General features: G+C 49.3%; 5 protein-coding genes across 6 annotated transcripts; all 5 read left to right on the forward strand.

Annotated features, from left to right (window-relative positions):
- The first annotated feature begins 8,061 nt into the window (after window positions 1-8,061).
- On the forward strand, window positions 8,062-15,382 carry LOC118091520 (WAP four-disulfide core domain protein 18-like). The gene is made up of 4 exons (XM_035128604.2): window positions 8,062-8,167; window positions 10,848-10,982; window positions 12,953-13,087; window positions 14,993-15,382. Exons 1-4 carry the CDS (start codon window positions 8,074-8,076, stop codon window positions 15,007-15,009), a joined length of 381 nt encoding a protein of 126 aa, XP_034984495.2. The 5' UTR covers window positions 8,062-8,073; the 3' UTR covers window positions 15,010-15,382.
- Window positions 15,383-29,846: 14,464 nt separating this feature from the next.
- On the forward strand, window positions 29,847-47,401 carry LOC118089512 (waprin-Phi1). 2 transcript variants are annotated; one of them, XM_060277426.1, is made up of 4 exons: window positions 29,847-30,180; window positions 38,466-38,618; window positions 46,641-46,793; window positions 47,216-47,401. In XM_060277426.1, the coding sequence occupies exons 1-3, from the start codon at window positions 30,045-30,047 to the stop codon at window positions 46,790-46,792; spliced, it is 441 nt and encodes a 146-aa protein (XP_060133409.1). In that variant the 5' UTR covers window positions 29,847-30,044; the 3' UTR covers window position 46,793; window positions 47,216-47,401. The 2 variants fall into 2 exon arrangements, with proteins under 2 accessions (XP_060133409.1, XP_034980163.1); XM_035124272.2 differs by lacking the exon at window positions 29,847-30,180 and adding an exon at window positions 35,419-38,110.
- A 6,465-nt stretch (window positions 47,402-53,866) lies between these two features.
- On the forward strand, window positions 53,867-58,510 carry LOC118088858 (waprin-Phi1-like). The gene is made up of 4 exons (XM_035123001.2): window positions 53,867-54,086; window positions 54,691-54,840; window positions 55,654-55,806; window positions 57,856-58,510. The coding sequence occupies exons 1-4, from the start codon at window positions 53,969-53,971 to the stop codon at window positions 57,888-57,890; spliced, it is 456 nt and encodes a 151-aa protein (XP_034978892.1). The 5' UTR covers window positions 53,867-53,968; the 3' UTR covers window positions 57,891-58,510.
- Window positions 58,511-64,163: 5,653 nt separating this feature from the next.
- LOC118088376 (keratin-associated protein 10-7-like) lies at window positions 64,164-86,163 on the forward strand. Its single transcript, XM_035121978.2, has 13 exons — window positions 64,164-64,230; window positions 65,111-65,299; window positions 70,421-70,561; window positions 71,794-71,937; window positions 74,643-74,786; window positions 75,679-75,780; window positions 76,762-76,908; window positions 80,331-80,483; window positions 81,754-81,903; window positions 82,493-82,555; window positions 83,055-83,120; window positions 84,362-84,499; window positions 86,022-86,163. Exons 1-13 carry the CDS (start codon window positions 64,164-64,166, stop codon window positions 86,063-86,065), a joined length of 1,548 nt encoding a protein of 515 aa, XP_034977869.2. The 3' UTR covers window positions 86,066-86,163.
- Window positions 86,164-89,937: 3,774 nt separating this feature from the next.
- LOC132592473 (uncharacterized) lies at window positions 89,938-92,453 on the forward strand. Its single transcript, XM_060277428.1, has 2 exons — window positions 89,938-91,999; window positions 92,087-92,453. The coding sequence occupies exon 1, from the start codon at window positions 90,419-90,421 to the stop codon at window positions 91,622-91,624; it is 1,206 nt and encodes a 401-aa protein (XP_060133411.1). The 5' UTR covers window positions 89,938-90,418; the 3' UTR covers window positions 91,625-91,999; window positions 92,087-92,453.
- The last annotated feature ends 15,010 nt before the right edge of the window (window positions 92,454-107,463 follow it).

Raw genomic sequence — 107,463 nt, forward strand, 5'->3', positions numbered from 1 at the left:
TTGCATTTTTAGTATGTTTTTATTGTGTTTTTATCATTGATGTTCTGCACCTCAGCCCAGGACTAATTGCAGCCATCAGCAGCCATTAACAGCCATCTCCAGGTTTACCACTCCCATCAGCCCACCACCCATTCCCACCCACCCCCACCACCAAGGGCGTACCCACCATGCGGCAAGTTAGGGCAGCTGCCCTACTCTAGAAGCAGGGCTGGTGGGCAGAGGCGGAGCACAGCCCGGCGGAGCGCGAGTTCGCCATTCCCGCCGCACCGCGCCGCACCCTCCCTCCAGCTCCCCGGCGCGCCCTCAGGCAAGGCCAAGCGCGGCGGGGAACCAGAGAGTGCGGCGCGGCGGGCGGGAACGCTCCGCTGGGCTGGGCTCCGCCTCCGCCTACCAGCCCTGCTGCTAGGGAGGAGCACAGCCCGGCGGAGCGCGAGTTCGCCGTTCCCGCCCACTTTGTGGCCCCTCCCCTTCCGTGCCTTGGCCCCTCCCCTTGCCCCCCCCTAGTTTTGATCCTGGGTACGCCCATGCCCACCACCCTCTGTATATACCGTATATAGGGTCTGACACTTCTGTTTCTAGTGTATCTGAAGAAGTGTGCATGCACACGAAAGCTCATACCAAAATATAAACTTAGTTGGTCTTTAAGGTGCTACTGAAGGAATTTTTTTATTTTGCTTCGACTCAGACCAACACGGCTACCTACCTGTTCTGCAATGTGTTTTTAATGTACACCGCCCTGGGATCTCTGATGAAGGGTGCTATATTATTGTTGTTGTTGTTGTTGTTGTTGTTTAGTCGTTTAGTCGTGTCCGACTCTTCGTGACCCCATGGACCATAGCACGCCAGGCACTCCTGTCTTCCACTGCCTCCCACAGTTTGGTCAAACTCATGTTCGTAGCTTCGAGAACACTGTCCAACCATCTCGTCCTCTGTCGTCCCCTTCTCCTTGTGCATCAAGGTCTTTTCCAAGGATTCTTCTCTTCTCATGAGGTGGCCAAAGTATTGGAGCCTCAGCTTCACGATCTGTCCTTCCAGGGAGCACTCACGGCTGATTTCCTTCAGAATGGATAGGTTTGATCTTCCTGCAGTCCATGGGACTCTCAAGAGTCTCCTCCAGCACCATAATTCAAAAGCATCAATTCTTCGGCGATCAGCCTTCTTTATGGTCCAGCTCTCACTGGACCATATTATATTATTATAATATATTATTATTATTATTATTATTATTATTATTATTATTATTATTCATTTATCTCATGGGGTGACCACAGCCATCAACTCTGACTGGTGTAATTGCAGTTGCTCCTCTGTGAAACCACCATGTTTTCTGGTAGGGACAGGCTTCCTCCCATCACTTTGCAAGCCCTATATGATTGAGTGTTATGTCAACGGTGAAGACAGACCTGGCATCAAGATGCAACTATGAGGAGCAGCACAGCTGCTGGCTTAGCTGTCATGGAGCCCAAGTGGAACTAGGCTCTTGGCCACCCCATCAGGTGATGTTTTGGGCTTCGCGTTTGGGCTTCTGCTTGGCCACTGTGAGAACAGGATGCTGGACTAGATGGGCAAAGTCTTAGGTCTGATTCAGCTACAGGGCCGTTCATGTGTTCTCACATTTTGTGCTGGGGCAAACTAGATAAGTTTCCTTTTTGACCCTAAATTAAAATATGCAGTGCAGCCCTGAAAGGGTGCCTCCTGCCAAGTCTTGCTGGCCAACTGAAGAAACAGCTGAGACCACAGCCTTTGAAACAAACAACTTAGACAAAATAATTAAATCTCAGAATGATCTTTTAGCAGTGCCTACACGAAATCAGCCCTAAGTGCTCCCTGGAAGGACAGATCGTGAAGCTGAGGCTCCAATATTTGGCCACCTCATGAGAAGAGAAGACTCCCTGGAAAAGACCCTGATGTTGGGAAAGATGGAGGGCACTAGGAGAAGGGGACGACAGAGGACGAGATGGTTGGACAGTGTTCTCGAAGCTACGAACATGAGTTTGACCAAACTGCAGGAGGCAGTGCAAGACAGGAGTGCCTGGTGTGCTATGGTCCATGGGGTCACGAAGAGTCGGACACGACTAAACGACTAAACAACAACAACACGTTGTAACTCCCCACCTATTGATTCGAAGCAGGTGCCTTCACGGTACGCTTTTTGGCGACTGCTAAAAACATTCTTGTTTAGACACTCCTGTCCTCATGTTTAGAAAGCTGGTGTGAGTTTTAATCCGTTTCCAGCCTATTATTATTTTAACTTTTTGAAAGTCCTTATATAATAGGAACCTCTACAGTGGGAAGGTAAATTGTGTTTCCATGTGCTGCTCTGGTTTGCCAGAAGTGGCTTTGTCATGCTGGCCACATGACCTGGAAGCTATACGCCGGCTGCCTCGGCCAATAATGCGAGATGAGCGCGCAACCCCAGAGTCGGTCACGACTGGACCTAATGGTCAGGGGTCCCTTTACCTTTACCTATATTTCCAGGGGACCCAGGTGGCACTATGGGTTAAATCACTGAGCCTAGGGCTTGCTGATCAGAAGGTCGGCGGTTCGAATCCCTGTGACGGGGTGAGCTCCCGTTGCTTGGTCCCAGCTCCTGCCAACCTAGCAGTTCGAACGCACGTCAAAATGCAAGTACTGTAGATAAATAGGAACCGCTACAGCGGGAAGGTAAACGGTGTTTCCATGTGCTGCTCTGGTTCGCCAGAAGCAGCTTTGTCATGCTGGCCACATGACCTGGAAGCTATACACCGGCTCCCTCGGCCAATAATGCGAGGTGAGCACGCAACCCCAGAATCGGTCACGACTGGACCTAATGGTCAGGGGTCCCTTTACCTATATTTCTTATGGATAATTGTATCATTCTCTCTCTTTTGTAAACTGCTTTGAGCTTCTTCTTTTTACAATCAAGCAGTGTATAAATTCTACGCGTTAAATACAACTTTGGTAGCTGTGCCACTGGGAAGCATAGCTGAAAATGCTTCTCCATCCCAAAGCATTTGGGATGACTCAGATGGGGACTGTTTTCACAAGAGCATGAAGAGGAGGAAGATAATGATGCTACCAGGAAGGATATTGTGCTGAGTGCAGCAGCCAAGCATTGTTTGTGCAGGACAATGTCCTCTCCCAGTCTGCCTAGGTGCTGTTTCCCGTAAGTAGCAGGAAAGACAGGTTTGGGCTGGCAGTTTTAATGTGTTTTTAATCTCTTGTTGGAAGCAGCCCAGGGTTGGGTGGGGTATAAGTAATAAATGATTATTAATTATGATTATGATTATTCCATACAACACAGTTCCCAATCCAGTGAGCCTGCCTTTCTCTCATCCACCAGACTCCCATGTCATGAAACACATTCCAGAAGCAGGAGAAGTTAGGTGAGGCTTGAAGTCAAAGGTCTCTGGGGTATTTCAGGACTCCACTTGTATTAGCCCCACCCTAAGATCATCTTACTTACCAATTAAAAGAGAAAGCAAGAACAGGAAGAACAAGAACCGGCAATCTCATACCCTCCAACATTTCTCCAATGAAAATAGAGACATCCTAAGGAAAAGTGGGACATTTGGGGATCTGATCAGAAATGGGACAGCTTCTCTAAATCAGGGACATCCCTGGAGCATAGACTCAGTATATTATAAAATGATATGTTGTAATGGGTACATATTTTGGGCACCTTTGAATAAATAGCAATATTTATTTTTTTAAGGCATCAATTAACATTGTGGAAGGATTCATTTTTAACTGCCTGCATAGGCCTGGTGGAAGAGCAAAGTTTTCAGCAGGCATTTGATCAGCACTTCTTCAGTCTTTCTGTAGCCTTCCTGGGATATGTGGAGGCGGAGAGGAAAGAGACTGCTCTCACTCTCAGGCTGCCCATACCAAATCCCCAGCAGTTTGAAGCAGCTGTTCAACAGCTGGAGAAGGAGAAATGGGGAATTTCTCAATGGGAAACCCCCTCCTTGTATTGCAGGGGGTTGTACTAGATGACCCTTGGGGGTCACGTCCAACTCTACAAATCTATTATTCTATGTAAATGCATGCAGAAGATCTGCCTGCCTCATTAATTCTGATCACAGCTCCTCCATAGCACTCCAAGGGAAATGCCAGAATGGAAGGGTTTTGCTGTAAAAGTAGTATGCTCTATAATTCTACAGTATTTGAAATAATATATATGCTGCATCAACATATGGTCAGACCTCACCTAGAATACTATGTCCAGTTCTGGGCACCACAGTTTAAGAAGCATGTTGGAAGGTGTGCAGAGGAGGGTGAACAAGATGATCAAGGCCCTGGAGACCAAGCCTTGTGAGGAATGGTTGAAGGAACTGGTTACGTTCAGCCTGGAAAAGAGGAGACAGAGGAGATATGATAGCCATCCTCAAATATTTCAAGGGCTGTCACATGGAAAAGGGAACAAGCTTGTTTTCTCCTTCTCGGGGGGGGGGGGTTAGGACTGGCATGGTTTCCCCATCCAGTAAGTATTTCTTTCATTCATTCTCGGAAAGACCATGTTATGCAAGCTCATCCCCAAAGTGGAAGTTCGTTGATGCTCAAAGCCCTGGGTCTCTGGGGTATCTATAGTTTGTTGGAATTAGCCCCATACCAAGCTCAGCTTGTCAATTAAAACAGAAAGCAAGAGAAACTCATAAAAGGTTTTGTTCCACCTGCAGTTCTGGTTCCATCAATGTGACCAATGGAACATGCTCCGTCAGGACTTGGGCTGCTTTCTCCTTGTCCTGCCGGCAGGTGAAGACTTTCCAACTGGCTTTTGGGAAGTGCTGTTTTAATGAAAAGGCTGGTCTTGTGCTGTTTTTATTTTCATTATTTGTTTGGCTTTAATAAATGATTGATATATATCACAATGTTTAATTGTTGTTGTTTTTAATTTGTTTTTTATTCTATGCTTTTAGTGGTTATTATTATTATCTTTAAGCTGCCTTGAGTCCCGTCAGGGAGAAAGGCAGGGTAAGGTAGTGGTAGTAGTAGTAGTAGTAGTAGTAGGGGTTGGAGGAGACTCTTGAGAGTACCATGAACTGCAAGAAGATCAAACCTATCCATTCTGAAGGAAATCAGCCCTGAGTGCTCACTGGAAGGACAGATCCTGAAGCTGAAACTCCAATACTTTGGCCACCTCATGAGAAGAGAAGAATCCTTGGAAAAGACCCTGATGTTGGGAAAGATGGAGGGCACTAGGAGAAGGGGACGACAGAGGACGAGATGGTTGGACAGTGTTCTCGAAGCTACGAACATGAGCTTGACCAAACTGCGGGAGGCAGTGGAAGACAGGAGTGCCTGGCGTGCTCTGGTCCATGGGGTCACAAAGAGTCAGACACGACTATCGACTAAAGAACAACAGTAGTAGTAGCCAGAACGTCCTCTGGATATGGCTGAGGCATATGCCAGCTTGCCGGCTTGCCTTTTCCAGGAACAGGTTACAGCAGCTGGCACAGCAGCAGACGCTCTGCACTAAGACTTCTGGCCGCAGCTCCCAGCTGAGCCCCCACATCCAGCATCACTTCCGAGGCTCAGATAGGACTCGGATGACGACATGCAACTCCATCCAAGACCGGTCGTAAATTTAGCCTCAGATTGGCTAATTCTCTGGCAAAGCGTCTGCCTTGTTGGCTAGATCCATTTCCAGTTTGGTAGCCTCTGTGATCTGGTCCTTGGCTGCTTTCAAGCCACAGTCATTCATTCATTCATTTAGATATTTGTATATCACAGGAGTGTGTGTGTGTGTGTGTGAAAGAGGTTTACAGCAATAAAAACACAAACCCATGCAATAAAAAAGTTAAAAACAGACATTGATTAACATTGTGGAACAATTAATTCTTAACTGCTTTCATAGGCCTGGTGGAATAGCAAAATTTTCAGCAGGCATTTAAAACCTGGCACAGAAGGTGCCTGTTGAATCTCTAGTGGCAGAGAGTTCCACAGGCCTTGACCGATGACCCTAAAGGCTTGGCCTGCTTGTTGCTGTCAAATGAGCCTCACCAATTTGGGGAATGATCAGAGATGCTTCTGCATGTGATCTCAGTTATCTCAGCACACCTTCTGTCTCCCTGTGGCCTTCTTGGGATACGTGGAGGAAGAGAGGAAAGAGACCGCTCTCACTCTCAGGCTGCCGATACCATGTTCCAGATCTCCCCACAGTTTCATGCAGCTGTTCAACAGCATGAAGAGGGAGCAATGGGGATCCTGTCGATGGGAACCTTGTGCTTCCTGCATTGCAGGGGGTTGGACTAGATCAGTGTTTCCCAAACTTGGGAAACACTGGACTAGATAACCCTTGGAGGTCACTTTCAGCCCTACAAAGCTATGATTCTATGGGAATGCATACAGGAGATATGGCTTCTTCAGGACCTCTGATCACAGCTTCTCCCCATTCCAAGCGAAATGCCAGAAATGAAGAGGTTTGGTTTAAAAGTAATCTGTTGAAATAATAGGAGGGGGGGTGTCAGTCTGGATGATGCACAGAGTCCCCTGAAGTTCTTGTGATCCTGTATCTGTGGGGGAAGAATGTTTGAAAGCAAACTTTCCAAACCTGTCTAGGGAATGATTAGTTAAGCACCACCATCAGCATAACCAAATTCCGGTAAGTTGCTCTGCGCCATAGAACAAACTGGTCATTCTTTCCTCCACACCTTCACCTTCACCTACCTGCTCGGTAGGGAAACAATGGCCAAAGTTTCAGGGTGTGAGCTGAGCTGCTGGAGACATAGAGACCTGCTTGCTCCATGCTGGATCCAAAGCTGAGACTAACGGGGAAGGAAGATCTTTTGGGGTGTTGATGCTGTGAGCCCCCTCCCCTCCTATGCTCGGGTTCTATATACCGTATGTGTAAATGAATCTATCAAAGACTCCACAGTCTCAATTAGTACCATTTTTTTTGATCAATTGGATCAAATTGGAAAATTGGATCAAATTGGAAAAGTAGTAAGATACCGAGCAAGGAGGAATGGCAGAACAAAATGTTAATATACTATAATGCAGCAGTAAAAAATGCTGGAATTAAAGGAATTAATGAACAAATAAGAGATAAAGATTGGGGGAAATTTAGAAAATATCTAGCAACAATGGTGGAAAATCCCTCACTTGCAGAAGGCCTATAAAGACTCAGACACAAAAAGGTATGTAAATGAATAAAATTAAAACCAGGTATACAGATGACACATAAAAGAAGAAATGTGCAGTACAAATTATGGCTGGAAGTACAATCTCACTTGTGGTGGGTGGTGGGATGGGTGATGGGGCATTAAAAATGCAATAAGACTAATCATGAGTTCTGTTTATTCTGATCTTTTTTTGTATGTATTTTCTTTATATGTATGATTCTCTAATATGAATTTGTTTTACCTTTAGATTTATTTATATGGTATCTTTCATATTATGATTTATATATTTAGTTTATATATTTATGTATTTATGATTTATGCATCTATATTTATGATTTATGTATCCATACCTTTTTCATGTATTTGTTTTTTCTTTTTTTCTCTTTCTTTTTCTGTTTTTCTTTTTTTTCTTAAAAAAAAAAGACTCCACAGTCTCCGCTGACCTTCATTCCAAGGAAACAAAACCCTTATAAGCACCTCAAATCCCTGGAGTCTCTCACTGCCCAGAGACTGGGGATCGATTGTAATAATATTTTCATGCTCTCAGCTCCACTTTTGCTAGGGGTAACATTTTTGCCATTTCATTTTTTTACCCAGGGGACAAAGAGCTGCCCATTGAGAAGCACCAGCAATATTCCCCTCCACCTGGCATGCAAGCTGCCTTCTGCCAAGCCAGGTCAGGGCTGTGGACCTTCCTCATGTCCCAGGGTTGACTCCTGCCAGAAGCCAGCAGAACCAGGAGGCTCCAGTTTGGACTGGAAAAAAGTTGCCAACAATGGCCCCAAACAGGTATGAACCAATCTCCGGAGGCAATGTCTTCATTTCCTGCCAAAACCCATTTTTTTTGTGTGTGAAAAGGTCACCCAAACTGTCATCTCATTGTTGCATCACCTGCTAATTTCCCCTTCTTCAAGGCGGGCTTATATATCCCCAAGGGGCTGGCTGCTTGGCACTCTCTTCCAGCAGCACCATGAAGTCTGCCCTCGTGGTCCTTGTGGGGCTCGTCACCCTTTGTGCTGAGCTCACACGGGCAGGTTCTCTGACACCTGACTGCCCGTCAGAAGGTAAGCGGCACTGCCAGGAAGGGGCCCTCACACTGCTGGTTAATCAAAGGCAGAGGCTCCCTTGGAAGGTGGTGTGGACCCTCCTTCACTAGAGGTTTATACGTAGTAATGGATGACCACCTGTCAGGGATTCTTTAGCTGGGATTCCTGTGTTTCGGGAGGCTGGACTAGATGACCCTTGGCCTTGGGGGTTCCAATTCTGGAACTCTATGATCTTGGTGTGCTGCTAAAAGGCAGCTGCATCCCCCAGTTGCCCAGCACCGCCCTTTGTGTGTTTGCTCAGAAATTGCACTGAGTTTAATGGGATGCTCCCAACTAGGGTTGCCTTGGGTTTCATCCCTTGCACAGAAACGACCCCTAGAAGAGGTGGGGGCACTGGAAGTCGGGGCACCCGGGGGGGGGGGACATACATAGCTGAGGCTCCAAATGTCCCCCTTTAACCATACTGCCGGTTGCACCCAAGACCTCAATATTAGTCAGTCCCTGAAATGCTTTGCAAAACTTTCTGGGGATGTCTGCCTGCGCTAATGGAATAATGACCTCCTCCAGCAGCCTGGAGATCAAGGACAGGCATTTTTTGTTTCAATGAGATCCTCAGGTTTTCTACAGGAATATCCTGTGCCTTTAAGGAGAACCTCAGAGGAGTTCTTGCTTTGGGGGCATAGCTGCCAAGTTTTCCCTTTTCTCGCGAGGAAGCCTATTCAGCATAATGGAAAATCCCTGAAAAAAAGGGATAACTTGGCAGCTATGTTTGGGGGGTGTTGGTCTCCTGCCAGCCTTTGTGCACCCAGGAAGCCAGCCTGCCTGTCTTGCTCTCCAGATGTTGCTGTGAGCATCTAAAAGGGGCAGTTTGCTGTATGGGGAGTGTGGGAATTATTATTTTATTTTATTTTATTTCTATACCACCCTATACCCAAAGGTCTCGGGGCAGTTCACACAAAATATCAAATACATAAAATCAAAACAAAAACAACAAACCAATAACACACACACACACACACCCCAAAAAAAGAGCCAGCGTTTTAAAAAGGGTATAGGATGTAGATCAAGTCAGGCAAAAGGCCTGGTTAAAGAGTAACGTTTTTGCCTGTCACCTAAAGCTGTATAATGGAGGCACCAGGCAAACATCCCCGGGGAGAGCATTTCACAGACGGGGAGCCACTGCAGAGAGGGTCTGTTCTCGTGTTGCCACCCTCCTGACCTCTCGAGGAGGAGGCACACGAAGCGAAGCAGAAGGGCCTCAGAAGATGATCTCAGGGTCCAGGTGGGTTGATATGGAGAGAGCCGGTCCTTGAGGTATTGTGGTCCTGAGCCGTTAACAAAACAAATCCATTAGCCGAATGAATTTCAATAGGGGCAAATGTCAGGTTCTGCACTTAGGCAGGAAGAACCAGATGCACAAATATAGAATGAGGGACACCTGGCTTACTAGCAGTACATGTGAAAAGGATCTAGGGGTCTTGGTGGACCACAGACTTAACACGAATCAACAGTGTGATGCAGCAGCAAAGAAAGCGAATGATATTCTAGGCTGCACCAACAGAAGTCTAGTGTCCCGATCAAGGGAAGTAACAGCATTATTCTATTCTGCCATGCTCAGATGTGGGAATAGGTCAGTTAGTAGAGCATGAGACTCTTTTTTAAAAAAAATTATTAAATTTTCTAAATTACCTTTCAAAATATTCATTTAAACAACCTCGAATCATTGACTTCCCTTCATCTCCTTCCACAGTTCATTTTGCATACCATAAATCACTGCATATTGACATGAACTAAACCATTCAGTAACCCATTGTTACATCCATCAAAACTTATTTACACTGTTGAATTTATCTAAATGCTACCAGCATTTTAAAATAAACACGATTTTCACCTATGTATTCAGCAAACCTTTTCCAGTCTTCTTTCAACATGCCTTCTTCTTGTTCTCTTATTCTATAAGTCTGCAAACTGTGTGTATTCCCTCAGTTTAAGTTGCCATTCTTCTTTGGTTGGGACCTCGCTCGTTTTCCATTTTTGCACGAAACACAGGCCGCAGTAGTGACATACATAAATAAGTAGAGCATGAGACTCTTAACCTCAGGGTCTTGGGTTCAAGCCCCACCTTGGGCAAAAGATTCCTGGACTAGATGACCACCTGCAATTCTATGATTCTATACCATGCAGTACCATGTCCAGTCCTAGGTGCCACAGTTTAAGAAGGCCATTAAGAAGCTGGAAGGTGTGTAGATCAAGGGTCTGGGAACCAAGCCTTGTGAGGAACAGTTGAGGGAGTTGGGTATATTTTGCCTGGAGAAGAGAAGACTAAGAGGTGACATGACAGCCGTCTTCAAAAGATGGAGCAACCTTGTTTTCTGCTGCTCTGGAGAGTAGGACCCAAGTAGGATTACATTTACAAGAAAGAAGATTATGACTCAATATCAGGAAGAACTTTCTGGTGCTAAGAGCTGTTTGACAGTGGAACAGGCTCCCTTGTGAGGTGGTGGACTCTCCTTCCTTGGAGGCCTGGAGGTTGGATGATCATCTGCCAGGGATTCTTGAGCTGAGGCTTGGATTGGATGACCCTTGGCCATCCCTTCCAACTCTACAAATCTATAAGGGAGCCTGGAGCCCAGAGTGAGCTGCCTTAAAAGACCCCCCCGCCCCACTGCCGGCAAGTCATTTGGTTGTTCTGTTCCAGGGAAGCCAGGATACTGCCCCCCGCCGGACCCCTATGGACCATGTGTGGAGGAATGTTCTGGAGATGATTCATGCCTTGAGGACAAGAAGTGCTGCAGCAACAACTGTGGCCACACTTGCCAATCTCCGCTAAACGGTAAGAAGTCCTTTCCCCTCAGAAGCAGACTGGGGTCTTGGGGTGCAACAGTCTTGCCTTCAGTAGGATGTCCCCTATATCAGAGGGATGTGGGGTATATGGGAAAGAGCTGGAACCCCTAGCCTAGGCATCCCCAAACTGCGGCCCTCCAGATGTTTTGGCCTACAACTCCCATGATCCCTAGCTAACAGGACCAGTGGTCAGGGATGATGGGAACTGTAGTCCAAAACACAGGACTTCCATGTGCTTCTGGCACAAAGGCTTTCAAGCGCTCCTGAGAAATACTCAAAGGGACAAGTGTAGCCCTCATCTCCAAGAAAACCTGCCACTAATGATCTTTTTTAATCACCATGTGATTTACCAGTAATATTTCTATTCCACTTCTATTCCAGCAACAAGGCTGAGCTCAAACAAGCTCACAGTAGTTGACAATGGCAATTAACAAATGCTACAATCATTACAATCCTATCGAAAGGTCAATTGTATCTAAAGAAGGCACAAAACCAATGCATACGTCAAACAATTGTTCAAGTGAGACAGCCCTTCAAGGGCCGTCACATGGACGATTTGGCCCTTGTTTTCTGCTCCTCCTGAGGGGAGGACCCAAACCAATGGATTCAAATGACAAGAAAAGATCCTGACTAAACATTAAGAATAACTTTCTGGCAGTGAGAATTGTTTGACAGTGGAATGAGCTCCCTTGGAAAGTGATGGACTCTCCCTCGTTGGAGGTCTTTAAGCAGAGGTTGGATGGCCACCTGTCCGGGATTCTTGAGCTAGAAATCCTGCATGGCAGGGGGTTGGACTAGATGACCCTCGGGCAGTGCTTTTTTCCTAAAAAAAATGTTTAGGGGTACTCTCATTATTTTCCTACTCATACAGTATTGGAATACTGACCCTCAATGAGGCCAGACTTAAGATTCACAAAATGTTTAGGGGTATGCGTACCCCCGTGTTTCCCCAGAAAAAGCACTGCGCTCAGGTCATCTACGATTCTGAGTTATTCAAAGCCAGCTCTGTGCTGATTACAGGTAGGTAGCCATGTTGGTGGCTCCGTTCACCTGGGATGAACAGAGATATCGGATTCTTATCTCATTATGCATGATCTAGCTTTCTTTTGTGCCTTGCTCCCCCCCCCCCCCGCAGGACCAATTGCAGTCATCAGCAGTCGTTAACAGCCATCAACAGGTTCACCACTCCTATCAGCCCATCACCCATTCCCCCCCACCCCCCACCCTCTGAATATAAATAAGGGTCTGGTTGATTCTGTTTCAGTGTATCTGACGAAGTGTGCATGCACATGAAAGCTCATACCAAAATAAAAGCTCTGTGCTGAGTTATTCAAAGCCGGCTGGCTGACTCCCTCTGTGCTGGGGAAGGAGGGAGAACACTGCCTTTCGAGAGTGTCGGGGTCTGTGGGGTCAGGGTACTGACCCCAACACCAGCATCAGAATAAAGGGACAGAGGTGTGACTTCCCTGACCCTCTCAAAGCCAACGGAGAGGGGAAAGTGGAAGAAGGACACCACAGAACATCTTCTGCTTCCTAAATAACACTATGAGGAGCCTGGGGAGGATGCAGAAACCCAATGTGGATCAGGAGCATCCTTGTGGGAAGGAGAGATGAGGAAGGCATCCCGTGCCACAGAATCCAGAAGAACTTCACGTTCTCTTCCAGGATCTCATCATACCCACAGTTTGAAAATCTGCTGTTATAGCCTTTATTCCCAAGGTGGGTGACTCTCCTAAGTCCCAACCTAGGAAAGGCGCCTACACTCCAGACCCAGACCATTGGACGCCTCTACCTGGGGAGAGTCCGTTCTGCAGTACACCTGTTGTGTTGCCCCTCACCTAGCCTTGGGCCCCTGGGTGGCTTATAAGCTCAAGAGGAAAGGTCTGGTTCAGGGGGATATCGTACAAATGCGAGTTCCACGGTTTAACAGTCTCTCTTTTGTGCGTGTTTTCCCCACAGTAAAACCCGGCGAGTGCCCCAAGTTCAAAATCCCTCCTGGGCTGCCATGCAAACGGGAATGCTGCGAGGACAACCACTGCAAAGGGACCGACAAATGCTGCCCAATGGGATGTGGCAAGGTGTGCGCCCCGGCAGGTGAGGCCAGGTGGATGCAGCAGCTCAAGCATACGACTAGAATCGGGCCCTCTCCTTTTTATATATATTATTGTTATTGGTTTTCCAAATCATTACAAATCAGTCCAAATTACTTTGATTTAATACAATTTCTTTAAAAATTCAGGTTCCCCACTCCGGTTGTAAACATGTGTCCATCTCTTCCTCCTGTTAATGCATCATAGAATCGGAAGAGACCACGAGGGCCATCCAGTCCAACCCCCTGCCAAGCAGGAAACACCATCAAAGCATTCTTGACATATGCCTGTCAAGCCTCTGCTTAAAGACCTCCAAAGAAGAAGACTCCACCACACTCCTTGGTAGCAAATTCCACTGCCAAACAGCTCTTACTGTCAGGAAGTTCTTCCTAATGTTTAGGTGGAATCTTCTTTCTTGTAGTTTGAATCCATTGCTCCGTGTCCGCTTCTCTGGAACAGCAGAAAAAACCTTTCTCCCTCCTCCATATGACATCCTTTCGTATATTTGAACATGGCTATCATATCACCCCTGAACCTTCTCTTCTCCAGGCTAAACATACCCAGCTCCCTAAGCCGTTCCTCATAAGGCATCGTAAAGAAGACATCATCTCTTCTTTAATATCCATTTCATCCTTTACTAGTTGTTGTCCATTCTTACAGCAAGCCATTATTTCCTCCTCTCAGGCAGCACCTCTGCTATCTCTTATGAATGTAAAATCCATTTCACGTCTGTAGTCCTTCGTAATCTTCTTGTTGTCTCAGACCTGGTGTGCTGGGAGAGTTGATTATCATCTTCCTTTGTTCAGTCTTTGCAAGATCACATTCCAACTTCCGCTGGTCATCACTCACATACAGGCTGCTGCTATAAATAAGTCCCAGAGAACACAAACTCCGCCATTAAAATTCGGCTCCCGAGTTCTTCCTCGGCACACGGTTTCAGTCTGTAACTGAGTCTGGCCCTCTCCTGACCATTGCTATGTCCCTCTCTTCTCCCCACAAGATGCAAGTGCCCCTAATTTCAGGAGGCAGCGATGGCTACCAACTTGGATGGTTTTAAAAGAAGATTAGAAAAATTCATAGAGGAGAAGTCTGTTGGTGCCTGGCGTGTTCTGGTCCATGGGGTCACAAAGAGTCGGACAGGACTAAACGACTCAACAACAGCAGCCAGAATGACTAGGCTCTGGCTCCATCGTCAGAGGCAGCCGTGTTTCTGAATACTACTTGCAGGATAACGTGGTAGAGGAGAGCTGGCTCTTGAGCTTGGATCCTGCTTGCTGATTTCCCACAGGCAACTGCTCAGCCACTGAGAACAGGGTGCTGGCCTGATCCAGCAGGCTCTTCTGATGCTCCTGTGTTCTGCTAGAGCCCTTGGTGCAGTGGGTAAATGAGCAGGAAAAGCAACCATCTTTTTTCTTTCTTAACCGTGCCCGATGGTGAGGAAACAGCCTTGTTTCTAAATACTGTACTCCTCTTGAATTCACAAAAGAGGGGTGGGGTGGGTCCATCAGGCAGAGAAGCTCCTGGCCTGAATACAGTAGATGTAACCAGCTTCCTCCAAGGTTACCCTAGATCTTGCCCAATTGCCCACAGCTTTGCATAAACCATTGCTTCATTCTACTGTACTAAAAACTGGCCCCGCCTGAGCCCATGCCTCAGATCTTTCTCTAGGTCCTGACTGTCCCTTCATTTACATTTTTTTTACAAGTGTGCCTTTCATTTGGTCCCTTGTCCAACGCGCCAGGGGTTGAAAAGGCATTGCTCAGTGGTGGCAAGGATGGCTGGCTGGCATGCAGAAGGTCTCAGGTTCCATGCCTAGCACCCCCAGCAAACAAGACTCTGCAAATGGAGCAGCTCACCCAGGGCAGGACTCCTTCGCCTCCCTCTAACTGCTCCCTTCTGCTCTTCCCAGGTTTCGCTGAGCCCTAAAGGGCAGCAGGGCCTAGAGGAGTCCAGCTGAAGGACACAGCTTCACTGCTCGCCAAAGGTGGGGTCCCAACTCATGAGCCCAGGAAGTTCTCCCATCATCAACATCTTCAGTGTTTCTGGAACATATGCACCTTGACAACAGCTGCTGCGAGACTCACACAACTCTCTTACAGGGCAGGACTCTTGCTTCCTTTAGTAAACATGCATGGAACAAGCAACCAGAACTCTCCCCACCACTCCTATTGACACTTGTGAAGTAGAATTATAAATAATTGTACCATATAAGGTTTCAACTTACTGAGCATGCTCGGAAGGAATGTGGCCGGTAACTGGAGGTGAAATCTAATCCTGCCAATAAAATTCTAGCAGACCACGGGGAAGCTCCTTTGTCTAAACAGATATCTAGTAGTACACATGCTTCCCACATGGGGTTAAGTGCCTTATAAGTGTTATAAACAAAATCTGCCCTTATTCCCTTATGGGGTACACAAGAGTCCTTGTAGAGTCCTTTGTAGGTTCTCCATCGGTAGGAGAAAATAACAGAGGCCAACCAGAGAATATTGGGAAGCAAAGCAACTAGTAAGCCTGATCTTTATTGAACTGTTGCAACAGTTCTCTCATGCAGGAGAAAAAAGGAGGACCTAGGCGTGCCTGCCCTTATATAGACATTTAAATTGCCCACCCTGGAGTCCAAGACCACCCCCAGAAACATCATACCTACATCACAGAAAAGAGCGGTCTACAACAGAAATCTGAGTACTTTGTTTCTCCCCTGTCTGCCAGGCTACCTGATAATGCCTTCTCTGATTGATTGCCCTTCCTGGTAGTCTGGCCATTCCTTTGAGATGGTAATCACTTTAATTTCTGAGACAATGGGAAGGTTCCCTCACCCCCCCTCCTTCCATGCAGAGAAACATTTTGTCAGTTTGGGAGTCAAAAATGGTTTCAGGGCTGTCCTCCTGGGCTGCTTCACACATGAGGTCCAAACAATTGTGTATGTGTCTGCTTGGTACATTAATGAACAGTTATTATATATATACTAGTGTAATTCAGCCCGTTGAGTAAACGGGCGCTAGAACATCCCGGGGTTCGGAGAAGCACTTGCGCAGCGCTTCTCCGAACCCCGGGACCTGTCCTTGTTGTCGGCTGCAGGGGGACAGGAACGAAGGAGGAGAAAGCAGCCCTTTCTCCTCCTTCCTTCCTCTCCCCCAGCCGCTGACAGGAAGGAGACATCCCGGGGTTTGGAGAAGCGCTTGCGCAGCGCTTCTCCGAACTCCGGGACCTGTCCTTGCTGGACGCACACACACGCTCTCGCTCTCCCCCCCCCCGCCGCCGCCAACGCTCAGTCTGGCTGGGAGCAGCGGTTGGCGGCCACAGGGAAACGGTAGGTGGGGGGTGGGGAGAGCGTGTGTGCGTGTGCGTGCAGTCTCTGCATCCAATCCCTGTGTCTGTGGGGCACATGCGCAGTAGCGCGGTCACCGGGACACAGGGAATCTGGACGCAGAGACACTTGCACTTTATTATATAGGATAAGACCTTATTTTATTTTATTTTTCATAAGTAAATGGGGTAAGAGGAACTGAGTACTTTGATTGGATAGGAAATTTATGGTAAACTTAATGGAATGTGTAGAATTTGTGCCAAATGTATAAAACTGTTTGGGATGCTGTATCTGGCGGCCAGTTGATTTGGGACGAAAGCCCTGCTGGTCCTTTCTGTACAGAAATAAAATACACCAGGACTCCTTCTCCACTCACTGACTCTGGGTATATCCATGAGACAGGGCAAGCTTTGATTGCAACAACTGCATCAATACCACCCACAACAAATAGAAATATTTCCCCGGCCTGGCCTCCCTTGGAAACAAGGAGGAATGTTCTGGTTGGAGCCCAAAGGAAGCTTTGACCCCCATTCAGATGGATCTTCTGCTTCCCAACCTACCTTCACATTTACAAATGGAAAATGCCATTTTATTACCCCACCCATAGCTGCCAAGTTTTTTGTTTTGTTTTTAAGGGAAATTCCCTTATGCTGAATAGGCTTTCTTGCGAGAAAAGGGAAAACTTGGCAGCTATGCCCCACCTGCAAATGTGCCGACCCCAGTGGCAGGTTGCATTGCAGGGGGTTGGACTAGATGATCCTTGGTGTCCCTCCAGACCCAACGCTACAATTCTATGATCCTATGACTATGCATTTATCATTTCAAGCATACAGTAAGTAGGCAGGTCACCTGGGAGGAAAGGCCAGGAATGAGCTCAGAGAGGCTTGTGGCATCTGATGAAATACAGTAACATACATTACACCTTGCAGAGAGATGATTAACAAATCTGAATGTCTTTCAGGTGCAACATGGAATTGGGTTGTATTTAGCTATGCATCTTGCATTGCAGCCCAGGGGGGTGGCTGCTGCGGCGGGAGGCCCTGCGGCCACTGACTGCCCCCCTTGAGATATGGCGGGCTCAGAGGCCGTTCCTGCTTTCACTGGCGCTCCGCTGTGGGGGGCAGCGATGTCAGAAGACCCACCAGCCGTTTCCCGCTAACCGCTGAGGGTGGCATGGCGCCGCCACCTCACATGGCCATTTCTCCCCCCCCCCCAGCCCACCTTTGAGGCGCCACTTCCTGCGGCCTTCCCCTGCCAACTCCGCGGCCACTGGGGGGCTGGCGATGGGTGGGGGGGGGAATCTGCCCATGCCTGGGCACTGGAAATCTGGCAGAGCGGCACCGGAAGTCACTTGTACGTATGCCATGTGTAGAAGTGACTTCCGGTGCCGCTCTGCCCAATTTCCGGTGCCCAGGCATGGACAAAGCAGCACTGGAAGTCGCTTCTACGCATGTCCAGGCATTGAAGTGAATTCCGGTGTCGCGCCACTGCAGGAGACTTGGCAGCTATATGCCTAGCGATAAACAACAATGGACTCCTAACTCCTCGTCTCCGAGTTTTATTGGCATAAACTCAGAAGATAAGCCATTTTTGGCTTACAACACTTCCGCTTCTGTTCTCGTCATCTTCAAGGCACCCCCATCCAAACTGCAGCTCTCCAATTCCACCCTCCAGCCCTTCCACGTGGCAACAATCAGTTTCTCTCCCTCTCCCTCCACATAGAAACTACAACTCCCAGAATTCCTTGTTTTCCCACACCCCCGAACAAAAACCAGCAGCGGAGTGGATGCCCCCTCGTGGTCAGAAGGCGCAACTTTTTGCGGACCGACCTAGTGCCTTTGCTCCTCCTGCGCACCAAAGATAGGGACTGGCAGGAGTGCCAGCTTGGCCCCGCAACCTTCATGGGGAATTTTGTGGGTGCTCGGGCACCCAGGGAGTTGGTACCTACGGAATGAAATTGGGGAGCGGAGCAGTTTGCAGAAGGCGAAGTTGCCACTGACTCAGCTTGCAGCCGGGGACTGCTGCGGGCAAGCACACACACACACACAGGACTCGCCCCGGGTTAGCATCCCGACTCTCCAACTGTCACGAGCCTGCGACATTTGGGTTGGCCTCCCGAAGCGGGTTTCTCCGCGATGCGCTTGGCTGCGAAGTTGGGTGTTATGTACTGAGCTGAATCCTAGAACAATAGGATTCAGAAACAGCGGGAGCTACCCAATCCAACTCCAGGTGGAAGTGAATCCGCAACCTGATTGGCCTGCTGGAGCAGCCAATCAGGCGGCGGGCAGAAGTGAATCTGCTACCTGATTGGCCTGTAGGAGCAGCCAATCAGGCTGCAGGCAGAAGTCAATCCACAATATAATTGGCCCACAGGTGTAGCCCTGAAGTAGCCAATCACGCAAGGCCCATTGTGTAAATAATGTATATAAGCAGATGGTTTTGGGAAAAGAGCCATTCTTCTTCTCCTCTTCTCCTTGATGACTATGAGCTGAATAAAGAGCATGAAATTCACTCTCGACTCCGAGTACATTTCACTGGCGACGAAGGTGGGATCCTGCTGAGCTGACCGCCACCACGCACTGCACCGCAGCACCGCCACCTGCTGCACCGCTGCATCGCACCGTGCATCCAGGCTTCAGCTCCAGGACCCAAGGAACCCAGAATGGCAACCGACAGCAGCTTCTCGCCATTCAAACCAGCATCAGGAGACTGGGAAGGGTACGCTGCCCGTTTCAACTTCCTCCTGCAAGCGAAAGAAGTCACCAACGATGCCATGAAGAGGGCGACATTCTTCAGCGTCTGTGGAGAGGAGACGTTTGAAATCGCCCGGGCTCTCCTTGCACCTAGAGATGTCGCTACCGTCTCGTACAAAACAATAATGGAACGGCTGAAGGAGCACTTCTCACCACAGCCCTCGGTGGTAGCTTGCCGAAATGCCTTCTACGCAAAGCGGCAAGCCCCGGGGGAAACCATAACTGGGTTTGTGACCTCCCTCCGCCAAGCCGCCCGGCTATGCAACTTCTCAGAGTTGGAGAACATGCTTCGTGACCGCCTCGTCGGTGGCCTGAGGGACGAGATGTTGCAACGACGCCTCTACGCCAAAAAAGACCTCACGTTCCAGATTGCTCTGGAGGAAGCCCTGGCAACCGAAGCCGCCGAGAGGTCAACGCAAGAGGCACGACCGGCCCCGCCATCCCAACCGAGGGTCTACCACGAAGACCTCACCGACGAATCCGAATCTGACAGGGAGGAAGTACACCGAGTACAGCGGCGCACTCAAGCAGCACACACACCACAGCAGCCTCGACGAGAAGGAGGGAACTGTGCAAGCTGCGGGGAGAACCACGAGAGGAGGACCTGTCGTTTCCGCAACGCAGAGTGCAGGCAGTGCAGAAAATTGGGACACATCGCCCGGGTGTGTCGGGCTCGACTCACCCGTCGACAAGCATCAGATGACCGACCCAGGAGCCCCAGGTCACACGGCACCATGCACCAAGGCAACTCGACGGAGATCACGGACTACCAGGTATTCCAGTTGCCCCATCCCAGCACAGAGAAAATTTATATAGAGGTACAGATAGAGGGAGCCCCATGCCGCATGGAGCTGGACACGGGTTCAACTCTATCCATAATCTCGGCCCGAACATTAAGGGAACTGTGCCCTAATGGGGGTCCCAAACTAAGGCCGGCCCCATTCACCCTCCGGGACTTCCAGAAACGTAAGGTCCCTACAATGGGGGTGGGGACCTTCAGGGTGCAATATCGAGGGCGAAAGCAACAATTGGACTTGCTGGTAGTTAAGGGCCCCTACGTTAGCTTACTGGGACTGGCATGGTTTGGACCTCTGGGGCTAGCCGTTACCGGGGTGAACCGCACTAGCTTACAAGTGGACGTGGACGCCATATGCAAAGAGTTTCCAGGGGTTTTCGATGGGGCATTGGGACGATATACAGGACCCCCCATTGCCCTACAGCTAGACCCCGCTGTACGACCCATCAGGCACAAGGCCCGCCGGGTCCCGTTCGCCCTGAAACCCCGCATAGACGAGGAATTGGACCGACTCGTGGAGCAAGGAGTGCTGGAGCCGGTGCCCAACGCCCCCTGGGAAACTCCAATTGTCACACCCGTCAAGCCTAACGGTTCGGTCCGCATCTGTGCAGACTACAAATGCACCATAAACAAGGCTCTCACGGCCCATGCATACCCAGTGCCAGTGGTCAGCCATGTCCTCGCCACCCTGGCTGGGTCAAAAATCTTTGGCAAACTGGACTTGGCCCAAGCGTATCAACAGTTGCCTGTGGACGAAGCCACAGCAGAGGCTCAGACGATTGTGACGCACAGAGGGGCATTCAGAGTAAAGCGGCTGCAATTTGGCGTTAGCGTGGCACCAGGCATATTCCAGAATCTAATGGACTCTCTCCTTAAAGGGATTCCTGGCGTCACCCCCTTCTTCGATGATGTACTGATCGCCGGGCCCACACCAGAGGAATTTGAGGACCGCCTCCGCTCCGTCCTGCACCGTTTCCAGACGGCGGGCCTCAAGGTGAAGCGGGAAAAGTGTTTACTGGGAGTGCCGCAGGTGGACTTTCTGGGATTTAAGGTGGACGCAGAAGGGGTCCATCCAACCGGTGACAAGGTACGGGCCATTTGTGAGGCCCCAGCGCCCAAGAGCAAGCCCGAACTTCAGTCATTCTTGGGACTATTGAACTTTTACCATGCCTTTCTTCCGCATAAGGCAGCGGTAGCGGAGCCCCTACACAGACTCCTAGATAAAAGGGCCCCTTGGGTGTGGGGCCAGCGACAAAGGGCCGCATTCCAGGCAGTCAAGGACTTGCTCGTCTCGAACTCGGTCTTGGCACACTTCGACGAGAGGCTGCCAGTGGTGCTGGCATGCGACGCCTCTCCCTATGGCATCGGCGCTGTCCTGGGACACCAACTCCCGGGTGGAAGAGAGGTGCCGGTGGCATACTTCTCCCAGACGCTTGCTGCAGCCGAACGAAACTACTCACAGATTGACAAGGAGGGTCTGGCAATCGTGAAGGGCGTAAAAAAATTCCATGATTTCTTGTACGGGCGGCCCTTTACCATAGTGACTGACCACAAGCCGTTGCTTGGCCTGTTTGCCCCCGAGAAGCAGACCCCCCAAGTGTTGTCTCCACGTGTCCTCAGGTGGTCAATTTTCCTTGCCGGCTACCAGTATGCACTAATCCACCGCCCTGGGAAGGCGATGGGCCACGCAGACGCCCTCAGCAGGCTACCACTACCAGAAACAGGCCCCGACCCAGCGCCTGCGCAAGAGGTTATGACCCTGGAGCTGCTTCCCGACCGACCCATTCAGGCACAAGAAGTTGCGCACCATTCCACAAAAGATAGGGTCATCTCCCGGGTCCTGGACTGGGTGTGGCGAGGATGGCCCAGCAGCAGCCCCGGGCCAGAATTCGCTGGCTACACAAACCGCAAACATGAACTGTCGGCCCACAAGGGGTGCCTGTTATGGGGAAGCAGGGTTGTTGTTCCCCAGCCCCTCCGCAAAAGGGTCCTCACAGCCCTACACGAGACACACCCAGGGGTAGTGAGGATGAAGGCCCTTGCCAGGAGTTATGTGTGGTGGCCGGGGATTGACAGAGAGATAGAGGCCTGGGTCCAACACTGCCAGACCTGCCAAGAATCCCGCCCGGATCCCCCAAGGGCCCCAGTCCAGCCCTGGGAGTCCGCCCGACATCCATGGTCACGCTTGCACGTGGACTTCGCTGGACCCTTCCAGGGAAAAACATTCTTCATAGTGGTGGATTCCTACACCAAATGGCTGGAGGTCGCACTGGTACCGTCCACTTCTACGGCGGCAGCCATCCGGGTACTACGTAAGCTTTTTGCAACCCACGGGCTCCCTGACACCCTCGTCTCGGACAATGGAACCGCATTCACGTCAGAGGAGTTCCAGACCTTCACAGCGCAGAACGCCATCCGCCACATCCGCTCAGCACCATTCCACCCTGCCACCAATGGCCAAGCGGAGCGCATGGTGCGGACCACCAAGGACAGCCTCCGCCGCATGACACAAGGGGACTGGGAATACCGCCTTGCCGCATTTCTTCTAGCACAGCACAGCACCCCAAGCACAACGACGGGCCGGAGCCCAGCTGAACTACTAATGGGCCGGCGCCTTGCAACTAGACTGGACCGACTTCACCCCGACAGAGCTCAGGATGAGGTAGTGGTGGGAAAGGCAGGAACCCCCGGACATTTGTGGCCCAGGACGCAGTGTACGCAAAGAATTTTGGGGCAGGCCCAGCATGGGTACCCGCCACAGTCACCAAGGTGACCGGTCCCGTGTCGTACGAGGTACTAACGGAAGGGGGGCAATGTTGGCGCCGCCACTGCGACCAGCTACGGCGACGATTCCCAGGAGGAACCCGGGAGGAGAGCGGGACAGAGGGGTCCCAAGGGGACAGCAGGGCAGTGAGGCCTGTAGAGCGAGAGGGGTGGGCAGGGGAAGCAGAAGCAGAAGCAGTAGGCACAGAGGGGCGCCCCGAGGCTGGAAGGACACCGGAACCAGAGCCACAACCTAGTGGTTCAGTGGCGCCAGACCAGACAGCCCCGGCACAGCCAGCAGCCTCGGAACACGAGCCAGAACCAGAACCCCTGACCAAGGAACACCCCAGGCCACAACGCACACGGAGGCGGCCAGCAGACCTTGGGGACTACGAATGCAACTTCCCGGGCAGGACTGGAACTTAGAGGGGAGGGGTGTTATGTACTGAGCTGAATCCTAGAACAATAGGATTCAGAAACAGCGGGAGCTACCCAATCCAACTCCAGGTGGAAGTGAATCCGCAACCTGATTGGCCTGCTGGAGCAGCCAATCAGGCGGCGGGCAGAAGTGAATCTGCTACCTGATTGGCCTGTAGGAGCAGCCAATCAGGCTGCAGGCAGAAGTCAATCCACAATATAATTGGCCCACAGGTGTAGCCCTGAAGTAGCCAATCACGCAAGGCCCATTGTGTAAATAATGTATATAAGCAGATGGTTTTGGGAAAAGAGCCATTCTTCTTCTCCTCTTCTCCTTGATGACTATGAGCTGAATAAAGAGCATGAAATTCACTCTCGACTCCGAGTACATTTCATTGGGGAAGGGAGGATCGAGGCCCAGCGGGGTGAGCACCTGCTTTGCAGGCAGCAGCTAGCGGGATCCGTCCCCTCCAGCATCTCCAAGGACCGTGGGATGAGGGTGGGGCGTCCTCGATCCGCCTCTGCCTGCTTGCTTCCACCTCTCCTGGCAAAGGGGCGGAGGGCGGCAGGACCCGGGCGTAGGACCCGCCTTGCGGCCGCCAGCCAAAAGCCCAGAAGATTGCATTGCAGCAGGGCGTTTTCCAACTCTAAGGATTCTCAAGGGGCGCCTGGGAAGCAGAGGGAACCAAGACGCAGATCAGCCCCCGCCTGCCTGTTGCAGAGAAACTACAATTCCCCGCTTCCCCGGGCCTCAAAGGGCCGTACAATCTGCAGCCACCGATGGACCCAGGAATTGGCACCAGATCGGCCTCTAGCGGCCCCCATGAAAAATTACAGCTCACGCGAAGAAAAGCATAGGAAGAGGCTGCAGGATCAGGCCAATGGCCCATTTCATGCTCTACCAACTGAGTTATCCCAGCAGTCCAGTCCAGCATCCTCTTCTCACAGTGGCCAAATGCTCCAAGCATTTTAGGAATCTAGGTAGACTGCCTCTGGGCCTGGAGGTTCCATAAGAGCATCAGAAGAGCCCTGCCTGTCCAGCATCCTAATCTCCCAGGGGCAAGCAAGACCTGGGCACAAGAGCAACTCTTCTCTCCTGTGGTTTCCAGAAACTGGCATTCAAAAGCATTGCTGCCTCCAGCTGTGGAGGCGGAGCCATCCTGGCCAGGAGCCATGGAGAGCCCTCTCCTCCCATGAAATTCTCCAATCTTTTTTTTTAAAGACACCCAAATTGGTGGCCCTCAATGCCTCTTGGAGGAGCAAAGTTCCAGAGTTTAACTCAGCACCATACACTCCAGCTGAGCTCCTAATATTGCGTTTAAGGCATTAGCATGGAAATACATACTTGTACGCTTCCTCTCTCCAGCTGCCTTTGTGTTTTGAACTGCAATGCTGTGGCCTCTCTGAATTCCTCTCTTGTGTCCTTGCACTAACAATGCCTGGTTCTCTGCCACCCGCATTTAAATTTTCATTGGTTTTTATCATCTACATCCCGGGGTGGGGGGGGAGGGGGAGAGAGATTTCTTCTGAACCAGAGCCTCCTCGGTTCCTGTCGGCTCTCCCGCCACCAACAATTAAACCTGCTCTGCCACCCTTTTTCTTTTAAGCGCCAACAGCCTGGTTTTATCCCGATTCAGGTGCTTGCCCCAGAATGTTCCCCAGACAGTGCTTCACAAATCCAACCCCCTCTTCCTGAAACCACTGCCTCTTCCATGCATTGAGACCCCAAAGCTGTGTCTGCCTTTGTGACGCTGCACACAGAACAGGCAGCGTTTCAGAGCAAGCTACCTTGGAGGTCCTGTCTCTCAGCTGCTCCAGAGAAGCGGACACGGAGCAATGGATTCAAACTACAAGAAAGAAGATTCCACCTAAACCTTAGGAAGAACTTCCTGACAGTAAGAGCTGTTTGGCAGTGGAATTTGCTGCCAAGGAGTGTGGTGGAGTCTCCTTCTTTGGAGGTCTTTAAGCAGAGGCTTGACAGCCATCTGTCAAGAAAACATCTGATGGTGTTTCCTGCTTGGCAGGGGGTTGGACTGGATGGCCCTTGTGGTCTCTTTCCAACTCTATGATTCTATGATTCAGCATCCTACCCAGCATCCTAAATTTGGCTTCCAGGACCTCATGTTTCCCTATATCATTCCCTATAGCCTGCACCAGGACCACTGACTCTGTCTACCAGGCTACCTCAGCAATGGGAAACATCCACAGCCCTTTCACCATGCGCTCTGCATGCCCATTGCACACCCAGCTATGTTCCTCATGACTGAATCGCCCTCTGTGAGGATCCCTCCACCCCATGCAGGATACAGGAGGAAGAGGTGGCCCCACATTGCAGCTGCATTTCTGGGTTTGTTGAGGTTGTGCAATACAGGGGTAGGGGGTGGGCATAAACGTGAGAAGCCTCTGCAACCCACCCACCCCCTGACATGGCAGCAGTGTTGTATGTAAGCATCACTCATATTTTGCTGTTTTCATATTGACACCATCCACACTCCTGAAAAGGTAACTTTGCTACAGCTGAAGAGAGATGTTGCAACAATTCTAATTTTAGCACCTCGCTAGTGAAGGTCGAGTTGATTTGTTTGGTGGCAAATCCAGGTGGAACTGACATTTGGCAATGAAAGATATTCTGGGTCTTCTCCAGCCTCTTTCAGTTTAACACCCCCAGTGGTATGGTTATTTTCTACATTCACCTTCCCACTCTGGAAATTCTGGCACTGAAAAGCTTTTGGCAGTCCTGCCACCTGTTAAGTTTGTGGCTCCTGGTGAAAGAGCAGTTTTGGTCCCCACCCCACCCCCACGCCACCAAAAAGCGGGGGGGGGATCACAAAAAAGGTGGCCATAGATTTGCATCAAATTTGCATTTGCTAATTTATACATAGAGATGCAAATGTAGAAGCAATCCCATCTCTAGAGACAGGTGAGCTGTGCATCTGCTTAGTCTACTGTCCAGGTGCTGGTTTGTGCAACTGTGATGGGCAGCTTCCAGGCCCCCTAACCTACTGGATACTAACGTAGACCTACATCCTATTAACCGACACTTGCTTTCGAGCAAACATGCAATGGAACAGACTGTTAATAAGACAAGGGAACTTGGAGTACATTTTTGAAATGCTGTTAATGGTGTTTTCCAAATGGTGCAGTCATCTGGGTGGAAAGAGTGCGTTGCTCCTGGTGACCACCTCCACACCAGTGATGTGCTTGCTTTGCAAAGCAGGTCATTTTATTTCTATATTATTCTCTCTCCTGCTTAGTTTCAAGCTGTTAAAGTAAGCCACCTTTCTACTGTGCTGTGTGGATTTGTTTTCTCTGCTTATTTACAATGTGATTATTTCTAATTGCGTTTAATAATTTCCTTTTATATTGCCACGATTATCTGTTCCCATGGGGTGCTCGAAGTCATTTGGGCACAATTGTGGAAAAGATAAACTGATGGTGGTGGCGATGATGATGATGATGATGATGAAGAGGAAAGTCTCCTATCAGATGCTCAAGCCATAATGGCCAGGGAGAAGGCGAAGGATGGCAATTGGAGCCCCCCAGGGTCCCTGCTCTGCCTTCAGAGCAATAAGGGGGTGAAGGGTTTGGCCTGCTGTTATTCATATGAGTAGAAAATACAGCTTGCTTCCTTTGGATCCAAATCAGAGAGGTGGGGAGGGTGGCATCAAAATATTGTAAATTACATCACACCCCTAAGACAAGAGAGCTCCCTTAAGTCGGTTATGATACATTGGGCCAAAGACTTTGGTTATAATATATAGCTAAAAAAAGACTGGGAGAAATTATGGAAAGGATGCTTTGAAAGGAAATGTAATGAAAATGATGTATAGATGGTATATTACACCAGTGAAATTAGCTAAAATGTATAAAATAAGTAATAGATGTTTGAATTGTAAGGAAAAGGAAGGTACTTTTTATCATCTGTGGTGGGAATGTAAGAAAGTGAAAGGCTTCTGGGAAATGATTTATAATGAGGTAAAAAAGATGTTGAAATACATATTTATTAAAAAAAAACCAGAAGCATTTTTACTTGGTATTGTAGGCACTGACATTAAAAGACAAGATAAAAAACTGTTTTTATATTTGACAACGGGGAGGAAGGTACTCTTAAGTAAATGCTAATTGAGCACAACCCTTGCGCATGTTTATCCGTCTAAGGGCCTTAAGTGTGCAGGTTGCCCACATCCTTTGATCCTCACAGCAACCCTTTGAGGTAGTTTAGGCAGACAAATGGGGATTTTTCTTACACATGTGTAAGAAAGGATTGAAGCTGCATGTGGGAAGATTCAAGGCACACAAAAGGAATTGCTTCTTTTTGCAGCACGTGGTCAAACTTTGGAACTGAGGGCCACTTCTCCACACAATGCACAGATAAACTATGGAACTCCCTGCCACAGGAGGCAGTGATGACCATCTACTTGAATGACCTTAAAAGAGGACTGGACAAATGCATGGAGGAAGAGAGGGCTATCAATGGCCTCTAGCCAGGATGGCTCTGCTCTGCCTCCGAAGTTTGAGGCAGGAGTGCTTCTGAATCCAGTTGCTGGAACCCACAGGAGGAGGGAGTTCGTCCTGCACTTGGAACCTGCTTGCAGGTTTCCCAAAAGAGGCACCTGGTCATTGTGAGAGCAGGATGCTAAACTAGATGGGCCATTGGCCTGATCCAGCGGTCAGGCTCTGCTGATGTTTTTACAATTGGAAAATGGGATTCCCTGGCCCTCGTCCCTAGAACCAGAGTGGTTCAGGGTCTAGAGTTCAATTCCCTGCTCGTCCATAAAGCTCCCTTTGGACCAATCACAGCCTCTCAGCCTAACCTACCCCACAGGGTTGTTGTGGGAGTTAACTAAGCAAGGAGGGAGGAGCCTTGAGTTCCTCGTAGAGGAAAAGGTGGGATAGAAATGCAAGAAATAAATAAAACAGTCCAGTGCTGCCCGCTTCGTTTTACATCCTGTGACTATTATCCCCTTGTTACTATTTTGTTATGTTCCTGGTGATCTTGTATTTTGTGTCCAAGCGCATGATTAAATTGTTTGCTCAGGTGAAACTGGCAATAAAAACGGGCTGATTGATGGGCTTCCAAGGTGACCATGTACCTTTTATCTTTTAATCTCTCCCGCCCCTTTCCTTTGAGAGTGCTCTCTCCTCCTCCGGAATTTGTTACATTTACTTTCCCCCTTTGGGATCCTTTCACACTCTGCTAGTTCCTTAATCCCCATCTTTGCAAAGGCACGCCCTCGTGCATCGCACACACCGAGACACGCAGCCTTGTTAACACGCTTAGGCACCATGTTTCAAACACACACATGCTCTCAGCCCGGCCGCCTCCCCGGGGTCTCCCTGCCCGGGCGACCTCTCTGACCTTGGACAGGCCTGGAACACAATGTGTTATGTAACCCTTAAAAAGTAACCTGGACACACCAGCAGCAGCAGCTCACAGAGAGGGAGGGAGCTGGCTTAGCTGGGCATGCAGCCTTGCAAAGGGGGGGTCTTGCTGTTTGGAAGCAAATCTGGTGGCGCGGGGGCGCCTTCCATCTGCTCCAGTGAGAATCAGCATAGCCCAGTGGTTAAAATGCCAGCTTGAAAGCTGGCAGATCCAGGTTCGAATCCTGGAATGCCCAGGTGGCCCTTAGTTCAACACCATTTACTGCCTGCAGCTTCCGATTTATTTTTTTAAAAAAATGGCTATTGTGTGGGTTTGGCTGCCCTATAGAACTGTAGGTCATCTGTTCCCATCCCCTGCAAGGCAGGGATCACAGCTGAGGAGTCCCTGACAGGTGGAGATGTGTTGTTAGTAAGTCAGCTTTACCAATAAAGCAAGCTTTTCCCCAAAAAATTGTTTGCTTAGAAATCAATGGCTGCATTTTTCTCTCTCCCTCTTTAAATGAGTTTTAAATAAATGTAAAGCAAGAAACAATGCAGGTGGCGCTGTGGGTTAAACCACTGAGCCTAGGGCTTGCTGATCAGAAGGTCGGCGGACGGCGGTTCGAATCCCTGTGACGGGTTGAGCTCCTGTTGCTCGATCCCAGCTCCTGCTAACCTAGCAGTTCGAAAGCATGTCAAAGTGCAAGTAGATAAATAGGAACCGCTACAGCGGGAAGGTAAATGGCGTTTCTGTGTGCTGCTCTGATTCGCCAGAAGCGGCTTTGTCATGATGGCCACATGACCTGGAAGCTGTACGCCGGCTCTCTCGGCCAATAATGCGAGATGAGCGCCGCAACCCCAGAGTCGGTCACGACTGGACCTAATGGTCAGGGGTCCCTTTACCTTTGCCTTTAAAGCAAGAAAAGTGACTTAAAGAAAATACATCATTGGGCTAACAGAAGCAGCAGCAAAAAAAGACCCACATCGAGCTGGTGCAATAAAAATAGAAAGCCGGGTATGATTTTTTACATAGAATGAAATAAAACCCATTACTGCCATGGGTGGGGCAAATTTTATAGAGGAACAACATCACATATTACCGAATCAACCAAATCCGCTGATAAGCAGAGTGAGGGGGCAGACCGTCTTCGTCCTTACTGACACCTGTCATGAAATCACACCAGACCTCTGCCAAATCTACCCTTATTACATTGTCCTCTGGAACTGCATTGGTTGTTGCTCAGTTTTTCCAATAGAGCAAGTTCAATCCTGGCTGCGTTCTCGGTCCGAGGAACAAGGCAGGTGACGATGTGGCTTTGCATCGATCGCATGGCTGCACCTGCTGGGCAGTCGCTCAGGCAACCCACCAAGTCTCAGGCACGCCTGGGGCCGGATGCCAGTGCCTCAGGCAAGGAGAACCAGCCTCGAATGGAGGGTGGGGGGGGGGACCTTGACTAGTCCACCAAGGTCACCTTGAAGCGGCCCCTCCCACCCCCAATTCCACCCACACCCACACAGCAGCAGGCCAGAGGGTTTATATCTTGGCTGGGCTCCACTTGGCTCCATGACCCTTCCTGCAGGCTGCAACATGAAGCTGGTCCTCACTGTCTTCGTCCTCCTCCTGGGGCTCAACCTAGAGCTCTTTGGGCCCAATCCTCCATCTGCCTCAGCATCTCCTCTCCCTGAAACCATTTCCCAAGGTGAGTGCAGGTCTGCTGTTTCCTCTTGAAAGGCTGCAGGATCTTGGTCTGTCAGAGAGGCTGGACGAGGGGGAGAGATGGACCTGAATGCAACCAAGGCAGGGTCCTCTGACACCTTATAGAATCGTAGAGCTGGAAGGGACCCCAAGGTTCATCTAGTCTAACCCCCTGCAATGCAGGAATCTCAATTAAGCATCCAAGACAGATGGCCATCCAACCTCTGCTTTGAAACCTTCAAGGAAGGAGAGTGCACCTCCTCCCGAGGGAGACCGTTGCACTGTGGAACAGCTCTTACCTTCAGAAAGTTCTCTTCCTCATGTTTAGTCAGAATCTCCGTTCTTTTAACTTGAATCCTCCCCTCCAGAGCAGGAGAAAAGCAAGCTTTCTCCATCTTCCAAGGGACAGCCCTTCAGATATTCAAAGACGGCTGTCCTATCACCTCTCAGTCTTCATTTCTCCATCCTTTTAAACAAGCCCTTACCTGCCTGCCACATTTGGGCTGCTCCTAGTCATTGTTTTATTGCTTAAAAAAGGGTTTCAGGCACTCAGCCACCCTAGAGGTTTGTTCTATATATGTAAAAGGAAGCCTGTTGTAAATGCACACAGACAAATCGAGACGCAGCCCGGCAGGCAGCTGGACTGGATGACCCTTGGGCTCCCTTCCAGCTCTTCAATTCTGTGATTCTGTGTGAGTTTGTAACTTGTGACTCCGCTGGTGCTCAGCCAGCTGGCACCACCTGCCTCAGATCCCAGGTGAGTGTGCATTTCACCTGTGGCATGATGGGGGGGGGGGACGATCGGGCAGAGGCTGGGATGACCCTGAACATTGAAGCAAATGTAAGGGGATTTTAAGATGGGGTTTGGAGGGAAGGGATGAGAGACACAGGCGGAGAGAGGAGGACAGAGGGAGGGAGAGCGTTTCTGGATTGCCAGAAGATCCATGGAGCCCCATATCCCTTGCTTTGCACTCTCTGACCCACACAAGCTCAGGAATGCAGTGGGACCAGAGAAGGGAGGTGAGCAGAGCTAAGGGGGGGGGGGTCTTGCAAACATCAACCACTGCAAAGGCAAAAGCATGTTGACTCCTTCACTGCCAGGAGGATTTCTGTCAGTTTAACAGCAAACCCGGAGGCAATCTGCAAAACCCAGAGTTATGTCTGCACCAAAATGTGTGCTCAGAACCAGAGACTGGACCCGTTTTCCAACACGTCTGCTGCAATATTAGCTGCACGGGGAACACTAAAGGCTAGCTAGCACTTTTATTGTCTGTGGACAAGAGTACTCTTCCATTGATGCCCTGAGAGAAACAGTGGTCTAGTGGCTAGAGCACATAGCTTGGGTCTAAGGGATCTTGATCAGCTCCTTACAGCACCAGAATTTTAATTGAGATTCTTGCATTGCAGAGGGTTGAACTAGATGACCCTCGGGGGTCCCTTCCAACTCTTCAGTTCTATGATTCTATTAACTTGTTGCATGACCTTGAGCATGTCGCTTCCTCATCTGAAAATGGGGGTGATAGTGTCCCACCCTGCAGGGTTGTTGTGGAAGCTTTGTTAATTGATGTATTCTCCTCACTTGTACTCTAATCTTCTCATTCTTTAAAGCTGAACTGGAGCAATCCAGAATTGATGTTGGCTGCAATTTAGCTTTAGAGAGCAGGTTTTTGAGCAAAAATTAAAATAAGAGTTCTCGGACAAAGAGCTTTAAAGCATGGCCTGTGCCTGGAAACAGCAGAGGAAAGGCAAGTGTGGATCAGCCCTAGATGATCCCTGGGGGTCCCTTGCAAGTCTACAATTCTGTGATTCTATCATGGCTAGTACTAGTCGCCAACTCAAAGACAACTCCAGGGGCCATAAAAATTTGCAGTGAAATCCACGGGCTGCTTCTCCTCTCTTAGTTCTCATCTTGAGCTAGGTGGCTTCTCGGTTTCCTTGGGTGGCTCCAAGTTTCTCGACCTCTGAGAAAGAGCAGAGAACCCCCCCCCCTCTCCCGCTGCACCCGTGGCCCTCCCCCAGCTCATCTTCTTGCCACCGGACCCTAACTGCTCACCTGGGAACCAGCATGTTCCTCCCAAACTTGCTTCTCTGAGCCTAGAAAGCAAACAAGGGCAGGGCTTTCTGTGGCAAGGGAGCCTTTTGTCCTCCGGAGGAGGAATGCAGACGTCACGGCGAAAGTCAATCTTTGGATACATCAAGTCCACATCTAATCTCACTAATCTGGACAGAGTCCAGACCAGACAGAGACTTGAAGGGGGTTCTTCTGGGCCGGCTGGCCAGCCAGCCAGCCTGGTCCCTCTGCCCTCCTGCCCACTCCCCTCCAGACCCTGGCCCCATCCTCAAGGTGAGAAGTGCAATGAATCATAGAACTGTGGAGCTGGAAGGCACCCCAAGGGCCATCTAGTCCACCCTGTGCAATGCAAGAATCTCTTGATTTTCTCATGCTTACATGTTGCATCTTTTCCAACATGCCGAACAAAGTTCTCCCGGGCAGCTACCCATCCAGGCACTGAGCAAACCCAGCCCTGCTTGGCTTCAGACTCATCCTGGCCATGATGCTGCCCTGGGGCTTCTGGCTTGATCTCTCCTCTTCATGGAGGGGAGACTTTGCGGGCGGGACTCGCTCTACGCGCTAAGCAGAGGGGCATGTTCGGCCCCCTGCTTCACCTATTCCTGCTGCCGCACTCAGGCCCCTGGCTGGCCAATAGGGCCAGCTCGTGGGCGGGGTTTACCTGCTTCAAAAGAGCGCAGCAGCCTCCGGATCTCCCCTTGATATCTGGCTAGCTGATATCACAGGAAGCATTAGGGCTTGGTTACAGCGGTGAGTGTATTGGCGGCAGGCATTGGAATATGGAGCTGTCTGGTGTGTTCGAGGACTGGTTGTGGCCATCATCCAACCCTCCTCTTATAGGGGTTTCCCCTTAAGGGATCCGGCAGTCGTGGATCCCGTCCGACGCCCTGCTGGTGGCTAGGGCCATGGCACGACCCCCGGTGACACCAGGGGGAGCTTTCAGTTGTATTTGCATCAACAGGTTCCTCCCTCGGGGTGTTAACCTGATACGACCCCGAGCGGGGTGGAGTCACGCTTGCTAGCGAGTCCAACGCCTAAGCCAATACCTCTCACTTGCTCTAACCAATAAAGTTGTGGCCTCATTCTACCCATTAACTCAAATACCATGTGCCTTTATTTCTCGCGGGGGGGGGGGTCCTCGAACCGCAATGGCCCTTGCAGCAGACTGCTAGAGGTGGTCAAGTACACAGGGAACCTGTTGCGATAAGAAGGCCGTACTTATTTCCCAGCCATCCCGTCTCCTCCAGAGTTTGTGATAATCCAACAGCCGTGAGGTTCCCCATGCCATGACTCCATGCGTTTTGTGCAGTTGTGCAACGTTGCACGTTTTTTTAGAAAAACAACAACCAATCTTTTATGCATGCACAACACACCCACATGCACAAATGCATGGCTGTGGCAGAGAAAGCAGCCCAAGCACACCAGGATGGGGAGACAGTATTGCCCCAAAGGCTGGGGCACAAAATAAGCAACTGCTTGCAATTTGGCAGCAGTTAGAGAGGTTGCTGAAAGAGCAGCAAACAAGCCACCCCCCCTGCTTCCCCCCCCCCCTTGCCACTGTTGCTTTTGCCCTCATAGTTATCATCTGTAAGGTAAGTACCAATTAATCCTTTATGTAACAGACGACAACTCAGGTTACACACTGCTGACTGGCCCAAGGAAGCTGGCTGGGAATGTGGCGCTCTCTCTCTCTCTCTCTCTCTCTCTCTCTCTCTCTCTCTCTCTCTCTCTCTCTCTCTCTCTCTCTCTCTCCCCTCCCTGAATTTGACCACCTTCCAAGTCCCTGCCGCCATGGGTGCGAGAAGAGTTATGCCAAGGAGCTCATCTCTCGCACACAACATGCCCAAATGCTCTTTTCAAAATGCGGCTCAAAGGACACAGGTGGGATTGTTCTCAGGTGATATGGATCTGGTCTGGATTGTAGAGCAGCTTTGCACAAAAATGTTAACCAAGGGAGGGAGGGAGGGATGCTTTTGCTTAGAACTAAAGAGTGGAAGGGACACGAAGGGTCTTCTGGCTCAGACCCCTGCAATGCTTGGTTTCTGCAGGCTCTGACCACGTGGCAGCCAAGGATGAGCAGGGAGGTCCCTGGCCCTGGAAAGGGGGCCAAATATCCCCATTGTGGCAGTTAAAGGGGGGGGGACAAATGAGCCCGGGTCTCCCATTATTTTATTTATTTTATTGATCTCCATCTGTTGATCTCAGGCTGGTTCCCAGCATAAAAATCCAAGATGAAAACAAGGACTCAAACAAAATAAACTAATCACGCCCTCTTCCCACAAACCCCTATGCAACACAAGAGTGTCTAAGTTCTGGAAACATTTCCCAAACTCTCAGGCTTAGTTCTGTCCTATGAATTCTGGAGCACTCGAGGCAAACAGAATTGCCAGCGTTTCACATCAGACTTTGAAGCTCAGCCCGAATGGCAGCCTGCTTTGCAAGAACATCAGCAGATGACCGTGCTGACCTCTGGCTCATCCACACCTACCCCACACTTGCTAGGTCCAAGTCCACACTTTAAAGCCCTGTGTCTGAGCACCTTTTTCTTTTTGCCCCAGTGCTTTCCCCACAAAATCCACTCTTTAAAGCTCCATTGGAACAAATGGCAACTCAGGATTTCTGCCGACTGACACATTTGCGTTGATCCAGCAGTAAAGAGCGGGTTTTCCTGGGGGAAATGCCAGGGCCAAAATTAAAGTGCTTGGACACAATGCTTTAGTTTAAAGCACAGACCTGTGCCTAGAGATATGGCACAAAAGGAAGCCTGGATGAGTCCCTCAGTGCTGTGCCAAGCACCAGGATGGCCTGCTTCAAGGTGCTGTTAAGGGCATTTTGCCTGTTTCGCCTTCAGCTAGCCAGGGCTTATTAGGGAAGCAGGAAACAGATCTTGCCATTCTCCTGAGCATAATAACCAAATACAAAATACTCAAACTTTCAGAAGGAGCCAGGGCAATACACCAGAGTCAGCTGTGCCATGAAAACATGGTTGACTGAAGAGAAGGACAAAGAGGATGAGGACAAAGAGGTGGGGATGCCTCCCTGCCATTTGCAAACAGATCCTTTTCTAACCACATCTTCCTCCTTTGTCGGTTCTTTCTGCTTTGCTTCCTAAGCCAAAAGGTAAAGCTATGAACAATTACACAGCTGATCGGTACAAAGGGAGAGATTAGATAAGCCAGGAGGGACCAAAGCAAATGGCATCAAGAAGAAAGAAAAGTCTGGGAGAGTTGAGGAACATCAGAAGCCACCAAGCCAGGCCATCAGTCCCTCTGAGCAAGTGGTTCCCAAACTTGGGGGGGGGCAACGCCCTTGGTCCCATAAACCCAACTTCTGTGCCCCCTGCCCTACCCTATAAAAAGCATCGTTCGGAATAGTGGTTTGCAGGACCCACCAAGGAAAATAATAATGCAATAAACTCCAAAACAAGAAACAAGGATTCTGGACCAGATGTGCCATCGGCCTGATCCAGCAGGCTCTTGCAAATATTTCTGGATAATTTGGGAAATGTGGTTGTGGGCTGTTAATGTGTCCCCAAGATTAGGAATCCCTCGACAGAAAAGGAGGTGTGCTCCTCTCCAGAGCTCGGTCACTCTCCTCTCCCGCTTCCTTTGTCCTTCGATTGGAGATGTGCAAATATGGAAAGGAGATCCGGATCGGCCCCTTGGCCTGCCAGTCACCCGTCCCTGTGTAAAGAAACCAGAGCTGACGCTGTGTCCCAGGCTCCTTGGCTCCTCTGCACACACAGCTGCTGGGAGCCCACTCTGGGCGGCTTCCCTGCCTCCGAGGACCCGCCTGCCACTATCAGAGCGAGGGGTGAAAAGGATGGATTCCGCCCGTCAACATGCGGGAATCTTATGAGGTTCTAAGAAGCATTCGTGATTCCTGGGCCGCTATAAGAAGAGGATGCTGGACTAGCTGGGCCATTGGCCTGATCCAAAAGGGCCTCCTTATGTTCTTCTGAAGGAATGCTTCATCCAAGGAGTGCTCACCTGCGTTTACAACGCCCGGGCAGAAGCCAAACGCCCCTCCTTGTCAACCAGCTCCTTTTCCATCAGAGCTCATGACACCTTCATAGCCCATCCTCTTAGGCTATCCGAGCAAGGGGTGCTAACCCTGATTGGGTGGCAGTGGTCAGCGATCATCTTCCTTGCCCTGGAAGCTGGGAGAGTTAAACCCCCGTTACGTAAGCGGGCATTTGTGTCCCTCGATCAGGGCATGGTGCCTGCAACTGCAAACAAAGCATCAGCTCCAGCATTTCCCAAACCTTGCCTCATTGTTGACAGCGGGGATTTAACTGGCGTGAGAACACACGCAAGGAGGGAGGCTGCCAGGTGCCCTGTGACCCCAACAGGGAGGGTGACCCCGCAGCCAGGCAAACATGGAACTTGAGACCTGGACAGCCAGCCTGGTACCTCAGATGACAGGGTTGTCCCTTCTCTCACCTGCCCAAGTGCTGGTTGCTGCAGACCAGGGCATCACTCTGCACTGCACCCACCCCTTTGGTTGGGAGCAGGCACCAATCGGGCAGCAGCGGATTCCTCTGGCCTTTGCTGAGGCCACAAGTCGGTGGAAAGCTAGAAAAGGGCCGAGAGAGCCGGTCGCTCTTGATGATTCAAGCAAGTAAGTCAAACAACACCGAGGACTTCATCACACAGTGTGTAGTTAAACGGTGGAACTCCCTTCCACAGGAGGCAGTGATGGCCACCAACTTAGATGGCTTTAAAAGAGGACTGGAGAAATTCACGGAGGAGGAGAGGGCTGTCAATGGTAACTGGCCAGGATGGCTCTGCGCTACCCCCACAGCTGGAGGCACCAATGCTTCTGAAGACCTGAAACCACAGGAGGAAGGAATAATAGAATCATAGAATCATAGAGTTGGAAGAGACCCCAAGGGCCATCCAGTCCAACCCCCTGCCGAGCAGGAAACACCATCAAAGCATTCTTGACATATGCCTGTCAAGCCTCTGCTTAAGGAGTCCTCTTGTGCTCGAATGCTGGTTTTCCATGGAGGCAACTGTTCAGCCACTGTGAGAAGAGGATGCTGTGCCAGGTGTGCCACTGACCAGACCCAGCAGGCTCTTCTTATCATCAAACACTGTCTCATCATTTACCATTTAATTGCCCTGGCCTCTGCCACTCTGCTGCCTTCTCTGCCTCATGCGCTCCTGGACCTTTGCAGTGCCAGCAGCCAGCCTCTCTTCCTCCGAACCTTTTCCTGTGGCACCACATTCGATGTCAGAAGTGCTGAGGACCCGCAAGCTCCACTTGCCCTGGCAGGTCTCCCGAGAATGGGGAAATGAGATTTTTTTTTGGGGGGGGGTCTTTTGCTCAATGGCACAAGGCCCTTGGCCTTCAGCATGCTGGTCCAACTTCCACTTCTCCTCTGGGAAGAACAGCGGCTTTCTTGAGCAGCTTCAACACCTGCCTGCTGCAAGGAGACCAGGAGTTGGTGGAGAGATAGAAGGGTCCCTAGTTGGCTGAGCAGAGGCTCCCAGACTCTTCTCTTATGGCTCCCTGAGCCTGCTGCTTCCTGGTTCGCACCAGGGCCAGCTGTGTCACTTGATCCGATCGGATTGTGCAATGGAAGAAGGAGGGAGCTGGGCTCCACTTGTTCTCTGTCCATCACCCAGGAGCCTCTCTTCGCCCTCCCCACCTCCCTCCCCCTCCTCCAGCCACACCTGAGAGAGCTTAAAGCTTGGCCTGCAGCAGCCAGAGACCCACAGCACCTTCTCTGCTGCGAGCAACAGCACCATGAAGCCCAGGAATAGCAGCTGCCTCCTCCACCTCTTCGTCCTCGTCTCCCTGGTGGGGCTTCTCACAGCCTCGATTCTGCGGATAGAGGTGCTCCAACAGAACATTACAGGTGGGTGTGAGAGGGTGCTATCCCTAGGCGAGAAGAAGAGAAAAGCCCTTGTCTCCAGCCTGGCCCAGCTGGATGAAGAGGCCCGGCCCGCCTGACTCTCCTTCGGCAAGGAAACTCTCTTGCCTCTCTTACCTGCAGTGGGTGCCTGGGAGGGAGCCCAGGGCAGTTGCTCTCCACCCTCCCAGAAAAGGCTTTTGCTGCAATGCCCACCATGGGCATTGATGCCAGCTTGCCACCCCCTTGAGCTTCCACGTGCCAAGGGCAGGGGAATTCCCTGCGGCCACATCAAGGGCCCCCAAGAAGAGGCCGGGTGGAACCCCTCAAGGCAACACTGTCTTCTCTTTGCGTTTTCCAGTTGCTGCTGCAGTAAAAGGGGGCACATGCCCAGATACAGAGGTGCAGAGTGCCAGCAGTAACTGCACAGAAGAGTGCCAGTCTGATGCCAGCTGCGAGGGCGTCGAGAAGTGCTGCCGGACGGGCTGCGGGGCCTCTTGCCATCTCCCAAATGGTAACGCTGGCCCTCTTGTGCCCCCCCTGCCCACTGCAATCCTCCTGCCCCACCCCCCCAGGAGTGAGTCTCAGCTAGGCAGCACATGGCTGAACTGTGGAACTCACTGCCACAGGGGACCCTGATGGTTACCCACTTGGAAGGCTTTAAAAAGAGGTTTAGATAACTCAGAGGAGGGGACAGCTATCAATGGCTACTAACCAGGATGCTTCCGCTCTGTCTCCACAGTCAAAGAGGGGGGAGGGCTCTGGTGCTCAGATCCTGCTTGCAAATTTCCCACGGGCCACTGTGAGAACTGGAGGCTGGACTCCATGAGCCGATGGCCTGATCCAGCAGCAGCTCCTCTTATAATCTTAGGCCTCAGCTTCAGCACCATGGTGCCAGGTGCTATGAGTGGGGGGGGGGGCTGCCCGTTATGGAAGCCCCTGCCCCACCTTTCCAGCAGTCAGTGGCACCATCTGAAAGGATGATGCAGAATGGTCAGGTCATCAGTTGGGCAAACAAGGTGACGCCTGAGGTCTCCTGATGTGTGGAGCATCCTTGCAAAGAGCAGCATTTGGGATTTTGTTCCTTCTGTGGCATAAAGGAGAGAGTTGGCATTTAAGCAGAGGCTGGATGGCCATCTGTCATGGATGATTTAGCTGAGATCCCTGCATTGCAGGGGGTTGGACAAGAGGACCTTCAGGGGTCCCTTCCGACTCTATGGTTCTATGATTCTAAGCATCTCGGTAGGAGGATGAGGGAGCTGTGCAGGAGCCAGCCTGGAGCCTCTGTGACAACCAAGTATCCTGAAGAAGCAGGAGACAAGCATCTTCTTTGTGGAATGATAGAATTGCAGAGCTAGAAGGGACCCCCCCGGGGTCATCAATGTGGTAATTGTACTTTACACAGAGTTTTGCGGAAATTGCCTGACGTCATTTGACCCTTTTTAATAGTCCTCTTTTTCCTTCCCAGAAAAGACTACCAAGACACTCTGTTTAAAGTTTAAAAATAACCCTTTGCTTTTACTCGGTATTCTGAAACATATTTACTTGAAATTTATATATGAGACTGATGGATATTTACAGGCCCAGAGCAGCATAAAAACACCTGCTGCTCTCACAATTAAAACCCGCTCTCTCTGTCGACCACTGACCCAACAATGGTGTTAACGTCATAGGATTCTGTGCTACGGCATTAACCCTTGCGTAGCTGTTTGGATACGCCTTTCCCGCCATCTAGCCCAGCCCTCTGCAGGGCAGAAATGTCCTGCCACTCCAGTCTGCAAAAAAAATGACCATGTTTCTTAAGTGACTGGAGCCCCGTGTGCTAGTGGGGCAGGATGGGGGGGCAGAGGTGCCCGCTCACTCTTTGCCCTCTCGGTCTTCACGGGAATTCCTGGTGGCTTTTGGGAAGTAATTGATCATAACTGATCCCTCCTTTCCTAAACAGAGGGATGGCCCATTTTTCTGCCTGAGGCAAAATGTTCAGGTCCCCCATGCACCCCACCCTTGCTGAAGCCTGGCTTGCTGGGGGGGGGGGTCGTATGGCTGTGGCAGAGGCTTCTGGAGGCAGCCTCCACCACAGGAGAAGTGGCTGTGGCCTTTTTTTTTGCTTCTCTGGCAGGGGGCAGGATGGGACACCACACATGGTGGCCTTGGAGAAGTGAAAAACAGCAGCAATAGTAGCCCAAACACACTTCCAGGCTCCCCTTCCCTTGGAGAGTTCCTTCCCCAAGTCTCCAGCTGAGCTTCTCCAAAAAGCAGTGGGGATTCCTCTGTTTGGGCACTTTCAGTTATGTGTTGTTGTTGTTTTTTAAGAATAATTTTTATTAATTTTATAAACAGAAAGAAAGAAAAAATAAACAAAAAGCATACATACATAACATAACATAACATAACATAACATAACATAACATAACATAACATAACATAACATAACATAACATAACATAACATAACATAACATAACATAACATAACAAAACAAATAGACACAAAAATTCAAATCCAAATCCAAATTCCTTTGACATTATATATAGGGACCTCCTCGAGTTCCCTCAATCTGTGCTTCATTTCATTTTTATCTTTAGCAATTTCCAATGCATTTTTATAAAAATTTCTTAGAATTTCAAATCTTTCATACCTCAATATACTTCACATAATTTCCAAATCCACAGCTTCTATACAATTCTAAATCTAATCTTAATATTCAATTTTAGCATATTTTTTCAAATACATTTTAAAATCTTTCCACTCTTCTCCTGTCGCTTCTTCTCCCCGGTCGCGAATTCTTCCGGTCATCTCAGCCATTTCCATGTATCTCAGCCATTTCCATTTCCAGTTCTGCTTTTTAACCATGCTGTTCAATGCCAGGCTAACCCTGCTAACCCCGTGGGCTGGGCTGACCTTCGGAGGGGAGATGGTGCCCCACCGTCCTAGGCTGATAGAGATGCAGAGAACCTTGCGTCTTAAAAGAATCTCCTTTTTGTCTCTTCGCGGCCGACATTCTCCATTCGGAGAAGGTACTCCTGCCGTGTCGCCAAGGCATTTCTCTTTCGCAACCAACTGCAGTTCCAGGAATACTTAATATAGTGCTTAATATAGTGCTTCTTTCCCTGTTGAAATCCTTTAATGAGCGTCTCACACAGGCAAGGACTTAGTGTTGACTCAGGGCGTGTACAAACTGTACGATCAGGTGCATCCACTGCTGGGTGCAGGTGCCATTTGGGAGTCCTGTGCATGCAACACCATCCCCATGTTGTCCCTAGAATCATAGGATCGTAATTTGGAAGGGACCCCAAGGGTCTGCACTATTTAACTCATTTTGGCCCAAGGCGGCCCTTCTCAAGAGCTCATGGCCTGCATGGAGCTGTCTGAGGTCACCTTCGACTGCAGCAGACTGACTAACTTTGCAGGGCTGTGCTTTCCGCTTCCCGTGTTTGACATGTCTATGAATGAAACGCTTTAGCTATGATCCCTGGATTTGAGGGGGGGGGTCCCTTTCAACTGTATAATTCCAGGATTCCATGAAATAGGCAGGATAGGAAGCAGTGCAGCAACCTTGCCATCTCTGTAGAGTGATATCTATCTATCTATCTATCTATCTATCATCTATCTATCTATCTATCTATCTATCTATCTATCTATCTATCTTTTTTTTTAAAAAAAAATTATTAGTTTTATACAAACAAGACAAACAAAACATACATTATAATACTGTCCTTTCATTTTCCGTCCACCCACCAGTCCACTTCTGCCACCAGTGGTACCCGTGGGCGTTAAGAATCAAAGGGGTCCATTATAAGTTGGGTTTGGCCTCCCCCCTCCCTCCTCCCCCCACATCCCCTCCCTGCCACTGAAAGGACAGGAATGGAGGAGCTCTGAGGGTTGGTTTCCCCCCAGCTCTTTCATAGACATAGTTAAACAAATACAGACAACACAACAACAATAGGGAAGAAATATAAATTCCCAATTCTTATTATCTTAACATTATAATTGTGACTTCCTCGATACTCTTCCTCCTGGTTTTCCTAACTTCTCTAATTAATTGTGGCGGGTTTTCTATTCCAATTCAAAATCTTATTCTTATACTATTAACTCAATCCTCCTCCTTTTCCATGCTGCCCTCCCACAGGCCCCCCTCTGCCACAGAAGGGACCTGCAGGGCACAGCACTTCCAAGGTTCCATTTTTGTGCCTGGGTTTCCTTCCACCCCCTCCTCTCCCCTCCGAGCACCCCCTGCCACTGGGTGTCTCCAAGTAAAGAGAGGAGGGTAGGCAGCTCTCTGCCCAGACACCTATCTGAACTCACAAAAATTAATATTAAACTAAAAAAAAATTCTTTCCTCAGCCATTCTTCTAACTCCCTCCAGAAAACTCAATTTTTTTCCCCCTTAACATCGAATCACTACACTAAATCTTAACCATATACTTTATTACATTCTCCTTCCCCTCTCCCTATGTCTTTTCCCCCAATTGGCTCAGCATTTCCGTTAACAAACCAAGATTTCGAAGACCGTCGTTCAAAAACCAAAAAAAACCTTTTAACTAAAATTTTCACCCCACACCAGTTCTTTCCCAATTCCATCTCCAGGCCTTTACTCCCCCCTGCTCCTGTCCTTCCCACCCCTGAATGACACCGCTCCACATATTAACTCCTCCAGGATCTTCAATTGCATTAATCTTCATGTCCCTTTGCTTCTCATTTTCTTGCTTTTCTTGTTTTTCTTCCTTTTGAAATCCATACTTTGCTTCATCCAAAATATATTTTTTGTAGTCCAAGTCGCCTTCAAAATTCTCCTCAGGTTGTTTCTCCTCGCACACATTCTCAGAATCAAAAGTCTCAAAGTCCGAATTGTCCTCTAAATCCTGAACTTGGACTTCAGCCTCTACTGATGGTAAATTAGGATGTTGCCGTTCCTTGTAAATGTCCTCCCATGTTTGTAGATAGTTCAACACCGCCTCCTGGAAGGCTCGAGAATACTTTGTTTTCATAACTCTTTTAACCGCAGACGAACAGGAGGTAGGGAGCAAAGGGTGCTGGAAAATTCCTTCCTGTTTAGACGATCGACTCCATCTTGGTTGGTCTTTCCCTTTGTCTTTAACTCCATCACCAATCCATTCTTAATTTCAATTTAAATAATTCTACCTCATTTTCAATCGATTTTTACTGTTCACAGCAATGCAGTAAATCCACCCGGTCTTTTAACAGTTTGACAGCTTTTGACAGCTGTCAAAGCACTCTTCCCCCCAACAATGCTGTACCTCAAGGGGTGCCGGGCACGGGAGCTGAGAAGGTTCAAAAAAGTCTTTCTTTCTCTCGGGTCCACCGTCCCAGAAACTTTTTCGTCTTTCGGCTTGGGTTTATTTAAAGCGCCTCCCGGTTTGCCATTAGGAAGAGACCGACTTCCGTTTCTTTAAAGTCTCTCCTATTTTTCCAATTGATGATTTTAAAGTCCAAATAAAAATTCCACTTACTTTATGGAAATCTTTAAATTTGTTCGGAAGAATCCGCCGCTTGCCGGGTCAGGACTCGGAGCTTCGCTTCTCGGAGGTAAGATATAGCCCAAAATGGCTCCCGCGGTTCCACCCCGCCGGCTCTCGATCGCTCTACTGAGCTCTCGGGCAGCGGGGGATCCGCAAAACGGAGCAGCCGCTGGGCGCGTGAGTCACCGGGACTCTCTACCCGGTGTTTTTACGGGGAGTCCGCTCGCTCTGCGGACTTCCCCCCCCTCCGCGAGGCCAGGGACTTCGGCACGCGAAGTCCCTGCGTCCTTCTCTCCGCCGCGACGGACCGGAAGTCTTATCTATCTATCTATCTATCTATCTATCTATCTATCTATCTATCTATCTATCCTCTATCTTTGAAGGTGACCCGGAAACTACAACTAATCCAGAATGCGGCAGCTAGACTGGTGACTGGGAGCGGCCGCCGAGACCACATAACACCGGTCCTGAAAGACCTACATTGGCTCCCAGTACGTTTCCGAGCACAATTCAAAGTGTTGGTGTTGACCTTTAAAGCCCTAAACGGCCTCGGTCCGGTATACCTGAAGGAGCGTCTCCACCTCCATCGTTCTGCCCGGACACTGAGGTCCAGCTCTGAGGGCCTTCTGGCGGTTCCCTCACTACGAGAAGCCAAGTTACAGGGAACCAGGCAGAGGGCCTTCTCGGTAGTGGCACCCACCCTGTGGAATGCCCTCCCACTAGAGGTCAAAGAGAACAACAATTACCAGACCTTTAGAAGGCATCTCAAGGCAGCCCTGTTTAGGGAAGCTTTTAATGTTTAATGGATTTCTGTATTTTAATGTTTGATGGATTTCTGTATTTTAGAATTTCTGTTTTGTTGGAAGCCGCCCAGAGTGGCTGGGGGAACCCGGCCAGATGGGCGGGGTATAAATAATAAATTATTATTATTATTATTATTATCTATCTAGCTTGGTCAAAGAGATTAGATCGATAGATAGATAGATAGATAGATAGATAGATAGATAGATAGATAGATAGATAGATATCAGTCTACAGAGATGGCAAGGTAGCTTGGACCTAAGCTGTGCAGCAAACTGCGGGAGGCAGTGGAAAACAGGAATGCCTGACATGCTCTGGTCCATGGGGTCACAATGAGTCGGACACGACTAAACAACTAAACAACTGGTATCTGAAGAAGTGTGCATGCACACGAAAGCTCATACCAAAATAAAAACTTAGTTGGTCTTTAAGGTGCTACTGAAGGATTTTTTTTATTCAACTAAAGAACTATCATCTTTCTATCTATCTATCTATCTATCTATCTATCTATCTATCTATCTATCTATCTATCTATCTCTGCCCTTGAGAGCCAGTGTGGTGTAGTGGTTAAGAGCAGTAGACTCGTAATCTGGGGAACTGGGTTCGCGTCTCCGCTCCTCCCCATGCAGCTGCTGGGTGACCTTGGGCTAGTCACACTTCTTTGAAGTCTCTCAGCCCCACTCACCTCACAGAGTGTTTGTTGTGGGGGAGGAGGGGAAAGGAGATTGTTAGCCGCTTTGAGACTCCTTCGGGTAGTGATAAAGCGGGATATCAAATCCAAACTCTTCTTCATCATCATCTCTATTGTCTATCCAGTGCTTTTTTTTCCTAAAAAATGTTTAGGGGCACTCTCATTTTCCTACTCATATTGAAATACTGCCCCTCAATGAAGTCAAACTTAGATTCACAAAATGTTTAGGGGTATGCGTCCCCCCAGAAAAAAAGCACTCCCTCTAACTGTCTGTCTGTCTGTCTGTCTGTCTGTCTGTCTGTCTGTATCTAATCTATCTATCTATCTATCTATCTATCTATCTATCTATCTATCGCATCTACTGTGAGGCAATGTGAGGCAAGTACCTCAGGCAGCAGGATCCAGCCTCCGATGAATGCATCACCGCCTGCGGCTGCTGTTGATCCTACAGTGATAGCAACAGGTGCAGTGCACTCCTGGTGCACTTCTTGGAAGGAGGGCTGTCACCCTCCTCAGGAGCCCCCACCCTTGGGTGAATAGGTGGCACTGATGCTCTCCTCCCACCCGTAGGGAGGAAAGGGCAGGGGCTGCCTTCTGGTGCCTCTTGGGGTTTGGACCGACCAGCATCATTCAGTGGGCCCTTTCCCCCCTTGCGGCAGCCTTTGATTCCCAGATTGAAGGGACACCCACCAACCCCACACTCTTGTTTCCAATGTAGATCTACACTCACCCCTTTTCCCCTGGCAAGGGGCACCGTTTGATAGTTCAACTCATGTGCCAAGAGGTCTTGGGTGTGTATATGCAGAACCCTTGGGAAACCCCGCCCCCTTAAATTAAAAAATAGAAAAAAAAAGTTAATGGAAAAAGAGTATTTGAAGGGAGGCGGATAGAGAAGACTGTTGCACACGAGTTTGTAAGGATGCCCAGCTGTGTGCACAGACAACACAGAGAGTAGCTGTACAAATTATCTGTGATCCAGTTGAGAATCCTACATAGTAGGGGTTGGACTGGATGACCCTTGGGGGTCCCTTCCAACTCTATGACTCTATGAAAAGTGCAGTGTGGAAAAGGAGCTGGTGTGAGCTTCAAAGGCTTCCTGTGTCCAACCTCAGAGGTAAGTCTCGTCCAGTGCTAGAAAGTGTGCTTGGGTTGGGATGGCAGCCTTCCGTCAGCAGCCGAGGGAGGTCTCCCCTTTAAGGCAACTGCTGCTGCTTCCACTTATTGCTGGTTCCCCACAATAGGCACCTGGTTTTCCACTGGGATAACAGGATCCTGGACTAGAAGGGTCACTGGCCTGATCCAGCAGTCGGGCTCTCCTGGTGTTCTTTGTGAATCTGAAGCTCCATCTTCTTCCTCCCCTTCCTTGGTCTTCTGCTTTGTAGGATCCTTCTGTGATTCCACTCCAAACATGTTCTCCCTCGCCTTCACCTGCCTGCCCACAAGCAGTGAAAAGCCTGGGCTGCCCTGCCCTGGAGGAGGAGACCCACTGCCAGATGGGCTTGCCTTCCTCTTCCTGCGGCTCCAGACGACTCTGCCTGCTCACCTCTTCTCTTCTCCCCTTGCAGATAAGCCAGGCACTTGCCCCAGCCTCTCCATTGGGATCTCCATGCTGGGCGCCTGTCACAATGCCTGCGAAGTGGATTCCAACTGCCCGGGGGACAAGAAATGCTGCCAGAACGGCTGCGGCAAATTGGCCTGTTCCACTCCTGAATTCTGAGGTGACCCGATGGGCTGCAGGGAGCATATTTGAGAGCCAGGAGGGGAGGAAAGGTCTGCGGAGAGAAACCCCAGGCAGAAACTGGCCGTGCTGGCAGGGGAAACTCTGCCGTTCCCTGGAAAGCAGGGACACCCCCATAACCTGCCATGAGCCCCCCCCCCACAGGGTTTACGTGGGCATCACGGTATCAACCCGCTATCAGGATATCTGGGGGGATTTTATGGCGCTGGGGTGGTGAGTGTCGTGGGCTGGATTCTGCCAGCCCAACGGTCTGGAGTGCCTGTAAAACAACAGCGCCTTTTCCCACCTTATCTTGTGAACTGCCCTAAGCTCTTCAGACGGAGGGCAGTGTCTAAATTTAATAAAAGGCAACCATTGCAAAGGCCAGGCTCACCCTCTCCCTCTCTCATCTTCCCTCTTCAGATGCAGCCTCCAGGACCTTGTGGAGCAGCTGCAGTGGGGGACCCTCCACAGACCCCGACCTGAAGGCAGTGACACCCACCATCTCCCTGACGCTCTGTTCTCAGCACCTGGTCGCCTCCCCACCTTCGCCATGTTTGTTGGACACCCTAACCCACTTTTGCAGTAAAACTCTCACTTTGCACAGCAGTCCCTGGTTCCTGTGGCTTTGTCACTGCCGCTTGCTCTGCCCTTTGCACCCACCACCCTCCTCCCTTGCTCTGGGGGGGGACATCAGAAAGTGGGAGGTGGAGCACCTCGGCCCCCCCCCCGCCCGGGAGAGGCCCACCTCCCCTTCCTCCCATCTGCCATTCCTCCCTCCTGGCTCACAGGGAAAGCCAAGCCCAGAAAACAGTAACACGGATCATGTGCCGAAATGCATACCGCGCAGAAACACAGGCCCTGTGTTTCCTGCTAGTTTTGGGATTAAGGAAACTCTTCAAACAAGAGCTGCCAGGTTTAGCAAAAGGCATCTTGCAAAGTGCTTTTTTTTGGTGGGTCTCAAAGAATCATAGCATTGGAAGGGACCCTGAGGATCATCTAGTCCAGCGTTTGTCAACCGCTGTTCCGCGGCACACTAGTGTGCCGCGAGACGCTGGCTGGTGTGCCGCAACGTGCGGCAACGAGAAGGGCGATTTGCATTGTCACGTGCCTGGCGGCCGCCAATGTACAATGCTTACCCACCGGAAAGCAATATTTCTCCTCCTCTTTCCCAAAGCTCAGTGCAAACGAGCCTGGCGGCCGCCAATACACAACGCTGATCCGCTGGAAAGCAATATTTGGCAAGTGTTTCTTACAGTCATAATTATAATATAGGGCGGCACAGAGTTAAATTTTTTAACTTTTTAAATGGTGGTGTGCCTCATGATTTTTTTCACGGAACAAGTGTGCCGTGGCCCAAAAAAGGTTGAGAAACACTGATCTAGTCCAATAAGCAGCTGCCCCATACAGGGATCGAACCTGCAACCTTGCCGTTGTCAGCACCACACTCTAACCAAATGAGCTACCCAGCTATCCAAATAGCTCACTTTTTTGCAAAGCTTAAATTACTTGACTATTACTTGCTTTGTTTAACAACGCAAGACTTAACCACAACCTGTGCCTGAATATTTACTTTTTTTATTTATTAAATTTTTACATTGCCTTTCATCCGTAGATGTCAGGGTGGTTCACAGCATAAAGATACAAGATAAAAACATGAAAAATGTAATAAAAACAAAAGCAAAACAATAGCACCCCCCCCACACACAAACACATTAAAAAAAATATTCAGGATAATCAAAGAGACCATGGCTTGTATTTCCAAAGTTTGCTTTCCAGCTGTTCTTTCCTCCTGCCTCTATCTCCTGGCAAGCACCTGCTGCTAGATAGCCTATCAAGCCACAAATAACAAACCATAGCTTCAGACGGTTGCTTGTTGGCAGGAAACAACCCATAGTTAAGCCTCTGGCCAGGTCTAAGCCTTAATCTAATAAACCACAGTTCACTTTAGGTGCAAATGAGGCAACAAGAAACAAAACTGGAGGGCCAAATTTCAAAGCAGGAAGGAAGACTTTAGGGCTGAGTGCCTCCTCCTGAAAATGCAGGCCTGATTTCATTCTCTCATGGGATGTTTCTCGGGCAAGGAGTGCCCCTGGGGCTGCTTCCAGTGTGGCACACGGGGACTCATTTGGACCATGGGGATGGGGATGGGGGAATGAGCAGTTCCTTGCAAGTGCGCTGGGGTTCACTGGGTAACTTGCTGAAACCCAGCAAGGAAGCATTAAAGGAATGGGTCCCAGTTAGAGAGAAGACTTCTACCTGTGGCAATCAGCAATCACACAAACAGGGAGATGCTTGCAGGTAGGAAAATAACAAAGCCGCTTATTGTCATACCTACATACTTGGATAGAAACGTTCCTGGTTCTAGTCCAACTGACTTGCCTGTGGTGTTATTTTATTCAATACGCTGGCTCCTCCTGTGATCTCCTGGAGGAACGTTCCAGCCGGGGGTGTCTTACCCATAGAGGCTAGTGGCGCGGGGTGCCAGGGCACCAAGTTCTATCTGGAGGGCACCAGGGAAGAGGCGGAGGCTGGACGCGGCACCTCCTGGCATCAGCTTGCCACCCTCGCTCGCCTCCGCCATGCTGTGCCAAAGCAGCGCTGCGCACAGAGCCTCCACCTGCCGTGGCACCGTCCTTCCTAACAAAAAAGGTTGACAACTCTGGGAAATGGGGGTGGGGGCGCCGGAGGGAGCTTTGCACCATGGTGCTGGATATGCTTGGGACGGCCCTGGTTCCAGCATGACCTCTCGAGGTCTGAGAGGAGTGTGAGAAGGCAGAGGAAGCTGAAAGCTCACTGCAACCGGAGAGGTATCAGTCTAACCAACAAAGAGACAGTAAGAGAGGTCAGCCTAGAAATAAAAGTACAAGGATAGTCTGGGAATCTGAAGGTCCATATCTGTCTCAGCACTCAAACTTCCAAGAGGGCGCCAACCTCTTGCGGGGCTTGTTGGCCCTTTCTTCTTCCCCTGCCTTGGGCCTGACTTTCTGCCCATCCGTTCCCTCTTGCAGTGTCAGCCTGGTCCCCATCAGAGGGGAAGCTGCAGAGCAAGGAGAAGATGGTGGCCCCCCAGCAGTAGGGTTCCCATGTCTGGGAAATCTCAGACATGTCCTCTTTTGGGGAGCCAACATGCCCATCTGGGAGGATTTTTACATTTTAAGGGAAATCTCCAGGTTTGGGGAGTTAGTTAGTTAGTTAGTTAGTGTTATGTACTGAGCTGAATCATTGAACAATAGGATCCAGAATCAGCAGTCTGATTGGCCACGCAGACTCTCTCAGCAGGCTACCACTACCAGAAACAGGCCGACTATGAGCTGAATAAAGAGCATGAAATTCACTCTCGACTCCGAGTATATTTCAGTTAGTTAGTTAGTTAGTTAGTTAGTTAGTTAGTTAGTTAGTTAGTGGTTTCTTGGTTTTTTCAGACTCAGGCGCAGACATGGGCTCCTCTGCACACCACTGCCGCTGCCAACCTGAGACAGGGAAAGAGGCACAAGGGCATGGCAGTGGCGACCCTGCATGCCTCTTTCCCCAGCTTGGGCTGGCAGCAGCTTGGTCTGTCCTCTTTTTTGCTCTTCAAGTTATGGCAAGCCTTCCCAGCAGCAAGATCCACTTCCTACCCCTCGTGGAAAGTGGGGCGTCACAGCCAGCACCCTCCGGGCCTCTCGTGGAGGAGGCACAGCAGCAAGTCTTATTGCAAACTGTATCATGGAACAGGACACACCTGCAGCCCGGGAAACTTTGCAAAGCCATTTTCACTTTGCTTCTGTCTTCCTTAGACCCGAAATTCCCAGCCCAATGCCAGTTAGGGCAAGTGCTTAAAGGACAGTAGACCCTGCCTTCATCTGAAAGCTGAGCCACAGCTGCAAGAGTTGCTTCTGGCCAATATCACTTGGCTTGTCATTGCACTAACTGACATGCCTCCAGTAGCTCTACCGCAAAATGTGGAAATAACCCCAGTCCCTAACAGTTGTGCCGATGAAGTATCTTTCAGGCAATGTCCGTTTCCTGCCACTAGGTGGCTGCACTGCGGAGGCTAACCATTTCCTAAAGGTTGGTCTTTCCTTAGTTGGTCTTTAAGGTGCTACTGAATGAATTTTTTTATTTTACTTCGACCCAGACCAACACGGCTACCTACCTGTAACCATTTCCTAAAGGGGCAGAGCTGTTCCCTCCCTGCTCTTCTGGCACTGGGAAAATGAAGAAGTAAAACTTCAGAAGTGAAACTTGCATAAGTAAAAAGGGACCCAAGTTGGTGGTGGGGGTCATTTGGTTAAGGATTTATGATCCCCTCTGTTTAAAAAACCTCCCAATAGGGAGAGTCCACCACCTTCCAAGGTCATCCATTCCATCATTGAACAGCTCTTACCGCCAGAAAGTTCTTCCCAAGCTTTAGTCGGAATCTCCCTTCTTGTAATTTTTGAAGCCATTGGTTTGAGTCCTGCCCTCCAGAGCTGAAAAAAACAAGCTTGCTCCCACTTCCATGTGAAAGCCCTTGAGATATTTGAGGATGGCTCTCCTATCTCCTCTCAGTCTCCTCTTATGCAGGCCAGACATACCCAACTCTCTCAACTGTTCCTCATAAGGCTTGGTTTCCAGACCCTTGATCATCCTGGCCACCCTCCTCTGCTCACCTTCCAGCTTGTCAACATCCTCCTTAAATCGTGGCGCCCAGAACTGGACATAGTATTCCAGGTGTGTTCTGACCAAGGCAGATCAGAGCGGTACTACGATATCACTTCCCTTGATCTGGACTCCACTTTTGATCCAGAAGTTTCGTGCCCAGATCAAGAGAAGGAGTAGTGCCACTGGTATATGCTAAGATGTCCCGAGGAAGCAACAGACCAAATCCACATCAATCTGGTAGGAATGCTGGAAGCTGCCTTGGACCGTCCATGTAGCACTATTTGTCACCAACACTGACTGGCAGCAGCAGTGGCTCTCCTAAGCTCCAAGGATGCTGCATAGGGGACTGTGGCCGAGGGCTGTCAGCAAATTAGCTGCAAGCACAACCCAGCTACGTGACACTGAAGAGGCTAAACCTTCTCATAAAAAGGAATGTGTGACTCACCTGTCTCAACAGACCAGGGTCACACCTCTGGAGTTTTCCAAGTGGCCACAAATTCTTAAATTGCAGGGAAGGTTTTGCTGATCATGGACGTATAGATATAGGGTTGGAAGGGACCCTGAGGATCATTTCGTCCAGCCCCCTGCAAGCAAGAATATGCATCTGTCTCTCATGGGGATTGAACCTGCAGCCTTGGTGTTATCAGCACCGCATTCAAACCAATTGAGCTATCCTTGGTGGTCAAGGTCTGGAGATGATCCAGACCCGAAAGGGAGGAGTGCAGTTAGCCACCCATAGCAGAGACACGCAGCTTGACCTCAGTAACCCAGGAAGGTCCACCTGGCTTCTCTAAGCACTAGAGGGCTTTCCGCCTAAGAACCAAGAGAGAGAAGCGAGACGATAGCCAACTCCAAGTCTCTGAAGGGCTGCCACATGGAAGATGGAGCAAGCTTGTTTTCTGCTGCTGCTGCTGCTGCTCCAGAGGGGAAGATCTGAACCAAAGGATTAAAATGGCAAGGAAGGAGATTCCGACTCAACATTAGGAAGGGCTTTCTGACGGCTGTTTGACCATGGTGGAATGGACGGTTTCAGAAGGTGATGGACTCTCCTTCGTTGGAGATTTTCAGGCAGAGTTTGGGTGGCCACCTGCTAGGGGCTCCTGAGCTGTGATTCCTGTGCTGCAGGGGGTTGGACTAGATGACCCTTGAGGATCCCTTCCAACTCTCTGATTCTATGATTCTATGAGTAAGTGTGCCTTGCCCTTCCTAGGAGGCCAACTAGTTTGCTTCTCTGGAGTTCTGAACTCCTTGCCCTGTTTGTGGACTCTTCAACCTGGGCTGCTTCTCCCAGCCCTGCTTTCCCTGGAATCTAGCGTGAGCATAGTGGCTGCTGTGAGCCTGTAAATACAGTATCGAGCACCTGCTGCTTCAGTAACGATCTCTCCTTTACTCTTAAGTAAGAGCCTCTGTCCTCATGGTCTGGGCAGGGAGTGGGACAGCAGAGAGGGGGGGGGGGAGAGAGGGGGGAGAGAGAGGTGGGGGGAGAGAGAGGGAGCTCTCTAACAACCGACACTAAGCAGGTCCAAAAATCACTCAACAACCATTTCAAATAAGCTTGGCACATTATTCTTCCACGACCACTGGTGCCCACTCTGAAACTCTGCCTTTCCTCACCCCCAATAACTCGGGGGGAGGGAGGCTGCTGCCTTACAGCTTTACAGGGATGATGTTCTGGATATGCTGCTCCAGCGAAGCGGACACGGAGCAATGGATTCAAACTTCAAGAAAGAAGGTTCCACCTAAACATTAGGAAGAACTTCCTGACAGTAAGAGCTGTTCGGCAGTGGAATTTGCTGCCAAGGAGTGTGGTGGAGTCTCCTTCTTTGGAGGTCTTTAAGCAGAGGCTTGACAGGCATATGTCAAGAATGCTTTGGTGGTGTTTCCTGCTTGGCAGGGGGTTGGACTGGATGGCCCTTGTGGTCTCTTCCAACTCTATGATTCTATGATTCTATATGTCCTGAAAGAGGGCAAAGGAATGTCTCTACTGGCACCTTAAAGTCCACCCCATTGCCCTCTCTGTCTTGTGGGGCATTTCCTCTTCCGCAGCACCTGCAGCCACCAAGTCTAGGCTCTCTCCTTCCTAAGAGCATAAGGAGATCCTGCTGGATCAGGCCAATGGTCCCCCTAGGCCAGCATCCTGTTCTCCAGCGGCCGGCCAGGTGTCTGAATGGGAAACCCACAAGTGGGAAGCCCTTAACCCCTGGCCAACACAGGTAAGAGCCATTCCTTGGGCTTCCAGGTTGCTGATGGCAAACCACCTGGCCTGGGCTGTGCTTCTCAGGAAAGATCGGCCCCTGGGTCTGAGCCTGCTCTCTTGAGCCTCCAGCTTCCTGGTTCGCACCAGGGCCAGGGCTGTTACCTGATCCGATTGTGCAATGGAAGGAGGGGGGAGCTGGGCTCACCTTGTTCTCCAGTCATCGCCCAGGAACCTCTCTTCGCCCTCCCCACCTCCCTGCCTCCCTGGGCCTCAGCCAGCCACACCTGAGAGAGTTTAAAGCTTGGCCTGCAGCAGCCAGAGACCACAACACCTTCTCTGCGAGCAGCATCACCATGGAGCTCAGGAATAGCAGCTGCCGCCCCCTCTTCATCCTCCTCCTCCTCATCTCCCTGGTGGGGCTTCTCACAGCCTCAACTCAGCTGATAGACACACCTGGGCAGAACGTTACAGGTGGGTGTGAGCGGGTGGCAGTCCCTAGGAGAGAAAGGCCAGCACCTCCAGCCTGGTCCAGCTGGACGAAGGACCAGAAGGGCCAAAGCTCAGCGGGGGGGGGGTATCTGCCTTGCAAACAGAAAGACCCACCTTCTCAATCCCTGGTTGCATTTCCAGGTAGAACTGGGAGCTACCTCTACCTGGAATCTTGGAGGCCTGCCGCCAGTCCAGCACCCAACAGCTCTTAGCCTCAGAAAGCTCTTCCTGATATTTAGTCAGAAACTCCTTTCCTATAACTTGAAGTCGTTAGTTCAGATCTTACCTTCTTACCCTCTGGAGCAGCAGAAAACAAGCTTGTTCCATCTCCCATATCATTTAGATATTTGAAGATGGCTACCATCGAACTGTAGAGCTGGAAGGGACCCCAAGGGTCCTCTAGTCCAACCCCCTGCAAGGCAGGAATCTTAGCCCAAGCATCCATGACAGGTGGCCATCCAACCTCTGCTTCGAAGCCTCCAAGGAAGGAGAGTCCACAACCTCCTGAGGGAGACAGTTCAACAGCCAAACAGCTTTTAAAGCCCCAAAGTTCTTTGTAATGTTTACTTCTCTTTGCCTTTTCCAGTTGCTGCAGAGAAAGGCGGCACATGCCCCAACGTGACAATGGCGACGGCCCATGGAAACTGCACAGAAGAGTGCCAGTCTGATGCCAGCTGTGCGGGGACAGAGAAATGCTGCTGGACGGGCTGCGGGGCCTCTTGCCGTCTCCCAAACGGTAACACTTGCCCTCCTTTGCCCCCTGCAATTCTCCTGCCCCCAGGGCCCAGTCTCAGGTGGGCCTCTGCCTCAAGGCCAAGTTCATAGACTGTAGAGCTGGAAGGGGCAAGAGTCGCACTTTAAGGTGCTGGATGCAACGTGGGGGAAGAGCTGTGACGGGAGGGAAGTTGCCCATGGTGCCAGGGGGGCCCAGCTGTGGCACTGTCTCCAGGCAGGAGAGTGTCCAGCAAAAGCATGCCCAATGGGCAGATTGTAACTCGGGCTAACAGCATTTGCTGGCAAGGTGCCAGAGAGATGACTGGGCTGCAGCTCCCACCAAGCAACTCCTGATGGGTGAAGCATTCCTGCAAGAACTTCCTGACAGTAAGAGCTGTTCGGCAGTGGAATTTGCTGCCAAGGAGTGTGGTGGAGTCTCCTCCTTTGGAGGTCTTTAAGCAGAGACTTGACATGCATATGTCAAGAATGCTTTGGTGGTGTTTCCTGCTTGGCAGGGGGTTGGACTGGATGGCCCTTGTGGTCTCTTCCTACTCTATGATTCTAGGAGCACAATCCAGATTCTGCTCCTTCTGTGGGATGAGGGAGGGGGCAGGGAGGGAGGGGGAGCTGTGCAGGAGCTGGCCTGAAACCCGCCTGGAATTCTGCCAAGAGAGCATGCAAGCCCCTTCTCTGGGCAATGCCTGCAAATTGTAGCATCAGACAAGGGTCATTCATTCCAATCCCCGGCAATGCAGGATTTTTTTTGCCCAATGTGGGCCTCGAACCCACGGCCCTGAGATTAGGAGTCTGGTGCTCTCCCTCTCTCCCCATGCAGATAAACCTGGCTTCTGCCCTCCGGATCCCCCTATCATATCACTGATAGGCGTCTGCAGGGATCAGTGCAGGGAGGACTCCGATTGTCCGATGGACAGGAAGTGCTGCATGGGCGGCTGCAAGAAATGGAACTGTGTCCCTCCCAGGGACCAAGGTAAGTGAGGGGCATTTCTGAGTGGTGGGTCTTCACAGGCTGGAGGTCTCAGTGAACCTGTCTCCATTGATTGCTCCTGGTTTCTCGTTTTGCTGGTCTCATGTTCATTTCTGCGGTATTATTTTCTTAAGTCCTCTTGGAAATTCGTCAACACTTTAGGGCAAGTTTCTCCGAATATGAACACCTTTGAATGTGATTTTGCCTGAGATGCCCACTTTTGCAATCTGATGGAGCCTCCTTCGCAGCTAGCAGGTGAAGCAAAGACAGAGAATTCCTAGGACTCAGACATATGGCTGCAAACAAAATGTTTTAAGTGTGTTGCAAAGTGCAATATACAATTGTAACACTAGATGGTGAAAGTGAGCTATGGCAAATTCAATGTAATTTTCAAAACTTTTTTTTTTAAAAAAAGCATTTTCACAACGTTGCTTTTACATGTGTGTAGATTCCACCCTAGTCCACTGAGTAGACCTTGCCCGACAAGCAAAGTAGAGAGCTTAAAACTATATTCATGCCGGATAAGGCTAGGGATGGTCATGCGAGATCTCACAGAAACTCATATGGCGCCTGCAAGATCATGTCTGAGCTTTGCAGATCCAGCATGCTGAGCAGACCTTGCCCCCAGCACTCCACCCCCGTACTCCTGCAAAGCAGATAGTTTAAAAGCTCAGGGTAACCCAAGTAGACCTGGTAAGAAATGAGCTTCTCCATTTTGCTTGGGTTTAACTTGTGAAATGTCAACCATCCTACCTTCAACCGCAAACAGTTGAAGTAACCACTCAAGTTAAACATGTGTAAGATGCTATTGTACTGTATACCATATGCAACTGAAATAATCCCCTGTTCACTTCCCTTTCTGTCCCCTTCCTGTAAGGTGTCTCTCCCTTGTAAAGGGCGCAGCCCACGGGACAAGCACATGTCAAACACCATCTATAGAGATGGTGCTGTGTGTCTTGCCAAATGCAAGGTGGTTCTTTTAAAATGAGATTCAGAAGTGATACAAAACACAAGTGAGTGAGTGAGAAGACTGAAGATTTTATTCTAAACAGCAAGCATTATATACATGCCAAGCAAGCACCTCGACCTGCCACTTGGAAGCCCTCAAGAAGCGGCCAAGTGACTCCCCCAGGTAGCCTCAGTTTGCATGGCCCCGCAGCCATCAGTCTGTGCACGAGCTTCTCAGACTCTGCCCAACATCGTCGGATTTCTAGCTAGCTAGCCAGCCTGTTAGCCTGCATGGCTTGCTGGACTGGCAGATAATTCATTAGCCACCCCCTCCCAGTGCCTCCCTTTCTCCAAACAATGTCCGACATCACAGAAGTGGTGTGTGCATGCACATGAAAGCTCATACCAATGACAAACTTAGTTGGTCTCTAAGGGATGCGGGTGGCGCTGTGGGTTAAACCACAGAGCCTAGGGCATGCCGATCAGAAGGTCGGCGGTTCGAATCCCCGCAACGGGGTGAGTTCCCGTTGTTCAGTCCCAGCTCCTGCCAACCTAGCAGTTCGAAAGACGTCAAAGTGCAAGTAGATAAATAGGTACCGAGGGAAAGTAAACAGCATTTCTGTGCGCTGCTCTGGTTCGCCAGAAGCGGCTTTGTCATGCTGGCCACAGGACCCGGAAACTGTACGCCGGCTCCCTCGGCCAATAATGCGAGATGAGCGCCACAACCCCAGAGTCGGTCACGAACTGGACCTAACGGTCAGGGGTCCCTTTACCTTTAAGGTGCTACTGGAAGGAATTTTTTTATTTTGTTTCGACTACGCAAGACCAACACGGCTACCTACCTGTAACTACAACATCAAAGAAGGTACCCGGCACTATCGCTTCCTTCCAACAGATTAAGACATTAAAGGCTGTTTCTCAGCCATCAAAGAGTTTAACAAGAGCTAGGGAAGGGGAAAGGAACAGAAGGGTAACCATGACAGATCACTTACCATAACTCCTCGAAATACAAATATCTTCTGGATAGGTTGCCCATACACTGTGTTGTGCACCTCCCGCAAAGTTATGCTCCCTAATCATCCCTCTCTCATCTTCCCTTCACAGATCCAGCAGCAGCCGAGAATCCATGGAACACCTGAAGCAGGGGAACCCTCCACAGACCCCAACCCCAGGGCCATGACAACCACTGGCCTCCCTCATCTCTTGGCACTTGGTCGCCTCTTCACCTACGCCATGTTGGTTGGAGTCCCTCACCCACTTTCGCAGTCAAACTCTCCCTCTGCACAGCAGTCCTTCTGTGCTGTGCACATGCCCCTCTGTGCCCTGTGTTTCCTGCTAACTATGGAGTTGAAGAAACTCTTCAAAACATGAGCTGCCAGGCACCTCAGGTTTAGCAAAGTCATCTTGCAAATGAGCTGAGTTTTCGCAAAGCTTGCCGAGACGCTGAGATGCCTTGTAAAAGTGCTTTGCTTTGGTCGAACAACCAGCACTGTCCTCTTTTTAGCACCAGCTGAAAACATTGTTATTTTGACAAGCATTCCCAGATATGTAGAATGTTGACATGTGTTTTAATGTGTTCTTAGTTTATCAATGATTTTAATTGTCTGGAATGTTTAAAATAGCTGTTTTTAACTTCTTCCTTTTATTACTGGCTATATATATATATTTGTAAACCATTTTGAGGTTTTTGTGTTGTTGTTTTTTACAATCAAGTGGAGTGTGGATTTTATGAAATAAAAATCAAAAATAAGACAAGTGACTCAGCTTTTGCAATACTTAAGTTATATGACCATTGCACCATTTAGGAGATCTTTATCATCCAATAGCACCTGAGATCCATTTGAAGAAAGTAATACTTTTGGGGCAATGCAAGCTGAAGGCAGAGGGGAGGAGCAAAGAATTGAAACCCTTCATAGAACAGGGCACATATCCAGATCAAGCCTGCAGAACCTATAATCCTGTGTTTTCACCTCCCTCTGCACCCAGCACAGAAGCCTTAGAGAAGGTAGTAGGTGAGAATTGGGAGATCCTGGGGGGCCAAATGAGGAGCTCCCAAGGGCCACCATTGGAGGCAGCCATGCTTCTGAATCCCAGTCGCTGGAAGCCTCAAGAGAGAGGGGGCTCTTGTGCTCAAATCCTGCTTGCGGGTTTCCATTTGGGGCAGCTGGTTGGCCACTGTGAGAGCAGGAGGCTGGTCTAGGTGGGCCCCCTTTGGCCTGATCCAGCAAATGCTCTTTTTAGTTTCTTCTGTCACAAATAGTCCAGGGGCCGGAAGTACCAAATCCCTATCAGAGGCTGAATATAGCCAAGGATCCTGCCCACTTCCTCAGGTGTCTGACATTATTTAGAAAAGTCATCTCATGAAAATCAGTCCAGAGAAGGTCAGGGGCATATAATAATAATAATAATAATAATAATAATAATAATAATAATAATAATAAAAAATACTCCGTACACGTGGTTGGGGTTCCCCAGCCAGTCTGGGGGGGCTCCCAACAGAATATTAAAAACACGATTAAACACCAAACATTAAAAACTTCCCTAAACAGGGCTGCCTTCAGATGTCTCCCAAAAGTCAGACAGCCTTTGCTATTGACAATGGCTATGTCAAGAGTGGAAATGGTGCAATCCATTGCGTCCGTCCATGCACAGAAGCTGCGTAACTGTCACAAGGAGGTTCTAATACTTCTCCTGATGCCTTCCAGATGTTTTGGCTCATGGGCAGCAGGTTAGGGGTCTTGGTTGAACATAAACTGAACATGTGAGTCTACAGTGTGATGCAGCAGCAGCAAAATGAGTTGTCTGCAATTCCAGGCTGCGTCAACAGAAGTCTAGTGTCCCAATCAAGGGAAGTAAGAGTACCATTCTATTCTGCCTTGTCAGACCACACACGGAGTCCTGGGTCCAGTTCTGGGCGCCACAATTGAAGACAAGCTGGACCATGCGAAGAGGAGGGCAACCAAGGGTCTGGAAATCAAGCCTTATGAGGAATGGTTGAAGGAGCTGGGTATGTGTAGCCTGGACAAGAGGAGACTGAGAGGAGATATGAGAGCTACTGGTATCTTCAAATGATTCTGCTCACTGATAATTCATAGAATCATAGAATCATAGAGTTGGAAGAGACCACAAGGGCCATCCAGTCCAACCCCCTGCCGAGCAGGAAACACCATCAAAGCATTCATGACATATGCCTGTCAAGCCTCTGCTTAAAGCCCTCCAAAGAAGGAGAGTCCACCACACTCCTTGGTAGCAAATTCCACTGCCGAACAGCTCTTACTGTCAGGAAGTTCTTCCTAATGTTTAGGTGGAATCTTCTTTCTTGTAGTTTGAATCCATTGCTCCCTGTCCGCTTCTCTGGAACAGCAGAAAACAACCTTTCTCCCTCCTCTATATGACATCCTTTTATATATTTGAACATGGCTATCATATCACCCCTTAACCTTCTCTTCTCCAGGCTAAACATACCCAGCTCCCTAAGCCGTTCCTCATAAGGCATCGTTTCCATTTTTTTGAAATTCCATTTCAATTTTTTTGTTTTATCTTTTTTTTGTAAACTGCTCTGAGGTCATTGCTGCCTTTATGCAATCAAGCAGTGTATACGTTTCATGTCATGTCCCTGTATAGGGAAGTTTTTAATGTTTGAAGTTTACATAATTTAATTTTTCATTTTGACAACGTAATAATACTAAATAAATAAGAAGAGAAATGTGTGCCCCACCCCCGAGACCATTCCGTTGTAACTATCCCACCTCCCAAAATTTCAACACCTCTTGCGGTGGTTTGGCCCTTTCCTTTTTTCACAGTACAAAATCTACAAACACCTTCTGGTCATAAATGGTTATAAGGAATCATGCCTACATGGGGTGAAGAGGGCAAATTCTTCCATCGGAGAAAAACAAGCTTTATCTTATGAATTATGGGGTGTCATCAAGCGAGCCAAAAAAGTGGGCATCGACATTTGTTTGGAGTTATTCATGGCCGTGGAAATGCAACAACAAGTTTCCTCTGGTAGCCAAACCGTTTCTCAAAGTGACCCTCCTTGCAGTCTCTGGATCCAGGAACTCTGTTGTGGCAGCTGAATGTCACAAATGGGCCAAGGGACCCAGAGGGTCCCAGATTCTTGTATTATGAGTCGCGATGGAAGGATGCCCTGATCCATTAAAATGAGCCAGAGAAAAGGCAGGAGAAGCAGGACCCGTGATCATGTCCCCCTGTTCTTCAGAAAATCCCTTCCTCCCCCTGGACCTCCTTCTGCCACGCACAAAACCTGCCAGTTCCCAACATGACAGTCTCCACGCAGCCCAGAGACATTCATTTGGGGAGAAGGAAAAGGGGGCAGGGGGAAGAGGCACCAGGGCATATCCTGCTGGTCTCTTTTTATTGGTGGTTGCAATATACCTGCTATGGAAAAGCAGGTTGGACAGTGTTCTCAAAGCTACGAGCATGAGTTTGACCAAACTGCGGGAGGCAGTGCAAGACAGCCTGGCGTGCTATGGTCCGTGGTCCATGGGGTCACGAAGAGTCGGACACAACTAAACGACTAAACAACATGGGAAAGCACCTTTTTTTGAAGGAGGAGGAGGGTTTTTAAAAAATCCACGAGTAAATTAAAAAGATGAATGACTCCTGCTGCTTCTAGAGGAACAGTTCAATGCTGCAGATTTATCATATAAAAAGGAACAGGCCCTGCCTGCAAGTTGACAATCTGAGGGTCAAGCCAGACCCATGGCATTGAATGGTTTTTTTATTTATTTGAAAAAGCACAAATGGTATCAACTGGTGAGGGGGGGGGGACACATGCCCAAAGGCGGATTCTTCTGAATACAAATAGCCCTTCCAGAGTAATCACAGAATCATAGAATTGTAGAGTCAGGAGGGACCCCTGAGGGTCATCTAGTCCAACCCTCTGCAAGGCAGGATTTACAATTAAGGAACTCCTGGCAGTTGGCCATCCTGTGGCAATGTTCAGGGAGGCAGGAGAGGGTATATTGTTTAATTATATCCTTCCCAACTTGTGTTAACAAGTTCTATGATTTAGCAGAGTAACATTCCTCTTTTTATACTTACACAGCGGATAGGTTTGCCAGGCTTGCATAAGCCTCTAAAATAACTTTCCTAGTAATTCCCCTTTTATTCCCTCTTAAAAGAATAGACACAACACAGTCTTGTATATAAGTATATAAAATAGTTTACTCACATTCTGTTCACAGAAGGATCCCAGAAGGCAGACTTGGGTTACAAAATATATACACGTGGAATCTATCCCATAAGGAGATAGTTCCTTTGTCCTCTTAGCCTAAGAAGATGTTGCTTCTTTGACGAATGGAGTCAGAGAGAGAGAGAGAGAGAGAGAGAGAGATGGTGGCATCCGCTGAGGTATTTTGTTACCTGCACAGGTGACATGCAGAGGAAGTCTGTCCCAGCCTAGGAGGAAACAGGAAGTTCCGACTGGCTGGTCCAGACACCCCCTTTTTATGCCCACTCTAGGAATGTTGTATTTGACTGCTCTGTGTTTCACACCCCACATATCCAACCTCTGCTTAAAAACCTCCAGGGAAGGAGAATCCACCACCTTACTTTTTAATATAATTTTTTGGGGGGAATTATACCTGTGGTCTATACCCACTCACATCAATATAAATCAAAGTCATTTCAAACATCCAAATGCCGAGTTCTTTCGGACCCTTAGACCTCCTTCCCTCCCTCCATGGGTTCCATCTTTAAGATTAAAGTTACTGCATCTTTTACTCTTATCTTGCTATTATATAACCATAATTACCATTGCAACAATTCCACATTACAAGCATCTTTACATCCCTGCCAAAGATGTTAACTGTTTACAGTGGTCTTAAAAAAAAAAAAGAATTTACTCCAGTTTTTAGGAAATACTTGATCTACCACCTTCCAAGGGAGTTGCTTCCGCTGCCAAACATTTCTCGCTTTCCGAAAGTTCTTCCTGATGTCTAGTTGCAATTTCCTTTCTTGCGACCTTGAGGGTCCCTTCCAACTCTGCAATTCTATCAGGTGTCAAAGGACTCTACATCTGAGTCCATCTCCTCCTCGCCCAGCCTCTCTGACTGGCACCCAAGAGACCCAGAGCCGGTAGCCCTTCGTTAAGAAATGGCAGACCTGCAGAAGATGGAGCAAGCTTGTTTTCTGCTGCTCTGGAGCGGAGGACCCAAACCAATGGATTCCAAGGACAAGAAAGGAGAATTAAGCTTCCAACTAGACATGAGGAAGAACCTTCTGAAAGCGAGAACCGCTTGATAGCAGAGCTGATCACCTCAGAAGGTGGCGGATTCTCTTCACTGGAGGTTTTCCAACCAAGGTTGGATGGCCAACTGTCAGGAAGTTTCTAGCTGTGATTCCTGCATTGTGGGAAGGGGGTTGGACTAGATGACCCTTGGGGGTACCTTTCAGCTCTTCAATTCCAAGACTGTGGGAGCAACAGCTGTGCAAACTTGGCAAGGTGCTTCTGTGGCCTCTGGCTGGAGGAGTAGAGCTGCATTGTCCTGGAATTCAATAGGCAAAGAGGAAAACCTCTCTTGCTTCTGGACTGCCCCAGGCCTTGGCAACGTGACCCGACTCCGATTCCTCTTGTCCTCCCCTCACTGACAGCAGAGAACAATGGAAAGGCAACCGCTGACAAATGGACACAGCCAGGCAGGAGCACAGCAGAAAAATCTTTCTGGCTGGGACCCCTCCCAGTCACTTCAATTTTACCTGCATCCCCTTACCACCAGTTCCTGTCAACAAGGACAGCTGAACTCCAATGAAACAGAACTACATTTTTGCCACATTTCTAGTATTACTGTGCAGAAACATACATAGGAATCTGCCTTATACTGAATCAGAGGATTGGTCCATCCACCTCGGTATTGTCTGCACTGACTGGCAGCAACCTTTCAGGGTTAGGTAGGGGAGATTCCCGGTCCAACTTCGTCCAGCATCCAGTTCTCACAGTGGCCAACCAGATGCCCATTATGGGAAGCCAGCAGGATCTGAGCGCAAGAGCAACTTTCTTTCCTCCTGCTGTTTCCTGCAGCAGCTGGAATTCAGTGGGGCAGAGCAGGGTCATCTCCTCCAGCACTTCTTACGTTTCCACGGCTCAGTGCTCAGGCCTCCCTGGGCCTCCCTTCCACTGCTTCAAGGCCTTGACCCAGGAGCTCCACTCATGTCAAGGTGAGAAATTGTGGCTTGCAGGGAACCAGGATAACAAAACCCTGGAGGAGGAGGAGGGCAGAGGCTGCTTTAATGCTGGCAGGGACCAACTGCCGGCTCAGATGGGAAACTTCTGTGCAAGCGACCCCTGCTCTCCTGGGAAGGGAGGGAGGGAGGACCGCCAGGCCAATGTATAAATATAGCCCAAGGCGGTCCAACTCCGGGCAGGCCAGCCGCTTCCACGCAGCGCCATGCAGCTCCCATCCCTCTGCCTTCTCGCGGGGCTGATCGTCTCAGTGGCCAAGCCAGGGCTGGGAGGTTAGTGAAGAAGGGTGTGCAAGCTGAGCCCAAGAGAAGCGTGTGTCTGTGTCTGTGTGTTTGGGTTTGCAAGAAAGATCTCCAGGGATCTCCAGGAGCTGCTTGGAAGGGATTTGAAGCTCAGGGACTATTAATTTATTTTTTATTTTACTAATTGCATTTATAGCTCACCTTTTTCTCTCCAAGGAGCTCAAAGTGGTGTACGTGGTTTCCTCCCCTTCCTCAATCCCCACACCAACAACCCTGTGAGGTAGGTTAGGCTCAGAGGCACCACCTGCCCCCCCCACGTTCACACCCAGTCAGCTTCATAGCCAAAGGTGGATTTGAACCCTGGCCGCTCCCAGGTCCTACTCTAACACTGTAACCCAGGCACCCCCAGACTTCGGCCCTCCAGATGTTTTGGACTACAATTCCCATTTTCCCCGACCGCTGGTCCTGTTAGCTAGGGATCATGGGAGTTGTAGGCCAAAACATCTGGAGGGCCGGAGTTTGGGGATGCCTGCTCTAACCGCTACACTGTACTGGCTCCCACTGTCTTCTCCTGAATCAGGCTTGGTCCATCTAGTCCAGTGTTGCCTCCCCTGACTGCAGCAATGGCTCTCCAGAGCTTCAGGCAGGACTCTCCTCCAGCCCTAACTGCAGGTGCCTTTGGGGGTTGAACTTGGGACATTCTGCTTGCAAGGCAGCTGCTCTGCCCCTGAGGGATCAGCAGCACCCCCTGGCAGCCTTTCTGCAAGACCTCCTTCCTCTCCAGAGAAACCCCCTCTCTCCTTCCTCTGGAGCAGAGGAATCCACAAGAAAGGCAGGCAGGCAGGCAGGCCAAGAGGAGGCTGGGAGGCAGGGCTGTGACTTTTCTTAGACAGGCTCTTTTCTGTAGCAGGCGCTGAAAAGAAAAGCCCTCTGCCCTCAACTGCTGCCTCTGCCCCGGAGAAAGCTGGCCTGTGCCCACCAGGAAGGAGTCAGGATGTCCAGCCCTCCGAGGTCTTCTGCCTTTCTGATGCTTCCTGTCCCGGCAGTGAGAAGTGCTGCAACGTGGGGACTCTGAGGATCTGTGCGCATCCTGCAATGGGTAAGTGGGGCAGGCAGAGGATGGGGGCAGCGATGGTGGGAACCACCTGCTTAAAGGTAAAGGTAAAGGGACCCCTGACCATTAGGTCCAGTCGTGACCGACTCTGGGGTTGCGCGCTCATCTCGCATTATTGGCCGAGGGAGCCGGCGTATAGCTTCCAGGTCATGTGGCCAGCATGACAAAGCCGCTTCTGGCAAACCAGAGCAGCACACGGAAACGCCGTTTACCTTCCCTCTGTAGCGGTTCCTATTTATCTACTTGCATTTTTGATGTGCTTTCGAACTGCTAGATTGGCAGGAGCTGGGACCAAGCAACGGGAGCTCATCCTTTCGCAGGGATTCGAACCGCCAACCTTCTGATCAGCAAGCCCTAGGCTCAGTGGTTTAACCACCTGCTTAGGGGAGGCCAAATGGTTTGACTTTCTACAAGCACAGAGTTAAACTATGGAACTCGCTCCCACAAGTGGCAACGATGTCCACCCATCTGGATGCCTTGAAAAGAGGATTAGGACTCTCAGTAGTGGCTAGTAACCAGGATGGCTCTGCTCTGCCTCCACAGTGGGAGGCAGCCATGCTTCTGAATACCAGCTGCTGGAAGATACAGGAGGGGAGAGTCGCTCTTGCCCTCATGTCCTGCTTGCAGGTTTCCTATTGGGGCATCTGGGTGCCCACTGTGAGAACAGGATCCTGGTCTCCGTCAGGAGGTGGCGGCCTCTCCTTCCTTGGAGGTTTTAAAGCAGAGGTTGGATGGCCATCTGTCATGGATGCTTGAGCTGAGATTCCTGCATTGCAGGGGGTTGGACTAGATGACCCTTGGCTCCCCTTCCAACTCTACAATTCCATGCTTCTATGATTCTCTGACTAGATGGGCCATTGGCCTGATTCACCAGGACTCCTCTTATCTTTTCAAGCCTGGCCATCAGCTTGGCCAACTTTCTGCCATGAATATTCAAAAACACTCTTAAGTCTTGAGGGAGAAGAGTCTGTTATGAAATGCTGACAAAAAGTGGCTCAGAGATAAAAATGCTTATATTCCGTGTACAGGAAAGAGATATTCAAACATCCCTCCTGATTCTGCCTTTCCAGCAGCAAACCTTCATAGAATCCTAGATTTGTAGATACGGAAGGGTCTCTGAGGGTCATCTAATCCAACCCTCTGCAATGCAAAAATCACATACATCAAAGCCAGCAGACAGGTGCCGTTATTTGTGCTGAACCTAAATGTTAGAGGGAAAATGTCAGCGGGGAGGGTGGTGGCATAATTTTCAGTCAGCTCGGTTTCTGGGCAAGGTGACTGTCAAACCAGGGTGGAAGAATCAGCTCCAGGAAGAACCTCAGCAGAGACCTGGAGTAGCAGCTGGATCAGGCCAAAGGGGCCCCATCTAGCCCAGCATCCTCTTCTCACAATAGTCAAGCAGATACCTCTTGTGGAAAAACCGGCAGCAGGACCTGAGCACAAGAACCATCTCCCCTCCTGTGGTTTCCAGCAACCGAAATTCAGAAGTCTTGCTGCCTCCATCTGTTGAGGCAGAGCAGAGCCATCCTGGCTAGTAGCCATCAACAGCCCTCTCCTCCTCCATGAATCTGTCCAGTTCTCTTTTAAAGCCCTCTAATCTGGTGGTTTATCACTGCCTCCTGCGGCAGGGAGTTCCATAGTTTATCAATGCATTGTGTTCTTTCTTTGACCTGTCCTGAATTGTCCAATATTCCTGAATCCAGTCCAGAACTTGGATGCCTCCTGCAGGTGAATCAACCACAACTTTTTATCTATCAAGCTGGAGTTGGGAGGAGGAGGAGGAGATCAGAACCAATCTTCCCTCAGCACGGAGGCCACTCTGAGGCCACCCTAACCCCTGGCCAAAGGGGTTTCTGCTGTGGGAACATGGCATCCCTTCTGGTCTGCCTCCTCCTGGCTGGGACAGACCCGCAAGACCTCTTCACTCACTGCTGACTCAGTGCCTGACCTGCCGCCACCTGGCTTGGCCTCATCTCGGGAACATTTCGGGAGGAACCTTGCCTCTCACTGAAGTCTTCACAAATAGGGTAACATTGCGTTCAGGTCACACTTCAAGACAAGCCTGCCCAATTGGCTCCTTCCAAAAACGCAGGCCTCCTTCAAATTTTGCACTTCTCCAGCGCAGCGCAGTTTCCCCGATGAGAAATCTGATAAAAGTTAATTTACAATATGCAGGAAATGTAAACAAAATAATTTAAGGAACCGCAGAAAGAGGAGGAAGGAAGTCGAGTTTTGAAAATGTGGGAATGATTGTAAAACTATTGAAATGTATATTACTGAAAATCATAAATAAAAAAATTATAATTTTTTTAAAAAAGATATGTGTACAAAAGTGCAAATAACAGGGGAGTATGTGCATAAAAATGCATGCATAAGTAAAACTAACATTTGCACATTCGGCCAAACTGTATACACAAGCATGTATATTTTCATGGAGAAGAGGCCGTCATTGGTGACAAGCCATGGCAGTTATACTCTGCCTCAATGTCAGACACTGTAAATGTTTCCAGATACCAGTTTCTGGAAACCACAGGAGGGGAAAGTGACTGGACTGGTGCAACTGGACTTCTCCGCAACCCTTCCCCTCTGCAGGGAGGTGGGACCGATTCGGATGGTCCGCCCCCGCTACTTAATGGATCCAATTGGCTTCCAAAGAGTGGTAGGGGATGTTTTATCCCATGTCGATGGCCTTTCAGCTGATTCCCTGGTGGCCCGCTGGAATGCGGAGTTAACCAGCGCTATTGACTGTCTGGCTCCGAAGCGCCCTCTCAGATTGCATGGAGCCCGGACAGCCCCGTGGTTTTCCCCGGCGCTGAGGGCAATGAAACAGTCGTTGAGACGGCTAGAGCGCCGGTGGCGGAAAACTCATTTTGAATCAGACCGGACACGGGCTAGAGCTCAACTTCGAGCCTACCAAGTGGCAATGGCGACGGCGAAGAGGACCTTCTTCACCATCTCCATCGCATCTGCAGAAAACAGCAGCAGGAAACTCTTCCAGGTGGTTCGCAATTTAGCGGAACCACCTGCTCCATCCGGGCCCAGTACGGGCCACATGATCTCCTGCAATGATTTTGCAAAGTTTTTTGCAGATAAAGTCGCTCAGATTCGGGAAGAGGTAGACTCCACCGTGGGAGCAGGGCCGGGGCGGGGGAGTGCTAGAGTCCTGCCTAGTCAAATTTTGTGGGATCAATTTCAATCTGTTACCTCCGAGGATGTGGACAGGCTGCTTGGACGAGTGAAACCAACCACCTGTCTCCTTGATCCTTGCCCATCCTGGCTTATAAAAGCTAGCCGGGAAGGGCTGGGCGATGGGCTTCGCGGGTTGGTAAATGCTTCTCTCCATGAAGGAGCCTTCCCAGACCCGCTGAAAGAGGCGGTTATTAAACCGCTTCTTAAAAAACCATCTTTAGATCCGGCCAATATGGCCAACTATCGCCCAGTCTCAAATCTTCCATTCTTGGGCAAGGTGATTGAGCGAGTGGTTGCGGAACAACTCCAGGCACGCCTGGAAGAAGCGGACCATTTGGATCCCTTCCAGTCAGGATTCAGGCCTCATCATGGGACTGAAACTGCCTTGGTCGCACTGGTTGATGATCTTCGGCAGGCTAGAGACAAAGGTGAGAGCTGTTTCCTAGTTCTGCTGGATCTCTCAGCGGCTTTTGACACCATCGACCATAACATCCTTCTGGACCGTCTAGAGGGGTTGGGAGCTGGGGGCACTGTCATGCAGTGGTTCCGCTCCTTCCTCCTGGGCCGTGTTCAGAAAGTGGTGGTGGGGGATGAGTGTTCAGACCCCTGGGCTCTCACTTGTGGGGTGCCTCAGGGTTCTGTCCTCTCCCCCATGCTTTTTAATATCTATATGCAGCCGCTGGGAGAGATCATCAGGGGGTTTGGGCTGGGTGTCCATCAGTATGCTGATGATACCCAGCTCTACCTCTCTTTTAAATCAGAACCAGTGAAGGCGGTGAAGGTCCTGTGTGAGTGCTTGGAGGCGGTTGGAGGATGGATGGCGGCTAACAGATTGAGATTGAATCCTGACAAGACAGAAGTACTGTTTGTGGGGGACAGGAGGCGGGCAGGTGTGGAGGACTCCCTGGTCCTGAATGGGGTAACTGTGCCCCTGAAAGACCAGGTGCGCAGCCTGGGAGTCATTTTAGACTCACAGCTGTCCATGGAGGCACAGGTCAACTCCGTGTCCAGGGCAGCTGTTTATCAGCTCCATCTGGTACGCAGGCTGAGTCCCTACCTGCCCACTGACTGTCTCTCCAGAGTGGTGCATGCTCTAGTTATCTCTCGCTTGGACTACTGCAATGCGCTCTACGTGGGGCTACCTTTGAAGGTGACCCGGAAACTACAACTAATCCAGAATGCAACAGCTAGACTGGTGACTGGGAGCGGCCGCCGAGACCACATAACACCGGTCTTGAAAGATCTACATTGGCTCCCAGTACGTTTCCGAGCACAATTCAAAGTGTTGGTGTTGACCTTTAAAGCCCTAAATGGCCTCGGTCCGGTATACCTGAAGGAGCGTCTCCACCCCCATCGTTCTGCCCGGACACTGAGGTCCAGCTCCGAGGGCCTTCTGGCGGTTCCCTCATTACGAGAAGCCAAGTTACAGGGAACCAGGCAGAGGGCCTTCTCGGTAGTGGCACCCACCCTGTGGAATGCCCTCCCACTAGAGGTCAAAGAGAACAACAATTACCAGACCTTTAGAAGGCATCTCAAGGCAGCCCTGTTTAGGGAAGCTTTTAATGTTTGGTGGATTTTTGTATTTTAGAATTTCTGTTTTTTTGGAAGCCGCCCAGAGTGGCTGGGGGAACCCGGCCAGATGGGCGGGGGTATAAATAATAAATTATTATTATTATTATTATTATTATTATTATTATTATTATTATTATTATCTTGCGCTCAGATTCTTCTGCTTGTGTTTTTCCCATTGAGGCATCTGCTTGGCCACTGTGTGAACAGGAGGCTGTCCTGGATGGGCCACTGGCCTCATCCAGCAGAGCTATTCTTAGTTGATACGGTGAATTGTCCTGAAGAAATAGGAGAACTCACATTGGCAGATTTTGCTTCTCACTCCTCCCCATCCCTCTTCTTCCCCAGTGAGCCCTGGCTCCTGTCCCAAACTCTGCTCTGGATTGCAGGAGGCTTGCCATGTGAACTGTCTGGATGACACCTGGTGTGGCCCCGGGGAGAAGTGCTGCCCTGACGATTGCCACATGCGCTGCGTGGCAGCTGCCCCAGGTAAGCGGGCTTCTTTGAGCTGGCAGAGATCTGCTTAGGAGAGGGAAGCTCTCGCCTGCCTTCCTAACCATAGAATCACAGGACTGTAGATTCAGAAGGAACCCCCAAGTCCAACCCGCTACAAAGCAGGAGGAATCAATATCCTTCTTGAATTGTGGTGCCCAGAACTGGACCCAGGGTAGAATAGACCTTATGGCACATCCATGCATAAGGTGAAGCAGAAAATGGGAGATTCAGAACAGACCAAAGGAAGGAATCCTTCGCTCTGCACGCAGCTAAACTATGGAATTTGCTCCCACCTGGTGCAATGATGGCCACTCCTTTAGATGGCTTTAAAAGAGGATCAGACAAATTTATGAAGCAAATGACGGCAGTTGAGAGCCGGTCCTAGGAACACAAGCAGCTGCCTTATTATCCCTTGGGCCTCCTGGCTTATCGCTGCTCATGGATATGCAATACTAGCACCTCTTTTTGTTGTTGTTAAAAAGTGTGGCCCTTACTGCAACAACTTCATGGTGAGTACCAGCACCTATTTTTCTAGGGGAGGGGGGGAGCACTGTTTATACCAGGCCTTATTTATTTGTACATGGCTTAACGCCCAGATGTGCTGAGCGAAGAAATCCTCCCTCTTCAAAGAGGCTGCCAATTGGTTACCTGCCCAAATCCAAAGGCTTCCCTCCACAGCTTAGAGTCAGTTCGGTCCAAGAATCGCCTTCCCCCGCAATCTAAGTATCGCGCCAACCGCGTTGACCTCCATAACAGGCACACAATGTTTCTTCTCTGCTTGCGAGGGGTTGAACATTCCGGGTGGCAACAACTCCAACATTCTGGCACTCGCTGCCTGTGGATCTGATAGGTGCCCTCCCTGTTGCCTCTTCTAGTTCATGGTGTTCATGTCTAGGGAACAGACTGAAGCAGGTCCCTGGAGCAGAAGATTAATGGCAGCGTTGAAGGGCAGAGGCAGGAAGAGAGGCCTGGGGGTCAAAAGATGGGGAGCGAAGTAAAGACTCCGAATCAATAAGCTTGCATAACTAGCATCAGAGGACAGGAAGGCTGTTTCTGAGGAGGGGGGAGGTATGCGCACCCCCAGCCTCTGAGAAATGGTCTTTCTGGGTCGAACCCAAAGTGTAGACGCTGCTATACATGCCATGCTGAAAGGCTCTTGTGCAGCAACCTTGGGGCGGGAGAACAAAGGCTTCGACTGAATGGCTTTCTGCTGCTTTCTGCCCCAGTTAGGCCCAGCATTTGCCCACGGAAGGCGGCGTGGCCGAACGGCACCCCCTGCGGGAACCGATGCGAAGGTGACAGTGACTGCCCTGAGAACCAGAAGTGCTGCTTTGCTGGCTGTGGCCTCGAATGCCTGAACCCCTCGGCAGGTACCAGAGCCGTCTCATGAGCATCTCTGGGGCACAAAGCACAGGGGGGGGGGAGTTTCCAGGCGCTTCACTTTCCTGCATCTCAGGGGGTTGGACTAGATGACCCTCGCGCTCCCTTCAAACTCTACAACTCTATCATTCTATGATTCTAAACTCTCAGGCGCATCCAGCCAAAGGTTGCAAACACAGGCCATCCTGTCTGATTCTTCACCACAACACCAAACTTGCTAGCCAGCCACTCACTCACAGATCAAGCCAGGCCACCCAGACCTTAGCAGTCAACTGCTTACAGTGCAAATAGTTGCAGGTGGCTCAAGCAAGCAAGCCCAGCCACATCGTACTGGAAGAGAAAAGAGGGAAACTCACAGACTCTCCAAATTGGGCACCCTTTCCTGGGCAGAAAAGTTCTGGACAGGCGAAGTCCTTCCTGATTTCTGGTCCCCACAGAATGCAAGTTTGAGATGAAGTAGTCCTAGGGCAGGGCCACAGATCAGTGGCAGGCAGTGCGCCTGATTTGCATGCAAAGTTCAATCCCCACTGGCAGCATCTCCAGGTAGGGCTGGGAGAAATCCCTGCCTGAGATCCTGGAGAGCTGCTGCCAGTCAGTGCAGACAATGCTAAACTAAATGGACCCACTGATACTTAAGCAGTATAAGGCAGCTTCCTGTGTCACATGACAAGGCAGCGATGAAGGAGGTGCAGTGATGATACCTGAAAAACAGTTGTAAGAGAGAGCAGAGGAAGGAGGGAGTTTTGTCCCAGTGACCTTCCTGCTAACCTTATTTGCTCAATGAAATGCACCAGCAGGTTTTGTTTGCCAAACTTGCTGCTGGATCTGAGAGAAGTTGGCCAGGATCCAGTTCCCAATGCTCTGGAAAAATCCCCCACAGCCAGTTAAGGCCTCTTCATACAACAAACCTCTGCCTTTCCCTACTGTCTCCCAGGAATAGGACTGAACTCAGAGAGGCTGTGGGCCAGGGAGCCTGGAAAATGGGAGAGGTTTGTTCCTGGACAGGGGTGTCTTTAAGCATAGGCAGGGCCGGCTCTACGTGTAGGCTGGGTGGCGCAGGGCACCATGGCGCCGGCCTGCCAGGAGGGCGCCGCGAGCTGCGCCCGCCCGCTAGCCGGCCGGTCCGCCAGTCCGCCGCGCAGTTGCGCACTGCGCCCATCCGCCCACCACGCTGGGAAATGGGGCGGGAGGGCGCCGGAGAGATCCGGCACACCATGACGCCAGGGGCGCTTAAGACGGCCCTGAGCATAGGGTGAAAATATGAAGGATTTTGGGGAAATGCGCCCAGGTCTTCCTGCACTGCAGAGGGGGTTGGACTAGATGGCCCCTGGGGGTCCCTTCCAATGCAATGATTCTATGGTTCTTTGGGGAAACAGAAGTCCAGACTTAGATGCCTCCACAGGGCAAAAAGTCTGGCCCTGCAGCGGCTACTTTCCCCAGTTGTTAAAGATGGGGAGGGTGGGTAGGTCAGTCACACAGGGGAAGAATTAACCTCCCCCCATCACATAATGCCAATTCAGATTGGAAAGGGAGGCACAGCTGCTTCTTGCAAAAAAAAGGAGATTTGGCGTCTCTGATCCAGTTTCTGAACCATCTGTTAAAAGTCGGTTCTCGTGCCTTCTGCACTGAAATGGCTTTTACAAAGTGAGGTCAGAAATTAAACAGGGGGAGACATGCCAACCCCCCCCCTAAAACAGCCAAGCTCTGCCTTCTGCACCATGTTTACTTAGGAAATGTTTATCTGCTGCCCTTGTTATCCGGGACAGTTCGCAATGACATAAAACACGGAGAAATAAAAGGAGCAGAGAAAACAACAACCCAAAAACATCATTGGGAAAGTTTTCAATACAGTATGTGGGCTTGTGTGACCTGAAAGAAAAAGTCCCAGGCAGGTCACCTGTGCATAGGTGTGTCTTTAATCACACAGTAAATGTGGCACGTAGGACAAATCAAATGTATTTTTTGTTGCAGTGATTCACTTGTGCAATTTAAAGGGTTGTCAGACCCTTTCTCTCATGCGCATTATTCAAACAATTTTAATGCTTCTCTTCCTTTTTATTTAAAATGCTAAACCAACTCCTATTATTATTTTTGTGCAGTTTCCAAGGATAGAAACCCAGTATAAAGTCATTAAAATATCAACATCCATAATTAAAATATGTTCCTCTTCAACCAGCCCTTTGGCTGATTAATATTCTACAGCCTTTCAAATGTGTTTTTACAGTGCTTGTTTTCTGGGGGGGCGCAGGGGTACGCATACAACCTCCAAACATTTTGTGAATCTTTGCATTTTTGTCCATTTACAGTATTTCCCCGATTTGGGCTATAAAATGATGATTTTCTTGAGTCAAAATGAGAGTACCCCTAAGCATATTTTAAGGGGGAAAGCACTGTGTTTTTAGGTGGGGGTGCTATTGCTTTGTTGTTTTTGTTTTAACTACTTATTTATATTTTTACCTTGTATTTTTATGTGGTGAACTGCCCTGATACGCAGATTTAAAAAATAAAAAATAAAATAAACGAATGACATTAAAACTTGTGGGCGTCCGATGAAGCTCCGTTTTGGGAGGTTCCGGGCGGATAAAAGAAAGGGTTCTCTTCATGCAGCGCAGGGCTAAACTGTGGAACTCCCTCCTGCAGGAGGCAGTGAGCAAGATTGTGATTGTGAACAACCTTCTCTCTCCCCCCCCCCCAGAAAACCCTGCTCCATGTGCAGAGGCACCAGCCAAAACCACTCCAAAGAGGTGCATTGATTTCTGCCAGGATGACTTTGGCTGCCCAGGAAGCGAGAAGTGCGTCGCCACAGACTGTGGCTTCAAGTGTTCAGCGCTTCACCCAGGTACCTTGTCTTACCCCTGTGAAATATACTCGGAGTCGAGAGTGAATTTCATGCTCTTTATTCAGCTCATAGTCATCAAGGAGAAGAAGAGAAGAATGGCTCTTTTCCCAAAACCATCTGCTTATATACATTATTTACACAATGGGCCTTGCGTGATTGGCTACTTCAGGGCTACACCTGTGGGCCAATCAGGTTGTGGATTGACTTCTGCCTGCAGCCTGATTGGCTGCTCCTACAGGCCAATCAGGTTGCAGATTCACTTCTGCCAGCCGCCTGATTGGCTGCTCCTGCAGGCCAATCAGGTTGCGGATTCACTTCCACCTGGAGTTGGATTGGGTAGCTCCTGCGGACCAATCAGACTGCTGATTCTGGATCCTATTGTTCTAGGATTCAGCTCAGTACATAACACCCTGAAAGGTAAACTTCTTTCTCAAGCCACCGCAGGAAGCCTGGAATCTGTCAGGTGACACACACACCAGCAAATAGAAACCTCTGCCTTGCAGGGGGTGGACTGAATGATCCTCGAGGTCCCTTCCAGCTCTTCAATTCAGTGATTCTATTGTTCTAATATCAGGGTTGTCCAACTCCCAAGAGACTGTGATCTACTCCCACTGTAAAAACACTGCCAGTGATCTACCTATTGGATCGACCAAAGTTGTTGAGCTTGTTGAGGTTTTTTTTGGGGGGAGGAACACACCCACAGTTGTTCAGCTTCTTCTGGGGAGACTTCAGCAAAGTTGTTGAGCTTTTTTTGGGGGGGCGATTGATCAGGATTGCGCGATCGACCAGGATCAACCAGGAGGAAGGCCCTGCGATCAACCGGTTGGACATCCCTGTTTGGTGGAATGGGAAGCGCTTCTCCTCCTTTTGATTCTGCCCCATTTCCCCCCAGCTGCAACCAAAACAAGCACAGTGGCGCCGAGACTCGTGAGAGCCACCTTTTCTGCACCTGGCCAGCCAGCCAAGGGCCCCATCCTGACCCCCCCACCTGCAGGTGAGTGACTCTGGAGGCAGTTCCGCTGGGTGTACTGGGTCTACAAGGGCACAGCCCTCCTCTGAAAACTCAAGAATCTTTTCCAAAAAGAAAAACCCTCCTCAAAATCTCAAGAGCCACTCACCCTTTCCTGTTCCCCACACCCCTTAGAGTTCCTCTGTACGGGCTCATTCACAATTCACTTGTTCCTTGCCTAGAAAGCATGGCCACCAGGGGAATTCCTGCTTGCTACCGTTGAGCACTAAAGAGCGGTTTTCCCCAGGGGACAAGGAGTTTTCTCAAGATTGCCATGCTCTCTAGGCGAGGCAGCAGTGAGGTGTGGAGGTGGAGGAGCCCTTAGAGAGGCACCTCTGTCAGTCTCCCCTTCTTCTCCTCCTCCTTGGTCAGTTCTCTGCACTGCTCAGCCAATCCTCACCCAGGCATGTAGCTATGGCAACAAGGTCCCTCCCTCTTTCTGAGCCCTTGGAGGGGGGAGGGGGGGCATGCCGAAGTATTTTGTGCCAGTTGGATCTTGAAATCTATGAACCGCTTCATGGTTGAAGAAACCCAACAACAACCCTCAAAGCGGTTCACAAAGAGAATGAAACAATAAAATTATCATTGAAAGCCACTCTTGAAAACTTTCAAAAAATAAGTTCAGCAATAAATTAAATGCAGATTAAATGTGCACCAGCACCCAATGCAACTGGGCAGGCTTGTCTAAACAAGAATGCTTTCCGCAGGCGCAGGTAAAGGCGCCCGCTTGATATCAAGAGGCAGGGAGTTCCAAAGTGCAGGTGCTGCCATGCTGAAATATCGATGTCTTACAAATGTGGAATGGGTATTGTGCAGCACCACTAACAGTGCCAGTTCTGGTGTTTAAAGTGGTCAAACACGGAGAAAGGCAAAGTGGGCATCTATGGGGTAACCAATGGACACGTTTTAATAGTGGAAACAAATGGAATTCCTAAACTCTCCCCCTCTGCTTCCCTCTCCTGTCAGCGGCAGAGCGGCCTGGAGCCTGTCCTGTCGTCCCTTCAAATACCCCACGATGGTGCTGGCAGGGGTGTAGGAAAGACAGTGAGTGCCCCGGAGCAAGGAAGTGTTGCTGGAATGGCTGTACCCGGGTCTGTTTGGTGCCTGTCCTGGGTAAGTTGCCTCTTGGAGGGAATTAGGGGTCAGGTTGTGTTCTTGCCCCAACTCTGTTCATCATTTTCATCATTGCCATGATCCTACACTTTGTCGAAGGGAAACTCCCCACCAGAGTAGAAATCATATATCAAACAGATGAAAAACTCTTCAAACTGAGCACGCTGAAATCAAAGAGTAAGGTTACCGTTAACTTCCGTCATAGAGCTTCAGTATGCTGATGACAACGTAGTGTGCGCACGCTCAGAGGATGACCTCCAAACCATCCTAAATCACTTTGCAGAAGCTTATGAAAAGCTTGGCCTATCACTCAACATCCAAAAAACCAAAGTGCTGCACCAACAAGTACAAAATAACCCCTCTGCAGCGCCACAAATCCAACTCAATCATGTAACATTGGAAAATGCCGATCAGGTATCTGAAGAAGTGTGCATGCACATGAAAGCTCATACCAATGACAAACTTAGTTAGTCTCTAAGGTGCTACTGGAAGGAATTTATTTATTTTTTGTTTCGACTACGTCAGACCAACATGGCTACCTACCTGTAACTTCTCCTACCTGGGCAGTTATCTTTCCACAAGGGCCAACATTGATGCCGAAATCCAGCATCGCCTGAGCTCTGCAAGTGCGTCTTTCTCCTGATTGAAGTGCAGAGTGTTTGAGGACCGGGACATTCGCAGGAAACCAAAGTGCTTGTTTACAAAGCTATTGTACTACCAACCTTGCTATATGCTTGTGAAACATGGACCACTTATAAACGCCATCTCCAACTCCTCGAAAGATTCCATCAACAGTGTCTCCGAAAAATTTTACGCATCACTTGGGAAGACAGGTGAACTAATATCAGTGTACTGGAAGAAGCAAAGATTACCAGTGCTTGGCAGGGGGTTGGACTGGATGGCCCTTGTGGTCTCTTCCAACTCTATGATTCTATGATTCTTCAACATCAGCTTTGTTGGACTGGTCATGTTGTATGGATGCCTGATGATTCTCTTCCAAAGCAACTACAGTGGTACCTTGGGTTACAGACGCTTCAGGTTACAGACGCTTCAGGTTAAAGACTCCGCTAACCCAGAAATAGTACATCGGGTTAAGAACTTTGCTTCAGGATGAGAACAGAAATTGTGCTCCGGCGGCGCGGCGGCAGCAGGAGGCCCCATTAGCTAAAGTGGTACCTCAGGTTAAGAACAGTTTCAGGTTAAGAACAGACCTCCGGAACGAATTAAGTTCTTAACCCGAGGTACCACTGTACTCTATTCTGAACTTAAAAATGCAAAGCGTAATGCTGGTGGTCAACAAAAGAGGTTTAAAGACAGTCTCAAGGCAAATCTAAAAAAAAATGTAGTATAAACACTGACAACTGGGAAACACGGGCTTGCGAGCGCTCCCGTTGGAGAACAGCCTTTACCAAAGGTGTCATGAGCTTTGAAGACACTCGAACTCAGGACACAGGGGAGAAATGCGCTAAGAGGAAGGCACGCTTGGCAAATCCACACCGTGATCAACTCCTGCCTGGAAACCAATGTGCCCACTGTGGAAGGATGTGTGGATCCAGAATTGGCCTCCACAGTCACTTATGGACTCTCTGTTAAAACTGTTTATGGAAGACAATCTTACTTGGCTACGAGGGATCGCCAAGGAAGAAGAAAGGTCAGGTATTAGGGATGCTGCAGAAACATGCTTCATTCTGCATCGTGAGCATGAGGAGTGTGGCCTCCAGAGGATACATGAGAACAGAGGCGGCTATGTTGCACTAATGCGGTTTTTAGCAGGCTTTGAAAGAAGATCAGACGAATTCATGGAGGAAGAGAAGGTTGCCAATGACTACCAGCCACGAAGGGAGGCAGCAACGCTCCTGAATCCCAGTTGGTGGAAACTGCAGGAAGGGGAAGGGGCTATGCGCCAAACAACTGCTTGCGAATTTTCCATTGGGGCATCTGATTGGCCGCTGTGAGAACAGACTGCTGAACTTGATGGGCCATTGGCCTGACCCGGCAGGCTCTGCTTATGTTTTTAATGGTATTTTACATAGAAACATGGGGAGTTGCCCTATCCAATGTCAGACCATTGGTCCATTAGTTCAGGATCTTCCACAGTAGCCTGGTTCACACGTAACATGAAACCATGGTTTGCAAAGCTGTGGTTCAGTAAGCTGTGGCTTACTGCTGTGTGTGAACACAGCTCAGGAGCTTACTTGAGGTTTATTAACTATGGCTAAAGGCTTGTAGTTGGTTTACAAACCATAGTTAACATTAACCGTAGCTTAGTGTGGCATGCAAACTCCAACCTCCTCTTTATTTAAGGAGCAGTCATTGCCCAAAAACTATCCACAAAATTCTCTAGTTGTTTTTCCTGCATTTCAAGGAGGTTGACTAGTTTCAGTCCCCACCAGGATCTTCAGGTAGATCTGGGAGAGACTCCCTGCCTTAACCCCAGAGAGTTGTTGCCAGTCAGTGTGAACATTACTTAGGGCTGTCTTTAGCATATGCACCGCCAGGGTGCAAATATCTGCTCAGTGCCCTCAAATTTAGTTTAGCCCCTAATTTTATTTTATTTAAAAATATTAAGATAAATTTAAATCAGTACAATTTGTCAACACTACAACCAATTACAAAAAATTAACTTTTTTATGCTTATGTCAGACACCACGCTTACGCCTTATCTCTTGTTTTCAAAAGAAGGGAGGAAAAAGAAACAAATTTATTTATTTGCACATTTATTTACAATACACTTATACTTAAGTAAACAACAACACCACACTTAAACTTTTAAGTATTGTTTAGGCACCTACTTAGGAGAAACATCAGTCGTGTCAAAGGTGCCGCTGACCCAGCTGCCACATAGCAGCTCAATACAATACGTAACATAATATTTTGATGTAAGAGTTAATTTTGCATGCACGGTGCTGTTGAGAACGACAAGTGCTGTCGTTGAGTCTGACAAGCGCTGCCATTGTGGATGACAAGCGTCACTGCTGGCATGTCGCATCTTTGGTAAATGAGCATACAAAGTCAAAACTCCTTTAGTGAAACAGTAGGCATACATTTTGGTAATACCTAGGTATATATGTTTTTTGTTTTCTAGCTTGATCAAAATTATTTATTACTTCACGACAGGTAGATAGTTAAGAGCTTAGGCAGCTTCAGCAGCGGGCGCCCCCCCAGAATTCAGCGCCCGGGTGCCCTGCACCCCTTGCACCCTGGGTGAAGACGGCCCTGACATTACTGAGCGAGATGAGCCAATGGTAGCTTCCTAGGTTATCTCCTGGTCACCATCTCCCAACTCCTTCTCTCTGGGACTTGCACTGCCCAGCCGGATGGACACTGGAAAGTGTTCCTGACCCCTCTCCAGCCTGCTCTGGTGGGACCCCCACCTCCGTTGCCCTTGTGCCTCAGAGGTCCATGGGCTTTGTGTGTTGCAGTGAAGCCTGGAGCGTGTCCTTTGCAGCTCAGGGGCTCCATGGGGCCTTGCCCAGAACCATCCCTGAAGAACTGCAGCCATGACTTTGACTGCGAGGGCACCAAGAAATGCTGCTCAATCAGCTGCACCAATGTCTGCAAGGAGGCGGAAGAAGGTAAGGCTGCCCTGCTTCGCCCCAGGCTCTGGGGCCCACACAAACCCATCCTGTCTCTCCCCCTCCCTCCCAGTTCCTGGGCCTGGCTAAGAGAGCTCTTCTTGGCCCCAGCTGAGCCTGCACACAAGCACACACACTGGAGACGGAAGTAAATGGGGAGCTGAGCGGGAAGAGACTGGGTGATCCACAGGGCTGTGTCCAGCTCAAAGCTTAAGCAAACTCTGTCACATTTAACCCTGGGAGCTGCTCTAGTCTATAGTTTGTTCCTCTCCTGACTCTTGACTCAGAAAGGTCGCATTCAGATTGCTGTACGATTCCTGTGGGTGGCATTGTCACCAAGGGTTACAACCGCGGAGTCTATACTCTTACTCTGCTTTTAAAAAAGATATTTTGCTTACGTGTGCAGAGGAGGGAGACCAAGATGATGAAGGGCCTGGAAACCAAGCCTTGTGAGGATCAATTGAGGGGGTTGAGGATGTTTAGCTTCAAGAAGAGGAGAGTGAGAGGAGATATGCAAGCCATCTTCAAATAGGGTTGCCATATTTCAATAAGTGAAAATCTGGAGCTTCCAGGACTTTTTTTAAAAAGCAATGTTCAGAAATTCCACCAGGACGCTATTTCTGACGGACGAATGGCAACCCTGTCTTCAAATATCTGAAGGGCTGTCACATGGCAGATAGAACAAGCTTGTTTTCCCCTGCTCCTGAAGCTAGGCTCTGAACCAGTGGCTCCAAATGGAAAGAAATGAGATTCTACCTAAACATTAGGAGGAACTTCCTAAGGGTAAAATCTGATTGACAATGGAACTGACTCCCTTGGAGGATCATGGAATCTCCTTCCCTGGAGGTTTTCAAACATAGGTTGAACAGCCATCTGCCAGGGAATCTTTAACTGTGATTCCTGCATTGGGGGGGTTGGACTAAATGACCCCCAGGTTCCCGTCCAACTTTGCAATTCTACTACTCTCCCCTACAAGTAAGAGCTTCCGTCATTGTGTTTTGGGTGGGAGCCAGGACAGTTGGGGGCACTGCTAGGCCCTAAAGAGATTCGGTTTGCAGTCCTATGGCACAAATTTGCACAAAACTTGCATATGCTAATTTATATGTACCATATAGATTCAAATTTAGGCCACATTTTGGAAGTAAATCCGCCATTCATGCCAAGAAAAGTAGGGGGAAGGAGAAAGAGAGTCCTGCGGGGGCGGCCCACTGCAGCCACCCCCTCTAGCCCCAGTTTCTCCCTCCTCCCTTCTGATTCCCTCCCCCCTTAGTGCGCCCTGGGACCTGCCCCCTCCAAGCTGCAACGAGCCAGGAGCCAGAGTGCTCCACCTTGACCTTTTGCGTCAGAGACAATGATTGCTCTGCACCCAGTGAGAAGTGCTGCTGGCTGAGCTGCGGGTGGGTCTGCGTGGCTGTCACAGGTGAGGCTCCCCCAGGTGAGGCTGAGGATTGGCTGGGGAGGGAATGCTCCCGAGGGGGGGGTGGCACATGAACTGGGCACATCCTGAACTCACAGCTGGGGATTGGAGATTCCTTTGCCCTTTTGGGGGTGGGTGGGGGTGGCACATCCACTAATTAGCCTTAAACGCCAGGGGTTTCTCTATAACAAGAACTTTGGCTGATTAAACAATCTATGGCCTTTTAAACGGTGTGTGGAGGGGTTCTTGTTTTCGTTTGCTATTACGGTATTTGTTTTTTTTTAATATTAAGAACCACCCTGTGAACTGCTGGTGACGGGTGGTATAGGGAAGGGAGGAAGGAAGGAAGGAAGGAAGGAAGGAAGGAAGGAAGGAAGGAAGGAAGGAAGGAAGGAAGGAAGGAAGGAAGGAAGGAAGGAAGGAGGTTAAGTCCAGGAACACCCCTAGACTGTAATCTGGACTTCTGAATGGGAGTCATACCCCATCCCAAACAGGCTGGATCCATGTTATGAGGGGCACCTCTGTCTGGTCTGGATTAAGCCACCATCCGGGGAACATTAATGCCAAGCCATTGGTAATGCTCTTCTCTTAGATAGTCCAGCTATGGAACCGCCGGCATTCAGCACTGAAGCCCAGACAGAGCATGGAGCCACAGGTTGGTAGAGAGAGAAAACAGAAGGAAGAGGGGAGGGGGTTGCTCCTTTCCTCTCCCCCCTGTGGACTTATAAAGGGACCCCTATGTCCCCAGGATACCAAGGGTCCCATTTTATTCTTATCTTTATATCCCACCTTTTCCTCCAAGGAGCTCAAGATAAACGCTTCCCCCCTTCCTCAATAAATCCCCACGACAACTTTGTGAGGTAGGCTAGGCTGAGAAACGGTCGCCCAGGGAGCTTCATGGCTGAGTGGGGGATTTGAACCCTGGTCTCTCCCAGGTCCAGGTTCAACACGCTGACCATTACACCATGCCGGCTTTTATCACTTCCCATTGAAACCCTTCCATCTTCTGCCAGAAACTCTGCCATTGGAGACTCTTTAGAGAGAGGCAGTATTGTGCACCCAGAAAATTGCCCAAATTCCAAGAACCAATAAAATATCAAGTGTTCGGGTGTCCATCTACAGCTTCATGCTTTTTTCACGGTGCTTTTCCCCAGGGGCTCCAACTGTTACACCTCTTCTGAGGAAAACAGAGAAGCCAACAGAGACAGCGATGTCGGCAGGTAAGGAGGCGGAGAGGAGAGGAGGGCCTTCACTAGTGTGACATTTCGGACTGCAACCCTTTCTGACCCATGAGGGGCCAGTGCTGGTTGCTCAGGTAGCTCACACCTCCTAGGCCAGGGGGGGGGGGGTAGAAAGACACAACCTTACTGAAGGACCTTCACCTGCTGCCCCCCCAAAAGTGAATAGTGAAACTTCATGCATTCTTCATATAAAGATAAGTGAAATATAAAACCATTCACCTGCAGAAAACCATTAAGCAATAGACCAACAATAGACCAACCTACAACAGATAATCCTGGGAACAAATTATTTGTAGGTCCAGTTTTTGAGGAATCGGGTTTTGAGAAGTGCCCTGCTCTTCAAAAATGCAGATTTTTGAGATCCTTAAAACACCAGAAGTGAGAGTGCTATTCCACCTATACAGGCATTTAACTACCAGGTGGGATTGTTTTTCTTCTCTGTATTTCTCAATTTTTGATCTCCTAATAGTCATTATAGTCCCCGCATATTAGTTGTTTCAGTTCATGTTGATGATTAACAATCTCTTGCCTGTTATCTATGCTGCTCTAAAATGTGGGTTTAAAAAAACAAAACACTATGCTTGTCGTATTGGACTTCTATCTATAATATTTTTTAGGATGTTGTAAACTGCTTAGCAGATTTTCTTTTAAATATGTAGCGGTTCATCAATAACAATAACAATAACAATAATAATAATAATTTATTATTTATACCCCGCCCATCTGGCTGGGTTTCCCCAGCCACTCTGGGCGGCTTCCAACAGAAAAATAAAACACAGTAATCTATTAAACATTAAAAGCCTCCCTGAACAGGGCTGCCTTCAGATGTCTCCTAAAAGTCTGGTAGTTGTTTTCCTCTTTGACATCTGTTGGGAGGGCATTCCACAGGGCAGGCGCCACCACCGAGAAGGCCCTCTGCCTAGTTCCCTGCAACTTGGCTTCTCGCAACGAGGGAACCGCCAGAAGGCCCTCGGTGCTGGACCTCAGTGTCCCGGCAGAAATGACCTGAATATAAGTATATGCAACTCCCAGCAGCCCCAGCCCAACCAGCTGTGCTGAGGAAGGCTGGGGAGAACGGGGGGGGGGGGTAATTTCTGTTTATCCCATGGCCAGAGGCTCCCATCCCAGCATCCAAGTCAGAGTGGAGACAGCCGGAGCCCAGAGCTTTTGACCAGGGGACTCAAGCCTTTCCCATCTCGGGTGTCTTTCTGTTTGTACAGCCAAACCAGGCCACTGCCGGCAGTCGGCATACACCTGTGGGAAGACAATGCTCACCCATGAATGCAAGAGCGACAGCAGCTGCAGTGGGACCATGAAGTGCTGCCTGAGTGGCTGTTCTTGGAAGTGTGTGGAGCCCGGTAAGGGCAGTCAGACCCCCACCCCACCCTCCACCCCCTGCCTCCACTGCCTGGCAAGAGGAAGTCACCCAGGTTTATCCCTTTGCAACAGGAACCTCTGCTCAGCACCCACAATTCCAGCTGCTCTAGACAAAATGCTATCAACAGTGATGAGTTTCAAAGCACCAAAGAGATCATGGAAGCCAGAATTCATAGAATCATAGAACTGCAGAAATGGAAGGGTACCCTGGGGAGGTCATCTAGTCAAACCCCCTGCAGTGCTGGCATCAAAGCAACAGAACCCCCAACAAATGGCTATTTAACCTCTGTTTAAAAACCATCATTGAAGGAGAGTCCACCACCTTCCAAGGTGGTCTTTTCCATCATCAAGCAGCTCTTGCCATCAAAAGGTTCTTCCTAATTTTGAGTCAGAATCTCCTTTCTTGTGACAATACTTCAGATATTTGAAGATGGCTATCCTGTCTCCTCTTCTCCTGGCTAAACAGTCCCAACTCCCTCAACTGTTCCTCCTAAGGCTTGGTTTCCAGACCCTTGATTGTCTTGGCTGCCCTCCTCTGTACCCCATCCATCTTGTCAATATCCCTTTTTTATACATGAGAAGGTCTAGGAAACTGCCAAGCTGCTTAAACCCACTGAGCTGCCTTTCCTGCAATATTGGCCCTGTATGAATCTAGAGCAGGCATGTCAAACATGCGGCCCTCCAGATGTTTTGGCCTACAACTCCCATGATCCCTAGCTAGCAGGACCAGTGGTTGGGGAAGATGGGAATTGTAGTCCAAAACATCTGGAGGGCCACAGGTTTGACATGCCTGATCTAGAGAAGTATCATCAAGGGGGTGGAGTCTAGATTAGGGGGCCAGGAAATAGAGGTTTCCAAAGCCTCAATCTGCGTTCATCATTTTTGCGAGCAAGTGGCTCGCTTGGAGCTCTCCGTGGTCCTGAAGCACCAGCTTCACCTGTGGGCTCTTCCATCAGTCTTGAACTTGAGGTCAGCAGTCTGGGTTCTTCCCATGGTGAATTGTGGCAAGACAATATTTAGCACAATCTGCTCAGTCAGCTGACAATACTGTCCTTTCCTGATTACCCACACACTCCCCAAAAAATGCATTTAATGAATCAGAAGATGCTGCGGTCTTGTAGAGCCATTTCTAAATATGTGTAACCAGGACAAAATAGGTGGTCATAATTTTCAAGCAGTTATCTACTTACACAGTTACGAACTCCGTGTTAAGAAAAAGTTTGCAGTAAAGTGAAGCAGCATTGAAAATAATGTTTTACCCATATATTTTTTTAAAAAAATGAAATGCCATAATGGAAAGAGGGCCAACCTCTTGGATCACAGGCGTTGCAAGGGGTTGGGCTAGATAACCGTTTCTGCCCCTTCCAGTTCTGCAAAAATCGGGGGTGAGATTCTGGAACCAAAGAAGCATTGGCCCAGAAGTCCCTGCCTTAATGTGTCTGAGGCAATGATTCATTAACAATTTCCTATTCACCTGTCACCTGTGTGCATTATCTTTTACAGGTGTGATCTCCAAGAAGCCCTCTGTCCACAGAGTTCATAAATAGCCAGTAGAACCCATAGACTGCATGAAATGAAGTGAATATTTCACCTGGAACTTGGCACTCTTATTTTAACTGTTGGCACTGTTATGCTGAAACTAATAAAGTCCAGTATTAAATATTGTGTGTGGTTGTTTTTTTAACGCAGTAACGAACAATTATGAGACACCACCTTTTGCACAGCAAAACCTGTAAATGTAGAATTAGCTGGGGTCAGAGCTAGGATTAAGCGCTGCTGCTATACACCAGCTATTTGGAAAATAGCCCAGTATATATAAGACAAAACTGGATTGGTGCCACAGGTAATCCAGCCCTCATTTTGCCTGTGTGAAACTTGACTGCCTTGATTCATGCAGTGATCTGACTGTGAGGCTGGTTTGAGTGCAATTCTGAGCTCTTCTTCCCTTCTGAATAAATGAGGCCATAATCTTTTCATGGAAATGTTCCTTATTGTAGAAAGTAACTTCTGCAAGGGGATACAGAGGAGCAGAAACTCTGGTTGTGCAATGTCTTTGGGTCCAACTGCTCCAACACATCTCAGGATCCTGGAGAGTACAGTGGTAATAGTACCACTGTATTCTGTTCTGGTCAGACCTCACCTGGAGTACTGTGTCCAGTTCTGGGCACCACAGTTCAAGAAGGATACTGACAAGCTGGAACGTGTCCAGAAGAGGGCAACCAAAATGGTCAAAGGTTTGGAAACGATGCCTTATGAGGAACGGCTTAGGGAGCTGGGTATGTTTAGCCTGGAGAAGAGAAGGTTAAGGGGTGATATGATAGCCATGTTCAAATATATGAAAGGATGTCATATAGAGGAGGGAGAGAGGTTGTTTTCTGCTGCTCCAGAGAAGCGGACACGGAGCAATGGATTCAAACTACAAGAAAGAAGATTCCACCTAAACATTAGGAAGAACTTCCTGACAGTAAGAGCTGTCCGACAGTGGAATTTGCTGCCAATGAGTGTGGTGGAGTCTCCTCCTTTGGAGGTCTTTAAGCAGAGGCTTGACAGCCATATGTCAAGAATGCTTTGATGGTGTTTCCTGCTTAGCAGGGGGTTGGACTGGATGGCCCTTGTGGTCTCTTCCAACTCTACGATTCTATGAGAGGGCTTAGAAGATGCCTAGCCTCAGGCAGAAGTCCATGTGTGGCCCAAGGAAAGGTCCAGCTTGGGATGTGCTGCTGTTGGCCCATCTGAGACTGAGCCACCTCCAGACGATGGCTGAAAAGATGCTTCTCAAGGGGTGAGGTCACCTTCATGGGGCCCTGCAGACCAGAGTCAGCTAAGGATGGCGTGGCGAAAGACCCAAGCAGGCAGTTTTTGCAAAGCTCACAACATCTGCCTCCCTGCAAGAGTCACGCTGACATGCCCCAAGCAGATAGGTTGGGCCACTAGATAAGGCTGTTGACACACCCTGGCAGAGTGACCCACACACAGGATTCTGGGAATTGTCACCACCTGACCAAGATGTGGGCAGGTAGCTGTGTGTGTCACAAGCAAAATGGTCATGTCCAGCCTGGGGGGTTTATATTCCAGCCTCGCCCACCCTGCCAGAGGCACTGCCAACTCCAGCCACAGCCATGGGGGGCCACCTTGCTGCTCTCCTCCTCCTGGGGCTCTTGGCCCTCCGAGTGGAGCCCAGTGCTGCCAGGGCACAGGGTGAGTGCTGATTCTGCTGTTCATGGGGGGAGGGGGGGCGAAGAAGGTTGGTGCTCGCAGAAATTCACCTTCCCCGCATTTCCATTCCAGGTATCATTCTTGCTTAGGGAATCCTCGTTGTTCAAAGAAAGAGTGCAAAAGAGGACATTTGCACAATATCCTTCCATAACCCCCAATAAGATACTGGCAATGCTTCTGAAAAGCAGTTGCTGGAAACCCCAGCACTGATTTGCCAAGGAGAACGCAGTCAGGTGAAAGGGGCTGAGGGGCTTATGGGTTTGATATGACAGGCAGTGGCAAAGGAGAAAGGTTTTCTCCCTCTCTCCTGACACCAGAACTTGCAGACACCCTGAAGCTGAATGTTGGGAGATTCAGGACCCATGAAAGGAAACCCTTCTTCATGAAACACAGAGTTAAACTGTGGAACTCCCTCCCTCTGGAGGCAGTGGTGGCCCGCAGCCTGTGAGGGGATGGCCATTGCTCGTTGCTCTTGATCTAAGCAGCTCCTTGGGATGGCTTTTGTAAGAGACAGACTCCGAGATAAATTTAGCAGCCATGTAGTAAGAGGAGAGGTCCTCCAATGGATCAGAACTCGGCTACATGGCAAGAAGCAGTGAGTGGGAATGAATGGGAGTTCTCCGGATGGTCCCTCGAGGAGCAACTTTGAGATGTTTCCTTTTAAACTTGTTCATAAACGGTTCGGAGTGAGCAGTGAAATAACCAAATTTGCTGCTGAGAGAGAAATGTTTGGCCTGGCTAAAACAAAAATGCAGTTCAACATAAGCAAGTGTATAATGATGCATATTGGGGGCGAAAAATCTAACTTTACATGGGATCTGAAGTGGCAGTTGACCATAGCTGTCCACTTTCGGATTTGAAAGTAAGGGATCAGCAGCAGCCTCACCTGTCCCGGGGACAATCTGTGACGGTATATCTAACAATCCAGGATAGCAGCGGGAAACGGCGCTGGAATAAGGGAATTTCCAGCAAAAAAAGGGAAAGTTGACAGCTGTGGCTTGGAATAAGGGAGTTTCCTGCAAAAAGAAAAGGGAGGGTTGGCAGCTATGCAGTTGACTGCCCAGGAAAAGGGCATTAAAATGGCATAAGAACATAAGAATGGCCTTCTGGTTGAGGCAGCATCCTCTTCTCACAAGGACCAACCAATTCTTCCCAGTGGAGAAGCCCACAAGCAGGATCTGAGCCCAAGAGTGGCCCTCTCCTCTCCCGGGGCTTCCAGCAACTAGGATTTAGAAGCCCCACCTTCCAGCCCTAGGAGTCTTCATAAGGGAGCTGTTTCCAGAGGAAGAACTGTGAAGGGAGAGAGACTTTGTGCTGCTCACCAGGCAATGGCACCAAATTCAATCCAGTTTCAATCAAGTATTATTAATCCAAAGAGAAAACAATAAGAGAACCATATACAAGTGCTGACACAAGAGCCAAAATCAAACGTTAAACAGATAGCATGTACAAATTAAAGGCAAACCAGTCTTTATAGTCTTTGAGGCTATCTAGCGGTCAGCAAGTGGCAGCAGGTCGAACGAGGTGTCAATGGTAGTAGACAGGCTGCCGGCGTTTTTTTGCCTGTTTCGCCCATATGACGGGCTTCTTCAGTAGTTCTCCTTGTACTTTTATGTTTAGTGCATTCACTGGTGGTATAAACCAGGTCTTATTAGTATTCGAATTAAGACACTAATATACATATAAACAGAACAAATATCAAAAACAGTACTTACAATTTGTATGAAACCACTTATCTTGGCTTAGGCCACAATGCTCAGGTGTTTTTTCAAAAGGTTCTCTCATTTACATATTCACTGGTAATACAAATCAAATTCTAATTATTGTTTGAAATAATACAGTAATACAATTTCTAAAATACATGTACACATAAAGAGATACTTACATTTCTTGTATTCAGAGTATTTTTGGTTTGAGCATGTATTGACTAAGCAAATATCCTGTGTTTGGAGCACACTTATATACAAAAAGTTGGTTCACAGGTGATAATAATTAAAGATGACAATTAGGAGGGGGCAGAAGAATGTGAGTACTGATAACACTTACAGTATCTCTATGATTACTGTATGTTATACTGCTAGTGTGTTCGTTTAAATGAATACAGAAAGGTCAAGATCTGAGTTTAAACCGTCCGGTTGTAATGTCTTAAACATAAAAATGATCCCACTCAGAAAGTTTCTAACCTTATTCGTATCATGGTCAATGAGGCTCTAGCGCTAGATTATATTTCTATACAAACCGCCGAGTTCCTACTTTGTAAAAATCCACGGGTCCCTATCTTTTACACTCTCCCCAAGATCCATAAAAATATCACACCACCCCCGGGCCGTCCTATTGTCTCAGCTGTTGGTTCACTCACTGAACCCTTATCCAAGTACCTAGACTCATTTATATTTGAATACTCCACTGCCACCACCACATATATCCGAGACACTAAAGATCTTATTGCTAAACTGGAAGACCTTCCCGTGCCTAGAGGAGCGATCCTGGCAACACTCGATGTAGGTTCTCTCTACACTAATATCCCACTAGAGACCATAAGAGGGACCATTGAAAATTTACTACGTTCCAGACAAGAACAAACCCCTCCTTATTATTTTTTAATCCAATTACTGGATATTGTTTTTGAAAATAATTTCTTCAGGTATAAAAATGACTTCTACATCCAAACCAAGGGGGTTGCTATGGGCGCGGCATTGGCCCCATCGGTAGCAAACATTCACATGATTGACTTTGAAAACAAACATTTTTTTTCTGAATCTAACCCCTTTACAAATGACATCATTCTGATTAAAAGATACATTGATGATTTGCTCATAATTTTTAAATCTGAAGCAACATGTATTGCATTCCAAGAATGGGTGAACACATTGGATTCCCATCTAAAATTTACTTGTCAGTATCACAAAAAAGAAATTCCATTTTTGGATGTAGTGGTCTACATTTCAAATAGAAACACCTTGGCATTCAAACCATATAAGAAATTAACGGATTGTTACTCCCTACTCCATTACTCTTCAAGTCACCCTTCTCATTTAAAAAGAAATTTACCATACGGACAGTTAATCAGACTGAAAAGGAATGCTACAGACAAGAGAGACTATAGAAATGCGGCTCATCAGCTAGAAAAAGCTCTCGTTAACCGGGGCTACCCTAATTGTATCATACAGGACGCATACAGACGTGTAGACGGTCGCAATCGAAAAAATTTGCTTGAAACACGGTCTGATAGCATTAAAAACAGAAAACCCAGCCGCCTGGTCATGGGGATGGATTTCACACCCCTGGCCAGCCACATTAGAAACATTATATATAAACATTGGCATATTGTGGAAGACATACCTGGCTGTAAAGATCCCCCCCTTTTAGGGTTGAGGAAGAAAGGAACTTTGCGCAATCAATTGGTCAAAGCTGATTGTTTGGAATCACCATCCATTGTCACTAAAGGCCACTATAGATGCGGCTCATGCAATATGTGCCCCTACAGTTTACAAGTAAAAGAAATAAAAAGTGAACATATGCAGTTCACTTTTAAAATCAACTCCATGACCACATGCAACTCCAAGAACGTAGTTTATTGCATACGGTGCCCTTGCAACAAACTGTATATAGGCAGCACCACGCGGGCACTAAAGGTACGTATAGGAGAACACAGATCACGCATCCGCAATAAAGTGATGGAAGCCCCTCTTACACCTCATTTTTTACAAATGAAACACAGTGACTCCGATTTAATGTTTTTTGGCTTATGGCAGTACACACCCAAGAAATACCACAAGCAGGATATCCTAAAAATATTGAGACAACAAGAAACTAAATTGATTTTTATGTTTAAGACATTACAACCGGACGGTTTAAACTCAGATCTTGACCTTTCTGTATTCATTTAAACGAACACACTAGCAGTATAACATACAGTAATCATAGAGATACTGTAAGTGTTATCAGTACTCACATTCTTCTGCCCCCTCCTAATTGTCATCTTTAATTATTATCACCTGTGAACCAACTTTTTGTATATAAGTGTGCTCCAAACACAGGATATTTGCTTAGTCAATACATGCTCAAACCAAAAATACTCTGAATACAAGAAATGTAAGTATCTCTTTATGTGTACATGTATTTTAGAAATTGTATTACTGTATTATTTCAAACAATAATTAGAATTTGATTTGTATTACCAGTGAATATGTAAATGAGAGAACCTTTTGAAAAAACACCTGAGCATTGTGGCCTAAGCCAAGATAAGTGGTTTCATACAAATTGTAAGTACTGTTTTTGATATTTGTTCTGTTTATATGTATATTAGTGTCTTAATTCGAATACTAATAAGACCTGGTTTATACCACCAGTGAATGCACTAAACATAAAAGTACAAGGAGAACTACTGAAGAAGCCCGTCATATGGGCGAAACAGGCAAAAAAACGCCGGCAGCCTGTCTACTACCATTGACACCTCGTTCGACCTGCTGCCACTTGCTGACCGCTAGATAGCCTCAAAGACTATAAAGACTGGTTTGCCTTTAATTTGTACATGCTATCTGTTTAACGTTTGATTTTGGCTCTTGTGTCAGCACTTGTATATGGTTCTCTTATTGTTTTCTCTTTGGATTAATAATACTTGATTGAAACTGGATTGAATTTGGTGCCTTTGCGTGCTGCTTGTTTTATTTTGGACTTTTGAAGAAATTGGCAGCATTAGCCCATCATCTTTGTTTTTGCTCACCAGGCAATGGCTTTTTCCAGCTGCCTTGCCCCAGCATCAGCCCTAGGAGTCTTTCCCAGACCATGACTCTGAGAACAGCAAAAGCTGCACGGAAGAGAGAAGAGGAGTTCAGGGATTTAAAAAAACAACAACAAATTTATAAGTTCTGTGCCTTTGTTTCTCAATTTGATCCTCTTGTGGGATCAACTATGCTCTGCCTGGAGAAGTATTTCGATTTATCCATCCTGAATCTTCCAACAAATGCTGTTGAGTTTAAGCAAGTGTATAGGGATGTGCATTGAGGCAAAGAAGCGACGACTTTGGCCCTCCAGATGTTTTGGACTACAATTCCCATCACCCCTGACCACTGGTCCTGTTAGCTAGGGATCATGGGAGTTGTGGGCCAAAACATCTGGAGGGCCGCAGTTTGGGGATGCCTGGTCCACATGTACACTCAACACAGAGTCAGAACTGGTGTAGACTGACCAGGAAGGAGATTTTGGAGTTGTGGAGGGTGGCTCAATGACAGTCTCAGCCCAGTGTTTAGGGAAATTTTTAATGTTTGATGTTCTGTCGTTTGTTTGTTTTTAATATTCTGTTGGGAGCTGCCCAGAATGGCTGGGGAAACCCAGCCAGATGGGTGGGGTATAAATATATTATTATTATTATTATTATTATTATTATTATGCACGGCAGTTGTAAGGAGGGTAAATTCCATGCTGAGTTGCTGGTGGTGCAAAGCCCACAGGCACTGCTAAACACCTAATCAATTGTTTTTATTTCCTCCTTCTTAGGTGCGAATCATCACCAGGCAGGAGAAATTCACATGGATGAGGAGACCTTCCAGACTCCAGCGCTCTCAACAAATGGTGAGAAACTATTTGCAAAGTTCAGCTTTTGGGACGCCAGCGTTTCTCAAGCTGTGGACCAAAGACCCCACAGGTGGGCATCAGTCCACGTTCAGGTGAAACTCAGTGCAGCATCCTTTTCTCACGGTGGCCAACCAGGTGCCATTATGGGAGGCCCATAATTAGAATCTGAGCATAAGAGGAACTCTCCCCTTCCTGCAGTTTCCAGCAGCTGGTATTCAGAAGCAGCGCTGCCTTCAACCGCGGAGGCAGATCATTGCCATCGTGTCTAGTAGCCATTGGTAGCCCTCTCCTCCGTGGAAGAGTCTTGTCTTCTTTTAAAGCCACCCAGGTTGGTGGCCACAGGTTGCCTTTGTGCTTTGGCAAGTGGTGAAAGGTGCTCTTTCATCTCCTTTCCTTCCCAGGGTCCCCGGCGCCCGGCAAGTGCCCTGCCACTATCACCCGTCACCGCCTGGGAGCTGCCTACTGCAGCGAGGGGAGGCCCTGCCCAGGAGACCAGAAGTGCTGCCGTGTGGGGAATATTCTGAAGTGTGTCCTTCCTGAAGGAGGTATGTATGCGGTCCATATCCCAGTGCCATGCAGGGTGGAAAGCGACACATTTCTTCTAAAACTCAGCAGCTACTTCCCTGGCTGGGATGGAGCAATGCACAAGATCCTGGCAGAGCCCTGTGGAATTCCCTGCTGTTTGCCAGAGTGCCCTTGAGAAAGGACTCTGCCTACGTGGCCCTCCGCACACAACCCTGAATTCTAGAGTTGAGTTTCTTGCATCTGGGGGAGTTACAGGGGTACAGCATGCCCAGAGTGCAATGGCCAAGCCTCACCCTAAGAAAAACCCCTTCCTGATCTCCTCTGCCACTGGTCAGTGGCCTTACCAGTGTGGTGTAGTGGGTAAGAGCGGTAGACTCGTAATCTGGGGAACCGGGTTCGCGTCTCTGCTCCTCCGCATGCAGCTGCTGGGTGACCTTGGGCTAGTCACACTTCTCTGAAGTCTCTCAGCCCCACTCACCTCACAGAGTGTTTGTTGTGGGAGAGGAAGGGAAAGGAGAATATCGGCCACTTTGAGACTCCTTCGGGGAGTGATAAAGCAGGATATCAACTCCAAACTCCTCCTCCTCCTCCTCCTCTTCTTCTTCTTCCAGTGGCCTGAGTGGATGAGGAGGTAAAGCACTTTGCACTGACAGGAGTGAGACCTTATCAGCGTGTAACTTCTGTGCTCAGAGATCTGCCCCGGTTGCTCATCTGCAATTGGACCAACTATATACAGTAAAACGCTCAACTTGGGACCAGTTTTCCTATGAGATCAGCTTACCTCACATGTTCCCACTCAACCGCTTCAATCAGTGGAATGGGCACTACTGCAGGTGCCACAAAATTCCCATTCTGCACCTATGGGAATCTTAATCTTAATTTTGCCGATTCAGTGAAAATCTGCCCAGACGCTGTTTTGCAGCCCGATTCCCAGATGTTCCCAGCTGTATGGCAGCCCTATTTTAACTTTTCCAAAGCCTTACATGGTTGTTGCTGATTCTTCTCAGTGTTTTATTTTATTCTTTCGGTGGCGCTTACATTTTATGAAATAAATAAATACCTAACTTGCAATGCTCCAGCCTTCATTTACGGCACCTGCCACTAGGACACCTCCAGCAGCAACAAACCCAGGAGCTCCCGGAAGAATGCTCACCTGGGGCGGAAGAGACCCACTGATTGGTGGCTAACAGGTTGAGGTTGAATCCTGACAAGACAGAAGTACTGTTTGTGGGGGACAGGAGGCGGGCAGGTGTGGAGGATTCCCTGATTCTGAATGGGGTAACTGTGCCCCTGAAGGACCAGGTGCGCAGCCTGGGAGTCATTCTGGACTCACAGCTGTCCATGGAGGTGCAGGTCAATTCTGTGTCCAGGGCAGCTATCTATTAGCTCCATCTGATACGCAGGCTGAGACCCTACCTGCCTGCAGATTGTCTTGCCAGAGTGGTGCATGCTCTAGTTATCTCTCGCTTGGACTACTGCAATGCGCTCTACATGGGGCTACCTTTGAAGGTGACCCAGAAACTACAACTAATCCAGAATGCGGCAGCTAGACTAGTGACTGGGAGCGGCCGCCGAGACCACATAACACCGGTCTTGAAAGATCTACATTGGCTCCCAGTACGTTTCCGAGCACAATTCAAAGTGTTGGTGCTGACCTTTAAAGCCCTAAATGGCCTCGGTCCAGTATACCTGAAGGAGCGTCTCCACCCCCATCGTTCTGCCCGGACACTGAGGTCCAGCACCGAGGGCCTTCTGGCGGTTCCCTCGTTGCGAGAAGCCAAGTTGCAGGGAACTAGGCAGAGGGCCTTCTCGGTGGTGGCGCCTGCCCTGTGGAACGCCCTCCCAACAGATGTCAAAGAGGAAAACAACTACCAGACTTTTAGAAGACATCTGAAGGCAGCCCTGTTCAGGGAGGCTTTTAATGTTTAATAGATTATTGTGTTTTATTTTTCTGTTGGAAGCCGTCCAGAGTGGCTGGGGAGACCCGGCCAGATGGGCGGGGTATAAATAAATTATTATTATTATTATTATTATTATTATTATTATTATTATTATTATTATTATTATTATTACTGCCCTCTTCCCTTGCAGTGCATCGTGGCTACTGTCCCCCCTCGGAAGATCATGCTTCTGCCTCCGCCTCCTCCTCCTCCAGCCCCTGTTCTGAAGATTCCCAGTGCACCTCCGAGGAGAAGTGTTGCCTGAGGGGTGGTCTCAAGAGATGCACCAAGGCTCAGCCAGGTACCGACCGTGACAGGCACCTGCAGGGGCCTCCAGAAGGGCCAGGGCAGAAGAGATGATCCTTCCTTCCTTCCAGCACCCGCTCCCAGCCCTGACTCTGAACCCAAGAGCGCCTCAGTCCTGCCCACCTGTCCCAAGCCACCACCCTTTGCTGTCCTTGGCAAGGGAGAGCCCACTGGGCAGCTGGCCAGCCATGATGTGGCCACAGTGGAAGGTTTGGTGGTGCCCAAGGTGCTAAGGGTGTGTCAGGCTGACCCTGCCTTATCAGCAGAGCTGAGAGCAGGGAAGGCTGTGCATCAGGGACGTGGCTTAAGCCAAGAGCCCGTTGGCATCCCTTGCTTGGCCTGCTCCTCCTCTTCCAGAAGATGACTTGGCATAGCCAGGATGGCTGGGCTAAATGGGCCACTGGCCTGATCCAGCAGGCTCCTCTTAGGGCCAAATCATTTTCATTGGTCTTCCCAATTTTTAACAGATTAACAGCAAATTCATTCAAATTTAACACAAATTTTAAAGTTGACTTTTGACCGCCCCTTCAAAATGTTTTTCCCCTCCCTCCTTTGCTGCTCAGAATAAAATACTTCCTAATTTCTATTACTTTTCCATCTGTTCTCTATTTCCATTGACTGCTCATGTTCAATTCCTGCTTAGACTTTTCATTAACTATTTCCCTCGTTAATCAAGTAGATTTAATCTTCCTTTGTCAATCCAGATACGTGAATCATTGACCATGATTTTGAATCGTAATTTCCTCCAATGCAACTTCTTCTTACGGCTCGTTTTATGTCCTTAAGTTCTTATGGCAACAGACTCTCCATTCTGTGTGAGCTCATGGTGGCTTTCCCCTGCTTACCTCTTCCCCTCCTCCCCAGAAAAAAGGGGCCTTTGCCCCAAGAACGGCCTTTTGCCAACGTTCCACCCTTGCGACAGCGAGTGCAAGGACGACCGAAGTTGCAACCATGGGCAGAAGTGCTGCTTTAAAGACTGCGGCTTAAAGTGTGTCGACCCTGAGATTCACCATCAGGGAAGTGGGCATCGCGACAGGCAGCTCTGGGAGAGGGAGAAGGCTGAGCCCAGCGGGCATGGCGGGCAGGAGAAAGGTGAGTTGTGGAACCACCGACTCAGAGAACTGTAGAGTTGGCAGGGAGCCAAGGATCCCCCCGCAATGCTCTAGGGGGGAAGGTAAGCTGCCTCAGAGGGAGGGGGTCTGTTGTTGATCTCTCTCTGGCACATTTCTCTGGCAAGTTGCCGCCGCTGCTGGGCCAAGGGAGGATCTTTCCTAGGCAGAGTCTAGAGGCTCCAGAAGCAGCAGCAGCAGCAGCAGCAGTGGGAATGTTTGCAGGATTCTCATTTTAGCCTCCTGCCGATGACTGTCTTTAGGGAGTGCAAAAGCCCCCCCCCCATTGTTCAGTGGTCCAAGGCAAGCAGTGAGCGGCTCCTGCAGATGCTGGTTGCACCCAGAGGCGTAGCAAGGCCAGGTGGTACCCGGTGCGGAAATTTTTTTTGTCACCTTCCCACATTACAATTTTTGGGAACGTTGCCAGGGATACAAGCACCGGCCCCTGGGGGTGCCAGCGCTGCCAGCCAGAAGTGCAAGCACTGCCCGCCGGGGGTGCCAGCGCCGCCCGTCCATTGTGAAAATCTGACCACTGATAGCATAAAACTGCCTGCCTGGGATGCGAGCATCACCCACCAGGGGGTGAGAATGCCACCCACTGGGGGGTACCAGGCTGATCGCAGGGCATATTTGTGTGATCAGCGGGTGTATTTTCACAACGATGATGGTGCCAATCGCGAAAACCCACCCAAGCACCGTCATGCCGATCCGCCCAGGGGGGATTTTGTCACCTCTCCTAGGCATGACACCTGGGGCGGACTGCACCCCCCCTTGCGACGTCCCTGGTTGCACCCCACCTCTGTAGAGCATCCCAGTGTGGGAGTCCCCTTTCTCTCTTTCAGTGCGCCCCGGACAGTGCCCTGCTGTGCGCCCTGGATTCGGGACGTGCGCGGAACTCTGTTCCCATGATGCCTCTTGCCCGCTTGGGCAGAAGTGCTGCAGCAACGGCTGTGGCCACGTTTGCATGGACGTCACTGGAGGTAAGAGAAGTCGGCGGGTGCCCAAGCCATCGCTCTGAGCAGCTTCATTTGCACATCTATGCAACCTTCGCCTAAGGAGGAGGCGCTCGCAGCGTCAGCACCCCAACAGATCTCGCTTCTCCATGTGTCACAGCTTTGGATCCGGATCTGAGCAAGCTGTGGGGTAGCTGTGGGGCGGTGGGTCTTCTACCCCTGGGTGAATTGGACAGAACTTTGGCAAGGAAAGCAAAGAATGGAAACTGAATAAAAAAAGAAAGCGTCTAGGGAGGAGGTTCTGGTGATTTCTTTTTAAAGTGCTAAATGTGAATAACTGAATTTAAGATTGGGGGAAAAGGAGAAACTGAGAGAAAATGAAATTGACACCCTTCTGCTCTGGTCAGACCTCACCTAGAGTACTGTGTCCAGTTCTGGGCACCACAGTTCAAGAAGGATACTGACAAGCTGGAACGTGTCCAGAAGAGGGCAACCAAAATGGTCAAAGGCCTGGAAACGATGCCTTATGAGGAACGGCTTAGGGGGCTGGGTATGTTTAGCCTGGAGAAGAGAAGGTTAAGGGGTGATATGATAGCCATGTTCAAATATATGAAAGGATGTCATATGGAGGAGGGAGAAAGATTGTTTTCTGCTGCTCCAGAGAAGCAGACACGGAGCAATGGATTCAAACTACAAGAAAGAAGATTCCACCTAAACATTAGGAAGAACTTCCTGACAGTAAGAGCTGTTCGGCAGTGGAATTTGCTACCAAGGAGTGTGGTGGAGTCTCCTTCTTTGAATGTCTTTAAGCAGAGGCTTGACAGCCATATGTCAAGAATGCTTTGATTGTGTTTCCTGCTTGGCAGGGGGTTGGACTGGATGGCCCTTGTGGTCTCTTCCAACTCTAGGATTCTATGATTCTATGATCCAAAGATCACAGGGCAGTTCACAACATGAAAATACAAAATAAAAAAACAAAATACGTAATAAAAGCAAAAGCAAAGGAGCTGAAATCCTCTCTCAGTGCCAAGGAGGGGCTCAATAGCCTCTCTCTCTCTTTCTGTTACAGTCAAGCCTGGTATCTGCCCTGCTCTGGCTCAAAGCAATGAGACGCTGCCCCTCCGGTTCTGCTCCACAGATGACAGCTGCCCAGGGGACCAGCTCTGCTGCCACACCATGTGTGGGTGGCTGTGCTTGCTCCCTTTCGGAGGTAAGGAACTCCCTGGCCATATAAGAAAAGAGTGGGGATGCACTCCAGCCTGGCTTGCCAGATCATCCTCAAGGTTCCCTGCAGCCTTTCCAGAATTTCCTTCTGTTCAATCTTCTCCCTTTCTTTTTTTTACCCAGGAACCAGTGGATACTGCCCCAGGGAGCCTCCCCAATCCAGCCAGAATGTAGCCCATTGTTCTTCTGACTTAAGTTGTGGTTCAGACGCTGACTCCCCAAGGAAGAAGTGCTGCAGATACGGGCACCTGCAGACTTGCCTGGAGGCTGAGAAAGGTATTGCTTCTCTAAGAATGCGGGGGGGGAGGGGGGTGTGATGCCAGCAGGACTTGGCAAAGATGTTCAGCAGCCTCACTGCTCATGGTGCTTTGTAGCACCCAGAGCTTGGATCCTGCCCAAGAAGAGGTGGTGTAGAGGCCACTTCCAGAATCTCCACTCCCTAATGCCCAGCTGTTTTGTGATCGCCTGTGATAGCATTGTGGGACCTGGGCGGTGGGAGAGAGCAATGCACTCTGCATATGCTCAGTGGCACTCTCATTTGTCACTTTGTCACTTCCTCACACATTCTGGCATTCAGAAAATTATCCGGAGCCTCTGGACTCTGTTGCCATAATGCCCTTTTCAGAGATGTCCAGAGAGGGTACCGTATTACATGCAGCTATGAAAAACAAGTGAGACCATTAGCATTGGCCAGGAGAAGGGAGAGGTTCCCCCACCATAATAATAATAATAATAATAATAATAATAATAATAATAATAATAATAAATTTATTATTTGTACCCCACCCATCTGGCTGGTTTTCCCCAGCCACTCTGCGGTGTATTCAAAGCACAATAATACCCGAAACATTAAAAACTTCCCTAAACAGGAGTTCCCCAAACAGGCGTTCAAGGCACTTACTCAGGTCCAGTTTCCTTGGAGGTTAGACTGTGGTGTCTTTAGGATATGGGGTTGTATTCACGCGTATATCCAGCCTGGGCACATGGCATTAACACCCCAACAGAGCCTGCTTCTCCATTAGCACAGAGCAATTCAGTCTCTGTGTCTCCAGTTTCCAGCCTGCTTCCAGCTCATCTCGCACTCAGAAACTCCTGCTATGGTATGTAGCACTTGGGAGAGAGGGATTGAGGAAAGCTCCCCCCACACCATTAGCCTGGAGAGCACCATCCCTTAGTTGTGGCTCTTGCAGTCTGGCTCATCCTTTGGGGATACTGAAGAGGACACTTCAGGGGCCAGCCAAGGCCAATGGCTCACAGAGAGACTTGCCTGACGTGCTCAGCAACCTCCCCTGCCCTGTTCTAACCCTCCCTGGGCGCAAGACCCCAAGAACTGGAAGGGACTCGCGGTGTCATTCAGACAAGAGTGTGGCTGGAGAAGGTAGAACTGGGCTCCTGCTTTTGTGGTTCAGGACACAGATGGAAACCTCTCCTCCTTCACAACTCTTTTTCTTTTCCTCCAGAGCACCCTGGCATGTGTCCTAGAAAGAAAGTGGTGCATAGCTTTGCCCCCTGCGAGGACAAGTGCCGAGACGACAGAGAATGTGACATCACCAAGAAATGTTGCTTCAGCGGCTGTGGCCGGGACTGCCTGGACCCAGGTACTAGCACGACACCTGGGCAAAAAGGGCACACAGGGCTCTGGGGCCCAAGAACATCCCCTCCTTGACCTCCACCCCTCTGCCTCCCACAGTTCCCAGCCACCCATGCCTATTGCCCCCTGAGACCGGATCTTGCAGAGGCTACAATCTATTATACTTCTACTGCCCAGTGAAGAGGAAGTGCCTCCCATTTGTTTATGGCGGCTGCGGGGGCAACAGCAACAAATTTAAGACAATGGAGGAATGTCAGAAGTCCTGTGGGGAAATCAACGCAGGTATGGAACATCTGCCTTGTTTTTTAATATTTATTGACTGCAATTTTTTAAAAAAAGAATAAAGGCTGCATCATGGGCTCTGCCACCTACTAAACTTTCAGCTCACAATTCGAATCTGGGAAAAAGAAATGGCAGTTTGACATAAAAAGAGTTCTGCAGGTGAGATGAGTCTCATTCAAACTCAGCCTTGGGGAGTTATCCTGGGCTCTGTGCTACCTAGGAAAACCCAGCTGGTAGCAGCAATAAAGGTAAAGGGACCCCTGACCATTAGGTCCAGTCGCAGACAACTCTGGGGTTGCGGCGCTCATCTCGCTTTATTGGCCAAGGGAGCCGGCGTACAGCTTCCAGGCCATGTGGCCAGCATGACTAAGTCGCTTCTGGCGAACCAGAGCAGTGCACGGAAATTCCGTTTACCTTCCCGCTGGCCCAGTGCCTATTTATCTACTTGCACTTTGACGATGCTATCTGGAGTGGTCAAGAATGCTTTGATGGTGTTTCCTGCTCGGCAGGGGGTTGGACTGGATGGCCCTTGGGGTCTCTTCCAACTCTATGGTTCTATGATTCTATGGCCTGACAGTTGCAAATTATTCAACAGCCAAGTGGTTGTTAAACAGGCAGCTCTCCTTCAAAATATTTTGTGCATACACCTACACAAGCACAGACTGAACATCCATGCACATTTGTGCAAGGGAGTCCATGGGAACATACGGTAGAATGATAGAGTTGTAAGGTTAGAAGGTACCCCAAGGGTCCTCTAGTCCAACCCCCCCCCCCCCGTAATGCAGAAGAGAGTGGTACTACGTATTATTTCTCTTGAACTGGACACTCTAGCTCTGCTGATGCAGCTTAGAATAGGAGCAGCTCCCTTGCGGCTGCATCCCACAGTGGACTCGTGTTCAGCTTGCAGTCTGCTAAGACCCCTAGCTGCTCTGGGGCTCCTCACTGCCTCAGGGGCTTATGGCTTTGGTTTCCCAGTGTCATTCTCTGGCCCAGAAGGAAGTTGCGCCAGTCATGCGCAACAGTCGCCTACTGCCTGTGGTTAAACTGCTCTTGGCTCACCTCCCCCGGCTGCCTTATAAGAAGGTCCCACCCCCTGGGAGCCCCCACTCTGTTTCCAGAGAGCACCATGCAGCTCCACCTTGCCCTTCTCCTCCTGCTTCTGGGGCTCCTCTCCAGCTGTGCCAACTCTTCAGCTGCTGGTGGTGAGAGCCAGGGTCACCTGCCAAAGGGTGAGTGGGGGACATGGTGGCCATGCACCCCACCTGAGGGTGGTCTCTGTTTGCCCAGGACAGGGGGGACTCATGAGGACAAACAGGCAAGAACTGTGCCAGGTCATCCTGCCCAGAAGCATTTAGCCCTCCATGCTTGCAGGTTCACAGGGCTGAGATGAGGCAGCAGGAGAGAGAGTACAAATTCCTGGGGCCTGGCAGTCCGACTCTTTTGATTTATGTAATTCTTAACCAGATACATATTTTACGTCCAATGCAGGCACAGTTCTGAGGAATGGCTTGTGCACTTGTGCTGTGAACTGAGCGTTTCTGAGCATTTCCAAATCTATATGAACATTTGCTCCTGCGCTTTGATGGCGGGACAGCACAGCCTCATTTTATGATGCGCAGTCGTACTTTTATGTTTTCATAAGCGCACCCTGTGCAAATACAACAAAGCGCTTGTGTGATACACATTGGGTTGGGTTGCCCACGCAGGCTTAACATTTAAAGTGCATGGTTAGTTCTGCAACAATCGTGTGGGTGCTTATATTATTGATATGAGTCATTAGGATCTTGATATTCTCAACAAGCATGGAGACCATCATATTTATTATTAACATAAAAATGAGACCACACAGTTATTTTATATCCATGTAAAGATTTTTAGCCTTTGCAGAGGTGCCCCCCCCCAAAAAAAATTTCACCGGGGGCCCAACCTGCTTTGGGTGGCCCTGAATGTTCAGCTGTGTGTTTTTTCTGCCCTCTGGGTCCTGGGGGGAGGTGTTAGCAGCGAAGCCTTTTCTAGCCTGAGACCTGGCAGCTGTTTTGGACGACGGCAGCTGTCTGTGCTGCAATAGGAACGAGGCATTCATGGCCTATGCAGATGTTGCTGCTGAACTACAACCCCCTTCCACCTCGGCAAGCATGGCCAATGGCCAGGGGTGAGGGTGGGAGCTGTAGTTCAGCAAGCACCCGGGGGGGGGGCAAAGGTTCCCCACACCTGGCATATGCAATGGAAGGGAAAGGTCCCCTCAGGGCCCCACTGGGAAAGATGTTAGGAGCAATGCCAGGTGCCACGCGGAAGCAGACGCCACCTGGTTCATTTCTACCCTTTCCCTCGTACATGTAACTTGAGGCTGGCCTCTTGAATTTCACCTGCCATTATCTCTTCCTTTAGGAGCTCATGAGGGGCTTCTGACGGAGTTGGCATCCCATTCTGTTCCTGGTAAGTGTAAAGTCTGGGATGTGAAGGCACCTTCCCAAGTTTTCTCAACGGGCTGGTGATGCCTCTAGGATGGCAAATGTTCCTCTGCGTGTTTTCAGCATATTCTCTCTCTCTCTCTCTCTCTCTCTCTCTCTCTCTCTCTCTCTCTCTCTCTCTCTCTCTCTCTCTCTCTCTCTCTCTCTCTCTCTCTCTCTCAAGTTATTTGCAAATCATTTGGACTCACCTTTGTGAGTCCACAGCTCCCTTGACCAACTACATTCTTTCTGTGGCACCCCTGTGAGGCTCAGGAGCCCAGTTACGTCACCCCTTGACTGCAAAGCCAGCAGCCCCCAACCTTTTTCAAAGACCCTCCCTTGTGAAGTGTTCCCTCAGCCTCCTGGGGAATCCCTCCAGCAGCTGCTTCTGCCACCCCTGCCTCTGAGCTGCCCCCCACCAACCCCATAGAGAGGTGCCTCCTCACACTGCCCCACAGGGGCCTGAGACTTGGTCTGTCCATTCCCAGTACTGTAACAAGGGCTGGTGGGTTGGCTGGCTGGCTAGCTGGGCTTCCTCTCCTGCTTGCTTGCTTGCTTGCTTACTCCGAGGACACCTCAGTTCCTGGCAACCAGCACCCCCTGGCCAGCCCCAGAGGCAACATTCGCCTGGGGATCTTGTAGCCAGGGCTGGTGCAACAAACAGCTGTGCAAGCGAGAGGGCATCCGAGAAGGGAGGGAAGGAAAGAGGGACGGAGGCCAGTGTTGCCCACAGCACCCCTGACCCCAGGGTGCCGTGGCACACTGATTGAAAACTGCTGGGCTGGCTTTAAAAGAGGATTGGGTGGATTCAAGCAGGAAGAGAGGGACATCGATGTCTCCTGGCCAGAATGGCTCTACTCTGCCTCTAAAGTCAGAGGCAGTGAATGGTTCCCAAGGCCAGTTGCTGGAAAACCACAGGAGGGCAGAGTTGCCCTTGTGCTCAGATCCTGCTTGTGTGTTTCCCCGCAAGCCTCTGGTTGGCCACTGTGAGCACAGGATGCGGAATGAGATGTGCCATTGTCATGATCCAGCAGGTTCTTCTGATGCTTTTATGTTCTTCGTTTAATGTTTCCCACCCACCAACACTCCCCCTCCCCTGCTTATTTCTCCGGAGCTCCTTTGGCTCTTCCAATGTCCCCCCCCCCCTCTCTCTCTCTCTCTCTCTCTCTCTCTCTCTCTCTCGTTGATCTTTATTGATTTTAAATACTGAATCCTTTCACCACAAAAAGAACCAAAGGAAAAAACAAAACACATCAAATACCAATAAAATGTTACATATAAAATAAGTTCTTCCATACGTTGAGACTTCCATCTTGCTCAGAGTGGGTTCTTCGTTTCCTTGTTGACTGCATATTGTATGACCTTTAACTTATCATAAACTATCTATAATCTTTGTAGCATATAACATTGCAGAAGTTAATCAAAGCATGTCAAAGATTTCATATGGGAACAAAGTTCTTTTAAATATAATCTGTACGTATCCCATTCTTTGTTAAACTTTTGGTTTGTCTGCTTCCTAATTTTTCCTGTCATCTTTGCCAATTCTACATACTGTAGTCAAATAATTTCGCCCGCCACTCCATTTTACTTGGCATTTTGTGTCTCTTCCACCATTTGGCTATCAGCCTCCTCGCGGCAGTGGTTGCATACATGAATACCTTCCTCACTTCCTTCGGAATATCTGCCACCATGATGCCTAAAAGCAGGCACCCCCAAACTCCGGCCCTCCAGATGTTTTGGACTACAATTCCCATCTTCCCCAACCACTGGTCCTGTTAGCTAGGGATCATGGGAGTTGTAGGCCAAAACATCTGGAGGGCCGGAGTTTGGGGATGCCTGCCTAAAAGGAAGGCTTCCGTTTTTTTGATGAAAGTTAGTTTAAACTTCTTCTTCTTTTTTAGCTCACTATAAATAATTTCCCATTTTTAAAATCTTTTTATATTTCCGCCAATGTCATCTCATTGCTGTTGTGGATTTTATTCCTGAGCGCCATACATATTGCGACCACAGCACCATCCCCACCCAGTGTCCGCTTCCCTTCTTGTCCAGTGTCCCCTTTCCTGGCCTTTTCACCCCTTCCTTCCATCTGACTCTAGAAGAAGCCTCCGTTCCTTAACCTCACAGTTAAGAGCAGTTCAACAGTGGGCTCTCCTTCCTTGGAGGTTTTTAAGCAGAGCTTGGGTGGTCATCTGTCATGGATGCTTGAGCTGAGACTCCTTCCTGCTGGGGGTTGGACTAGATGACCCTTGGGGTGGGTCCCTTCCAGGTCTACCATTCTATGATTCTCTGACCTTGCCACAGTCTGTAAAACGGGTCTCTCCTCTGTGCCTAGATTTCTGCAACCTCCCCAGTGACCCCGGCCATTGTGACAACTCCACCCTTCGATTCCACCACAGCTCCCACACTGGGCAGTGTCTTAGGTTTCTCTACCGAGGCTGCGGGGGCAACAGGAACAACTTTGGGACGCAGCTGAGTTGCCTGCAGACATGTGCAGATCCTGGTGAGAAGGCAGGGGGACAGTCCGGTGGGTTGGGGAGGGGGAGGCTTAATTCATCCGTGTCTCTCTTTGCTTTATGCATGCCGTGAAATACTGCATGCAAAATGAAACAAGGGCCAAGGAATGAGAGCCTAAAGTTTCCTTCAGTCTAAAGCTCATTGAAATGCAAAGTTTTCCACCTGCTGTCTAAAGGCCAGAAGGGAGCAGGCCAAACAGACTGCCTTGGGCAAGGAGTTCCACAGATGTGGGGCCACCACTGAGAAGGCCCTAGACCCAAGCTGAGGAGCCCTTTACCCCTGAGGGCCATTTCCCCTCATGGACAACCTTTCAGGGGCCACATGGCAGTGGTGGCTGGGGCCAGAGGCAGAAGTCGGCAGATCAGTGATGGGACACTCTATCCTTTTCTCTCTCTTTTTAGTGATATTTCATTTTTATTTGCAAAACTGATTTTAAAATCACACTGATTTAAAATTATAGAATTGGGAGAGGGACTCTGATTTGTACCCCTGCCAAACTCATGAACTCTGGGCTGAAACCTATCCAGTTTTTCAATAAATCCATTCAAAAAAGGGGGTTCTGAAGCCTTCCCCCCCATCCCTGCAAGTGACTAATTTCCAGCTACTGACACTATTTATATTCAGCTACTGATTTGTTTATACATATGTATGTCTTACATTGAACATGTTTTAGAGAAAGATTAATGGCTTGACATTTCACGTGTTTCTGTCAGCTAATGTGTCTTAAGCTGCACAATTGTCCTTTTCCGTAATTATCTCAAAAGATTGCCTTCCGCTTTCTCTGAGTTGGGCCTGGAAATAGACAGCCTGCCCAGATCAACCTTTTACTGCGAGAGTTATAAGGTCATCCCAGTGGCCTGGGAGACAGCGAAAACTTTCAGCGGCTGCATTTTAAACCAGCTGCAGTTCCTGAACAGACTTCAAGGGCAATCCCCTGCAGAGCAGATTGTAGCAGTCCAGCCTAGGGGACGCCACATCTTGGGTTGCAGACCCTTCAGAGAACATTTGCTATCAAAATGATTGATTGACTGATTCGCTGATTTGCATTTATACCCCACCTTTTCCTCCAAGGGTCTCCCCCTCCTCCTTTAATCCCCACAACAACCCTGTGAGGGAGGCTACGCTGAGAGTGACTGACTGGCCCAAGGTCCCCCCCCCCAGGGAGCTTCGTGGCCAAGTGGGGGAATTTGAACCCTGGTCACCTGGGTCCTGGTCTAACATTCTAAGCACTACACCACAAAATGATGGTGATGTTATT

This window comes from Zootoca vivipara, chromosome 7 (assembly GCF_963506605.1).
Source record: "Zootoca vivipara chromosome 7, rZooViv1.1, whole genome shotgun sequence".
NCBI lineage: Eukaryota > Metazoa > Chordata > Lepidosauria > Squamata > Lacertidae > Zootoca > Zootoca vivipara.

Bases quoted from the DNA above. Each gene is read 5' to 3' on its own strand.
- LOC118091520 (XM_035128604.2), top strand. From the start codon at position 8,074: ATGAAGTCTGCCCTCGTGGTCCTTGTGGGGCTCGTCACCCTTTGTGCT. The intron at 8,168-10,847 runs GTAAGCGGCACT...GTTCTGTTCCAG, and splicing joins ACCTGACTGCCCGTCAGAAG to GGAAGCCAGGATACTGCCCC. The intron at 10,983-12,952 runs GTAAGAAGTCCT...TTTTCCCCACAG, and splicing joins TTGCCAATCTCCGCTAAACG to TAAAACCCGGCGAGTGCCCC.
- LOC118089512 (XM_060277426.1), top strand. From the start codon at position 30,045: ATGACCCTTCCTGCAGGCTGCAACATGAAGCTGGTCCTCACTGTCTTC. The intron at 30,181-38,465 runs GTGAGTGCAGGT...TGCGTTTTCCAG, and splicing joins CCCTGAAACCATTTCCCAAG to TTGCTGCTGCAGTAAAAGGG. The intron at 38,619-46,640 runs GTAACGCTGGCC...CTCCCCTTGCAG, and splicing joins CTCTTGCCATCTCCCAAATG to ATAAGCCAGGCACTTGCCCC.
- LOC118088858 (XM_035123001.2), top strand. From the start codon at position 53,969: ATGGAGCTCAGGAATAGCAGCTGCCGCCCCCTCTTCATCCTCCTCCTC. The intron at 54,087-54,690 runs GTGGGTGTGAGC...TGCCTTTTCCAG, and splicing joins ACCTGGGCAGAACGTTACAG to TTGCTGCAGAGAAAGGCGGC. The intron at 54,841-55,653 runs GTAACACTTGCC...CTCCCCATGCAG, and splicing joins CTCTTGCCGTCTCCCAAACG to ATAAACCTGGCTTCTGCCCT.
- LOC118088376 (XM_035121978.2), top strand. From the start codon at position 64,164: ATGCAGCTCCCATCCCTCTGCCTTCTCGCGGGGCTGATCGTCTCAGTG. The intron at 80,484-81,753 runs GTAAGGCTGCCC...CTCCCCCCTTAG, and splicing joins CTGCAAGGAGGCGGAAGAAG to TGCGCCCTGGGACCTGCCCC. The intron at 84,500-86,021 runs GTAAGGGCAGTC...TATCTTTTACAG, and splicing joins TTGGAAGTGTGTGGAGCCCG to GTGTGATCTCCAAGAAGCCC.
- LOC132592473 (XM_060277428.1), top strand. From the start codon at position 90,419: ATGGGCGCGGCATTGGCCCCATCGGTAGCAAACATTCACATGATTGAC.